The 144,179-nt window shown below is 41.5% G+C and overlaps 1 long non-coding RNA gene across 1 annotated transcript; it reads left to right on the forward strand.

Moving 5' to 3' along the window:
* The first annotated feature begins 25,735 nt into the window (after nucleotides 1-25,735).
* On the forward strand, nucleotides 25,736-104,407 carry LOC140128924 (uncharacterized). The gene is made up of 3 exons (XR_011855190.1): nucleotides 25,736-26,526; nucleotides 100,326-100,475; nucleotides 102,940-104,407. It is a non-coding gene; the product is annotated as an uncharacterized lncRNA (long non-coding RNA).
* Nucleotides 104,408-144,179: the final 39,772 nt, after the last annotated feature.

Below are 144,179 nucleotides of genomic sequence, written 5' to 3' on the forward strand. Positions count from 1 at the left end.
GTTTGCGTATCCTTGTCGACAGTGCCTTTGCCAGTGACATTGTGGACAAGGCCACACAGACTTTTCTGCTTCCTGACAAACCGGTTACCCCGGTTATATATTGTCTCCCAAAGATTCACAAAAGATTGGTCTCTCCCCCGGGCAGACCAATAGTCTCGGGGAGAGATTCTATCTTGTCCCCTTCAGCCATTTTTTTAGATAAAATCTTACGTGACTTTGCTACGTCATCGAAATCATACATCCGCGATACATCTGACTTCTTAAATAAGTTATCTGAGGTTGTGGTTCCACCAAATGCTATCCTAGCATCACTTGATGTCTCTAGTCTCTACACCAGTATTAACCATGAAAGGGGACTAATTTGCATCCAGAGGGTATTGCACACAACCGATTTTTCTGATGAATGCCAATCGTTCATTTTGGGCCTACTCGACATTGTACTCACATGCAATTATTTTTTGTTCGGTAATGATTATTATTTACAGTTACGTGGGACAGCGATGGGGGCCAATATGGCCCCCACATACGCCAACATTTTCATGGCGGAATTGGAGGAATCGTCGGTGTACTCGTCCCCATTCTTTGTCAATGTACTCAGATGGTGGCGGTACATCGACGATATCTTCCTCATTTGGACCGGTGATGTTGAACATTTCTTATGTTTTTGTGATTTCCTTAATCAGATGGACCCCGACATCAAATTCACGAAAACCTACTCATGCACAACAATACAATTTTTGGATACCAGTGTCTACATCGATGGTGACAAACTTAAGACAGATCTATTTGTAAAGCCCACAGACCGCAATAACTTATTAAGGTATGACAGCGCTCATCCCAAAAGAATCATGCAATCTCTTCCCTACAGTCAAATGGTCAGAGTACGCAGAATAGTTGATGACCCAGTGAAAGTTGATGTCAGGCTCAATGAGATGTCTGCTAAGTTCACTGCGAGAGGATATCCTAACAAATTAGTAACTAAACATAGGGAAAGAGCTAAAAGATTAGACAAGACAGAACTACTACAGACTACACAACGTGAGAGCGCTCAAGCTCGTATTCCTTGTGTGACTACCCATGGCCCACACAGTAGATTTGTCTCTGAGACGATACGCAAACACTGGCCCACTTTGTCACTATTTCACCATGACATAAGTGAACTACAGTCACCTCCACTGTTCTCATATAAGAGATCTAGGAATCTCAGGGACCAGTTAGTGAAGAGTGACATTGGACCTAGACCACTAACATCCAACCTTCCATCACTATTGAAACCAGGGTGTTACCCATGCATGAGCTGTGAGAACTGTCATCATATGGTTAAAGGGGACACATTTACACACCCGGGTACGGGTAAAAAATACAGTATCTCTCATCATTTGACATGCAGATCGGACCACGTTATCTATGTTCTTACATGTCCGTGCCCCAAAATTTATGTGGGTGAAACCACCACTGAGTGTCGGTTACGAATTAATAACCACAGATCAACGATTAACACACAGAAGCTTGACTTACCTGTTCCTCGTCACTTTTCAGACACTGGTCATAATATACACCAACTTACGTTTTTTATTATTGACCATGTCCCCCCCCCTAGGAGAGGAGGGGACAGACAAAAAATCTTAAAACAACGCGAATTAGTATGGATTCATAGACTTAACTCTCTACATCCAGTTGGATTGAATATGGATTTCAATGTGAACATTCTCTAATAACGATAACATACTCCCCAATTCCGACCGGTCATACGTCATCTCTATCCTTCATTGTTAGGATGTTCTTTTGTTGTTATATGATTCTTTATAAAGAATAATAAGAATTTTTTTACATACACAGATCACTCTATTCACGCTGATTGGAAACCCTCATCGCTCAGCCGGCTTTATCTCCGTAATTTTCTACAAATTTATTCTTCACGCGGCCTCCCGCAGACGTGATATTGTGATATAGTGTTCTGCACGATCGGAGACTAACAACAAGATTGGCTTGACTCGCCCGAGGGGCACAGTGTGGACCGTCCAACCAGTGCCGACAGGGGCTACTGACCTCAGTGGATGCAGGGGTTCAGAACTATGGATAGCCCGATGGCCTGTGCTTTACATGACACTGGTTCCTTTCTTGTGCCCGGTGCCGACAGCCTACTTGCCAATTCTCCGCTGACATGCAGTGCTGACGGGTCCCCGATCACTCTTGCCCACTTCCAAGATGGCCGCCAAAACACCAGGCGCGTGACTATCGCGAGAGGTGAGACTCAGACGGGGTATGGTGCCACGCTGCCGTATGCGAGCGATCGCGGAGCTGCAGCGGACACTCCCGGAGCTATCCCTCATCTGGTTGGTAAATATGGCCTTTCCTTGGCAGCATAACTGAGTGTAATATATGCGGGACCCCCAGCCTTTACCTGCACGTTCTGTTTGGATGTTGCCACGCACCCTGAGACATGCGCAGACCGCATGTGTAACACAACGGAGACACCGGCTGTATATAATGAGTGTTTCTTCACTTATTTTCTCACACTATGTCACTATGATCGTTAAATGTTTGTATAATCATGATGAGCACCGACTCTAATAGGATTAATGTATATACTTTTGTATTTTTATTCTGTTAACGTCACTGTTGACGTCACATCCTGCGGGGGATTTAAACCCGCCATGTAACACTTGATTTCACTGCTTGAAAATGGCTACATTGAGCTAGCCGAAACGTAGCTTCTTTACCACATGTGAATAAATATATCTTGGACGAGGATATCGGAGTGCTGCTGCTTTCTCTTCTATCTTCATACACTACGTAATACATGCAACCATTGGCTACATATACATGGATAAAGTAAGTATGACCTGGAGTAAATGCATTGCATGTTCACAAAGAGAATATTAAAATTTTCCGAATTGAGGGATCCCTGTTTCTGTCCGGATCACAATTTTTGAATTTTTGGAACCATATTAGAATTAAATAACACAAGGTATGGGTTACTAAAGGACCCATATACATGGGACTTAAGAGAAATCCATATATGCTGTTACTAATATTGTGTGGCCACTGTTAGGGGCGATTTTGGACACTAAACCACCTACCCATGGACTTTATGGACCATATTTCTTTCCGTGGCCACAATAAAAATAAAAATCCAAACACTTTTACTTACCTTATTCTGGAGCTCTTGGCACTTGCTCTTCATTCAGTGAAGCCGTAGTAATACACCATTGCTTCCGTAGGGGAAATCACTAGAAATGTGCCTTATCGAACTTATATCTAAGGTTTCTTTAGTGGCTTACTAAAGAGGTTACAGAGCGATTTTGGACACCATTCATCTTTACAAACCGAGTATTGTACAGAGTATAGAGTATAGAGTATAGAGTACAGAGTATTTTGGCCTTTGACCTTTCAACACTCAGCTCCACGGATTTGATGTGTGTGGAGGATAAGTTTCAGCACCCTATAAACTTAACCAAAAAGTTAAAATTACCCCCTTTGCCTAGAACTGTAAAAATCATAAACGTTTAGGTATTGCTGTGTCCCAAAAGTCTTGATCAATCAATATATAAAAATGGTTATTCAGGACGCCTAGATGTCTGAAACGCCACATTTTTGTCACGTTGCAACTCACGTTACTGAAATAAAAAGGGATCAAAATCTTGCACACTCCCACAATTGGTATCAATGTAAATGTTTTCACGTCCTGCAAGAAATGACACCTCACAAATGACATTTTCCAAAAGACAACTTTGTTTTGGAGAAAAGGTCTTAATTTTTAAGACCTTTTAAAACAACATAAAACCTTTATAAATTTGGTATCTCTGCAATCACACGACCCAAAGAATAAAATGGAGGTGTCCTTCGGAGCGCATAGCGAAAGCCGTAAATTCAGAGCCCACCAGAAAACGGTGCAAAAGCGTTTTGTCATCAAGTTCACTGCACAAGGATTTTTTTCTGCTTTCCAGTACACTGCATGGGAAAGTAAATGCCGCCACTAGAAAGTATCATTTCAAAAATACAAGAGAATTCACACCGGATGGCACGACTTCATGAGTAATCTCAATATGGATTTGTGATGCGATATGAGTTTGAGTCCCTGCATCTCCCCTCCCCACATGCAACCTTTGTTGTTAAGTGTTTTGTAAGTATGCATCAATGAACTGGAATGAAGAAGAATTTTGGTGAGTGCCAATCTACTTTCTACCCTCTTTATTACGATATCAGAAAGTATAATTTGTTACACATAAAATAAGCCCTTATAAAGCTCCCTTTACACAAAAATTAAGTTTTGTATTTTTAAAGAAGGGGAGCAAAAAATGGAAATGCAAAAATCAAAAAGGGCATCGGCGGGAAGAGGCTAATAGTAGAAAATAAAGGCGGACTGCTAAACGCAGAGGTGAATTTAGCCTTATTGCTTATTCGCCATGCCCAAAGCCTGATCTACTGTACATCCATATATCGGAGAGACAGGTTTTAGTAGGCCCCTGGGAGAGAGACAGGTTTTAGTAGGCCCCTGGGCGACAGAGCCTTAGTGGGCCCCCCTCCAGTAGCCACACTGTCTCCGTCCTACATACCCACACTGCAGGTTAAGGGAAAAAGTATGGGGTAGAATTGATTGACACACTACATCGAGAATAAGATATGTTTTAGAGTTTTTATTAATGATTGTTATTTGACAATGTGTTTCAACACCCTATCGGTGTCTTCATCAGGTCAGAGTCTATAGTCATAATTAAATAAACACAAACACATATAAAAGGTTAATTAGTAGATTGGTTAGTAAATATTAGTGAACACATTGGAACTATTCTATTATTCTAACTTTTGTTTTATATTTATTTATTCATATATATACTATGTATTATCCACCATCGATTTTAATATTTTCTATTTCATACAGCTACACACATACTACATCAAAATGTTCCAATGTGTTCACTAATATTCACTAATATTTACTAACCAATCTGCTAATTAGCATTTTATATGTGTTTGTGTTTATTTTATTATGACTATAGACTCTGACCTGATGAAGACACCGATACAGTGTTGAAACACGTTGTCAAATAACAATCATTTATAAAACTCTAAAACATATCTAACTCTTGATGTAGTGCGTCAATCAATTCTACCCTGTACTCTTTTTCTCAACCTGCATACTCTTTCTGGACTACCATCCAGCTCCGGGGGCCGACGCTGCAACTCCACCTAACCTGACCATCACCCCGTTTTTCCCCTATTGTGCACACACTTCTAGGCGCCTGGCTCAAACATATCCCTCAATATTTTTCTCTCTAACCCCACATAGCCACACTGTCCTACCCTGCATAGGCACACTGCCCTCTCCCCCTGTAACCCCATTGCCCCCATCCCAATGTAGCCACACAGCCCCCCTTCCCATGTAGCCACAGTGCCCCATCCCCCTCCAGCTATATTGCCACCCTTCTCCTCCTCCCCCTTTAAGAACACTGCACCCCTCCCCCTCCAGCTCCACTGCCCCCCTCCCCTTCCCCCGCCAGCTACACTGCCCCCCTCTGGGAAAGAAAGAAAAACTCACCGTGCTCGTTCCCCAGGAGCAGTAGCCTTCTTTCTTCGGCATGTGCCTGCCGTATGCACCAACTCTGGAGCCGGCACACGTGATCCGATGACATCATCATGTGCTCCGGCTTCAGAGCCGTTGCATACAGTGCGGAGCACACTAGTGAATGTTTGCAGATTTTTTAAGATTGCACGGGGCAGGCAGGTCATAAATGCTGTGGAGGTGGCGTAGTCGCCGGAATAATCGCAATTTCTTACATTGCACAAAAAATTGTGATTATATCAGTGCTTCAACTCCAAAATACTGGGGTACAAGCGCTGATAAATCTCCCCCTGTATGTCTATAAGATTTTGCACTACGACATCTTAAGAGCACATCTTTCCAGCATATTTCAATTCCAGATAATGATGCAAGTGTTATTAAACTTTGGACTGCCGGGGAGTAAATTATTGCCCGAAAATAATGGCTTGTGGCGGTGTTTACCATTGTTCTTTCTGCAGTTTATTCCAGCACTATTACAGAGAACAGCACCCTTAGATCGATAGCCTTGCTGGCAGAAGCTCAGCTACGATGGAGGGCAATGTATAAGAGCAGCCAGCATATATTGCTTTAATAGTGCAGGGCTTCAGTAATCCAGCCCCCTGTGTACTGCCGAAAGAAAGTTATGAAATTGGAAAAGTTTTCATTGTAATTGTCAAGTTTCCTCTGATAATTTAGAACAATTTAGTTATATCAAATCTGTCGTTATGGGGAAGGTAGAACCATTGTACACATTTGACGGACATGAGCTGCAGATTGCTGTGTGCACAATGCTTTTATTACCTTTACCTCCTATACCCTTTCTGCATTAAAGGGATTGTACTGACGTTTAAATGAGTTTTGAAGGGGAATCTAGTTTTAGAAAGATTCCCATGGTAGCAGTAGTTGCTTCCGGTTTTTCACTAATTCTTGGATGCAGCTGCTGCAGAAATAAAGTTTACTGCTTAAAAATGCAAATTAATGAATTACTTGCAGAGGCTACTGGGGGCTTGGAGTAGCCTCAGACAACTGCGGGGACGAAGGCTACTCCATGCACCCCATAGCCACTACAAACTTCACACTCTTGCCCATTTTTCTGGCTTGTCTTAAGCAGCAATCCAGCTCTGCACAAGCGCAGTATCTCCCATTTGTCTGCCTGCAATGTGCCAGCAGTGGGGAAGCTATGGCCGGAGTGTCTAGAGATGGGTCTGGAGTAGCTTCAGACAGCTCCGGGAGTGAAGACTACTCAATGTCCACATTAGCCTCTACAGACCTGTCTCCACACACTCTTTGCAGTAGCTCCTGTTCTGGCAATGTACCTGCTGCTGGGGAGCTACTGTACATGTGCAGAGCTTCCCCGCTGCCAGCGCGCCACCGGCAGAGGAATGGGAGATACTTCGCAAGTGCAGAGATCCCCAGCAGCAGGCCCATTGCCAGCAGCACAACAGGAGCTACTGCGCTTGCGCCAGAAAAACTGTCTGGAGCGCGTAGAGGCAGGTCTGTAGTGGTTACTGGTGAGCATGGAGAGGCCTTCAGATGGGAGCTTTCTGAGGCTACTCCATGCCCCCAGTATCCTCTGAAATTAACTTGTATATTTAAGGATTAAGGACATGTCCTATATTTCACCGTGCACGGTCAGGGTGCGGTGAGATGGCATGTGGTCACCACACAGTGACTGGGTGCCATAGACATCAATGGGGACCAATATGCTGCCGCACCATTTGCAGCCGCATATCTGTCCTCGTTATGTTCCTGTGAATGAGTCCTATGTGTCCTATTGTTTATTTGCTTGATTTTGATGGTAGATTTCCTTTGAATAAATAAGAGTGCTGACTGCAGTTACAGCTTCTGGCCACTAGCAAACGGTGTCTAGTTCAATTCTAGGTGTTTATTTCAGGCCGAACAGCTGATCGGTGCAGGGGCCAGTTGTTGATCATAAATTGGTAACTTATCTTGAGTTCCTTGGCCACCCCTTTAATGGGTATTATTTCAGAAAATTGCAAAAGAAAAAAATATTATGTTCTTCTTTTTACTTTAAGGCTGATTTGCTTTTTAAGCAGGATGTAGTAGTTCAAACAAAATGTGGTATGGTGCAATAGCCTGCCCTTTAAATTCTTACTTTAAAATTCATGTTCATTTGATTAAAGGCAATGTGCACATATATGTCCCATTCTCCCGTCAGATGACAATAAAGAAATAGAATAAATAAAACCTGTCCTGCATAGGATATCACCTGCAGCGAATGGGGTTTTCCCGCGGTAAGTGACCTTTGCACGTTCTATTGAATTATCATGTATGAGCTTGTGAAAATGCCATCCGTTGTCGGAGCTTGAAATTTATGGTCAGCCATATTGAATGTTTAAAGCAGAATCTAGTGGCAGAAGATCAATACTATCAAATTCATTATAATAAAAATTGTGTTTGAGATCCTGACGTGTTGATGGTCTAGTATTTTGCATTTGTTGAATTGTAAGGGAATACAAGCTTAGTATTGATTAAGTTACAAATCACGCTAAGATTTCTTCCAATATTTACTTATAATATACGGCTTCTCTAATGTACCTGACATAATTTGTGTGGTAGTACGAGGATACTCCGTCATTTCCAATTTATAGGCATAACTATATACACTACATACAGTATATGTGGTACACGAGTCTTCTACAATAACCCATGGGACATAATGCAGTACTAATGGACACATTTTTGGAATAGTTTTATTACATTTTAACATTATAGTGGTCCCTATGGTAGTGGTCCCTACTATATTAAAGAAATAATTCATAATTTTAACAGTTTTCTTCAATATCAGATATGCTGGGATCCAAGATTTATCAGTTTGTGAAGTGTGACCAGAGGCAAATTAGGTATTTCTGTTCCCCGCAGTCAAAGTTAAAGGGGTTGTCCACTTTGCAATAAATCTGTTGAATAAGACAAGTTTCTGCGTGCACATTGTACCTGTACCTCTTCTAATATCTTCAGCCTTTCCTTGTTTCCATGTTGCCCTCTCCATACATACACAACTTCCTCTCTGTCACTTCTCTAGTTGATCCTAATGGCATTACCACTGTGTCTCTCAATCTCACGGACACGGGAAGAGAGGAGGGGGAAGCAGGATTAGTCAAGTTGTACTACTGCAGGCTCCTCCTATTCATCAGAACTCAAACATGTAAACAAAGACCCAAAGAGGGCATGCAGTCTTCACAAATGTAAGTAGCAGGAATCCTGAATGACTTGAAGGACCTAGTGGCACCACACCGCAGCAAGTCCAACCCTCGGCTGGGTCTGGTAAAAACGGGTGCCACTTCTGGTCCCAGGTGTCGGCTCAAGAAAAACTCATCTGTAAAATATTACTTATTCTATAGTGAAAGAAACTAGCAATTGAAGTATATATTCTACACCTGCTCATTATGTGGATAGTATCAACAAATATCACTGTGAGATGTACCTAATGATATAAAATGCCTTTACAATCGAATAAGCCGCAACAGGAAACCTAAGCAAAGACGGAAGGAAAAGAATTTACATGCAAGTCAATCTTTGGCTATAATCAAACCCAAGACACCGGTGGTGAAAGGCAACAATGCAAACAACTGTGCTATTTAATTAGATACCGCCAGTGTAAAGAAAAGCATCCACAGGACAGTAATGAGTAATGTCCAAGGTGCCACCGGTGGCCAAAATTGCCAATTGAGACACAAAATTAACATCAAAAGTTTCAAAAAGAAACACAACTACAAAGTTGAAAATGTACGACAAAAACATATGAATAGAAAAGAGCAGCCGACCACAAAGAAGCAGGGTCGAAAATAATCATTGAGAGGGATAATTTGTTTTTTATTCCAAACATAACACATTCTGCAAAAAAAAAAAAATCCATCCTGTATTACAGTCAGTTTAAAAAGGGTATTTATGTAGAGAGAATAGAAAAGAAAGAGCTGGGAAAGCAAGATCAAATGAAAACTATGGGGGACCCCATCAGAAGTTGGGCTTTAGCCAGAATTACGAGACATCAACCCATGTTCCACAAGACAAACTCCGCGCCATCCACTCAAGAAAAAAGTGACCTGGTTCGGATTATTTGTACTTGGCTGTTTGTTGGGAAACACGAGGAGATAGAAACAACAACATTACATTGACGGAAGCCTGTTGTCTGACACTTCATCCCGCAGCTTTTACCTGATTCACCAGCAAATCAGTAAGCCATTATTACAGCTTCAATTGTATGTAGTGCTGAGCATCCGCACCGCTCAAAATTCCCTGCTGTACTCTTTGTAGAATAGCCCGCTGCCTCCTGTCCTACTTATGGCTTTATGTAGAGTTACAAAAAAACATCCAGTTAAATATATTACAGCAAAATATGGAAGAAATGTACAAGTAAAATTCTGATTTATGGCCATAATAAATCTTACAACATCCCTACATATCCTTCCTGATTAATGAGAAGCTGTCAGAGGCAGGACGCCATAAGAAACTAATTGTCATGTGGCCATGAAGTGGAACCGTTTTTTATTTTATTTTTAATAATATAATGAAAGTTATGAAAATTTTCAGGATGGATAAACAATTCAATGATCTTTATACAAATACGGGGACATGAGGATTGATGTACGTCTCAGGATCACGGCATTTTAGAGAACCATAGTAGCACCTGGGCCTTGGATTATCAGACCTTCTTCTATATAACAACGCATATTATAGTTATAAAGAAGTGGCGTTTGCTTTTGATGCTTTGGAACTCTTGAAAAAAATTGCGGGTGTTAGGCTACATTCACACGGCCATATGGGAGACTTATGTACGGCCGCAAGCTTGCAGCATATTTCCTCCATAGATAGCAATGAGTGCACCCACGACCGTATGGGGGACTGATGAACGGCCACAGATAGCAATGGGTGCACGGAGCGATACGGTGCCACACACATGTGGCACCGTATCACTCAGGACATGTCCTATCTTTTCCCTGTGTACAATCTGTCCCCATCTGCCCCACCATATGCCTTTCATCTCTATGGGGAGGGGAGCGGTCACCCCTTCAACCTCTCCAGTGCACCGAACTTATGCATAGCATACATTTGCGTAAATGTGGCCTTACCCAGTAAATTGTACTCTCACATCATCAGGAATTGACAATCTTAATAAAAATACTAAGAAGCTTTGCCCAGCACCATCTATAGGGTTAGCAACAGATCTCAGGTGTTACCAGCAAGGGGCTAGCCTGAATTCCGAAACTGAACTTCTGGCTGAGGTCCGCTCATCGTTATTCGTCAAATCTGAACCTCAGATTCAGTTTGGTCCAAATTATTTCCACACTGTAGAGGTGCAACAGAACTAGAGGGGAAGGTGAAAAAGATGGACAGGGCAGCAGCAGCAAATCAGATATTATGATATTTAGCACCTAGAGATGTGTTTATGGTGTAATTTTAAAGATGAAAATGTGATGTGAAGTGCCCTGAGCATTGAACTTTGGTCATTTGTGGAAATTCAAATATTTCCCCTGTATGAAGTCAGCACTTCTTACATTATTTTACATCAAGGGTTAACTTGTATTAATCTATGGTGTTTTAATATATACATTTTGTTGATAAAACTGTATCTGTGTAGAAAGGGTTAATAAACAGTGACTGTTTATCTCTGCCTAAAGAAAAGCTAGTCATTTTCCAAATTGTTTTGCAGGAAATAAACAGACTTGTTTACCAGAAAAGTAGACAGACTGACCTTTAGAACGACAGGTGCTGTCTGGAAAGTTGTTTACAGCTGTAGAACCTTTCTACCATGTAATGTTATGGGCACTCGATGTACAGTATGTCTATGGGAAAGTGTGGCAGAGCAGAAAGTGTTTTGCTTCCTGTTCTGCTGGGGCTTTTCTTCTGATTCAGCGCATGAGCAAGGTGCAGTACAGGAGTGTCAGATGACATTGCCCTGCACCTGGCTAAGTGCTGCATCAGGGGGGGGGGGTGTTACCTCGTCTGCAGAGAGATAGCAGCAATGCACAGGACAGATGCTGTTACTTCATACAGTGGGAGCCTTGGGCCCGCCTCTTCCTGCGAGCCCGGTCACGGTGCATTCCCTGCAACTGCTATCGTTAAGCCACTGGTAAAGAGAACAGTCCCAGTATCGTAGTGTCTTACAGTTAGGGAACCCAACTTGAAGGAGAAGACTGACAGTCTATCTGAGCAACCACAAGAAGAAACTGAGATGGGGTTACTGCCATATACCCTGGTCTCCTAGCCTGTGACCAGGGAACCAGCCTTCCGAGGTAGAAAGGGACAGCTAGCCCAGGCCTTCCCTTAGCATAGAACCCTTCTTCTGCCGGGGAGGAGATTGGAGAAGTCAGATTTGCTTGTATTGCTTTGCACCTGAGTTTCTTCTGTAAAGATGGAAACAGTTCACTGCAAACCCTGACTGTCTGGACTTATTTCCCATTGGGGTGCACCACGCCTTACCATTCATTCATGGTAAGCAGCAACAAGTGGTGGCACCTCAACAGTGCTTAACGGACCTAGCAAAGCACTGGGGCGACCCAAACCTGAGCATTGCACATGTACTACAGACACCTAGATATAAGCATTTAAAGACACTCTAGAATCGGATCTAAGGCAGCTCATGTTCTCAACTATGCTTTTAACTACCTAAAAACTTTGGCGGTAGAGTATATAGAACATCTTTAAAATAAAACTAGAAGCATGTGCGGAGTTCCATGGATCCCAAGATAAGACGATTGGAAGTGTAATTAACCTCCTTAAAATAACTGACTCCCGCATAATTTGCATAAACATTTTTAGGTAAACATAGCTGTATTCTGTCAATGGTTTCAGTGGTGTTTTGGTTGGTTTTTAGGCTATGTAGGGTGGATGTTGCGGCTTCGGTTACTTTGTTTCATACAGCAGCCCGTGACACTAGTTACAAATAAAAAATAACCCTGGACACCCCCTTAAATTGAATAAATTCTTAGTCTAAAACTAAATAAGTCACATGCCGCTCATTTGTACTTGACATACTGTAAATAAGAAAATACATATAGATAATAGATTAAGAAATAAGATGCTATTTACATTTCTACTGAACTCCAGTACAAATTAGAGTAAAAAAAAAAAAAAACTTCTCCCTTAGGATCATAGAGTCTCATGAGGACAAGACTGGTGGTGCAGACGGAAGCTCCACATCCTTCTACCCTCTTCTGAGAATTCATACCAACGTCAGTAGACAAAGAAACAGTTAGGTAATCAGATTCATTAAAGATCTCTCGCTCCCTTAAGACCTCAGTAAAACTCTAAAGGTAAAGCTGGTTACATTGCCAGACCTTAAATGACAGATATGTATCTTATCAGATGTTTAAAGGAGAGCTGTCATCAAATTTTAATAATAAAATCAATTTTTTATTGCGCTACTAAAATTGCCGTCCAACTCTTCAAACACTGACCATCTTTGAAAGTTAGTTGGGCTTGTTGCCAGCAGACGGATTGACATCGAGTCATAATGAGCTGCTTTGTCTATAGAGCGGTGACAGAGTATATTCATACATAATATTTTTGCCGTTATCGCTAAAAAATGGCTAATGCCTCGAGGCATGGGGAGACAAAGTGACCTGTAGCTGATGCAGATCTGATAGTGGAGCGTCTGATGTCAGCACTAGGTGATATTGTCTCAGGAAAGTCCCCATTCCCCGATGACCCGGACAATTATTATACAGTACATCAGTGTTGGAAAGTGCTTGCAGAAGTATTTATAGCTCATTTAATCTGGCAGGGGTCATCAATTATTATTAACATTTCCAGACATAAATGGAAGGCTTGATGACAGGAGAACCTTCATGAACTTTACAGACTTTGCCAAAAGCTTATTACAAATTTAATCATGGTTGTTTTCAAGAATGTTGGAGTTGGAATCAGATAGTGTGTTCTGGATTAACAGGGTGTCAGTCAAGGTATCAGACAGCCCTAAATGTGTGCCAAAAATACCCCCTGTACAGAACTATCAAAGATAATGGTTTAAAAAAACTAGCTATGAATGTTTTTCAAAAACATCAGTGGAAATTGTGGCAATACAAGTTTATACAAGGCGGATGAAGGTCTGTTGATGACCACGAGCCCACAGGGGCATCAGTACTGTGATAGCAGCCATAGCATTTGCTATGGTGCCCAAAGTGTCAGGGGGCCACGGCATTTGACCTGACACACTAAAGAATGGAGGATGTGCACCATTATATATATATTATATTGCACATTGTACAACAATAATAACAGTGCACATCTTCCAAAGCATGAAGCGGCAGCTCTGAAAAGAAATGTAAAAGGAGAGGGAGGGAACAGCTGAAGGACTAGGGATCTCTAATTCCTGCTATGTACTTCCCCCATGTGGTCAGCAGCTACTGGGACAGATCTGTGTATAAATGTATATATCAGTGCATAAATGTGTGTTTAAGTGTATAAATATCTGAGAATATGAATATATATATTTTCTGAGGTCGTTCAGAAGTCTTTCATGGGGCCTTGACTCTTCTAGTTACGCCCCTGAACAAGGATAGGGACCAGTCAACAAAAAGCTAAATGCTTACGGGTAAGTATCACTTATGTTAATAAGACAAACTACATGAGGACATTTTAAATTCTCAAAATGATTGTCACATTTAAATGGAAGTAATCTCATCAGGTGCAGATCCCATCTCAACAATGGAGTTTTCCTGACGTGAAGATTTGGTCGGAACTGACCTTTGACTCATCAATCAGCATCGGATATTTTCATTCCTCTCATTGGGGTAGATTTATCATTCGCTGATTCACTCTTCTCCACACCCAGTAACCTTGGTGTAAGGGGGGAAATAGACATACAAAACCTGATAAATCTTACCCATTGACATGAATGGAGAACATGAAGTTAATCTGACCACCACTCCATCTGGGCAGACAGTGAGAAAGGAAGCGGAGACCTCTGTTCGACAAAAAACGTATAAGGGGTTGTCCAGCTATATAAAAAAATCTAGAGGTGAGCTGTAAAAAAAAAGTGTAATTGCCTTCTCCAGGGCGCCCATTTCCCCTGCGTTGAGGTCAGTCAGATCTCCAACCCTGTTTCGTTACAGAGGCAGGCACAATCAGCGCAGACAACTTCCGCCCATCGGGCACACCCACCTGTCCTGTATCCTAGCGCTGTATGAAGCGCTATACCAAAAACCTTAAAAAGTCACATTCCGACCAACCAGACAAGTGAGTGTACCTCAACTTATTTGAAGGGGTTACTTGTTTGAAGTGGTTAAGTAAACATTTTTTTTCACAACCATTCTCCAAAAACGAAGAGCTCCCCTTTAAAACGATGAATTATTAGGTGATCTTCACTTAAGAGTTTCAGAGCTGAAGATTTTTGCTCTCTAATTGATTTTAACGGCTAAAAGAGTCTTTTTTTGCAAGTCGTAACAATCAATAACGTCTGATGAGTTGTTTGATGGGTACATTAGACAGGCAACTGCAACAAATAAGCTCAGAAAGTTCTTCGGCTCAAGACCTTGTCCTGCGATTAAACTTTAATCAGATTTGCAGTTTTTCTAACCATGCGTACGTGATGATATGATTAGATGCAGCTACTTTTATACCAAGACCGGTAATACCTGAATTGCGAGCGGAGTCCAAATACGTTTCAAAAATGTATCTATGTTCTCGATACTGAATCAGTTTTTTTTTCCTATTTGGTCCAGTCTATGGCGTGGGGATGATCACGTTAAAGTCACAACATAGGAGAACGGAAGTCATATGATTAAGTAGGTCAGGGCTGGAATGGAGGGGGATGGCTTGTTTAATTTTTTATTTAGTTTACCACAATACTGCAAAAAGTTTACAACTTATAAAGAACATGCCACCAAAAACGAAATATTAACCCCTTGACAACAAGCCTATATACAGTAAAGCAGTATTACATTATATTGAAAAAGTTTTCAGACCCCCTCAGGCTTAAGTACCCTAAAAGTTTTTAAGTAATAGTAAAAGAAACAATAAAAAATATTTAAATGCCAGTTTGTTGTTAGGCAGCTCAAACCCCTTGAGATGTTTCTTTCGAGGCCCAGTGAGGTGGCATCATCCAGAAAATAATTTTTCAATTGGGATGTAAAATGGTAACATAAAGTCATGGAGACGGAGAGTTTAGACCTGAAGTCTTTCCACCTCAGAAGGCCTCCTACACTGTGATTGATATCATGGTCTTGTAAAACAGGGTAGAGAGGCAAGAGGCAGAGAGCACTGCAGTGTGCAGACAAGAGAAGCTATTCATGAGAAGTATCGACCATAGTCACAAGATTTACAGTCAAATCCGAGGCAACCAAAGATGTAAATACCAGGACTGATAGAGACAGGTTGGAATTATATCTGTAAAATGCTGCATTTTTAATAACAGTGAATTAGAATATGTGTTATTTTGTTATCCTGAGTATATTCAAGAATCTTGTCTTTCTGAGAATACCCCTTTAAGAGAGATCTGGGCCAGGTAGGTGCATATTAATAATTCTTGGAAGGTGACTTCTTGTGTGAATAAATCTGCAGGTATTAAAAAGGGCAGATTGAACAAGATTATTTTTCTTATGTTCTGCCAAGTTTGCCAATAGTCTGATCAAGCCCTGAAGTAAGATCTGATAGCTGAGAAACTGAAAAGTTCAGAAAGCAAAACTTTCTGAGAAACTCTGAACCGGTATTACTGTAGAGCTGCCAAGTTCTATCTGTATCTGACATTTTTTTTGTCAAAGTAACAGGCAACTGAGAGAAAGGGTTTTAGCAATGAATGCTCTGATGAACCATTATATGTATCGAGCTGCTTTGGTAGAATTTTAAAGATTAAAAATTTTCACAGACTTAGTTTTAACCCCTCGTACTTCTTTTGTTATTTGGACATGTTGTTTTGCTTTAAGCTTCATAAGATTGTGAGTCTTTACACATATGAAAACCCAAAACTGACTCCTGATTTTTTAACTTTTTAAGATGAGCCCCTATAGGATTTTTATATAAATTTTGTGGCAAAACCGAGGAGGGTGTGGCACTGTGACATCATCTATTGTCAGTAGTGATGCAATGATGGGTCAGTGTTACCAAATAGAGGTGATTGTACAGGGAGGAGGAGGAGATAAGCTGTGACATCATCTATTGTCAGTAGTGATGTAATGATGGGTCAGTGTTATCTATATAGTGGTCATTGTACAGGGAGGAGGAGGAGATAAGCTGTGACATCATCTATTGTCAGTAGTGATGTAATGATGGGTCAGTGTTATCTATATATGGGACATTGTACAGGGAGGGGGAGGAGATAAGCTGTGACATCATCTATCGTCAGTAGTGATGTAATGATGGGTCAGTGTTATCTATATAGAGGACATTATACAGGGAGGGGAGGAGATAAGATGTGACATAATCTATTGTCAGTAGTGATGTAATGATGGGTCTGTGTTATCTATATAGAGGTCATTGTACAGGGAGGAGGAGGAGATAAGCTGTGACATCATCTATTGTCAGTAGTGATGTAATGATGGGTCAGTGTTATTTATATAAAGGTCATTGTACAGGGAGGGGGAGGAGATAAGCTGTGACATCATCTATTGTCAGTAGTGATGTAATGATGGGTCAGTGTTATCTATATAGAGGACATTGTACAGGGAGGAGGAGATAAGCTGTGACATCATCTATTGTCAGTAGTGATGTAATGATGGGTCAGTGTTATCTATATAGAGGTCATTGTACAGGGAGGGGGAGGTGATAAGTTGTGACATCATCTACTGTCAGTAGTGATGTAATGATGGGTCAGTGTTATCTATATAGAGGCCATTGTACAGGGAGGAGGAGATAAGCTGTGACGTCATCTGTTGTCAGGAGTGATGTAATGATGGATCTTTGAGCATCTATAGCCTTTATATATTTATAAAGTTTTATAAAGGATGTAAGGTACCAGTTATCTAGATAATAATAGGAAATAAAATCCCACAATATATCATAATTAAAAAGGAAGTTAGCTGTGATACTCCCAGCGCTCTGTTTTATTTTTCTACATCTCTTTTTTGTTTTTCCGTCCCTTATGTTATTTATGTGACTTCAATCTGTCTCTGGCAGTCTTTCCTTTCATACAAAATTTGACAGATGACATTCACTTGGCCCCACTCTGTAGCTGTAATTTCTATAACCGCTATTCAATGAAACTTTAGAAATTGTTAAATGCACGGTTTTGTGTTATTTTTCTTTTCATTTAAAGGAGATTTAAGAGCTAAAATATTAATTGCTGATATTTAAAATAGGTCACCAGTATCACATTGATGGGGGTTTTGGCACCCCCACATATCAGCTGTTCTTGCAGTCCAGACACAGTGAATGGAACTGGAGCCCAATAGCTCCATTCTCAGGATAGTGGCCAAACCTGGTACTGCCCATCAGCTCTCATATACTTGAATGGTAGTAGAACTGCAAATGCTCAGGTCAGCTTTCTGCTGTCTGTTTCCTATTCCATTTTTTCTACATTTATTGCTGAGGACATTTATCAAACTCACCAAAGTGATATACCATATATACTCGAGTAGAAGCTGACTCAAGCCGAGGCTTCTAATTTTACCACAAAAATTGGGAAAACATATTGACTCGAGTATATGCTGACGGTCGGAAATGCAGCCTCAACTCTCTATTAAAATGTCCAGTAGTCTCCTCTCATGAAATGTCCATAGCAGCTCCTCCAATTAATAAAATGTCCAACAGAGTGCCCCAATACATAAAATGTCAAGCAGAGTGCCCCCATAAATATGGTGCCAAGCAGAGTGCCCCCATAAATATGGTGCCAAGCAGAGTGCCTCCATAATTATTATGCACAGCAGAGAGCCCCCATAATTATTATGCCCAGCAGAGAGCCCCCATTAGTATTATGCCCAGGAGAATGCTCCCATAAATATGATGCCCAGCAGAGTGCCCCCATTATTATAATGTCCAGCAGAGTGCCCTCAATAATATAACGCCCATAGCAGAGTGCCCCCATTAATATAACGTCCATATATAATGGACCTGTCACATGACCCGGGGCCTGGGTCAGTCAGGGATTCTGTGTGAGGCGCGGGCCCGATCTTTCGGGTAACCTGAGTGAGAGGAGGGGCAGACGGGGGGGGGGGGGATTCTGTGTGAGGAGGGGAGGCAGACCTAGGTGGGCAGCATTCTGTATAAGGATGGAGGACTAGACTTGGTGGGGGATTCTGTGTAAGGATGAAGGACTAGACCTGGGGTGAAATTCTGTTTGAGGATGAAGGACTAGACCTGGGGGGGGATTCTGTTTGAGGAGGAAGGACTAGACATGTGGGGGAATTCTGTTTGAGGAGGAAGACAGACCTGTGGGGGGATTCTGTGTCAGGAGAGGGATCTGACCTGGGCAGTGTTATAGTAGTTGTATCCTTGTATATAGGAGCAGTATTATAGTAGCTATTATTCCTGCGCATAGGGAGCAGGATTATAGTAGTTATTATATTCTTGTACAAAGGAGGCAGGATTCTATTATATTCTTGTATATAGTGGTCAGTATTATAGTAGTTATATTCTTGTACATATGAGGCAGTATTATAGTAGTTATAGTCTTGTACATAGGGGGCAGGATTATAGTAGTTATATTCTTGTACATAGGGGCAGTATTATAGTAGTTATATTCCTGTACATAGGGGGCAGTATTATATAGTAGTTATATTATTGTACATAGGGGGCATTATGATAGTAGTTATATTCTTGTACATAGGGAGCAGTATTATAGTAGTTATATTCCTGTACATAGGGGGCAGTATTATATAGTAGTTATATTATTGTACATAGGGGGCATTATGATAGTAGTTATATTCTTGTACATAGGGGCAGTATTATAGTAGTCATATTCTTGTACATATGAGTCAGTATTATAGTAGTTATATTCTTGTACATAGGGAGCAGTGTTATAGTAGTTATATTCTTGGACATATGAGGCAGTATTATAGTAGTTCTATTCTTGTACATAGGGGGCATTATGATAGTAGTTATATTCTTGTACATATGAGGCAGTGTTATAGTAGTTATATTCTTGTCCATAGGGGGCAGTATTATAGTAGTTATATTCTTGTACATAGGGGGCAGTATTATAGTAGGTATATTCTTGTATGTAGGGGGCAGTATTATAGTAGTTATATTTTTGTATATAGGGGTAGTATTATAGTAGTTATATTCCTGTACATAGGGGCAGTATTATAGTAGTTATATTCCTGTATATAGGGGGCAGTATTATAGTAGTTATATTCTTGTATGTAGGGGGCAGTATTATAGTAGTTATATTTTTTTTGTATAGAAGGCAGTATTAGTAGTTATATTTTTGTACATAGGGGTAGTATTATAGTAGTTATATTCCTGTACATAGGGGCAGGATTATAGTAGTTATATTATTGTACATATGAGACAGTATTATAGTAGTTATATTCTTGTACATAGGGAGCAGTATTATAGTAGTTATATTCCTGTACATAGGGGGCAGTATTATAGTAGTTATATTCCTGTACATAGGGGGCAGTATTATAGTAGTTATATTCCTGTACATAGGGGGCAGTATAAAGTAGTTATAGTCTTGTACATAGGGGGCAGTATTATAGTAGTTATATTCCTGTACATAGGGGGCAGTATTATAGTAGTTATATTCCTGTACATAGGGGGCAGTATAAAGTAGTTATAGTCTTGTACATAGGGGGCAGTATTATAGTAGTTATATTCTTGTATATAGTGGTCAGTATTATAGTAGTTATATTCTTGTACATATGAGGCAGTATTATAGTAGTTATAGTCTTGTACATAGGGGGCAGGATTATAGTAGTTATATTCTTGTACATAGGGGCAGTATTATAGTAGTTATATTCCTGTACATAGGGGGCAGTATTATATAGTAGTTATATTATTGTACATAGGGGGCATTATGATAGTAGTTATATTCTTGTACATAGGGAGCAGTATTATAGTAGTTATATTCCTGTACATAGGGGGCAGTATTATATAGTAGTTATATTATTGTACATAGGGGGCATTATGATAGTAGTTATATTCTTGTACATAGGGGCAGTATTATAGTAGTCATATTCTTGTACATATGAGTCAGTATTATAGTAGTTATATTCTTGTACATAGGGAGCAGTGTTATAGTAGTTATATTCTTGGACATATGAGGCAGTATTATAGTAGTTCTATTCTTGTACATAGGGGGCATTATGATAGTAGTTATATTCTTGTACATATGAGGCAGTGTTATAGTAGTTATATTCTTGTCCATAGGGGGCAGTATTATAGTAGTTATATTCTTGTACATAGGGGGCAGTATTATAGTAGGTATATTCTTGTATGTAGGGGGCAGTATTATAGTAGTTATATTTTTGTATATAGGGGTAGTATTATAGTAGTTATATTCCTGTACATAGGGGCAGTATTATAGTAGTTATATTCCTGTACATAGGGGGCAGTATTATAGTAGTTATATTCTTGTATGTAGGGGGCAGTATTATAGTAGTTATATTTTTTTTGTATAGAAGGCAGTATTAGTAGTTATATTTTTGTACATAGGGGTAGTATTATAGTAGTTATATTCCTGTACATAGGGGCAGGATTATAGTAGTTATATTATTGTACATATGAGACAGTATTATAGTAGTTATATTCTTGTACATAGGGAGCAGTATTATAGTAGTTATAGGAATCAAAAAAAGAAGAGGAAAATCGGGAAACCGGCACTCATGAAAAAAGTCCAAGGGTAAGCGACTCTTTAAAAACATGTGGAAGCATTTATTTAGAAAAATATTTTAAAACACTGCTGAATAGCATGGAAAAACATGGACACAGCAATAGACAGTGTGACACGGAAAAAAAGGGGGGGGGGGATAGCAGAGGTAACGCGTTTCGGACTCTATTGGGGGGATCTCAGTCCTTAGTCATACCTAGTTTGCTTGTGGTCCTCACCTAGGTTAAATAGTGTTAGCACAAGTGTGCATGAGTGGATTTCCTGCATGGAACCACGCCTCCACAAAGGTGGGGGGGAGAGATTTTTTCGTGAATGGCAACTTGTGTGAAACAATACGTGACATACCTAGATGTACTAGTAAAAATATAATAGGTCATGTCTGTGATTGAGACCCTTTGGATAACGAGTATCAAGATTTAAGATCCAATATGCTTCTTTTGAAAGGAGAAGTTTCTTCCAATCGCCTCCTCTAGGGGGACGAGAAACTTGTTCCATAGCAATAACTTGCATGCTGCTGGTGTTGCCAGCATGAACTTCTTTAAAGTGTTTAGACACCCCTGAGAGGTTCCGGGTGCTGGAAATGGTTTTGGGGTTTGCTGCTGTTATGTGTTCGCTAATTCTGTCTTTGAGCTTCCTCATCGTACAGCCTACATATTGTAGTGAACAGGTGATACATTGTACTAAGTAAACTAGGCACACTTGTGCTAACACTATTTAACCTAGGTGAGGACCACAAGCAAACTAGGTATGACTAAGGACTGAGATCCCCCCAATAGAGTCCGAAACGCGTTACCTCTGCTATCCCCCCCCCCTTTTTTTCTGTGTCACACTGTCTATTGCTGTGTCCATGTTTTTCCATGCTATTCAGCAGTGTTTTAAAATATTTTTCTAAATAAATGCTTCCACATGTTTTTAAAGAGTCGCTTACCCTTGGACTTTTTTCATGAGTGCCGGTTTCCCGATTTTCCTCTTCTTTTTTTGATTCCTATGATACACCACTGTGGATTACCGGAACAGTGAAAGGGATTTTACCGTGCACCTGGCCTTGAATCTCCACTACAACCAACTACAACAAAAGGGTGAGCCGTTACCAGAATTTTGTTTTTCCTTTTTCTATGTATAATATTGACCGGTATTGGTTTTACGTGCTCCCCCAAATAACTAAGCCCCTAGCCATCAACATATGACTGTTTTCACAAGTGTCTAAAGTGCACACAACTTAAGGGCTGTTGCATACAATATGCAGTAAAGAATACAGAACCAGATACAATTTTGAGTTGGCCAGTTAACATGTTATATTTATGTTTACGTAAACAAACTTGATGTAAACAAAAATTAAAAAACAAGAAATTTTCTTCCATTTTTTCACTTTTATTCCACTGGGTAAGATACGACATACCATGGACACAGCAGGTAGCAGTGCAGTGGCTACACCATCGTTACCTCCTTTGGATAACCCAACACGCTTAAATAAAGCGCTTGAACTTTTTTCACGGACTGATCCAAATCAAGACTCTGATTTCCTTATGCGCAATCTCTTACACAAACTAGAAGATTTGTCAGTAAATCAATTAAAACTGTGGTGGGACTGTACTACACTACAAAACTACATCTCCAAGGACATGATACCACGGGGGCTTCGTATTAAGAAGTTTCCATCCACAACTCAAAAAGAGGAATTTGAAGTTCAATGGAACAAGATTTTATCAAATTGCTCCTTGCAACTCATGGCGTTAATAGTACAAAGCGAACAAGAACAACTAAAAAGTCTGCAAGAAGAAATCGATCTAATACAGAGCCAGTTACAACCTTTTTCAGCATCTGAATATTATGCCCTTGCACACCAAAAGCTAGAAGAAAAATTGAATGATCTAGAAACCCAAATCACCAGCACTAAAAAAGATAAATTCAATAGAGATCTGGAGGACTATTCCTCCAATCAAGTGTATCTCAAAACGGGACAATCCAGATACAAATCCATACTTAGACGAAAACCTAAGAATAGAAAACTAAAACCAAAAGTTACCTTCTCATCTTCTGAATGCGATTCAGAACCCAATACTGACGTTTCAGATACAGAAAGACATCCCAATAATCATACTGTTCCAAAAAACGACAAAGCAATTGGGAAGAAACCCCCAAAAAACTCAGAAGATCGGGGAGGAAACATCCCAAAAGACACCCAGCCCAGAAATTACACCACACGCCAGACCAAGAAATAACGTGTACTTCTTCCTCACATAACTACCATCAAAAGAATTATGACCACAACACACAGTCACAGAGGATCTCGTGTACACCTGATGGGGACCAAATAAAACAAGGAGCATCCAATACAAGTGTCATAAACATGTCAGCCTGCATCCTATTCCAAAATCAAATCAGAATCTTAAACAAAGGACTATCATTTGCACCAACAAATAATATGAACTTGTATAGGACTATTAAGGATGTTAACAAATTTATGAGACTCCTTACAGTAAAAAAACATTTTTCTACTCCTGAGGAAAACAACTCAAAAACTGAAAGTAATCATGCATCAATACCAACAAATACTAGAGGTCAAGAAAAATTCAATCCTAAAAACACCTTCCAAGAAAACATCACATTAATGCACTTACTTGATATGGACACAGAGACAGAAAATCCTATATCCATGCTCAATACTTCTCATTTGGTTAACGCGACTAACACTTCTTTCTACCCAACGAAGAGCAGAACAATTGAAATGGACTTATTTCAGGAAATAGTGGAAGAGGAGCTAAAAATTCTATCAAAAAAATCTACACCACCACAAGTACCATCTAATCTCACAGTCCAAGAACGGAGGGCTATGAATCAACTAAAAAACAATCCATATATCTACATACGCCCCTCCGATAAGGGAGGCTCTGTGGTGGTTTTGGATAAGGAACTATACCTCCAGGAGGTAGAAAAAATGCTAAATGACACTGCGGTTTATCAAAAATTAAGAGAAGATCCTACCCCCATCATTACAAAAAATTTACAGTCATTATTGGAAGAAGGACGTTGTTTAGGGATTTTTGACGAAAAAACCACCCAATTTTTACTGCCAAAGGACCCTGTCAGTCCCTCATTTTATGCCCTACCTAAGGCTCACAAATCTGGTTTTCCACCCCCCTTTAGACCAATTGTATCCAGTGTGGGGGCACTTACAGAAAGACTGGGTATTTGGCTTGACAAACTTCTACAGCCCTTGGTTTTCCGTCTGCCTGGTTATCTACAAGACTCAAAAGCAGTATTAACAACCATGAATGATTTTGACTGGACTCCCTCCTCAAACTGGCTCTCATGCGATGTCACCGCGCTGTACACCTCCATACCTCACAACCTTGCCAATGAGGCTCTCGAATACCATCTTAGAAAATTCAGCAATTATGATCTCATCTTGCAGGACTTTATGATTTCAGTTTTGTCTTTTTTACTGTCTAACAACTTTTTTCTGTTTAATACCAGGTTCTATATCCAAAAACTCGGATGCCCGATGGGTGCCAGCTTTTCACCCTCGTTGGCAAATCTCTACATGGCTCTCTGGGAGGAACATTACTTATTCTCTCCACACAACCCTTTCTCGAGTCACATTATTTGGTATGGCAGATATATAGATGACTGTCTCCTGGTCTGGAATTCGGACCAGGAGGCAGTCATCAGTTTCATGCAATACATCAATAACAACCCGTATAACCTCACATTTACTTATGAATTCAAACAAAACACAATTTCATTTTTAGATATCTCCCTAGTAGGGGATAATATAACAGGCAGAGTGCAGACCTCACTTTTTCGTAAAAAAACGTCAGGAAATACTCTTCTACACTCCAAAAGCTGCCATGCCCCCCATACAATAAAAAACCTCCCCATAGGGGAATATATCCGAGCAAAAAGAGCTTGTACCACAGAGTCCCAATACAAAACAGAGTGTCACACCATAACAGAAAGACTGAAACATAGGGGTTACTCCACAAAGCTTTGTAAACGGGCCATGTACCAAGTTAGTAAAAAAACCCGGTCCGATTACTTACAAGCCACTACTAAAATTACACCAAACAGACCTACTCTTACATTCAGCTCTGAATTCAGTACCCAGTTTTACGAGATTACTAACATAATAAAAAGACACTTACCTCTTCTTCAACATGAGCCCACACTTGCAAAAATCTTAGAAGGGGGTGTTTCTTTTGTCTCCACAAAAGCTACAACGTTGGGAGATATTCTCTCCCCCAATACGTTTTCTAACATTGTACGTAAAAACAAAAATACATGGCTTCAGACCACAGGCAGTTTCTGCTGTGGTGGTCTACGCTGTAATATATGTAAATATGTCAATAAAACCACACGATTTTCCTCATACAGTACGAACAGTATCCACAATATAAAAACTCATATGAATTGTGAGACAACTCACCTAGTTTACTTAGTACAATGTATCACCTGTTCACTACAATATGTAGGCTGTACGATGAGGAAGCTCAAAGACAGAATTAGCGAACACATAACAGCAGCAAACCCCAAAACCATTTCCAGCACCCGGAACCTCTCAGGGGTGTCTAAACACTTTAAAGAAGTTCATGCTGGCAACACCAGCAGCATGCAAGTTATTGCTATGGAACAAGTTTCTCGTCCCCCTAGAGGAGGCGATTGGAAGAAACTTCTCCTTTCAAAAGAAGCATATTGGATCTTAAATCTTGATACTCGTTATCCAAAGGGTCTCAATCACAGACATGACCTATTATATTTTTACTAGTACATCTAGGTATGTCACGTATTGTTTCACACAAGTTGCCATTCACGAAAAAATCTCTCCCCCCCACCTTTGTGGAGGCGTGGTTCCATGCAGGAAATCCACTCATGCACACTTGTGCTAACACTATTTAACCTAGGTGAGGACCACAAGCAAACTAGGTATGACTAAGGACTGAGATCCCCCCAATAGAGTCCGAAACGCGTTACCTCTGCTATCCCCCCCCCCTTTTTTTCCGTGTCACACTGTCTATTGCTGTGTCCATGTTTTTCCATGCTATTCAGCAGTGTTTTAAAATATTTTTCTAAATAAATGCTTCCACATGTTTTTAAAGAGTCGCTTACCCTTGGACTTTTTTCATGAGTGCCGGTTTCCCGATTTTCCTCTTCTTTTTTTGATTCCTATGATACACCACTGTGGATTACCGGAACAGTGAAAGGGATTTTACCGTGCACCTGGCCTTGAATCTCCACTACAACCAACTACAACAAAAGGGTGAGCCGTTACCAGAATTTTGTTTTTTCTTTTTCTATGTATTATAGTAGTTATATTCCTGTACATAGGGGGCAGTATTATAGTAGTTATATTCCTGTACATAGGGGGCAGTATTATAGTAGTTATATTCCTGTACATAGGGGGCAGTATAAAGTAGTTATAGTCTTGTACATAGGGGGCAGTATTATAGTAGTTATATTCCTGTACATAGGGGGCAGTATTATAGTAGTTATATTCCTGTACATAGGGGGCAGTATAAAGTAGTTATAGTCTTGTACATAGGGGGCAGTATTATAGTAGTTATATTCTTGTATGTAGGGGACAGTATTATAGTAGTTATATTTTTTTGTATAGAAAGCAGTATTATATTAGTTATATTTTTGTAAATAGGAGCAATGTTATAGTAGTTATATTCTTGTACATAGGGGGCAGTATTATAGTAGTTATATTCCTGTACATAGGGGGCAGTATTATAGTAGTTATATTCCTGTACATAGGGGGCAGTATAAAGTAGTTATAGTCTTGTACATAGGGGGCAGTATTATAGTAGTTATATTCTTGTATGTAGGGGACAGTAGTATAGTAGTTATATTTTTTTGTATAGAAAGCAGTATTATATTAGTTATATTTTTGTAAATAGGAGCAATGTTATAGTAGTTATATTCTTGTACATAGGGGGCAGTATTATAGTAGTTATATTCTTGTACATAGGGGACAGTATTATAGTAGTTATATTCCTGTACATAGGGGACAGTATTATAGTAGTTATATTCTTGTACATAAGGGGCAGTATTATAGTAGTTGTATTTTTGTAAATAGGAGCAATGTTATAGTAGTTATATTCTTGTACATAGGGGCAATATTATAGTAGTTATATTCTTGTACATAGGGGGCAGTATTATAGTAGTTATATTCTTATACATAGGGGCAGTATTATAGTACTATTATAAAATATTATTGTATATAGGGGAGGAGGTATTGTAATAGTTTTTAGTATATAGAAGGCAGTATTATGTTGTGTATTCTATCACTAAAAGTGATTTAGTAGTTTTATTCCTATATAAGGGAGGCAGTATCAGTCTTTTCATTCTCTGCACTGTACATGTTGATAAAGACCATCTATCTGTGGAATTTGTTAACTCCACCCATATCACATGGCCACTCCTACTTCTTTGAACCCCTGCCAACAGAATGGGGCCGCTAGACATATGATGAGATAGTACTGCAACAGATTATTTGGTACCCAGTTAGAAGTAGTTACTGAGATGCTATATTTTCCATGACATAGTACTTTGTTGACTCAGTTTGGTTTGCCATGGTTTGACTGTTACAGCTAGTGTTGACCAATCAGAGTCCAGCAATTAGGGCATGTGACACTACTGGGTACCTAACTTGAATTAGGAAGAACTATATACATTTTGTAGATAAAATTGGTTAAAGCAAAATAAAGGTAAATTGTTATCACATAGTAGAAAAGAGGGAAAATATACCAGAAGATATTGGCGGACATTTATTTTTATCTATTTATTGCTATCTGTTATGCCACAACTTTCACTTGTTTCGGACACCAAAACAATTGAAAGAAGAAGTGCAAATTTGGACAATCATTGTATCTTCTTTCCAAGGACCCCATATAAAGTAAGAAACATGGAAGCAGCAGAAGGACCTCCAAAGATAATCCTGCCTCGATTATCATGCAGGCCCAAACAGCCAAGGTTGTGTCTCTTTTAAATAGCTTTGAGAGGAGAATATCCTGAGTTACCTCGGACTGTAGAAAGATTCTTTGAGTGCTGCCGGGTGAACTTTGTGCTTGGTTGATAGATTGGGGGCCCACAGAAAGAGCTCTGAGCAGGGGCATAACCACAGTGGTAGCAGCCATAGCAGCTGCTATGGCGCTTGCAGTGTCAGGGGGCCCCAGCATCTAAGCTGACACACTAAAGAGTGAAGTGGTTCCACCATTATATACATATTATGCTGCACATTGTACAGCATAATATGTATATAACAGGTCACATCTTCCACAGTATACATGGAATCGGCAGCGCATCAGCATCAGCATGAATCGGCAGCGCATATAACAAATGTTAGGGGAGAGGGGACAGCAGAACTACAGGACTAGGGATTTCACATCTGTATTTCCTGCTGAGTACCTCCCCCTTCTCCCATGGGGTCAGCAGCTACTGGGACAGATCTGTGTAAGTGTATAAATGTGTGAGTACACAAATGTATATATTCTAAGGGGTTGGGGGCTCCATTTAGAAGTGTGCTATGGGGCTCTGCCTCTCCAAATCATGCTCCTGGCTCTGAGGGCCACCTCTGGACCCTGTGACTTAGGTTCACCCCCACTGATCTATTCGAAGGAATGGGGGGGAGCCATTCTTAAAAGGGATAAAATGATTAATTAAAGGGGTTGTTCATTATATTATAAAGAGAAAAGAGAAAGTGAGTCAACGTGACAAATAAAGGGGATGGCCCTTTTCAATAAATCTCCTCTATTAGACATGTCTCCTTATTTATATGTACCTGTGTCTGTGCCTCCTTTGAAAGCTGCAGTCTTTCCATATTCTCAGCATGACGCCCTCTAATTACAGTAAAAAAAAAAAAATTCCAAAAAGAACATTTTATAAAAATATAGAGCATGTCCACCATATTTTCGTTCTGTATAGCCCATAGAAGTTAATCTGAACATAAAAAATATGGGCTAAAAATATGCTGCATTTTTGTTAAATATGTATGCACCGTATGCTGCTGTATATAGGTGCAGTTTCCAGAACCAGTGGGAGATGCATTGTGTCAGACAGCCAATAGTCAGCCATCCATCATTTACCAGCACGCCATATTTAGTACGAATATGGTGCGGATACAGTGACATAAGTGCACATACGGATGAAAATTGATGTGTGTATATGGATCCATACAGAACGGAAATACAGGACTGGAGAAATCACACGTTCATATGAATGCAGCCTACATCGGAGATGTGTTTTTTCAAGCTCATAAAGGGCTCTCCATCAGCCATTGATAATGAGCCTAGTTTGGGCTTGAACTTGGACATCTCAGATTTACATAAGTAAATTATATAGGAGCGTAGCAATGCCAAGACTTTACGGAAACTTATTGGTGATCAAAACATTTCTATACAATGAGGGCTTTAAGGTAGAGCTTCACTTTAACGATAACTGTAGATATAGTTTACATGGCATTAATCAGGATCAGACAGTAGGTGTTCTGCTTATGGAGAGATTGCCAATTAAGGCCACCTTAAAGGCGTGTGGAGTCCTAAAGCCATAGATGCTCCACTAGGGGATTCTGGGAAGAATGCAAATATGTTCTCATAGGTGTTAAATGGAAAACAATGCCTCCTTTTGCTACCTTGAAAGGCAGCCCCCTTAACACCAAGTACCTACAAGAAATCTAAAAAACATATTTGCATTCTACCCATGGCATTTATCACACCAAATTCTACCAAGACCATATATATTTTTTTATTTTTAATTACACATTTCATCGGAAAGTTTGCATTACATAATGGAGTCAGCTGCGGAGACCTCCCTGGAAGTAAGCAATATTATAATGAGTGAAGATGTCACTCCTGCCAAATTCCTTTCTTGGTGATTGATGGCCATATGTTAATTGTTGCCTCTCACCGTTGCCCATTTCATTTCTGCAAATCCTTCAGACTGAGTCAGGAAACTGACAAGAGAGAAATGTAGACACCACGTCGCTTGCTTAAAGAAATCAAACTTAGTGGGACTAGTAAAAAAAAAAACATTTTAAAAAAGTTGTCGGAGAGAGCTTTTTTCCATGTCTCCGTCCATCTAAAAAAAATAAAAAATAACACAGAACATTTCTTTTTCCGTTTCCTACAACCCACCCATGCTGTGTTAAATGGTCTTTTTCTGACAGGGAACAACACAGACTGCGGTGACAACGCGATATGACACATACAGAACATGCAGTGCTTGCCTCAGGCAAGCAAGGAATTTGCAGGGTAAAAACTACTAAATCAACTTATTCAGTAAAACCAAGTTTCACTCTTTGTCTCAGACGCACATATTCCGACTCCGTCATGTGAAGTCTTTGGGGATTGTGCTAGAAATAAGATCTAGCATCATGTGACTTACTACAACGGAGGAATTAGAAAATGATGCGGTGAAAAATATAGTTTGTTATAAGGAGATATTTGATATAGACTGTATAATATGACGGATAGATATCTATGGCTTGAAAAGCCGAAACGTTGCTATTGCCATTCATGGAATAAAGGAGATGACAACTTGTTTTACACTTTACTCCTGGAGTGCTGCTCATTTTTTCCATTTTTTACGTATGAAGGAATTGGGACCAAATTCTTGGTAGCCTGCACCCATTGAGTAATTTCTTATTTACCGTATATACTCGAGTATAAGCCGACCCGAGTATAAGCCGAGACCCCTAATTTTACCACAAAAACTGGGAAAACCTATTGACTCGAGTATAAGCCGAGGGTGGGAAATGCATTGGTCACAGACCCCCCAGTATATAGCCAGCCAGCCCCCAGTAGTATACAGCCCAGCCTGCCCCCAGTAGTATACAGCCCAGCCTGCCCCCAGTAGTATAGAGCCGTGCCCCCAGTAGTATAGAGCCGTGCCCCCAGTAGTATACAGCCGTGCCCCCAGCAGAATAAAAAAATAAAGTTATATACTCACCGTGCGCCCGGATGCGCAGCGCTGCCCCCCCGATGTCATTGTGGCTCCTATTCTTGCTTCAGCTTGCTGGGCACCGTCATGTTCTTCTCGCGGGCAGCGCCTACTGCTGACGTCATACTAGGCGCCGCCCGCGAGAAGAGCATGGCGGCGCCCAGCACGCTGAAGGAAGAAGAACAGCCGGGAAGCCAGAAGAGGAGCCGCGATGACATCGGGGAGCAGCGCTGCACATCGGGGCCACCGGAGGGTGAGTATATAAGTTTATTATTTTTTTAGTCAATTTTAGTCAGTATTGACTCGTGTATAAGCCGAGGGGACGTTTTTCAGCACATTTTTTGTGCTGAAAAACTCGGCTTATACACGAGTATATACGGTATCTAATTATTTGGACTTTCTTCTTGTAGATAGATAGAGATACATTAATGAGCAATAACCTTGTTAGATGAAACAATGGGAATTAGGGCCCTGCTCACAAGAGCTTACCATATATGAGGAAGGATGGGTGACACAAGAGCTAACAGTACTTGCAGGGGCGTAAATAGGAGAGCTGGGCCCGATAGCAAACTTCTGCCACTTTTCCTTAAAAAATATACATATTTGTACACACATTATCACATAAACAACATATACACACACATACAGCAGAAACACAGCATATACACACACATACAGTAAATACACTCATACATACAGAACATACATAGTGTATATATATCATATGTGCACATATACCGAATATACACACATACAATAAATGCACTCATACATACAGAATATATACACATACATAGTGTGCATATATATACAATGCATAAACATACAGCATATGTACACATATACAGAATATACACACATACAGTAAATACACTCATACATACAGAATGTACACACATACATACAGTGCACACAAATACAGCATATGTACAAATATACAACATGTACATGCACAAATACTGAATTTATACACCATAAACACACATAGAACATATTTACAGCATGCACACACATACAGCACATACACACACACAAATACACCATGTATACATGGTATACACACATACAGCTGCACACTCAAGCACACACACAGGTATGTACTCACTGTTAGGGAGTCTTCTTATCCTAGCGGGTCAGGGGTCACAGATTGGCCTCATGACTTCATGCATCTCATTAGCTGCTGTACACATAGGGGAGTAGATGTCAAGAAGTAAAGCTGATAGATTCCTAGTGTTGCCATCCCCTCCCCCCAACATTTCTCACCTGAGCTGCCAGCTAAGCTGTGTACTGTGGAAGATGTGCACTGTTATATACATATTATATTGCACAATGTGCAGCATATTATTCATATAGTTGTGCGTATGCTCCATTGGTTACTGTGACAGTTTGGGGGGCCGGGCCCCCTGACACTGTCAGGCCCTGCAGTAGTGGTTATGGCTGCTACCCTTGTAGTTACACCACCTGTTCAATGATCCAGCCATTCTTTAGATACATAGATATATAGATAATAGATGGATAGATAGATAGATAGATAGATAGATAGATAGATAGATAGGTTTCAAATTTAATCTACTGGTTTGAGGTGGTTTCCAATGATCTGAAAATGGCAACCAATTATATGGAACCAAATTTGCCAAAAAGGTGGAAAAATTCCTTTCTTGACTCATGCTTGCAATGGGTAGATTCTTAGTCAAGGAGCTGAACGTAATATATATGGATACCCTTTTCCCGATATTTATCAAGTTCTGTATATCAAGTTGATCTTTAAAACAAATACTTTTCCTCTTTAACTCCCTGCCCCAATCCAGTATAATTTTTGAAACATTTTCAAGCAAAATTTGACATTCATTGACTCACAGGGCTCATCACTCGTAAAGGGGTTCTATACAAAATCAAATACCCCTTCAATTTTTCCCTTTGCCACAGAATAGAGAATCAGTTGGTGATCATGGGGGTATAAGTGGTCAGACTTCCTTGGAACATTACAACAGGGGTCTGTTGTACCCCAAATGAAGAGGCCATGGGGCTCATGTGCAACTAGCTGCTCTTTTTATTTTATTTATCATGATACAAGGGACCATTAGGAACCCCACCAAAGATTAGCAAGTTATTCGGTGGATAGGGGAAAAGGTCATGAAGATCTTTAAGTTCAAACCAACTTTCCAAAGTTGGAATAAGCAATATTTAAAAAAATAGTTTTTAATAACTAATTTGCATAAAGATAAAAAAAAAATTATATTCTCTAAAATAACGGATCACTGAAAAAAAGGAAAGGTCTATTTGGAAATCTTATGAATGACCCTACATAAAGCATATTACCGGTTTCTAGAGATTTCTAGATGTTCTATTCCTACCCCATACATTATTACAGCCAAGCAAATCCACCAACTATATACTGAACAGCCCTACCTGCAAGTCATCAGCAGAGACCAGGGAGTTTCCTGGAAATAATGGCTTCTTTCAACTTTAGAGTAATTAGGAAGTCAACGTCTATGGGATATTTTCCAGGCGTAAGCCATGATCCCCACTACTAATTCATTTCCCTTCATCAAAAGGCTTTTTGTAGTTGGCTAATCGCAGGTCTAATGGATGGACACATTTACAATCTGGGTCTTTGCTGGAACAGTATAAGCAATGGGTGGTCTGTAACACATGCTATGTGTTACACTTGAGTATAAGCAGAACAGTCTACGAGGGAATTGTAGGGGACACAATATAGTCAGCTCACTTGTATGACATTTTCTGTATGTGTGTATCAGGAGGGAAAGACATTGAGCAGTATTATTACAGAGCGGCTGCAGCGGTGATACCAGTGGGCATGCGAATGTCATTGATCTCTATGGATCGGTAGGTTTGGACAAATGAATAATTTTTGTATCTTTTCACTTCAGGGGATGCAGAGAGATCAATGTCATTCAGGTGCATGGCAGAAACACACAAGATGTTTCTCAAAAAGGGAATAAATCCGGATATTTTTTTAGAAATATGTATTCAATGTATTTTATTGAGATTTCTTGCTCTTCTGAGCATATTTTTTCAAATAAGTGCATTAGCACTTCACTGTTGTGGATTTAGGTATGAGTATCATTTTTAATAAATTTGTAATAGAATTTTAACAAATTTTACTATGTAGGGAAGACAAAAGCTTCCCGGTTCGGAACATCCACAGTAAGCTTTCGTTCAGTGTGGTTTGAAAGCTTTACAAAGAAGTATGGAGGATGGGGAAAAGGGAGGGGGGGGATAAAGTGGAAAAAAATAAATAACCAGAGAGGAACTGCAAAATTAAAAAAACAGTAGAAATGCAACAAATTTATGGAGGCATCCAGATGATTAATACAGTGGGATCATTAGAAACGGACCCAGAATACTTCTTGCCATTGTTGGGGTACAAATTTTTCCCATCTAGAGATAAATGAGTAGGTACTTTCAGAGGGAGGTTTTAAAGGGGATTATAAATTACGGAGATAACTTTGCACTTCCTGAGACGTTCAAAAAAGGACAGCTCCAGAGGAGTCTAAGGCTGGTCTACATCAAGGTTGAACTCAGGTATGAATTTCAACAGGTACAGCTTTTACATTTTCATCAGCTGTTTGCCACAGCCGGGCCCATTGGCGAATGTCTTGAGGATATTCCACAAAAATCCCAACCCATTTTCCAGATGTCAAACCAGAAGAGGCAGTCACATTAAGCCCAGGAACCTTAGAGTTTACATTAATTGCCTATTCCTACTATGAAGATACCATTACCAATACAATACATTATAATTGTGGGTGTGTTACATATTTTGAATGGGGGACAACACCTTTAAGTTTGGCCAGTTATAGCAAACTTTACCAGGATAAATTTAAAACCCTAATAATTTACTTGTGTACCACATAAGGGAAGCAAGACTCAGGACTTCCTGTGACATCCCATGTCCTGCTGGCTTCTGGCGGATAAAATCAGTAGTTGCCAAGTGAGTACCAAGGACATAATGCATCTATTAATGGCTGCACAGCCCCCTCTATCCCGATCCCACCATTCCCTAACCTGGGTATCGAGAAGGACCAGAAAGAAGGCGAAATTGGGTCAACATGGTAATACAAAAAAACCCTTTATGTGATGGAGTATTCTATAATGCGTTTAATAAGTTAGCCTTTCATTTTATATAAAGTGAATTTCAGATTTCATTGTTTTAACACTTTTTCGTTCTAAATGAATATCGAGTCAAAAAGTCAAATCAATTAAATTCATTAGCTTCTACAGATTTAGAATTTGTATGTGCTATTCCCAGATTTCGACTAGACCTGTCACCTGACGTTGAAGTTCCAAATGTGAAAAAAAAAAATCACATAGATAAAAATAGCATCAGCAACTTTTATTCACGGTTATCAGGAGTGACATAAAGCATATTCAGTTACTTGTCCGGATAACAAAGAATCGGTATTGTAGCTAAATCTTTGTTAATTGGTTTCCAATTAGACATCTGTAGTAGTAATTGGGGAACAATTATAAAAGATGTATGGCTTTAGGACATATTTTACATGAGGTCTTAAAGGTTCAATCTATAAATCTAGCTGTGAAGAGAAAGCTTTTACAAAGATGCCATTGAGTGGCAAGTCATAACATCCCTCATTCTATTAGTTTGAATTTAGGTTACCCCCTACTAACTACTCTACTTTGAGATAAGTGATAGGTAGAGTAGTCAGTCCCCATTCATCTCAGCTTCTTGTTCTCATCTCAACATACAGGAACTTACTCTGTGGTTGATGTGAGTTACCACTGCCAACATAAATTGTCTAACCAGTCTTGCCCTTTATGTGGAAAAGGTTTCAAAAACCCAGAGCAGCAGTGGCCATGGGAGTGCCGAAGCAGGAACGCTAGGCCAGGGATGGGTGGAGGCCTCCATTCAAATAAAATAAATGATTGGCTGAACAATCTTATTTAGTTGAGACCAGGAAGATTATTCTATTAGTTTGAACTTAGGCTACCCCTACTAACTACTCTACTTTGGGATAAATGCTAGGTAGAATATCATAGTTTGATAGTATCATAGTTTATATGGTTGAAAAAAGACACTTGTCCATCAAGTTCAACCAAGGAAGGGAAGGGATTGCATGAGGAAGGAATTTAGGGGAAACAATTCTATATAACATAACCATCAATGTTATTTAGGTGTAAAAAGGCATCTAGACCCTTCCTGAAGCTCTCTGCTGTCCCTGCTGTGACCAGCGCCTGAGGCAGGCTATTCCACAGATTAACAGTTCTCAATCCTTATTTCTCTTAAGTTCTCAGTTCTCAGTCCTTATTTCTCTTAACTCTTCTCTTAACTCTTCTCTTAGTTCTCAGCGCCTGAGGCAGGCTATTCCACAGATTGACAGTTCTCAATCCTTATTTCTCTTAAGTTCTCAGTTTTCAGTCCTTATTTCTCTTAACTTCTTGTTCTCATCTCAACATACTGGAACTTACTATGAGAGTCAATCAATGGTTGATGTGAGTTAACACTGCCACCAGAAATTGTCTAGGTAGTCTTTCCCATATGTGGAAAAGGTTCCAAAAACCCAGAACAGCAGTGGCCATGGGAATGCCGAAGCAGGAATGCTATGCCAGGGGTGGGTGGAGGACTCAATTTAAAAAAAAGTTGGCTGGACTTCTTATTTAGTTTAGACTAGGAAGATTAAATTTCTGGAACACAAGAAATCTTGGAAAGGTAGGCAACAAAATTAGCTGCTTTATTTACAGTATCTTCTCCAAAAAAGTTAAATAAAAACACAGTTCCACCAAGTGCAACCTTCAATCCTAAAGTGTAAGATATAGAGGAAGGAAAGAAAATCCTAAAATGCAAATGCCAAACAGCACATAGAAACTAAAAAATTTCCTTCCGACTCTGCACAAAGACAGTTCGAATAACTCCCTGGATTAATGTCCCATAAATTTTGTTTCCAGAAGATCTGATTCTTTTGCTTTCATAAATGGTATCCAGGCCCCTCTTGAACTTGTCCGGTGTCTCCACCAATAAAAGAACCTGTCGAAGAGACTTAAAGAATATAGTCTTTCTGCTCCTACAGTAAAAAGTACCTGTCTTTATCTATGGTCATAGAGTCTTTCATTTATGTCTAGGGGATGCCCCTCGTCATGACCACTGGTCTCAGTCTAATCTCTGTACCATCCCTTCAAGTAATTATAGGTTGTGGTCTTCACAGATGCACCTGCGACCCCCCCTCCCCTCTTTGGTCCCAAGCGCATTCATGTGCCTTCCTCTGTCCCCTCAGTGTTGCGGCAGGCTCACTCACCTGTCCACGATCCCACGCTCTGTCCCACGATCCGGCACTCGCATCCCTGCCTCCTAGGGTGCGTGCACACCGGCTTCTAGAGATTTAAAGGTCCAATGCACCACTAATTGCGGCTGGCCCCTTGGCAATAAATAGCCACCCTCTTTCCTTGTGCCCGCCGAACTTTGTGCCTTAGTGTAAAGTGTGTTCCTATGCTCTGTGATTCTTTGGTGAATTCCCATTGTGACCCCGATTCCGTCCCTGACTATGCTCCTTTGCTGCCTGCCCTGACCTTCTGCTACGTCCCAAACTCTGATCCTGTGCTGCCCGTCTTGACCTCCTGCATGTCCATGACTACAATTTTGCTCTACGACTCTGTACTTTGCCATGGCCACCACCATGGACAAAGTCGCGCCTGCGGAGCGATCTTGTGGTACCACAGTGCATCAAGTCCAACCTACTTTGCGGCGGGTTCTGGTGAAAACTGGGTACCACTCAAACTCCGCTCCCAGGTGTCAGCTTGCGTCATCGTCCATGGTACAAAGGGTCCACTACCACTGATCCTGACAGTAGTTACATTAGCCCATAAATCTTATTTCCAGACTAAATGACACAAGTATTTTAACTTCATGTATGCCCATGCCCTTCATACACTTGGTCTTCACCCGTTCCAGTTCAACTATGTCATCCTCATAAACTGGTACCTAAAAATTGTACACAATATTGCATGTGTGGCCTGATTACTGATTCTTATAAAGGCAAAACTATGATTCTCTAGGTGAGAATCTATTCCTTTCTTTATACATGCCAAAAATGTATTTGCTTTTTCGTTTCTGTATAGGCATCTACAAAGGCGGCTTTAAGAATTTTCAACTGAACGGAACAATCTTTTTGGTAGAAATATCCTTTGATGTAATTTTATATTCTCGCTGCCTTTTATTTAACCTCGCATGATACATTTGACCTAAACAGACAAATATAGCTTCTCTATGCTGGCCAGATTTTGCTGAATTCTAAGGTCCTGTTAAACTGCTGAGGCCATTTACCAGTCTTAACAAGATGGGTCAGAGAGATGACATCAGGCAGATAACAGTGAACAAACCATTTAGCTTTCTGGCTGTGATCAAGATGACATTGCTACCCTTTGTGGCCTGTTGTTCTGCTATGAATGGGTCATTGATATATCCGTCCATACCAAAATGCTCCATTGTGCCATAAAGCTGCAGAGCCAGCTCATCATTTCATTACATAATAAAGACCCCCCATTTAGTGGAGGCCACATGTTGACTTAAAAAGGAGGGTATTCTTGTCTCTCTGACTTTCTACTGATGGGAAGAGGCAGGAAAAATGTTCTGTCCTGGTCAACTGTTTCTATTTGGAGACAAAAAAAAAAGAATTTAGCAATTGTACAGAAGGGGCAACAGTTCATTCCAAGAACTCTGATTAACATAAGATCAATTGTTTCTTGTGAAAGCATTTTTATCTGTTAACCAGCAGTTTGTAGGACGTTTCATGTAAATATGAATGTTATGTTGCAGAATAACTGAAAGTGAATGTGAATATCCAGTTCTGCTGAAAAAGGGCCCATTTACCTCCAAAAAGAAATGAGTTGGAGCTGCTAAAGATCATATTGAAGTCAAAATATAGGGGACATTTTCAATCCATTTATTGAGTATATTTTTCAGAAAAATGTTTATGCTTTTAAAAAAAAAATTCTATGTTCATCAAAACTGTTCTATATCCTGAAATTCGTACCTTGACCACCAAGGAATTATATTTATCTCCCCCTCCCTGTAAATGACAACTGTCACAATAACCTCTATATAGGTAACACTGACCCATTTTCACATCACTACTGACAATAGATGATGTCACAGCTTATCTCCTTCCCCTCCCTGTAGAATGACCTTTATATAGGAAACACTGACCCATCATTACATCACTACTGACAATAGATGATGTCACAGCATATCTCCTCCTCCCTGCACAATGACCTCTATATAGATAACACTGACCCATCATTACATCTCTACTGACAATAGATGATGTCACAGCTTATCTCCTCCTCTGTGTACATTGTCCTCTATATAGATAAGACTGACCCATCATCACATCACTACTGACAATAGATGATGTCACAGCTTATCTCCTCCTCCTCCCTGTACAATGATCTCTATATAGATACCACTGACCCATCATTACATCACTACTGACAATAGATGATGTCACAACTTATCTCCTCCTCCTCCCTGTACAATGACCTCTATATAGATAACACTGACCCATCATTACATCACTACTGACAATAGATGATGTCACAACTTATCTCCTCCTCCTCCCTGTACAATGACCTCTATATAGATAACACTGATCCATCATTACATCACTACTGACAATAGATGATGTCACAGCTTATCTCCTCCCCCTCCCTGTACAATGACCTCTATATAGATAACACCGACCCATCATTACATCACTACTGACAATAGATGATGTCACAGCTTATCTCCTCCTCCTCTCTGTACAATGACCTCTATATAAATAACACTGACCCATCATTACATCGCTACTGACAATAGATGATGTCACAGCTTATCTCCTCCCCCTCCCTGTACAATGACCTCTATATAGATAACACCGACCCATCATTACATCACTACTGACAATAGATGATGTCACAGCTTATCTCCTCCTCCTCTCTGTACAATGACCTCTATATAGATAACACTGACCCATCATTACATCACTACTGACAATAGATGATGTCACAGCTTATCTCCTCCTCCTCCCTGTACAATGATCTCTATATAAATAACACTGACCCATCATTACATCACTACTGACAATAGATGATGTCACAGCTTATCTCCATTCCTTTATGCACATATTTCTCTATATAGAAATGAGAGGATGTAGAAACATGAAGAGAAAAGATATTAAGAGGAGGAAAATGGAGACAAAAAAAGGAAAGGCATAATGATGACCACTGGAGATACAGGAACACTTGAGTTAGATACGACCCCTAGTTACAAACGGCCCTCTGGATATTGGTAATTTACTGTACTTTATAATTAGGCTACAATGATTAGCTGTAACAGTTATCAAAGGTTTCTGCAATTAAGCTTTATTGTTAATCCTGGTTCTTAGGACAACCCAACATTTTGAAAATCCAATTGTGACAGAGACCAAAAAAAAATTGTCTGGGGTTACAATGATAAGTTCGGACTTACCTACAAATTCCACTTAAGAACAAACCTACAGCACATGTCTTGTATGTAACCTGGAGACTGCCTGTACATAAAAGGAGAAATGGAAATTACAGGAGATTACAGGAGCAGCAAAAGAGGAATTTACAGGAAAGTTGGAAGAATACAGGGGTGGAATAGAGGAAAAATACAGGAGCAGATGAAAGGCAAAATACAGGAAAAATAACAAATAAGCTGAACCGATGCAGATTTCAGCTAAAAAGCATCATGTAAGGTTTTTGAATAGGTCACACTTTGTGGTAGGGACCTCAAACAATATTCTTGCCTAATGGATGGTCCTTCTCTCATGAGGTTTAAGAAACACTATTTCATAGCATTTTAGCTTGTATTTTTATTCCAAATCAAAAAGTTATTTATTCCCGATCCCCCAGAGTATTAGTAGGTGGTTGAGTATTATACATTTCTTACATTATCTTTGTTTCATCCAAGTATTTAAAAATGGAATCAAAAAGAATCATGACCCCTGGGATAAAGTGACCACAAACTTTTTTGACCTTTTCTACCTTTACCTTCATTTCTTGCTATTATTTAAAAAAAAAATAAATAACATTTGTACTATATCAAAGTGAGATATAAAATAGGAACCTTAAACAGTCCAGATACAAGGATAGTCCTACGTATCTGAACCAAGGCAATGAGATTGGACATGGCAGGGTACAGACAGGATACAATACACATTGTACAAAAAAATCAAGTGTTTAGAACTTTCTAGAAGGATGGTGTTAATTGGACATTATCTTATGGGGCCTCATTTATTTCTGGCAAAACTGTGTTGCTATGGAAACCAGCGTCACCGGTCTTCGGAGGCAGAGGTGTGAAGTGGGTCCATCAGATCAATGTTTTTCTGCATCTAAGCTCCTAGGGATGTGACATTATCCTGTGCTTTCAAGTCCTCTCACCTCTTGCTTTTCTTCTCCCTCTCTCTGCTTTTTTAATCTTTTGCACAGTTAGATTAAAGGGAATACTTTATTGAAAAAACATTAAAAGTGTAGTTCCTTAAGGCATTGAGTTAAAACCCCAGCCATGATTTATCGAAGGGGTTAAATTTCAATTACTTTTTCTCTTTACTTGGCCAGAACTGTATATTTACTCAGGATGATGGATGTTTATGAGGTGGCATTGCAAATGTCTAATAGTTCTTGGGAAAAAGGAAGGTCAAATGTTAGAATTTTTTCAAAATAATTTTTAACCACTTTTGAAATTGAAGAAAATTGATGCAAAAGTAAAAGTAAAACGATACTAAAATCTAAGCAAACGAAATGTAACTGTTTAATGTGAATGTCATCCCTGTCACACCCTAGAGGGGATCATTTAATAATTTATTTTTTGGTAAGTTTTTTTTCTTCTCTCCTTGTTGACCCTCCACTGCTTAACTAATTTATTCATGTTGTGCCTTTGGTGACTATGAGGGATTATTTAAAGGACCGTGGCACAGACTGTTTAGGATAAGAATATTTTGAGCCTGAACGGCCTAAGATAATGATATTTAAACTAAACCATCAGCAGAGGGTTCTCTGAACTTCAAAACAGCTAGTTAAGGGCTTGTTTTTTGTGGAAAGAGCTGTACTTTTAGTTTTTAATATTCTGAAAAATATTCCAAAATATTTTTTTTAATGTACCCTCTATTTTAGTCACCTTCTTTTTTGGTATTGTGTATATATGACAAGATTGATTGACAAATTATGCTATAAAATGGAGCCTGACAATGAAAATAAACTTAATAAACCACAAACAGATTGTTGTGAATCAGAGTGACACCATCTAGGTCATGTTTTGGCCATGACCGAGTGGTGGCATCATCCAGAAAATTAACTGTAGTGAGATGTAAAATGGTTGCATAAAGTAATGGAGATGATAGCTCAGCACTGAAGTCAAGCTCTCCCTGCCTCAAATGTGCCCCATAATTGACATAATGGGGCACATTTAGTAAGGGTCCAAATCGTGTTTTTCCGCCGGGTTCTCCGAATTTTACCATTTTGCGCCGAATTGCCCCGGGTTTTCGGCGCACGCGATCGGATTGTGTCGCATCGGCCCCGGCTTGCATGCAATGAAAAATGGGGGGCGTGGACATTGGAAAACCCGACAAATTTGGAAATATTGCACTATTTAAAAACAAAAAAGGGTCGCTAAACACACAGTTACATGCACCAGGAATAGGATGGTGAACTCCGGCGAACCTCGGCGCAGCAGCGACACCTGGTGGACATCAGGTGCACAACCTTAGTGAATTGCCGGAAGACCCGGATCCTCGTCGGAGAACGTGCCCCTGGATCGCGACAGGACCAGGTAAGTAAATGAGCCCCAATGTAAGAGCCTTGTGGAGAGGCAGCTATGATGCCTCTGGGTACAGGATATTCAATTACAATGGAGGGGGATTCTGAGGCAGGGAGAGCTTGATTTCATTGCTTAACATTCTGCCCCATGACTTTATACTACCAATTTACATCTCACTTTAAAGTCCATTTTCTAGATCTAGATGATGCCACCACACTGGGTCATATAAGTAACATGATGTATAACTTAATAAGCCACTGGACAACATACCGGTATTTGCTTATAGTTCAACTTCTGTTGAGTGGTTCCCTTTAAGAACATCTTGTATTGGAATAGGCCACTTTAAATCTATGAGCCATGTATAAATAGTGGTAAATGTTTGCTAATGATTGTGTAATATATGAAGATCCTTTGGGTTCCTTGAGCTGCATCAGGATGGTGAACCCCTTCAACGTAGGCTACTGGTTGGCTGGTCTCTGCACATAGGTGTAATCCCAGTAACTCATTGTATCCTTTTATCTGTATTAAGTGCAGAGAATGTTCTGAATACATTTCTTGCCTCTTTTGGCTCACAAGCATGACTTTCAAGAGGTCATAACATCAAGCATTAAAGACAAACCAGTATATCCTTTCTTGAAGGAACAGATTCCAAACTCTAGAAAGATCTGTTTCAATGTATTTGCATCTCATCAGAAGAGTGAAGGGGACTGGTTTAGCTGTGTTGTCATTACAACACTTTGCCAATTAAGACCACCTTGCAGGAATGTGGAGATTTACACCCATTGACACACCTCTAGTGGATTCTTGGAAATATTCAAATACATTTTCCAGGAAAACATTTCCTCGTGAAAGACAGCCGCCTTATCATCAAACATGACTTTCAAGAAGTCTAATGACACACATTATTTGCATATCAATGGTGCTATTTTGGGGCCCACTCTGGTACAGCAATGGAATTGTAGGTGAGGAAGATGCCTATTTGCTCTTGAAAAAGTGTACAGAAAGTTTCAAAATCGTTGCAGGAATCAAAACTCCAGTGTGTGGACATGCAGAATAATATTGTTTATAGTAGATTTGAGGCTTGTTTTTTGCATTTAGCAACTCTTTCTCTCTACAGTTTCTGCCTTTAAATTTGCAATTCACTTTGGGTTGATGGGTGCAGATTTAGCTGCTTACCCTCACTTCTCCATAGAGCTTCAATGTAATCTGACACCTGTACATGGTAATATTATTTCACACTTGTCAGAACTCTCTGAATGGGTTCTGGCTGCAGGGTTCTACGCTTGTGAATTACACCAGGGTAATTCTGCTTTGGGCTGTGATTGACAGATTGCTCTGCTAAGTTTAGTTCCCTTGGCTGAGCTGGGTGTGTATTATGGGAAAGCTGGTTGCTTTCAGTTTGGAGTTTAGTGTGTGTGCCAGATGGGGGCTGATGGAGTCCTGGGCCAGTGTTTTTCTCATATAACTGCTCCACCGATACCTACTTGCTGGTTATACTGGTCTCTGGATGCTTGTGATTATTCCTTCTCTATTCTGCTTTTGCTGTGTTTTTGGATTACTCACAATTTTGTACTTTGCTGCTATCTTGGTTTTTTAATTATTATGCTGACTGTGCTTTCATCTATCTGTCTTTATCTCACTCTCTGTTCATTACCTTCTCTTCTGTTGTGAGCACTCAGAATAGGGACTGTTGACCAGTTGTCTCTTGCAGGTTAGCGCAATATGGGCAAGTAGGTAGGGACAGGAGTTGTCATTAGCTACCAGACCTGTACTTCTTTCGCTCCATTTAAAACTCTGCTCTCAAAATTCCTGATATATTTTTCCATATTTTTCTACTATCCAATTGAAAAGCAGGCTAGGAAGGAAGGATAATGATAGCCAATGTAACTGGAGAAGTATTTTGTAGTCGCTGTTACAATTGATATATGCAAATTGTATTGAAAAATTACTATGTTAGCTTAAAACATTTACTAACAAAAAGTCAACATGCAAAGATATTTTCAATGTGAATGTATAATTTTCAACACTCGTCTTGTTTCTCTTATTCCTTTCGTCAGAGAGACCACCAGCTGGTGTTCTTTATTTTTGTGGTTCTGTTAGTGTTACTGTTTACTTTGTTTTAGTGTTAACGCATATGATTTACTACTCACTATGCAGTCGCTCTTGTAAACTCTCTCTGCTGTTTACCAATTCTGAAATGTTTAAGGATAAGGAAATGTTTAAGGATAAAAACCTAAGGACGAGTCCTACAGAGACCTTGATTAGTTCTGGATGGAAAACCTTACACTTCTCATTGCCCCAATATACAGCTTGATGCTTCTCTGGAAGATTGACAGCTTCATACTGCTTTAGGTCAACGGGTGTCGTCTGAGCTTTAACATTTGTGTCAAATTGTGTTGATAATGTTTTTTAGAGGTTGAGCACCACAACTGGAGCTCGTGACAGATCAAGATCTAATAAAAATTATGAATTTCAAGGGAAATCCAAATATAATTCTGTAAACCATTTATATAAATTTTACAATAGATTAGGCTTCATGCACACAACCATTATGGGGGCCATGATCTGGCCACAACATTTCTGGCTGTGGTCTATGGCACCCACTCATGTCCTATATTTTGCCAGAATATAGTGTCGGCCGCCCAGCTTTCTATGGATAGGGGAGGGGTGAGGAACACTAAACCCCCTCCCTCTTCCCGGTTGTGTCTATAAGTATAGTATATAAATCTATAATATATTTTAAAAATCCATTGTAGTGTCATCAGCTTATGACCCAAGGTCTTGTTCTTGACTAAGTTTCTGTATCTCTTGATCTGCTGTGCTGATGCTATAAGCCTCTGTACATGACTGTTTCCTTACACCAGTCCTGACTTTGGCTTATCCTAGACCCTTCTTATAATGTCCCTCTGTTTCCTCTATTACATAATTACTAATTGTCCTTTCACCTATATCAGGACTACTTCTTAACATTGACCCTGTCACAGCAAAGTCCAGATCCCTTTGCAGAGGTTAATGGGAAATAACTTTGGGTCCTTTGGGATGATACTGTAACGTCCGTGCCTGAACGTCGCTCTATCCGCAGTTGGCGGAATATATGGTGTTTATTTGTGTGTGAACTGTGGCTTAATTTATGTTTGGATTAACTGAGCCACACCCGGCTCCATGCATTTTAGTCCTGCCCAGCAAGGGTTACTAGGCTGATGGACAGTTCCCCCAGGGTGCTGCTGGAGGCGTGTCCGGGAACTGCATATATACCTGCCTGCTCCCATCAGACCTTGCTGGTTATTTTTAGTCTTGTCCTATCTGTGTATTGAGCTCAGTTTTACCTGTCTCTGTTTATCCTGCCTTGTACCTGTATCTGACCTGTGATTATCTGCCTGTAGTCCTGTATATATCTGTCCCTGTCTCAGTCCTGTGTTTCTATTCTTTGCACCAGTGTGAACACTGGTCTATTCCTGTATTCCGGTTACCTGTTCAGTCTTGTGTTTGTTTCTGTGCGCCAGTGTGAACACTGGTCTATACCTGTATTCCTGTTACCTGTCCGCTCCACCATCCAGCAGCTGCCAGACGAAGTAAGTGTCCCCTGTCCTGTTGTAGGATCACTCAGGGACCGTCAGTTAGGTTCCTGATAGTGGGTTCGCCCTTATCAGGGCGGTTTATCTGCTTTAGGCAGGACCTTAGCCCGCAGGGATGTCGCAGGGTGAGTTCGCCATCACTTACGTAGTCTGACATCTAGCGCCAAGTCTGGTTGTGGTTGCGCGTTTGCTGGACAGGTGCTGATAGATACCTTTGGGAATAGACCTAAATCAAACAAATTAGGTGACACAGGAAATCCATATACTGCTGTTTGTTGCATCCACATGCAATCTGCATCCAGAAGAGTCAAATTTTTATTTCCTTCCAACATGTGCTGTCTAAGGAGAGTCGCGAGACCCCAAATGCATTACATGGTCATCACAAATTCCAAAATTGGCCGATTTGTGTATGGAGACCTAAACCAACTACATCAAGTAGGCCATTTTTTTTCCAGTAAATGAATTTACCATATATAATCTAGTATAAGCTGACTTGAATATAAGATGAGGCTTCTAATTTTACCATAAAAAAACTGGGAAAACCTATTGACTTGAGTATAAGCCTAGGTGGGAAACGCATTGGTCATAGCTCCCCCCCCCCCTCAGTATATAGCTATTTAGCCCCTTGCCCCCCAGTATAAAGCCAGCCACCTGTCCCCAGTATAAAGCTATTCAACTGCCTGCTCCCTCCAGAATATAGCCAGCTATTCCCCAGTATATAGCCAGCCCTTTTTTCAGTAAATAGACAGCCAGGCCCAAGTATATAGCAATCCTTCAGTATATAGCCCCCCAGCTCCCAGTATATAGTCAGCCAGCCCAGTATATAGCCAGCCCATATTATATAGCCAGCCCACAGTATATAGCCAGTCAGCCATCCCCCAGTATATTGCCAGCTAGCCCTAGTATATAGTCAGCCAACCCCGAGTTTATAGCCAGCCCCCAGTATATAGACACCCTGCCCCCTAGTATATAGCCAGCCAGTCTGCCCTCAGTACATAGAATGCCCCAGAATATAACCAGCCACAGTATATAGCCAGCCAGCCCAATTATATAGCAAATCAGCCTGCCCCAGTGTATAGCCAACAAGCCCCCTGCCCCCAGTATATAGCCTGCTTGCCCCAGTGTATAGCCAGCCCCCAGTATATAGCCAGCCTTCCCCCAGTATATTGAGAGCCAGTCCCCAGTAGATAGCCAGCCTGCCCCCTAGTATATAGTCAGCCAGTCTTCCCCTAGTATATAGCATGCCCCAGAATAAAAAACAGCCCCAGTATATAGCCAGTCAGCCCAATTATATAGCAAATCAGCCTGCCCCCAGTGTATAGCCAACAAACCCCCTGCCCCCAGTATATAGCCAGCCAGCTTGCCCCAGTGTATAGCCAGCCAGCCTGCCCCAGTGTATAGCCAGCCAGCCTGCCCCAGTATATAGCCAGCCAGCCTGCCCCAGTATATAGCCAGCCAGTCTTCCTCCCAGTATATAGCATGCTCCAGCATATAACCAGCCATAGTATATAGCCAGCCAGCCCAAGTATATAGCCAGCCAGCTTGGGCACAGTGTATAGCCAGCAAGCCCCCTGCCCCCAGTGTATAGCCAGCCTGCCTCAGTATATAGCCAGTCAGCCTGCCCCCCGGATATAGCTAGCCCCAGTATGCCACGTAAATAAAAAGTCAATACTCACCTTTTACACTCTGAAAGTGGAGTCTGACGTCATAGCCTGTGTGCCTCAACGTTGCATGGACCTGCTGTTGCCAGACGTAAGTAGAGAAGACTCGAGAGGACCGTAGGAAAGATGAGTGTTTACTTTCATTTTTGTTTGACTCGAGTATAAGCTGAGTTTGTTTTTTTCGGCACTTTTTTGGTGCTAAAATTCAGTATATACGGTAAAGAAAAAAAAACATTCCACAATTTTGGAGCAACATGCGGAATTACCAGTGAAATCTAAAATACTGTAACATTTTTCTGAATGAAACAATAACTATTTTTATATGGAGCCCCTTTCTATAATATTTATATACAGATGGTACATGGGCTGCGATCTCCTAAGACAATCCTACTACATGAATTTAGTCCACAGGGATTATGTATATGTGGATAGATTTTTCAAAATGGATTTGCGTTAATATTTCTTCATGCACTTAAATGATTTGTTTTAATTACATATTCCTGAATAATAGTCTAAAAGCCAGGCTGTAATACAACGTCTACTTTCATACAGATGAATTTTGGTCCACAGAACTATAAAGCACATAATAGACACAGCTATTATATAATTGTATAATGCTAAGTGCATTTGCTTATGGCCTCAGAATCTAAGTTCCGAGGCTTAGAGAAGAATTCCATGCATCAGAAACTCAGAATAATTAGAGCGATTGAAACAAAATGGAATTTTTACATTTAAATGCTACAAAACGCGTCTGGCTTGTCAAGATTTGCAAAATCTCTCTTATGTCTCCGCTTAATTCTCAGTTCTTAAAAATGTAGCGGGATTCAGGATCACATATGTTATTTATCAACTGTTTGATGCTTTTCTGCTGTTTGATATCAATCCACATTGTGACTTAGCGCAATATATCTTTTGGTGGATCAAAAGTAAAAATGAAATCTGACTGATTTTGTTTCCGCCAGGCTAGGAGTCCCCATTTATTTTAATCTGTTCTGTGAGCTAAGATCAGTGCCATGGAGAAAGGTTGTCAACTTGACCCTGCAGACCATGCAGCATTTAACAAGGAAAGGAATATGCAAATGTGTTTTCTAGGGTTGGAAAACTAAAAATAGCCCTTAAAGAGGACCTGTCATCCTCAAAAACGGCACTGGGAGTTTCTTACTAAAGTAAGCAGCTTCTAGTGCTAAAACAAACGCAGCAGTGTTAGAATGCTAGCATTATTGTAAACCTCTGATAATGCTAACAAACACCGCAGCGCTGTACACTGGAAACACCGGACCACTCTCAAAATGGTCCGGCGTATTCATGAGGGGCGGTCGGAGGCGCTGCCTCTATCGCAGACCTCTCCACAGGCCGTAGACTCGGCAGTCACCGCCCCTAATCCTGCCCCCAATCCCGCATTCTCATTAATATGCCGGACTGCTTTGAGAGAGGTCTGACTTTTGCAGTGTACAGCGCAGTGGTGTTTTTAGCATTATCGGAGGTTTCTTATAACGCCAGCATTTGTAACACTGCTCCGTTTGTTTACTTTGGTAAGCAGCTCCTAGTGCGGTTTTTGAGGGCGACAGGTCCTCTTTAACTGATTCTGGATTTACAGCTAGCAGCCTGCGTACTTAGAGCTTGGACTTTAGGAGGCTAGTCAAGCAACCAGGCAGCTGAATGTCAGGTTCCTGGCAGCAGGCAGGTCCAGGGGACCCTAGAAAGAAGACAGAAGCCCCCAGAACTGTACATATAATATAGACAGCAATCCAATTTCTCTTGGTGGCCATGTGATTAAACACAGGAAGTCGGACATCTGTGACAAAGCAGGGAACAATAAGTTACTGATTAAATTGCCATATTGGGATTTGCAAAAATTAAGTAGGTTTTACAGTGGGTACGGAAAGTATTTAGACCCCTTTAAATTTTTACTGTCGTAAATATTTTTTTTTACTTAATAATGTGCACTCTGCGACCCATCTTGAAAGAAAAATATTGAAATGTAGATATATTTGCTAAATTATTAAACAAGAAAAACAAATATCACATGGCCAAAAGTATTCAGACCCTTTGCCGTGACACTCATATTCAACTCACTTGCTGTCCATTTCCTTCCAATCCTCCTTGAGATGGTTCTACTCCTTCACTGGAGTCCAGTTGTGTTTAATTACACTGATTGCACTTGATTATGAAATGTACACACCTGTCTATATAAGACCTCAAATATCACAGTGCAAGAGCACATGAGAATCACAAGAAGCCCAGGGAGCTCAGAGAATTGTAGCAAGTTCACAAAAGAATTTCTGCAGCACTCAAGATTCCTAAGAGCATAGAAGCATCAATAATACTTAAATGGAAGAAGTTTGGTATGACCACAACTCTTCCTTGGCCTAGCCATCTAACCTAACTAAGCAATTATGGCAGAAAAGCCTAGGTGAAAGAGGTATATAAGAACCCCATTGTGGCTGCATCATACTATGTGGGTGGTGTTTTTCAGCTGCAGAGACAGAATGACTGGTTGCTATTGAATGAAACAATGACCCTTAACACACCGCTAAAATAACAAGGCAGTGGCTTCAGAACAACTCTGTGGCCATTCTTGACAGGCCCAAGCAGAGCCAGCACTTAAACCAAATTGAGCATCTCTCTGGAGACTTGAAAATGGCTTCCACCAAGGCTAATGATCCAAGCTGGATAGGATCTGCAAGGAAGAAAGGCAGAGGATCCCCAAATCCAGATGTGATAAACTTGTTGTACTCAATACTGAGCCAAGGGTCTGAATACCAATGACCATGTGATATTTCAGTTTTTGTTGTTCAATAAATTAGCAAAAATATCTACATTTCAGGTTTTTTTTGTCAAGGTGGGGTGCAGAGTGTACATTAATGAGCAGAAAAAAATAACTTTTTTGATCTTACTAATTATTAAAAAAATGAAATGGGTCTGAATGAAAAATGAAAGCTTTCCACACCCACTGTAGTTGTAGTTTGGGCACTTGATCTTTAAAAGCTTTAACATCACTGACCTAGACTATTCTGCCCCAAATTCTGTACTTCACTGCCATCTTGGTTTTGATCCGGTTTGTCTGACTTCTCATAGTCTATATTATGTCTCTTTGTGTGTCTATCTTACTTGTCATGGGTGCTCCCGCGATCCCGTGTCTCTCCGTGTACTCCTGGAGCTTGGCACCGCTTACCTCCCCTGGCTCCAGCGGCAATCTCTGCTGCTCCCGCGGCTCGGCGTGCGCGACCCTGCCTCCTAGGGTGTGAACACGCTGGCTCGCTAAGATTTAAAGGCCCAGCGCGCCTATAATTGGCACTGGCCCGATATATATTTCTGCCTCTTCCTGTGACCCTTGAAGAGAAAGCTCTCCTGTGATTCCTGCGTTCCTGTGATTCCTGCGTTCCTGTGTGCCAGTCCGTTCCTGTGATTCCTGCATTCCTGTGTGCCAGTCCGTTCCTGTGATTCCTGCGTTCCTGTTTGCCAGTCCGTTCCTGTATTCATGCGTTCCTGTGTGCCAGTCTGTTCCTGTGTACCTGACCTGCGTGCCAGCTCCTGCGATTCCTGACGTGAGTCCTAGTGTGCCTTTTTGTGCTATTCTCCTGCCATCACCCCGGGTACAGACTGTCTCCTGTGTTACTACCTTGGCAGCCACCGCTGACTAGTCGATCCTGTGGAACGACCTGGTGGTATTCCACTGCAGCAAGTCCAACTCGCTTTGCGGCGGGCTCTGGTGAAGACAGGGTGCCACTTAGACTCCGGTCCCAGGTCGGCTAGTACCATCTCCCGCGGTGGTCCAGAGGGTCCACAGACTTCCAGTCCTGACATTACTGTTCTGTGCATGAACCTAGGGTAGGAACAGTTGCTCAATGGTGCAATGATCAGCGTGGTGTTGACAAGTCCCCAGGGACAGTGGTTTGCAGATACAGATACATTTTAAAAAAAGGAGTGTGTTTCAACTCATTCTCCTAGAGATCAAGAGTGAATTTTGTGCGAGTATCTCAAAACATTAATGAATATGGCAATGCCTTTAAAGATATGTATATTAATATAGTATAAACTGATGATTTTATTGTTTCAAGCTTGGCAATAACCTTTACTAATGCTACAATTCCCCTGATGTCACTAGAGCACATTTCTATCTGTGACTCCATCTGGTCCGCCACATGCAGTCAGCGGATGGTCACATGTGGCTTCTGGGCCACTGGTTGGAGAACATTGATCTAGACTATATAGGAGGAATGTAAATTAAAAAATACCATTAATTGCTTTTCACTGTTCCAATTATAGGCTTCCCCTAGAAATAAACAAATAGGATTTGATTTCTAAAAAGAAGACTCACAGGTAATTACCCTACGAGGCGACATGGGTGCTCTTAATCTGTTGTTTAAAATGGACTAGTTTGCAATAGTCATTAAGACAGCGGGAGAGTGTTTCTGACTGCAAATTACAGCCAAGATCTTGCCTTCTCCATTCCCGGTGCTGACTCAGCCGGAGATAATGAGATATGAGACAGAGTCCTGTCTTACATGAACTTGCAGTATACTAATTTCCCATGTAATTTTGGTAAATATTGTCTTAATCAGATAAAAACCCATTAATAAGAGCTTTCAGAGTTGTAATTTATGAACAGTGGGGATCTGGAAAGAAGAACGACTTCAGTGGATTAAAACGAAGGTTTTTAAACAGCAGGAACAAGTCTTTAGAATCCTGAGCGCTGCGATCTTCAAGGTGACGACGCGTTCTGGTGTTTGATATTGGTAAATACGCATGAATGTTATACCGGTATATATGAAGGTCACTTGAATGCTCTATTGTTGGAGCATCTGATTTTCAAAAATTTTATATATTATATTTTATTTCTATAAAATTAAAGGGGTTTTCCAGGAATCCTTGAGGTTAAGTGTCAGGCACCAGGAGTAGTGGACCCACCGTACCACTGCGGACAATGACGTAAGCCGAGACTTGGGAGTGAAGTCTACGTGGCACCAGGTTTTTAACAGAGCCTGCCACAAAGCAGGTTGGGCTTGCTGTACCGTGGTACCAGAAGGTTGCTCCACAGGCACGATCGCGGTAGCAGCTAAGACAGAATGCAGAATTGTGAGGCATAAACAGAGTCATGAACAGGAAAGAGGTCAGGACAGGCAGCACAGGATCAGAGTCGGGGACGTATCAGAAGGTCAGTACAGGCAGCACAGGAGCGAAGTCAGGAAAGGAAATGAGGTCACAATGCAGAGGACATACAGCCAAAGCTTTCTCTAAGGCACGAAGATTCGGTGGCGCATAAGGGAAGAGGCTGGCAATTTATTAAATACCAGTTGGCCAGCACCAATTAGCGGTGCGCTGGCTCTTTAAATTCTACAGAGCCGGTGTGCGTAGAGGTGGGGCCACTTGCGCTGAGCTGTGGGAGATGCCGCTGGTGCACGGAGAGGTAAGTGAGAACGCAGCCTGCATGGAGGGGCACACGGAGGCACGCGGGTGCACCTGCAACCTGAGACATGGGTCGCTGGGGCACCCTTAACATTAAGTAGGGGTAAACACAAAATAAACCCTTCTCTAACTTTTGGTTCCAACTTTTGAGTGGTCTCTAGCACTCCCGCACTACCAGCTAAGCTACTGTTGAAAGGGTCATGGGACCAACTTCAGCCAGAGGGCCTCAGTAGTTCCAAGAATCACTTGAGGCTATGTATTGGCCTTAGTGGGTACTGTGGCAACTCAATATTGGAGATCACTGCAATGCTGAAATAGAGAATTTGGACAGGTTAAGTAAACTTTCTTTTTTTTATTACATCTGCTCAGTACTATAACATTTCTGTATTATTTTATACCAAAAGCTTTAACATATTAGCAATGAGAAGAATCACGTATATATTTTTCTTGTGTATTTGCTAGTAGTACAAAATCACCTTGCAAATCTTAGAACTTGTTCCCACAATTTAAGATCTTCTCTTTTTTCCAGTAAAGTAGTTTTTTGTTTGCAGCTCCTCCAGATTTCCACTTACACGAGGACACTGTCATGCAGGAATTTGGAGCTAGAGTAAGTAAATATTATTTGGCTAAGCCTGCCCAAGCCCACCCATGGCATGCCTGAATGACTTTTGGGAGATCAAAAAATATCACGTGCTATGGGGAAAAACATGTTTTTAATTCTTAAAGGTTGGACTTGATGCATCTTTTTCCTTCCTTATATACTATGATGCTATGAATGAACATGATGGATACTTCTGTATGTTTTCCAAATTAGGTAAAGAAATATGGCACTCACTCTTGTCTTGACTCTTCAGTCTGAATTTTTATTATTGAATACTTACCTACACAGCGACATAATTGGGCACATTTACTAAGGGTTTTGCGCCGGATGGTGACACACTTTTGTCGGACAGTGCATGTTCTACTAGGCTAAAACAGCTTGCAGAGGTATTTAAGAAGTGTCTGCCCTACAATTGTGTCGCACACGACCCTTTTGTGGTGCAGTTGTGCTGGCTTCCACGCGACACAATTCAGGGGACATGCCACCAGATGGTCCGACTGATTCAGACTGAGTGCCATATTTATCTTAGAAATTGTGTCGCACACTCTATGTTAAAGCAACCCATTCATAATTTCTTGCACACAATCTTGGTGAATTGCCGCATGCAGAATTATAGACGGACAATGCACTTTCAGTGGCATGGGAGGATGGTGGGGCACCCTACTGGTAAGAAGGGATGGCCGTTTCACAATTTGTGCTTCTTCCGCCTCCTACAAGAAAACCATGTGTCCAAGCTCACAATTAAATGCCTCCCTCCCCCTAACAGAACATCATCACATACGTTACCATCCGCCTCCTGCAACCTTAGCACAGAAGACATTGCCTGCGCAAGACGGAAGTTGGTGGGCTGGCTGGGATTTTTTTCAGCTGGAATTTTTTTCAGCTGGATTTTGGGTAAGTACTCCTGAAGAAGCTGACAAATGTCCAGTGATATGTGTGGGGTGTCTGTACCCACCACTCCTTGCTATGTATTTGTATTGACCATAATATGGTAATGTATACCATGTGTTTTTGTATACTTTGTATTGAATGATTCACTTTTGCAATATGGTAAAAATTTTCATGGTAGGATTAATTCTTATTCAGTGGGGCGTTTTGGTATGACCAACAGTGAGACAAAAATTGTGTCCACATTGAATTTGATAGTTGTATGGGGTGTTCAAACTGTGACTTCCATTTTTAATTGTTTTTAAATGAATTGTATAGCTGGATATTCTGATAAATATAATTCTTCCATAGTAGTTTGCCAATACATTTTTTTTCTAATATGCTGGACTTTGGGTAGGTGACATCATTTCTTGAGTACGCTTTCCCCCTCTGTCCTGATTGCCAATAATTTCTATGTTTAAGATGTTTAAGAATGTAGAGGGTTCTTGTAGTAACCAGGTTTGGTCACATACCCATACTTAGGCGATGACGTTCTGTTTGACGGTTCATTTAATAGTTGCATCAACCACTTTAACTTTCCACTTAGCTTAGGAATCTAAATTCATGGGTTTAAGTGGTGTAAAAATAGCTAAGATCTTGCCTCGGTTCAAACCCCTGGTCCTGCGCAGTGCCTCCGGTCTCTTCCGGCTTCAGTTTCTGTATAGAGGCTCAGTGGTGATGTTGCGCTAACCAAGCATGTACACACAAACCTGTGGCTTGAATTAGGCTGCAGAGGGTGCACAGTTTGAATGTGACGTCACAACCTTTAGAGGACACCATACTGGACTGTAAGTAAAGAGTGTAGAAAGTATAACATTTTGACTATTTTTACAGCACTTGAAGCCCATAAAAAGGTGTGATCCCAGACAACCCCTTTAAGGCATCCAAGATCAGTGGTGTGATTATAATAATACCCTCCCATTTATTTGGGATATATATGACATCTATAGCCAATGAGGTTAGGAACAGACAAACTCATAGATAGTCCTCCCAGCTGATTTACATAATGCTCTATCATATCCCATGGACTGTAACAGGAATGTTTTATAGTAATTAACTGTTATTTCTCTTAAAAAGTTAGATAACAAAATCAAATTGTAAACAGGCCGAGTGCACAGTTATTATAAAGCCGTCTCCTGCAATTTGTCTCCCTGACAAATAGCCGAAGGTCTTTTTTCTGCAGGTGAATGTAAATTTTTAGGAGAAAGATGTTGATTTACAAGGAGCTTTAAAGCCTTTTTACAACTTCACACTTCAATTAAACAAGCGGCATCATTAACAAATTTTCGCAATATTAAACAGATTTCACCCACTAGCCATATAAATTATATTATTAAGAAGAAAATTGCCTTTATACAGATATCCTCTGGCTATAAAAAGACTGCAAAAACAACACCATGAAAACACCCACTCTGAGTATAACTGGCAAAGAAGACAAATTGATCTACATAAGTTACCACTTTGCTCATAAGTGTAAAAGACTATCGATATTTGTCTCTGGATACTTTACAGCATTTCTAATCTTCTCGAAGACTTTTCAGGATTAACTGCTGTTAGGAATCACATAATTGCTAGTTGTTAAATAACTTCTGTTTTGTATGTTATAGCAGTTTTTCCTTCTGTGGACCAAAACTCAGGGGCAAATTGCCCTGGTAAAATGGTGGTTCTACCATCACCATAGAGAGGGGGCATCCTCTACACCTAGAGGAGAAGCAATTCTACCATCACCATAGACAGGAGGCATCCTCCACGCCTAGAGGGGAGGTGGTTCTACCATCACCATAGACAGGGAGTATCCTCTACACCTAGAGGAGAGGTGGTTCTACCATCAACATAGACAGGGGACATCTTCTACACCTAGAGGAGAGATGGTTCTACCATCACCATAGACAGGGGGCATCCTCTACACCTAGAGGAGAGGTGGTTCTACCATCACCATAGACAGGGAGCATCCTCTACACCTAGAGGAGAGGAGGTTCTACCATCACCATAGACAGGGGGCATCCTCTACACCTAGAGGAGAGGTGGTTCTACCATCACCATAGACAGGCGCATCCTCTAAGCCTAGAAGAGAGGTGGTTCTACCATCACCATAGACAGGGGGCATCCTCTACATCTAGAGGAGAGGTGGTTCTACCATCACCAAAGAGAGGGGGCATCCTCTACACCTAGAGGAGAAGCGATTCTACTATCACCATAGACAGGGAGCATCCTCTACACCTAGAGGACAGGTGGTTCTACCATAACCATAGACAGGCGCATCCTCTAAGCCTAGAAGAGAAGTGGTTCTACCATCACCATAGACAGAGGGCATCCTCTACATCTAGAGGAGAGGTGGTTCTACCATCACCATATAGAGGGGGCATCCTCTACGCCTAGAGGAGAAGCGATTCTACCATCACCATAGACAGGAGGCATCCTCTACGCCTAGAGGAGAGGTGGTTCTACCATCACCATAGGCAGGGAGCATCCTCTAGACCTAGAGGAGGGGTGGTTCTACCATCACCATAGACAGGGAGCATCCTCTACACCTAGAGGAGAGGTGGTTCTACCATAACCATAGACAGGCGCATCCTCTAAGCCTAGAAGAGAGGAGGTTCTACCATCACCATAGACAGGGGGCATCCTCTACACCTAGAGGAGAGGTGGTTCTACCATCATCATAGACAGGGGACATCCTCTACACCTAGAGGAGAGGAGGTTCTACCATCACCATAGACAGGGGACATCCTCTACACCTAGAGGAGAGGCAGTTCTACCTTCACCATAGACAGGGATTCTTTACCATAAGAGCAGTGAGACTATGGAACTCTCTGCCACAGGAGGTTTTGGCAAATACTTTGTACACGATCAAGAGAGACTTGAATGCCTTTCTGGAGAGTGATAAAATCACATGAAAGGGGAAGAAAACTTTTTTTGTAAATACAGTAGTTGCTGTTATCCAGGGATTATTCTGACTGCCATTCAACCTAATCTACTATGATAACATCATCATTGACAACAGTAGTACTGAGCAGTACATTTATTAATGAAGCACTTGGTTTGAGATACAAAAGTCAGGAAACATTTTTTCCCTACTTTGGGCTAATTGGCATCAGCCTTCCAGGGTTTGTTTGCCTTCCTCTAGATAAACACTGTATAATGTAGGATTAATAATTCATTTGGAGTTGATGAAAAGATGTCTTTTTTTAAACCTAATCTACTATGATACTATGTTAACAGCATAATTGATAACAGTAGCACTGAACAGTATACTTTGCACCTAAAAAAATTAAAAGTCGGGAGTTGGGAAAAAACCACCAAAATTGTGGCACTGATACTTCACAAATAAGGCGCAAGTGGCGGAGCAAGGGAAAAGAGAAAAATGCTGCCTGCTTTCCATTTGAAAGACAATAATTAATGTTCTCTAATATGTGCATGTGTTTTTCAGAGATGTTTATAATGTCCTGCTCTCCCTAACATATATAAGCTCTTAGTTTATCTGACTCTGGTCTTGAAGTTCCTGACAGGATTAAGGATTTTTTTAGGCTCTTACTCTAGTACAAAGGTGAAATTGATATTAGTCATAGAACTTAAAAAAGTTTAAAAAAAAGTACAACTGCAAGAATTCACATACATCTTCAATCACAAAGCTGGTAAGCCATTGTGTCATGGCCCTGACCAGATCCGACACCAAACCAACATGGGGTAACAGTCTAGAAACAATCAATTAAATAAAAAAAGCTATGATTTCATCCAGTTAGTTGTTGGCAGATACAGGTGAAGAATGGGGTCACATGTATCATATAGGGGCCAGCTCACAGCGTATCCTTTCATCCAGAGGGGTGGTTTCTCCCTATCAGACTCTGCGATACTTAAGCTGGCTCTGTGCACCCCAATTTCCGTGGCGTCATTGGTGTTTGGACAGCAGTATCTATGGTCTGCAGCATGGATCTTTAAGTCTCGCAGGAGAGATCGAGGCAAATTCCCCTAACCAATGAGGGTGTGCACTCAAAAGGGGTATCTCATGAGGGTCCCTCATTGTATTTGAACTCAATTTCCAGTCAACAGGGGTGTCAGGTCGTACGTTAATAGGTCCGGCACCAGAGGGAGGTACCTTGTGGAGCCTATGTCACTCAGTGAGAACCCGTCCATTATAGTAAACAGCTGTCCTGCATAGGATCCACAATTTGTCCGTCATCTCCGGCCCACTTTCGCACATGTTACTTAACCAGAAGTGCATGGCCGTGGCAATAGAGCGCTGGGGGGGCGCGTCCCGGCCGTGCCACTACAAAGAGAAAAACTCAGTACCAGCCAAATACTTAGGGTCCCAGACAGGTTAACTGAACCCTTGACTACAGCCACCAACCAATATATAATCTAGTACAAAGGAGAAATTGGTAATAATTGTAAAACATAGCTTTTAACCTTAAAAAAGTTAAAAAGAGTACAACTGCAAGAATTCATATACAAAGCTAGTCAGCCATTATGTCATGGCAACGTCAACCTTTGTTACAAAGGAGCATAATATTATGTTAGTATAGATGTGGTGCAAGACATCTCATAGGGCCCCAGAAACCAAGGTTTTAGGATGCACGAGAGACACAGAAATCAGGATAGACTCACATTGAGATGTAATAAGTATCTTCTAATCCTTTTGGGTTATGTATCTAATGGTAATATAAAATGGTGACATTTTTTATGCACTCAATACAGTAGAGAAGGCTATGCAAATAAGAGAGGAAACAATGCCAAAAGAGCTGGACATTTCCAAAAGATTTACCACTACTAGATGTCATGCATAACGTTCTACATGGCAAGGTTCTCAATCCCAGGGCTGAATCTCTACAGCTGTGCCCTCTAAAAGAATAAATAACAGTGAATAATACTCCAGAACATTATTCATCCCTCATTTTCATTGTAACAATAGAATCAGGGGAGGATCACAAGAAGTTTAGATGAAAGCTAATGTTACAAAATACCCCATGCTGCCAACTTTTAATGTCTTATACTCCATAACTTACTTATAGGTCACAGCCAAGCTGTTATAGACAGCGCAACAAGTTCACCTCTTTCCAGTGGCTGAAAAAGAAAATTTACTAATTCTTTAAGAGCTTTATATATAGTTAGGATGTTGTTTACAATGTCCATAGATTCACAATAAGGTTAGGAGCAAGGTTGTTGTGATGGATGGGGCAAGTAGGTCTTCGGCTTGTTCTCTGGATGGGGCAACAACAAGCAAATTTTCTGTACAGTCGTATGATCTCTTACCCCTAACCCATGTGAGCATACAGCAGCAAACTGGAAAGGTGGAGGGATGAGCGCTGCTTAACCCTCCCCTCTCCATAGTGAGTCATGGTGCCCAACTGTAAAAACAGTGGTACAGTGGCACACCGATGGGCGTCATGGTCATCTATGGGGACGTATATCCGACCACAGACTTGCATCTATATATACGTATGGCTGTGTGAATTAGACGTATTAGACGCTTGCATTTTATAGATTTCAAATAGAGAAGCAAGTATCTACCACAAGTCTAAGAAGAGGACCTCTGAAGTTGGTCTTGTCTGATGTATTACATTGACCAGTCAAAGACCAGTGTATGGCCTAGCTCGTTACAAATTTGTAAATACAACTATTTAGATTCATTGTTTTACAGATTCTTTCATCTTGTTCAATGTAATTAATGACAACAATAATGATAACTGTGGTGCAATTTGTCATTCTATACCAAGTAGTAAGTCTAGCAGTCTAGAGGAAAGAAGACCTGTCAGCATGATAGACTTCATGCCTAAGGCAACTAGATGACTGCAAGCTGCATGTAGAGAGCAACTGTTAATAGTTACTGGATTCAGGATGTCTACAGCCCATAAAAGTGTATTACAAAAATAAAAAGGGGAGGAACCCAACTTTTTAACCCAACAGGAACTCCCATCTTGGAAATGTATTGTATATACTAATTTATAGTTGAGTTTAATATAATTTATCTGGCCAATTGGGATGGGCATTGGTATTTTTTTCTTCTCCTGTACTGCATCTTATTCTGGATGAACAAAGGCCATCAAACCCAGAGTTAGTTCCTGTTGTAGTTTTTTTTAAACAATCTGCAATATACCACCGAGGTGATCCTACAGAGCAATGTACCTCTGTATGCCTCTTGTGTGAAATAAATTAGTACAAAATGTTATTGTGATTAATAGATATGATTTATACATGTTTCTATAGTGAATTGTTCTGAACCTGAGAAAGAGAGTAGTTCTGTCTTGAAACGTGTCGTTCCGAATTTTTATCAATAAAATTCATGAAAGTTAATGATATTTTAGTCCATCAAGGCAGAACGGTAGATATCTCCATCTTTTACCATTTCTTGTCAAATAGAGGGAGTTCTCCTTACAAAGACTTCCAATTAAGGTTGTCGTGTAGACGTGTGAAATCTTATAGCCATGGATGCTCCACTGGAGGATTCTGGCAAAATTTTCTAAGTTTTCCAGAATGGGATAAGGAAAACCACGCCTCTTTTGGGTACCTTGTAAGGCAGCTCCCTTGACATTAAGCATGACCTTCAGGAAGCCTTATGACATGATGTGGGATTAATACTAGAGATGAGCGAGTATACTCGTCCGAGCTTGATGCTCGTTCGAGTATTAAGGTACTCGAGACGGCTCGTTGCTCGGACGAGTATTTCCCCTGCTCGAGATCGAGCATTTAATTAAAAAAACACAGTGAAGAACAATGAAGAATAGAATAAAAACAGTGAACACAGGATCATTTAAGAGAAAAACACAGTGCAGAACACAGTGAAGAATAGATTACAGATGTTCGGCACATCTGCTTACTTGTCGGGAGATACGCGAACGGTGCGAACAAAATAGTATGTGAAGAACAATATATATGTGTGATGAACACGGTGAGCAGCACAGAGACATGGGGCAGCGGCAGCACGGAGACATCAGGGAGCGGCACGGAGACATCGGGGCACGGAGACATCGAGGGGCACGGAGACATCGAGGGGCACGGAGACATCGAGGGGCACGGAGACATCGAGGGGCACGGAGACATCGAGGGGCACGGAGACATCGAGGGGCACGGAGACATCGAGGGGCACGGAGACATCGAGGGGCACGGAGACATCGAGGGGCACGGAGACATCGAGGGGCACGGAGACATCGAGGGGCACGGAGACATCGAGGGGCACGGGGAGACATCGAGGGGCACGGGGAGACATCGAGGGGCACGGGGAGACATCGAGGGGCACGGGGAGACATCGAGGGGCACGGAGACATCGAGGGGCACGGAGACATCGAGGGGCACGGGGAGACATCGAGGGGCACGGAGACATCGAGGGGCACGGAGACATCGAGGGGCACGGAGACATCGAGGGGCACGGAGACATCGAGGGGCACGGAGACATCGAGGGGCGCGGAGACATCGAGGGGCGCGGAGACATCGAGGGGCACGGAGACATCGAGGGGCACGGAGACATCGAGGGCACGGGGAGACATCGAGGGGCACGGAGACATCGAGGGGCACGGAGACATCGAGGGGCACGGAGACATCGAGGGGCACGGAGACATCGAGGGGCACGGGGAGACATCGGGGCACGGAGACATCGAGGGGAACGGGGAGACATCGAGGGGCACGGAGACATCGGGGCACGGAGACATCGAGGGGCACGGAGACATCGAGGGGCACGGAGACATCGAGGGGCACGGAGACATCGAGGGGCACGGGGAGACATCGAGGGGCACGGAGACATCGAGGGGCACGGAGAGACATCGAGGGGCACGGAGACATCGGGGAGACTTCAGTGGAAGAAGAGCAGCGGATCCCGGGACAGCGTATCTCCCGACAAGTAAGCAGATGTGCAGAACATCTGCAATCTATTCTTCACTGTGTTTTTCACTTAAATGATCCTGTGTTCACTGTTTTTATTCTATTCTTCACTGTTCTTCACATCTGTTAACTTGTCGGGAGATAATATACGCGCGGAACAGTGAAGAATAGATTGCAGATGTTTGCATACATCTGATCACTTATCAGAAGACATTCTTTTTCAATTAATTAACACATTTTATTCCCGAACCATGGTCCCTTTGAAAAATGCTCGAGTCTCCCATTGACTTCAATGGGGCTCGTTATTCGAGACGAGCACTCGAGCATCTGGAAAAGTTCGTCTCGAATAACGAGCACTCGAGCATTTTAGTGCTCGCTCATCTCTAATTAATACCAAACCAGTATATCTATTGCAGAAGTCTGTTCCTTCTGGAATAGAATTATTGGTTTGGTTTTAATCCCACATCATGTCATTAGGCTTCCTGAAGGTCATGCTTGATGTTAAGGGAGCTGCCTTACAAGGTAGCTAAAAGAGTCATAGTTTTCCTTATCCTTTACTGGAAAGCTTTGCTTATTTTCTCAGTGTCATATAGAGGTATAAAGACTTTTCATGAATAGTGTCTGGAACAAAATGTTCCACGTTCCATAATAGCCTTTGAGTTGGATTAATACATAGCATCTAGGGGAGATATATATTAATTATGTCTTCACATGAGAATATTTAACAAAGATGATAAGGGTCAAGCCTGTTGTCATACTTCTTTTACCAAAGCTTTTTTGTGCTTGACTTCCCTTTGTCATTCTGTATATTTTGTGTTGATATTTATAGCCAACATTTGGATAAAAAGACCTAAATTCATGCATTTCACAGGGCTAAATGAATACAAACAACAGCAGATGACGTTCTAAAGCATAGGAGGAAATATTGAAGTCAAAACAAAATGTAAAAATATTTTATTAAATACCAGATGGCAGGATATTTATATTCTAAAACTTCCATGGCTTCTATAAAATATCTATTCTTTAAATAAGGCAAAAACATAAATTCTAAAACAATTGAAAAAGGCTTATAAAATTTTCTTTCTTTGGCATCCATTATTACAGTATTTTGTGATGTGTTGTAAACAGAACACAGACTTGTCATTTTGGACACCTTCTCGAATGCCCCAAAGTCAACTAATGCAGAAGTCCTCAACTAACTGACCCTCGCCCAATACCGGGTTGTGGATTATTTTGTACTGGGCATTCTTAAGATCTCAGAACTGAATTAGAGCATGGTAAGGTAGTAGGGTGCCACCATTGTAACTCACTAAGCTTTGAGTGCTATTTTTGAAAAGTGAAAGAGTTCAGGATCTACAGAAATTCAACCATAAAGTGGAAGTGGACATGCCCTCAATCAGATTCAAGTACCTTATATACTCGAGTATAAGCCGAGGTACCTCCTGGGGACTGCTGCACTATACCCGACGCAACATAAAATTCTGCACTGAAAGTGGGCATTCTGGTGCATAGTCGCAGCGTGGACCACTTTTAACATGTAGAGTCTAACAGAAGTGTGTTGCACACCCCATGTTAAAGGTGCACCAAAAAAAATAAGTGCAGGGAGCGCCAGATTCATGCAGAATGGGCGCAACAATTCCTGAATATGGAACACCCTGCACACTAAACAGGCAAACTGCACCTAGTGCAAATGTGCTTCAGTAGATATACTATAACTAAAAGTATTACATGGGGACAGTACAAGAATGAAGCTTAATACATAGATATGTTACCATATCCAATATTACTACATCGATATGTTACCAAAACCAAGATTACTACACAAACGCAGCACAAGAATCAAAATTGGTACACAGATACAACACTGGCAACAAGCTTACAACACAGATACAGCACCAAATCAAGATTACGACCATAGATCGTAATACCGGATGAGAAACAAGATAACCAAATAGGTACAGGACCAGACACAAGATTATTACAGACATACATGACAAGAAGCAATCTAGCTATATAGATACATTACCAGAACCAAGAAGGGCAGGACAGAGAACCTTGTACTATTCCAGACTTATCATTGTCTGACACTGGATGTTAAATCAGATATGGTAGAAGACTGTTACCCTCATAGGAATGGATAACAGAGAATAACTGCACAGGAGAGACAACAGTTCTACATAGTCACAGAGGCCCCACAGTAGCCAAACATCCAAACACACTTGGGATTAAACCTAGCCTCTCTAGGCGAATTATAGAAAGATTCCTCTCCTCCCAGTCAAATACCGTAGTTTTAAACAATTTTTAATGCAAATAATCAATCAGGTACCCACAGATCATGAGAACAGGAATACATTGTATCACCAATTGACAGAACAGCCAGTTGCTAATGTTCTTTGCTGGTCTCCTTCTTTCTAGGACTCTCAACAACCTCTAAAACTGACTGTTGGGGTGACAGATAAATTCAGGCTGGGGCCCCATGACTTTACTGTACTAGGAGTCAAGCAAATTGAGAAATCTGCCCCTGCATATAGCTGTTCCAGTGGAAGTTACATATGAGGGTCTGATTCATTACATAAAAAGCCCACTCTTTTCAGCCTTTTCTGCATACGGAATAGGCATGAACTGGATAAAATGTGCAAAGAATCGTATACCATAGTTTCTCGTAACAGATGGTCATTCCTTGATGTCTTTGTGTTAACAGTTTTACATGACTCTGCTGTGAAGACAGTTTTGACCACCCGGAGGTCAAATCTAACAGCTAAGAATATAGTAATGCATCTGTTTCATAGAACATTACACAGAAGTAACTGCATAGGCACCTTCAAAAATATCCGTGAGATCTTGGAAGGAAAAGGTAATGCTTGTATCAATAGGTTTAATTACATAGGACACAAAGCTAGAAACTCGAAAGAAAAAGCTCATAGGCTCAATTCACTCTGTGATTCAAAGCTCTGAACAGCAGTTATGGCTTGAAATAATAGTCTTTATATGAAAATGACAAAAAACATATTACAATGTGACTGACCCCTGTAGGCATTAGTACAATAATGAGTTACTGCCTACAAACACCACAGGGTTGGTGACAACTAAGCACCCTGTTACCATTGAGGTCCCATTGCCAATCTGTGATGCACTGCCCGGACTATTCTGTGAATATGATATGGTATTATTGGCATAGGAGGCAAATTCTGAAGATGGGGCGCTAGAAGGAAAGGTCCTCGTAGACCGAGCACTCCAGGTAAGGTCCAAAAACACCCTTCTATTTCAGAAATGAAAGGAAAAATTACATATTAGAATAACCTAATGACTAATGAGTGAGAGTGACTTCTAATCTATGCTCGGAACATGGCAGCCATCTTTAATTCCCCATACTGGATCAAGGTCAAGTTTTTCCAATGGGAAGGTGGTCATGTAACATCAGAAGAAATCAGCTGTGCAATATCTCTTGTGGTCCAACAGTTATGATTCCCATACAGCTTGTGACAATTGTTCTGTGTTCCACACCACGGACCACACATCAAAAAGCTGTGTATTGCAGAAAACGTTCCTGGTTGTGGCTGCAACTTTGTGTGTTGATAACTTTTGAACAACAGGAGATTTTGAAAATGTGATTGAGGGAAAGACTGGCGCCAACACTGGCCAAACCTGGGCAAGTGCTGGGCCCAGAGCTGCTGAGGGAATCCACTTAAGGCTGTACATAAGGAATCCATGCAGGTGAGGGGGCATATATAAAATAATCCTGAGGGGGCTGTATGTAAAATAACCATGAGGGGGCTGTTTGTTATGATAAATTACGGAATATTTTAGAGAACCAGAGACTGTCTTAGCTCTGAATTTTTAATGCTGCCATGTGAGTTCATTGCAAAGGGTCTCTGTCGCCCAGGGGCCTACTGAGACCCGGAACCGACCCAATTCTGGTCTTCTCTGATATAATACATGACCAGATTCTTATAGTAAATACTTGCCTTTGTTCTAATATATGCAGTCTTTAAAGAGGGCAGTCATTTTATGGACAGAGCCTAAAAGATATAAGTGGGAATTCATGTTAGAACTAATCACTTGCCCTTGATTGCTCAGGGTGCTCAGATGCTTCTCCCAAAGCCTGGTACTTAATCCACAGAAGAAAAAAAAGGTTCTATCCAGCACTCCTTTGTTCTCGTAAATAAAATATTACTCTTTATTGTACATCTCACAGCAGGATCAGTTGAATTTATCGAAGCGTGTTGACCTACTCGGTCTTAGTCATGTTCACAGTCTGTAGCCTAAAAGACAGGGCAATAATCGCTGGCATGTTTTTTGGTTATGTCCTCTTTACTAAACCTTTTGAAATGTTTTAGCATCAAACTTTTTCTACTTGCCCCCATAAGAGTAGTAAAAGTACATTTTCAGATTGGTTGGGGATCTAACATCCATTATCCGTACAGATCATTTCTCTGTTTTGTGATATGGTTGAACGTAGTGTGACAAGGTCACTATTGAATTGGCGAGAAAATGAGTGTTCATGTGTATTACAGCGGCTGCAATGTGAATTGGGTCAAACTGGAAGCTGTTTTCCATGTGTTGGGCTCTTGGAAGACCTGGTACAGGACTCTAATTGCTGGAGTGGAGACAGAAGTGTGATCACTGCTCCAGACCAAAGCTTCCACATTGCAAAGGGTCTAACAATGCACCAGGTGTGCAATCCCTTAAAGAAGGGAGTGGAGCAGTCAGAAGTCACTCTCTACCTGGAGACACAGAAGCTGGACTGTGTGAGCCACACGTGAGTGCCACGGGGTTACTGAATGTATGTTTCATGCTGGCAGGGAGAAGCCCTCCAGTGGCTAGTGAGGGCCGCCAAGTGTTTAGTTAGAGCCGGACAGGCAAGGATTTTATTTGATGTTTTGTTTGTTACTGCTGTTTTGTGGAATAAATGCACAGTTTTCAACTTTAATCCTGCTGTCCAAGAGAGCTTTGTCATTGCCGACCCCCACATTTGAGCTGAACCCATACAATTGGTGGAGGATGCAATGGGCAGGTTACTAGCGGCAACTGCATGACAAAAGCTGCGGATGAACTTTAACTTTGTGGAAATTTAAAGGGCCAGAAGTCTATGTCCTGGGTGAAAGCAGCTGAGGTGCTGCAAGGTCCATACAAGACAATGGAGGAGCTGTTGGAGCAGCTGATACAGTCTAACCTGAGACATGAGCAAGTTATGGCTGATGTGCGACAAGCGCAACAAGAAGTACAACGGCAGATCACTGTGCGGCAGCAAAGCATGGAAAACCTGGCTGCACGTCTGATAGCAGAGAATAGTGTGCTGGCCTCTAACCTGGCTGCAATGTCTAAAGGTCCAGATGCAAGGAGTAAGAGTACTGTTGCTATGGACAACCAACAGGAGCCATGTTGGGGATGTCTGCAGGTGGATCACTGCATGAAAGTATGTCCTGTTGCTAAGAGCCCCAGTGTTTTTTTGGAGGTGCCATCTAGGAGGAGTAATACTGTTGCTACAAGCAAACAACCTCAAAAACGCCTGGACATATGGAATCGATTTTCTGCAACAGAGGAATTGCTACTTACAACCCAGCACCGATACCAAACCCCTGATAAAGTGAAATATCCGGGAGTTCCTGGTAAGACAGTTTGGGGCTTTAAAGGAGCTGGGAGAAGTGTAAACACTGTAAAAAATAATGTTACAGTGGGCTTGGGAAAGCCAGAGGTACATAATTATGGAGTAACCAAAGGGCTGGTGAAGTGCACATATTGCCAGAGGCTTGGACACGTTCCCATTGACTGTCCATTAATTGCTAAACCATCTGCTGGTTCAGATCAGAAGTATGATGTGGTCAGAGGGAACCAAACTCCTGAACCTGTGATGACACAACAGGTGCAACTTCCAAGGAAGACATTTGAATGTACGGTGGGTGGAATCCTATTAGGGGTTAGTTTGGTTCCAGACCAAATGATTTCCAAAATCATGCCAGAACTAATAATGTTTCTGAAGGTTGTCCATGAGACCCACAAGACTGTGACTTTAAACTTTGAGACTGAGTTTGGAACAGTGAAACATGAACTTGTTAAATCTGATGATATTGATGTAGAGATTGTGTTAGGCCAAGATTTCAAGTTCTGTGGGGAAATTCTGGGGAAAAATGATGTCCTTGCTAACCCTGATGTTTATCCACAGGAGACAAATTCACCAGAAAATGCTGTGATCTCCCCAAAAGAACCTGCATCCATAAAGCCTATAACCTGATGATAATAATGTGTGTAATGACATGCTATGTGATAATGCCACCCAGTATTCCTCTGGTGTACACCTGCAGCCTCACAGTGCAGAGTCTGCAGACTTTGTGGTAGGTGCTTCAGAGGTTGTGGAAACAGAGGCGTCTAAGTGCTCAAGGGCGCCCCCAGAGGTTGTGGCTGGTGATGGTGAAAATTCCCTGTGTGAGGAAAATGTAACATTACATGATGTCAATGCTGTTACCAATGCTAGCAGAGAAAAAGTTATGACTATGCCAGAATTAAGCACTAATAATATGTTTGCTAATAGCGACCAATTCTCTCCTACACTGACAGGGAACAATGATAAGATGGACATTTCTGTGGGGGAAGAAAATGTAGTGGTAAATGTGTTTTCCAATGTGACCACACAAGACAGGGAGGTACATAATGGTGGGGAGATTTGTACTGATAATTTAACCCTCTACTCACATAACATGTGTGCAAGTGATGGAAGTGACGCTGAGTGCTGTGTGGAGATGACTGATTGTGCTGTGGAGTCCTTAGGTTTGACTGAACTGAATAAATCAAGCAGCAGAGATCTGCCATTACATTCAGAGGAGCGCCATGGTGTGAATGAAGCCATAAGTGATGCAGGTGCGTTTCCAGTTGGAGGAGTCAGTGAGGTGGGTGCACTTGTGGTGGCTATGGCACCTGTCAGTAAAGTGGGTGCACTTGTAGTGGATATGGCACCTGTCAGTGAGGTGGGAGCACTTGTGGTGGCTATGGCACCTGTCAGTGCTGAAAAGCCCAGTACTGTACTAGATAAGTATGGAAAATATTCCCTAGAAGTCACCATTGTTACGGATGTTATTGAGTATGACACAGAAAGGCGTGATTGTGATGAAAATAAAAATAGTGAGGACAAGATTTCACCCCTAGAAATTGTGCCCCCTGCAGGATGTTATAATGAAAGTAACTGCTGTGTAGCGCTTGATCGTGTCAAAGGGATGAAGGAAGGGATGAATTTCAGCCCTGGTTCTGTGAGTAATGCTGCAGAGCAGGATGAGGGTCCTGACAGCTGTGTAGAAAGGACCTCTACCTTGAGTGAGATGCACAAACTGAGTGTGCCTGAGAAGTGTAATGGGGAAGTGATCTTTGCTGACCTGGTGGAACAGTCAGGTGATAAAACAGCGGCAGATTCCTTGGTTTCCAATGTGGAGGGAAGTGTAGCGTATGAAAGTGGTGACATTCCTGTGAATCTGGTGTCTACTACAATGACTTCTCTTGATTTTCAGATGTCCATAAATGCTGGTAATGGTAAGGATTACAGTACAGAGGATAGTGGTGATGCATGTATGTCTGTCATGGACACTGGCTGTTCTCATACACAACTGATGAGTGGTGATCAGAACAGTATCATGCAATTTGACACAAATACTTCAGAAGATGTTGGGATGATTGTATTGTCCTCAGGCCATGAATCTAAGATCCATGAGGAACATATGGAGTGTGCGCATGTATCCTGTGCGTTTAATGTGGTACCAGCTACACAGTCCATATTGCCAATAGATATGTCCAAAGTTGCTTTTGGAAGCTTGAAGTGTGGTGTGACTGCTTCTAAAAACGGTTTGCCCATAAAATACCTTTATGTGCAAGATAAGAAGCCTGAGAATTTCTTTATAAAGGTAACATTATACATGAATGACATCCCACACAAGAAACCTTATTACAAGGGGGTGAGCACATTACAAAAGAAAGATGTCCATTTAAAATTTGGAAAATTTGACCCTGGGGGTTGTAGTCAGGTGATCCCACCTACAGTTGTGATCAAAGGGGGGGGATATGTGACAAGGTCACTATTGAATTGGCGAGAAAATGAGTGTTCATGTGTATTACAGCGGCTGCAATGTGAATTGGGTCAAACTGGAAGCTGTTTTCCATGTGTTGGGCTCTTGGAAGACCTGGTACAGGACTCTAATTGCTGGAGTGGAGACAGAAGTGTGATCACTGCTCCAGACCAAAGCTTCCACATTGCAAAGGGTCTAACAATGCACCAGGTGTGCAATCCCTTAAAGAAGGGTGTGGAGCAGTCAGAGGGGGCTCTCTACCTGGAGACACAGAAGCTGGACTGTGTGAGAGCCACACGTGAGTGACACGGGGTTACTGAATGTATGTTTCATGCTGGCAGGGAGAAGCCCTCCAGTGGCTAGTGAGGGCCGCCAAGTGTTTAGTTAGAGCCGGACAGGCAAGGATTTTATTTGATGTTTTGTTTGTTACTGCTGTTTTGTGGAATAAATGCACAGTTTTCAACTTTAATCCTGCTGTCCAAGAGAGCTTTGTCATTGCCGACCCCCACATTTGAGCTGAACCCCTACAGTAGTCACTTCAAATAAATGGGAGCTGCCCTGTATTAACCTGCTCTGACCACTATACAGACAACGGAGCTGTCCACTTCCTTTTTTATTCTATTTTTATTAGCTTTGAAGAATGGCTTAGCTGTGGTGGTTCTGTATGTCATTGTTGAGGGGTGGATGGTGAACTGTTTGTCTGTCTGTGTGTTTGTACCTTTTCTTCTTTTTCTCCTCCTGCTGGCCAGCAAACCTTTGTCTCTGTCCACTATTGTTTCCACATACAAACCAGTTCAGCAGTCACCACTCAGCATTACCTGATCTTACCTGTGTGTGCAAAACCTGAGCAGAGGGTGAGCTGGGGTTATATAGTCTGTACCTGATTACTGCCAGGTGATGCTGAGCTGAAGCCATGCGGTTTATATTTGTATTTCTTACTTTGGTTACTTTGTGTATATTGTAAACTCCCCTTTATTTTTATATTGTATATTATACTGTATTGTGGCATTATGTATATTAAGTAAGAAATATATCTTTGTGTGATGTTTGTTGTTAAAGGTGCAACCCAGGGCTGTATCCCTTTAAAACTCAAGGGAAATAGTTGGGTATTTAATGACACCTGTTTGTACATGGATTGTCTCTAGGTCAGAGTGTCTGATCTGACCACAGGGGAGCTGCTTGTTCCAAGGTAGCTGCAATCTATCCCCTGAATTATCTGCATTTTTGTTCTGTACAATTTATTTTTGTGCAAATAAATGCAAGCCTTTTCTTTGGACCTGAAGCCTGAGTAAAGATTTATTTTTTTTAACGGCCAGAAGACCCCCACATCTCAACAGTCATGAAGGCCTATTCTATGCATACGTTATTACTTTTTGTAGGGCCAAAAGCTATTTTTTTAATCCTACATAATTCATTTAGACTGTAGCCAAATATTTGAAATCAATTGATAGTGCGCTAAAAAGTCACAGTACAATCCTGGACATATTGGGGGGTCTTTTTTTCTTATATACCCCTCCTCTGAGTTTTTTCTGATCCTGTTGTGAGTCTATTTTTTTTAACCTCATTTGTTTTTGTCGTTTTGGCTCTTTATCAAATGCAGGATTTTTTTTAGCTTTATTAGGCACAAATTTTAAAAAAGACACAATTTTGATGCGCAAATCATACCATTGCCTTTCCTAAGCATGGTTAGGACTGGCGTGTTATTGCTTAATTATTTGTGCCCATAGAAGGCGCAAATATCTGGAAGCAGGAGAAATACAAAGACAAATTAGGTGCAAACCAGGATCACTACTACTTGGCAAACTGGTGGAAAAATGCGCAAAAATTGTGCTAATGAGCCCAAAAAGTCACTAAAATACAACCAAAAAGGTGCATCAGGCTAAGATAAATATGCCCCATTGATTTTGTGGGGCCAAATGTAAACTCTCCCTTAAAGTTAGGACGTACAGTATGGTCTATAGTGAGGTGTTTATTTATTTTTTTTTAATTGAGTTAATATCATAAGCACGGATAACGCTCTACAGCTCTACAAAATGAAAATCAAATATTGTTAGTACATGGATGCCCATTGTCATTAGGACGAGTCACTGCAGACAAGGGAATACTGCACGGAAGAAGCACCGGGTCTAAAGTGCTTTCTATCTCAGATTGGTAGAAGGAGTCAGACAGAGCACAGAGTAAACACCACAGAGGAGTAGATAAGGTGATGGCTCTAAGTGGAGGAGACTTGTTAAGGAAAGGAAAATTTTCATGCTTAAACTCAGAGCAGACATGATTAGGGAATGATGATAAACAGTTGCCAAGAATACTCAAGTCAAGAACAGATTCTCCAAATCGTAGAGGGTTGATTTCTCTTCAGAATGTTTGGCATGGAAATTACAAAAAAAAAAAATCCTTATCATAGGAGGACAAAAATAAATGGACTGAATCGCATTTAACCCTTAAATGTTGCTGTTGGTCAGTAAGGTAAAATATTCAATGACTTTACACTTAATGAAAACATGGCATTGCTCCTCTGTTTATTATTCAATTTATAGTACTCTGTTACCATTGCTACTATGGCACCCAATTTGAGTCTAGTTACGTTATAATAATAGGAGTCTACCAGAAGTTTAGTGTATGTTCCTAGTAGCAGCAGGACTGTGAAAAATGGATTGATATTTTAGGAGTTTAGCTGATCTTGGATCCTGCTGTGCTTTAAGATCTCTGCATTACACTACTCTACAACCTCTCCCCTCTGCTCCTTCTGTGGTCACCCCTGTAGCTGGACTCTGGTTGAAAACTACCACAGTTTCACACATCCAGCACCAAACACAATTTCATTGTCTACCATTCAGACATGGGCTGTACCCCCTTCTATCATTCTCTTGAATCATTTGCAGACACCTAACAGAAAGAAACTTGGTGTCGGGGCAGCCATTCAGAGTCTTGCCTTGTTTGGAGTGGGGTCATGTACTAGAAATCTGGACTTATATGCAGGGCTGAATCTGGTCTGATTCTTTTTGCTATAAGTGTAAAGTAAGCAGCTCCTAGTGCCGTATTTCAGGGTGACAGGTCCTCTTTAAGGCTGGTTGTCAGTGCTATTGCCCCCTCCCTAATTAATACATTGGTAGCATATACAGCCAGAGCCCCCTACCTAATTAATATATAGGTAACATATATATATAAAGCCAGTGTCCTTTCCCAAATTAATATATAAGTAGTATATACTGCAAAAAATAAAAAATAAAACTAATACTCATTTTCACGACGTGCCGCCTTCGTTTCTCCTCTTTTTCTCCCTCTCTTCACCCAGCAATTGTGTCGTCTGTGTAGTGAAAAAGGATGGCGCACATGTCAACCTGTGTCATGCGGAGAGGTGGAGGCACGCAGTTTGTGCTACACAGTTCTCTGCAATGTCTCTGCAAGATTGCCCGGTCTCCAGATTTATTGACAATGAAGCTCTTATGGGTTTGACAAAGGGCCAAGATCCCACTATAACTTCAAAGAGTGCACTCTTTTTACACTGACATTAGATGATTCCATAGATTATGACAGAACCTGTTCTGTTAAACGTGGAAACATGTAGAAACCCCCAAAAAGAGTAGAGAGGGTGTCGGCAGTAATTTTGACTTAACGTCAGTGATCATTTTGCCCTTCATTTCATCCATCAGTATTGCTAAAGCCAAAAACAAACAGGAGTGGATCCAAAACAGATATGACCAGTAAATGGGATATTTGCATGTCCTCTGCGTTCTGGATCCACTCCTGCTTTTGGCTATCAATCCTGAGTCTTTTCATTCCCTCTGACAGATGAAATGAAGGGGAAAACCAAACATAGTGGCAATGTCAGAGTGGTGGATGGTAAAAATAGCATTATGGAAATCGCAGGGTGTTCCAGGGAGACAGTGGTCAGTTGACAGCAGCATGAGTAGGCTGCAGTTTGGCACAATGACAAATTATGGAGATGGCGTAAACATGGTAGGCCACAGAATGGCACAATGACAAAGTGTGGGCATGGCAGCAGCAGCATCAGGTCAGAGAGTGGCACGATGACAAATTCTTTAGGTGGCAGCAACATGGTAGGCCATAGAGTGTCACAATGACAGAGTGTGGAGGTGGCAGCAACCTCGTAGACCACAGAGTGGCACAATGACAGAGTGTGGAGGTCGCGGCAGAAGTAGCAGCAGATGGCCGCAGTGTGGCACAATGACAGAGTGTGGAGGTGGCAGCAACCTGGTAGAACATGGAGGTGGCGGAAGAAGCATGAGGTCAGAGAGTGGCACGATGACAAATTCTTTAGGTGGCAGCAGCATGGTAGGTTCAAGTGTTGCACAATGACTAAGTGTGGAGGTGGCAGCAACCTGGTAGGCCACAGAGTGCTTTAAAATGCCCTTGTGGCAAGATGTACGTAGGGCAAACCTCGAGACCAGTTAAGATAAGACTCAATGAACAAAGGTCTGCAATTAGAACATATGGGAAACAGGAAAATAGAGGGATAGGTACTGACCCTAACATGCAGAAAGAAAAAATAGAAATGAGGAAATACGGTGAAACAACAGAGACACTTTAAAGAATGGAGACATCAGATATCAGAATTAAAATGGATAGTATTGGAAACATTTTTTGGGAGCGATAAAGAACAGGTTAAAAAACGCCTCCTACAAAGAGAGGTGTATTGGATATGTAGGTTGGAGACTAAAAGCCCTAAAGGGTTAAACGAAGAATGTAATTTTAACATTTTTTTGTGAAATGAACTAATAATTGTTAAATTTATACATTTATAGTTAGGCTATGCATGTAAGATACGACCCATGATGTTTTTAATTGTATATTTGCACCGAGTATCATGTATACACAGAAGTTTCCGGTTACGAACACTATAACTTGAGTCAACGAATGAGATTTTGCTATGTCTGAGGAAGAGGGCGTGTCCCTCGAAACGTCATTAACATGGAGCGTACCTGACCGCTGTCCGACGTGCAAGTGAGGTAGTGTCTCTGCCCCAGGGATCATATTAATGTGAGTCTTATTTACCATATTATACTATCTGTACCGCATTATCGGACTTTATGAATGTTACACAATTGTATTGGTGACTCACCTGACCCTGAGGTTAATTTATCCTATGCAAGCAAATATTTAAACAAATGTGCAATACTTAAAGAAATGTGCAATATATATACTTGTATATACTATATATACAAACTGAAAAACTACTGAGAATAATGTATCAATAAGAAGTTTTGAAGTAAAGACAATACTGGTTTATCAAGCCTGTTTATGTGGTCAATTGTTGGACATTGTTCATAGACTGCGTTTTTAAGGGAGAGTTGGAGAGTCTCCCGTCCTAGACCACTTTTTCTGAATAACTCCACACACTGTACCTTGTCTATTTTACAAAGGCCACAGAGTGGCACAATAATAGAGCGAGAAGTTGGTAGCAGCAGCAGGAGGCCACAGATTGGCACAATAACAGCGTGTGAAGGTGGCAGCAACATGGTTGGCCACAGAGTGGCACAATGACAGAGTGTGGAGGTGGCAGCATCAGAAGCAACAGCAGGAAGTCAGAGAGTGGCACAATGACAAATTCTTTAGCTGGCAGCAACATGGGAGGCCACAGAGTGGCAGAATGACAGAGTGTGGAGGTGGCAGCAACCTCATAGACCAGAAGCAGCAGCAGCGGCACAATAAGAGAGTGTGGAGGTGGTGGCAGCAGCAGCTGCAGGAGGCTACAGTGGGGCACAATGATAGAGTTTGGAGGTGGCAGCAACCTGGTAGACCACAGAGTGGCAGAATGAAAGAGTGTGGAGGTGGCAGCAACATGGCAAGCCACAGAGTTGCACAATGATAGAGTGTGGAGCTAGTGGAAGCAGCAGGAGGTCAGAGAGTAGCACAATGACAATTTTTTTAGCTGGCAGCAACATGGTAGCCACAGAGTGGCACAATGACAGAGTGTGAAAGTGGGTGACAATTTAAGTCCCTGGTAAAGATGGTGGGAGGCAGATGGAGCAACTGAAAGCAGATGTGTGGAATCAGGCGGGTGGCAGCATCAGAATAGTGGCTGAGGCAGAGGTTAGAATCCAGACTCATTTCTCAACGTTTGGGGGAGGTGTTATGGCTGATATAACCTGATGCATAACGCATTGGTGAGTTGAAATCCTGGCCGATCCAAGCCTGATTCATCTTGACATAGGCCAGTCTCTCCACATTACAGGGGAACAAGCTGGTTCTCGCCACCGCCGCACTGAACACTCGCTCTGATGCCACACTACTGGCCAGGCAGGACAGCTTATCTACTACAGACTCTGCAAGTTGCAGCCACGCATCAAGTTTGGCTGCTCAGTAGTCCAGGGGATCCTCTACCTGGGGTGGTAAAGTGCTGTGCAAGTAGTAGGTGCAGGGTCTGCTCCATGTGTTACTGCTGCTGGTAGCGGCTACCCTCCTCACTAGGTGGGTGAAGGAAGCAGCTCATTAAGGACTGCAGACTCAAGCTGCTGCTAATGGAGCTGCTCCTGCTTCTACCCCCCCCCCCCCATCTACCCTCAGCAGCCGTAGCAGAAGTACGTGAGAGATGACTGCAAGGAATCCCCGGTCAGACCTGACAGGGGATGAGCAATGGCGCACATAGGCAGTTGGCTAACTGTGTGCACAGTATTTCTCTATAGTATGACAGTTGTTCCTCCCTCTCAGCAGCTGGAAAAAATCACCCATTTTTGACCGGTAGCGAAGGTACAAGAGGGCGGAGAGCCAAAAGTCATCCCTTTGCCGGATGTTCACTCTTTGGCTGTCACTAGTTAGGCAAAGCAGCATGCTGCGGGCCATCTGCGCAAGTGACTCTGAGGGACTCCCGGCCTCCATCTCCACTGTATACTACCATGTGCTTCTGGGTCATCTGCCTTGAGTGGAAAAACCACTGATTTCACCAGACTCTGCTTGTGCTCCAATGTCCTCCTCTTCCTCCAGTTCAGCACCCACAGGACTCAAGTGGCCATGAGATGTAGTTGTCACTTCTCCAGTGCCCTGACCAGAAAGATTTTGCAGCATCTGTTCCAGAACATGAAGCAGTGGAATGACGTTATTAATCCCACAGTCCTCGAGACTGACAAATAACGTGGCCTCTTCAAAGGGACTGAGCAAATGGCAGGTGTCATGAATGAGCTGCCAGTGGCTGATATCAAAGTTACAAAGAGTCGCTTTCATCATCAAAAAATCATTAATGGCTGTTCATACAGGCAGTCTAACATATGGAGGCTGGAATTCCAACGGGTGGAAACATCGCATATCACACTATGTTGGGGTAGGCCATTCTGATGCTGCAACTCGAGGAGGGTGTGCTTGGATTTGTAAGAATGGCTGAAGTGTATGAACAGTTTCCCGTTCAATTTGTTCCTCCCATTGTCTGTCACCATGGTTCCGATTTACAGTTGTCGCGGAGAAAGCCACAGTTTGATTTCTTCCTGCATGACACGGAGTAATTCCTCCCCTATGTGCCCAGGCAATCCAGGTGTGGAACTGCGTGACACCACTGTGTCATGCACATGTGGTACTTAGACTAGTGGAGGCGGAGGTGGTGGTGGAAAATGAGGAAGAGGCAGACACTGGCGCAGGAGAAGCAGTTTGACAATGTGGAGGAGAAAGTGGCATCTCCAGTTCAAGTTGTTGGTGTTGCTGGCCCTGACCTTAGTTACAGCTCCACACATGGGCCATGCCAACTAAGGGTTGTATCTGACGAACCCACTGAATCTTGGCTAGCCTAGTTAAATGTCATTTGGGAGGAAGTGGATGACCTAGCCAACTAATCGACAACCTTTGGGTTTCTTAATCAATACACTCCTGCTAGATGACACCGGCAGTTCTGGCCTCACAGTCACCAGTGCCGCAACGTCCCCTTACTGTACTGCGACCTGTGCCTGCTCCACCTGCCACCTCTCTGTCTGACATATTGGTTAATCAACTATGGAGATTTGATACAGATCTACTTTATCTACCAAAAAAACTTGAAATTTGGGGTATACACAAGCACATGAACCGACACCCTGGAATAGGAGCAGAAATTACTACAGAAACTATGTGGATTTTACACAGATTTCTTCCTATTCACTTCAGCAACAAAAAAGAACTGCTAGTTGGGGTATGAAGATCTCCCAAAACGGACATACTGGGATAGGAGCAGAAATCGCTACAGTACAGTACAAACAGCTAGACTCTGGAGACAGCACATGCAGTGTGAAATGCCACAATTGGAAATGGCTGCCTGTTTTTGTAGGGCTGTGTGACATCACATAAGCCTGGTGGTCGCTGATTGGCTTATAGGTCTGCACATATGATCGAGGGTGTTCCTATCATCTTCCGAGAGTTCTCTCCCCCATGTCACAGATTGTGCGTGTGCCCATTTTGGTAATAAATGAGAAAACACTCATTTATTCGAGTGTTTATTCGAAACGATTTGCCCAATTCTAGACTCCAACTTATCACAAGAAGGGTCCCAAAGCAATCTAAAGAATGAGCGGTGTGCAAGGATAAGCATGTGCCTTCTGCACCATTGAATTGAATGTTAGTGTCAGAAATTACAGACCACAGTGCTCGGCTGTTTCCAGCACTCTCATTCACTGTCTATGGATATTTTAAAAATTCCCATACAATTGAATGCAACAGTAGGATGCGTGCTTGCCCTGCCAATTCATCAATTAGTGAGAACGGGATCACCACATTATCAGGATTGCTGGGGGTCCCATTCTTGAGATCGTTGGGGGTTCCGGAAGTTGAACTTCAACATTCAGCTTGCAATCCTCTATCCTGTAAATAGGAGATAACTAAAATAATTCGTACAACGCCTTTAAAAAACAGACATTTCTTCAAAAGGAAGTCATCTATACTGTAGGTGTCACTAGACGTTGCTTCCTTTAAAACACAATGCAAGCAAAAAGTGTGAACACTGCATAAAGCCTTGTTCAATACAATTTAATGGTGTTTTGATATGCATTTCAAGTTCATCTCAAGAGTCTCCTCCCTGAATGCAGATATGTTTAGAGTGAAATGCTTGTATCCAGTGAGTAGCAAGGGTTTATCTCTAAACACATCTTTTTTCATGGATGAAATTTCCAGATCTACTTGTAATATATTTCAAAATGCCCTTCTTATTTCTGTGTCATATTGTGCCTTCTCATCTCCCCTTATATTTTGATCCCTCTCATCTCCCCCCTTATAGTGCCGCCCTTATCATCTCCCTTTTCATCTTGTGGGCCCTTATCATCTCTTTCTTACAATATGTAGCCTCTACTCTCCAATCTCATAGTTTGGTCCCCTCATCTCCCCACTCTCATAGTGTACCCCCTCTTTGGGTGGCCACATCTAATTTTTACAGTGTAATTAAAGGGAATCTGTCAGCAGAAATTGACCTAAGAAACCACCACCAGTAGGTTGTCATGTTTCTTTCTTTACCCAGTATGGTGAAATCATTGAGAAAATCTACTTTAAAGTTAGATGTAAATTGGTTGTTTAAAGTCAAGGAGGAAGAGATTTTAACACTGAAGTCAAGCTCTCTCTTCCTCAGAAAGCCCCCTACACTGTAATTTATGGTCCAGCATCAAGAAACATCCCTAACCAGATCTCCTGAAGTTTGATGCGTAATGAAAATCACAGAGAAGGAGGAGTTCACAGTTCCCACTTTGATTTCAGTGTTAAAATCCCCACCTCCTTGACTTTATACAACCAATTTACATCTCACTTCAAAGTTGATTCTCTGGATGATGCCACCACACAGGGCCATGGAAGAAACAATAACTAACGCTGCTTGACAATATTCTGGTAGTGGTTTATTAGGTCGATTGCCGAGGGTTTCTTCAAAAATAATGAACACTAGATAATCATCTTCCCACGTTCCCAGCAACTCTTCTTTCTCTGCTGCTGACTGGCTGACAGATGATCAGATTCCGCATGCTGTACACAACAGCAATGAGGTACAATGATTTTATGAGGTGACAGCGCTATGCAACATTATGGATTTCATCTGGTAGATTTGAGGTCTCAAAGGAGTCGACAGAGGGCAGATTTTCCACAATGGGGTGGAGTCAGTGGCATTAAGGAGGCGGGGTCAGGTGTGGGGTCTAGTTTTACCTTGCTTCCTTCCATACCCTAGGCCAGTGATGGCGAACCTTTTAGAGACCGAGTGCCCAACCTGCAACCAAGACCCACTTATTTATCGCAAAGTGCCAATACAGAAATGTAATTAGTGATTTAAACTCCCTGCTCTGTCACAGCTTTCATTGATACCAACACCCTGAGGACACCAAAAAAGCAGAAAATAGAAGAAACTTGGATGATAATTGTAGCTTCCCTCCAGGGTCCCATAAACAGGAAGAACTGTCAGGGCCGGAGCAGGAGCTACAATGATAATCCAGATCTGTCCACACCTTCCCACCCCTCCAGTAGTCCCAGATAGTGCTGTCACTTTAAAATAGCACTGAGCGCAGCAAGTCCTGGGCTGTCTGGGACTGTAGGAAGATACCTGCAGTCATCGCTGGTGGTGGCCGAGTGCCCACAGAAAGGGCTCCGAGTGCCACCTCTGGCACCAGTGCCATAGGTTAGCCACCACTGCCCTAGGCTATGTTGCTTACAACAGTATATTTGCAGACACCATCAAATGTAAGTCTATTTTATTTTATTTATGACATCCCCCTCTACGTTAGGATCTGAAAATACATAATTTTGGTATAGATATCAACCACCTTCTATACATTTCTAGATATTTATTTATGTCTTAATGGAACCTATAAATTACTTACAGCAGCCACAATAAATAATCTGTGCTGCTCTGCTCATATTCCATTAGCCAGCTGAATTCATTACTCTCAAAGGTCAGATTTTATTTTTTTTTACTTACCAATAAATTTTTGCATATGCCTCCAAGTTCAAAAGGTTAATATTGACCTGCTGTTGTGTTTGCTGTAGACCATGGTGGTTACCCATCTGCCAATAACTGCTGTGCATCCTGGCACACATCAATCCGCTGGTTTTTTGGCAGCAGTGCCTTAGGAATGTGTGTTCCAGGTAAGCTGAGAAGGGAGTTTTTACTATAGATAGAATAACACAGCATCTGAAACAGAAGCTTAGACCAATTAAGGAAACCCTGCTAAGTACCTGGGAGCAAGAGGCGAGGTTGCTGAACTTTTAATTCCTCTGTTAATAGTCTTGAACTTTCTACCTTGCTTAGTTCTATTTAACAATTCAATTGTACATTTGTTAAAGGATGAGCAAATACTCACCCAACATTATATTTTAGATTTCAACAATGGCTGGTGTACAACCAGATGAAGAACCTGCAGCACAGGTGGCCAAATAGTAGCTTTCCATGGCCTTGTAGACAGTAAAGTAGGATGAATAGAGTTTTAGTTACCAGATTACTACATGTACTTTGGGTACCTTTAAGGTAAATGCTATTTTAGCTATTTTAGCTCAAAAATTCTCTTCAGCCGTTGGCAAAATGCTCCACTCCCGTACATAATATACAGGTTTTTCAACATCTGAAGAAAAGCACATACCCCATGTGGGTAATAATGTGTCTTAAGGACCCTCCTGGTAAAGCTTTAAAGTGAACCTGTCACCAGATTACTGCACTTTACTAGCTGATGTCCACATTGTTAAAAAAACCGCATAGTTCCTCTCCTCAGAAAATAAACTTTGTACGACTACCTGTTACCCTGCAAAAGAAGCAATGAGTCAAAAGAGACACTTGTTATTCATGTGAAGAAGTGTTTCTCTTAATTTATGTCTCCCGGCATGTCCCTCACCCCCTCCCCCCCTCTGGCTGACGCCATCCTCAGTTCTGTTGAAAGGAGGGGGATGCCGGTAGACATGAGCTGATTACCTGAGAGACTTCTGGAAGGGTGCCAGGTAGGATTACAAAGTTCATTTTCTTGAGATAGGATCTATGTATATTTTTTAGCTAATAACAGTTGGCAAGAGGTAGTAAAATGCTATAGGAAGCTTTCATTTGGTTTGATTAGGTTCATCAGCAAAAATCTGGTGACAGGTTCCTTTGACGGTTTCGTTAGAAACCTGCACAAACTGAATACATAATCAGGTCCAGGAAAAGTAGGAGAAGGTTAAGGTGGAAACTCTCATAAACTACATACAGATTCAGGCTCAGGAGGAAAAGGGGGGGATTGAGGAGGAATCTCTCTTAAATTACATACAGATTAAGGTTCAAGAAGAATCTCTTATAAACTACTCGCAGAATTAGGTTCAGGAGGAAAGTGGGAGGTCCAGGAGGAAACTCAAACAAACTAAATACAGATTCAGGCTCAGGGAGAGGAGCTTCAAGTGGAAACCCATTCAAATTACAAGAAAATGTTGACCTTGTTCATATAAAAACCCTGAAGTCCAACAAGGCTTTACAACAACAATACTATTGAGCCAGTGTGCTTTAAATCAGTAGCAAACATGGACTGCTTTACATCCATCATAATGATTATATATTTAGAATTTCTACTAAATGGTCAAAAAACACACAGATACGTACTATTTTTAACATGTAAAGAGTTACTCTCTGTGTAACACTGAAGCCTCTGCTTAGTATGCATATACTATATGGTGTTATGAAGAGTCAGCTTATTGTTATAACAATCAAAATAGGAATTTAATATTGAGACTTGTTACCTTTTAAATTATTTTCTTCAGTATTTGTTAATTCCGAGGCCTCTTCACCTCTGAGTCCATTGTGATGAAGCAGAAGCGCTGGTGCCATTGTTATTATCTTTTAACTTTAAGTTTTTTTTCTCTTTTAATATTGGTAAGAAGCAGCAGTGCTCGGTCTCTTTGAAATTAGACAATAACATCATTTGGAGGGTCACTTTCAGGCAAAATTCAAAGAGTCTTTGAAAAGTCAATTTCCCTTTTCTTCTGCTTTTGTTTTGTCTTGCTATTCCATCAAAATTCTTCCATGCAATGTGTAATATGAGAGGCACAAACCCAATATATAATCATGTTTTAAGAATAGATTATTATCACACGTATTTCCAATCTCAGTGATTTTAAATTCTGAAACATTACACTGAACATAGGAAAGTTCCTTATGTTTTGGTTTTCTGATGTGCTGAGTAGACTGGGACATAGTCGGCCGAGTTACCTCATTGCATTGCTCTAGTTATGACGCCTATGTTACGTAGGATGTGACTATACACACAGAGTAACCTACATATTGGGATTCCTTGTTGCTGTAAGGTCTTTGAAACCCCCAAAACTTAAAAAATGTGTTTAGCATGATGGTGTGAGTGAAATATTAACATACTGAAATATTAAGTCAAGTTTGATAACTTTGGTGCATATCATTTTACCAGGCTTCCATACCTCCATATCATATAGTTGCGAAAACGTCTTGTGCAACCTCTAGATGCATGGCTCTATTTTGTATTTTTTCCAGTATTTTGTATTCGTGGCTCTGTAGAGGTCATCAGTATCTTATTGGTTGGGTAAGACATGCAGCCCCCTTGCAGTATCTTCAGACTCGGCTAAAAACTTGCACATGATTCAAACTTCATTTTATGTAACCTGTTTGCTCGCCTGCCAACTTTTTCCCTTGACATTTAACGAGAAGCCAGTCTGTCCGTCATCTTTTGTTATATTTTGGTTCTAGCGCCAGCTTATCTCTTTCTTCTCAGGGAAATGAGTATAAACATGTCTGTGAACAAGGCCTATTAACCTTTTCCAAGAATTTGCTGGTAAATTCATTATGGCCAATAGCATTGCAGTATTCTATTCACGCCTCTTTGATGACTCTTATGTCTGTGATATTAGGCATTTGAGAGATTAAACGAGAGAGAAGATCTTTACATACACTAAGAGACTGACGTGTGTCTTGGTTTGTGTTCAAGCCCCGGGGCAGTCGTGAAAGAGTTAATTTTAAAGTCACCTGTACAACTGAAGTAAGGGCAGTTAAGCCCTAGATAAAAATCTCTAACAGGGCTCACAATCGAATCAATCTACCAGTATGTTTTTGGATTGTGGGAGCAAACTGGGGGATCCGGAGGAAACCTATGCAAACACAGAGAGATCTTTCCTGGTCCATGCTCTGTGTTGTTCTAGGCTAAAGCTTATCTTTGTGTTGGCACAGCATTGGACAGATATAGTTAGCTTATTTTGAAGATAGGTCAACTAAAAGAATGAACAAATCCTTTAACTAATAGCCAATTAGAAATTGAAGAAATTGCTATACATGCCATAATACAGTAAACCAGTAGGAGGATAAAGGTTGTTGAGTTTTACACACAAACTAACGTACATGTAATCATTTCAAACCTTCTTGATTCAAGGTTCTTCTCAATACCAAGTTTTTTAGATTGCCGTAAGTGTTCCAACAAATAAACCTCTTACATATTAGGGCCGAATCAAGTCAAGTCACCATGGGGAAAACAAATGTAACCGCTTTGCCAAGAACAGTAACATTAATTCATCTCTTCCGTAAGTCCCCAGTGGTCTCGGATTAGCTACAAGAGGTGGATGAGAGCAGAGCTCTCGTGGTTTAGCGGAGGTCAATGGCACAAGTGACTTTTAAATAATTCATTTGAAGATCCCTTACTGTACCTCACCCATAGCATGAAGATTTATGGCTTGTGTATAACCCCATATATTAATGTGTTACAATGTTAAAAGTTTTTCAGCATATTCCCGGTTAGAGGCGTATTTAGGAGAGGCAGGGCCCCATAGCAGGCTCCCCAATTTAAAAATATAATATTAAAAATTACGTATAAGATAGGTTATGTAGTTTTGTTCTTAAGTTGAATTTGTATGTCAGTTGGAACTGTATATTTTATAATTGTAACCCCCAGTCAATTTTTTGGGGGTTTCTGTGACAATTAGATATTAAAAATGTCAAAATGCCATAAGAACCAGGATTAATAATAAAGCTTCATTACAGACACCTGTGATAACTGTTATAGCTGTTTATTGTAGCCTAAGGCTAAAGTACAATAAATTACCAATATCCAAAGGGCCGTTTGTAAGTCGGGTGTTCTTAAGCAGGGGACCACCTGTATTTATTGTATGTATTGTCATGTAAGTTACAATTGCAACATTCCCCACCGGGGCCTAGCCTTTTCTCGGGGCCTGGAGTCAGCCGGGGCCCGCAGTACCTGAGTGGCTGGCGGTTGCGGCCTAGGCATGCTAGTGTCACGGTGCTTGGTATGGGGGAACCGGAGGGCTGTCCTACAGCCTGGCAGGTCTCCAGCAGGGTGGTGTTGGCAAGAAATGATGAGGGAGAGGCTGCTATAGCGGATCTCCCTGGGGCAACCCTTTGGTCTCTAGAGGATGAGTCTCTGTGTAGTGGACAGGGTGCCTGTGATGATAGTAGTTGCAGTAGCAGGGACCAGACGGAGGCAGAGGTTGAACAAAAACAACTTACAGTTCTTTATTGGAACCGACAGGAACTTCCGCAACGTGCCTTTAACAGAGTGATGGAGCGCTGAGATGCTTTTGGAGGAAGCCACAGGAGATAGGTCGCCAGCCTGGATGCAGAGGGCAGGCTGGGGAGGTAGCTGTGTCCTAATAGGAAGCTTCAGCTCGTCCTGGAGTGCTTCAGGTATCACCCTTGAAGGTAGGATGATACCCCTTTCCTCACTATAGTAGCTAATCTATTAGCTCCACTCTTCAGAGGCAGGGGCTAGGCTCTTCCTGCTCTTATCTGGTATGCTGGCTGAATAGATTCTGGACTGGAGTTCCCAGTCTGCTTCTCTTCTCATCTGAGCTAGGCTAAACTAGTCTCTAGCTGTTCTGATCTTGTGCCCTGCAGACCCAGAGGGTCTGACTGGACCTGTTCTCTTCTCCCTCCTGGGAGAGACTCTCTCCTCTCTCTCCTGAGAGAGACTTCTCTCAGAGACTTCTCTAGAACATTCCTGGCCAGGGGTTTTGTAACTCCTCTGGTCAGGTGGTGGCTGCTCCTCCAATCACATCTCAGCTTACAGAGGACAGGATGTAACACAGATCATTGGATAACAGATCTAGCATCATGCAAAACACTGCCAGGCAGGAGCTACCACTGCAATGTCCCCTGTGTGATGTGATGACATGCTGTGGGACGTATTCGCAAGCACTCCTTTGCCATTGCATCGGCGAGGGTGTTGCATACCCCCGGGGCAATTGAAAGAGCCGCCCTCGGCTCGACTACAGATGGTTGGGGGAGCAGAGGTGGATACGGGCACTTCGGGGAAGTGCAGGCTATGTGAGGTGTAGGGACAAACCGCCCATGGTCCTGGAGACAGGCACCTGGGTTGGTGTCGGACTAAGACAAAACATGTAAGTGCTTGACAGTTGGTCGCTGACGCCATTAAACCGAACTGTACAGTAGGAAAGGTGTGGTGTCATGTCCTGTAATCCACTCCTTGCACCAAGGCCTGTATATTTGTTATGTAAACACTTCTTCCCTGGCGGCAATTATATAGTGTGTCTATCTGCATTGCGTTAGCATATGCGACACGAGTACCTCCTGACTGACATCCTTACCCATAGTATGAGCGGCATCCAGGTGCTATCTCTGTAACACCCCTGGTCCCCTAAAGACCCGCAGTTTACGGACTACCCCCACGTGCAAACCTCGGTTTGAGGGATAAGGTAGCGGTCAGTGTTTTACAAAAAGACGGTCCGACACAGCCACATTACAACCTGTAAAGCCTATGAAAGGGTTAATGCAGACTACTGGCATATATTGACAGTGTGCAAATATTTGGTAAATTCACATTGGCTTAGGAGCCCAATGGGTACACATCTTAAAACGTTACAAACGTTACAGAGGTAGGCTACTCAGGGTAGCAGAATAAATGTCTCTTTACCTGAAAAGGAAAAGGCATAAAAAAAGTGCAAGCATAATGTCCATACCTAAAAGGAAAGGCATTAAGTGCAAAATAATAATAAATTACATGGCAACTTTTCCTGGTAGTATCTGGCAAAAGTCTCACAGAAGGTCTTTAATAGCAAAGTCCATCTTCTGGGTACAGCCCTTGAGGTGGGGAAAAGTGCACTGAGATCCAAAGGGTCTCCTCTATGTGTAGAGGGACAGAGTCCTTTGGAAAGAATCTCTGCTGTGGCAGAGGGAGGGCGCTATCATAGCACATGACAGTGGAAAATCTCTTGACTGAGATAAATAAGGGTGAGAGTCTCAGGACAGTTTCTGGCTCTATAGAGTAAGGACAGAAATAAATATTTACAATGGACATAGTACCTGGAGAGGGCTACAGCCCTTCAGGGGTTAGTCAGATGCATCTTCGCTGGGTTCAGCAGGGACAGGATCCAAAGTCAGTAGGGAATCCTGTGCATCCTCAGCGGGAGTAGGTGCCGGCTGGGGACACCCGGTGGCAGTAGCGGGTACTGCAGATGCAGCAACATCCTCCGGACCTTCAGGGGGAGGAGCACTGTCGCCCGGGGTGTCGGCTGTTCCAGCCGGGGGCTCAACTGAGCCAGGGACCACGGAGGGGTCCAGAAAGACATAAATAGGAACCTGAGGCAGCGCCGCGGCTCCTTCCAGCTCCGGTTCTTCTGGGGCCGGGTCATCACCCCATTGGTAACCGGCAAGCGGAGAAGTGGGCCTCGTTGGAACCTCCGGACAAGGTTCACTAGCCGGGATGTCATCTCGCACAGAAGAGCCGCGGGACCTGGCAATACTCCCCCAGAAACGGAGGGGGTGGAGCCCTGGATCATGCCCGGCCCATGGATGGCAATGGGGCCCGTACTCACGATCACCGTGGATGGAGCATTCACGTGGGTCACCGCCCGGGGGCTCGCAGCCGAGGAAGAAGAGGTGTTCGGGGATTCCGGCCACTTGTCGTCCTCATACAGCTCGTCGTAAGATGAGTAGCGGTCCTCATCGGAGTCCGGGATCCGGATCACACCAGCCGCCCAGGGTCCTCGGGGCCCCTCCTGCAGGGAGAACTCAATGCACTCGCCTGGCTTCAGATTGTGCAGGCTCTCTGGCAGGTCAGGCCTCTTGACAGACCGGCGGGGAATAAATACCTCCCGTCCGGTGTAGTCTTGAGTGGCGAAGCCATAGCCACGTTGTTTGTCGAAGAACCGGACCATACCGGTGGTGCGGTTCTTTTCCACCCAGGCTCCAGCTGCAGATCGGCCGGCCATGTAACGTTGGGCCTCCTTCTCGCGGCGTCGCTGTTCCGAGACAGCGTCTTGGAGTCTCTGGCGGACGGCCTCACATCGGCCTCGAGGCTGCGGAGGTGCCGGTGCTGGGGCTCGTGGCTCCGGTGCAGGCTCGGATCTCCGTGGTGGTCGGGCAGGTGCCGAAACAGGAGCAGGAGCAGGAGCAGCCGGAGGATCAGGAACCGTCACAGCAGGGCTAGCAGGCCGAACAGTAGGGACAGTAGGCCTCGGAGCAGGTGGCACGGCAGCAGTAGGCCCAGGCGCTGGTTCGACAGGAGTCGGGGCCTCCCCACATGGCGCCTCCACGTGGGCCCGCGGTACCGGCATGGTAACCGGGATAGGCACGAGGAACCGCCCGGGTGGTACTTGGTACTCCATCACCGTCTGGACATACCTCCTGGTGACGAAGGCTCGGGTCCGTCCTCGATGCAGCCGGTGCCTAGCAAAGGGCCTCCGGACCGGCTGCGCAGAGACCACAACCATGGTCTCCAACACTTCGAAGAACTCGGGACGCTCCACAGAAGGGAATGGCGGAGGACCCCACATGATGCTGACCTCACTGTCCAAGATCCGCACAAGTTCTGGCGTTTCGTTGAGGCGGGGCAGGAAGTCCGCTTCGCGCCAGAGGGAGGAGTCCAAGTCCTTCCCGACAAGAGCTGTGGCGGGCTCAAATTTTTCCTGCGCCACAGGAGGCGGGGTTCGCGCCCTTCGCGCGTGGGTGGAGCTTGGTGTGTCGTCTGGGTTTCCCGCCAGTGAAGGTTTTGGCGGGCTGGAATTACTTGCTGCGCCACAGTTTCTGAGGTAAAATCTTCAGGCACGGCAGCGCCGGATGTAGCAGAGCTGGTACAGTTCTTGCAGGGATTAACCTCTTGAGTGCTGGAGCGGCGCTCGACAGCACGTGGCAGCATTAACACAGTTCAATCCAGAAACACACAATCACTTGGGCCTAAACCCGAATGGCAGCAGGGTTAGGCAGCACAGTCTTTGTAATAAAGGATAGTCTTTAATGCCGTAATAAGGCACAGAAGTATCAATCCTGTTCGTGACGCCACTTGCAACATCCCCCACCGGGGCCTAGCCTTTTCTCGGGGCCTGGAGTCAGCCGGGGCCCACAGTACCTGAGTGGCTGGCGGTTGCGGCCTAGGCACGCTAGTGTCACGGTGCTTGGTATGGGGGAACCGGAGGGCTGTCCTACAGCCTGGCAGGTCTCCAGCAGGGTGGTGTTGGCAAGAAATGATGAGGGAGAGGCTGCTATAGCGGATCTCCCTGGGGCAACCCTTTGGTCTCTAGAGGATGAGTCTCTGTGTAGTGGACAGGGTGCCTGTGATGATAGTAGTTGCAGTAGCAGGGACCAGACGGAGGCAGAGGTTGAACAAAAACAACTTACAGTTCTTTATTGGAACCGACAGGAACTTCCGCAACGTGCCTTTAACAGAGTGATGGAGCGCTGAGATGCTTTTGGAGGAAGCCACAGGAGATAGGTCGCCAGCCTGGATGCAGAGGGCAGGCTGGGGAGGTAGCTGTGTCCTAATAGGAAGCTTCAGCTCGTCCTGGAGTGCTTCAGGTATCACCCTTGAAGGTAGGATGATACCCCTTTCCTCACTATAGTAGCTAATCTATTAGCTCCACTCTTCAGAGGCAGGGGCTAGGCTCTTCCTGCTCTTATCTGGTATGCTGGCTGAATAGATTCTGGACTGGAGTTCCCAGTCTGCTTCTCTTCTCATCTGAGCTAGGCTAAACTAGTCTCTAGCTGTTCTGATCTTGTGCCCTGCAGACCCAGAGGGTCTGACTGGACCTGTTCTCTTCTCCCTCCTGGGAGAGACTCTCTCCTCTCTCTCCTGAGAGAGACTTCTCTCAGAGACTTCTCTAGAACATTCCTGGCCAGGGGTTTTGTAACTCCTCTGGTCAGGTGGTGGCTGCTCCTCCAATCACATCTCAGCTTACAGAGGACAGGATGTAACACAGATCATTGGATAACAGATCTAGCATCATGCAAAACACTTAACTCCTGCCCTGCCAGGCAGGAGCTACCACTGCAATGTCCCCTGTGTGATGTGATGACATGCTGTGGGACGTATTCGCAAGCACTCCTTCGCCATTGCATCGGCGAGGGTGTTGCACAATCACAATCATGTTGAGCATATACACACATATAAAGTTCTATAAACAATTTTGAGCAGTTGTCTATGTGCTAGACAACTACTATGGGCAGATTTCAACCATTCGAATTTATAGTGCGGTGTATGTGCAGTGTTAAATGCCTTCTGATGTGAGTGTCAGCTGTGTGTGCTCTATGTGAATAGACTGCACCAGTCGCACGTATGTTTAACATCTGCTCAATTTCTGCCCTTTAGCAATATTTTTGCACAGAAAACTCTCAGATACCGCAAACATAAAATTGAGCAAAGACTTCAAAATTAAGCAAAAACTTCCCCCTGTAGTAGCAATGGACCCACATACACAACCTCCTATGTGGTATTGTTTTACGATTAAGTTTGCATTCGTTGCACACTCTGTGGTCTATTTTTTCCGCCATTGCATGACTTTAGAGTAGCGTTTTTTTCTCACTAAAAAAACCCCACAAAAATTTGTGACAATTATATATATATATATATATATGTATATATATCACAAATATGTTACATACATATTATGTTGTACAATGTATATAATGGTATATGTATATAATTATATCATGTATATAATGGTGCACCTCCTCCACTTTTTAGTGTGTCCGGTCAGATGATGGGGCCTCTGGACAGCTGCTATGTCTGCTACCTCTGTAGTTATGTTCTGTTCCCAGTATTAGGCCATACAATATGAAACATCACAATTTTACTTTACTATAGTCCCAGACTGCATTGATCTGCTGTAAGGTGTCTATAATGAAGCTTTATTGTTAATCATTGGTCCCATTACAGCAAAAAATGTTGAACTCCAATTGTAACGTGGGCAAAAAAAAATTGTCTGGAACTACAATTAGAAATTATACAGTTTCAACTTACATATAAATTCAACTTACGAACAAACCTAAGTAAACTTGTACGTATCCCGGGGACTGCCTTTATTAGAGATAAACCACCTAGGTACAACTTGTAGGATCTCCACTCATCATATTCTGGCTGGAATCAACAAGAGAATAAAGCTGATAGAACAACTCCATTCTCTGTGCTGTGGATGAGCTCCACTACAATTCAAGTGTATGGGAACTCAACGGCAAAAACAATGGCATTTCAATCCAACAACTTCTGGTCATCAGATACAGCATTGAATCTAATGCTGATTCTGGAGCGGCAGTGTATGGGTGACCGTGCTTGCCTCTGTATACAAACAGAGGCATGTTTTTGAGTGAAACAATTGGACACCATGGAGAAGGTAAGCATAAAGGGTAACCTACAAAGTAGGTCCCATTTGCGACCAATAAGGAAGCTACACTGAGAAAAGGTGACAGAACATTCCTTGCTTCCTAGTTTCCAGTAATGAAAAGGAAGGTTTTTTTCCAAGTACGCCTGCTATTTTTGCAACTTTGTGGGGACTTTTTAGGTGCAAAATAATGATGCCTTGCAAACATCTGCAGAATGCCAGATAAGGCACAGAAAAACCGCTAAGTGCCAGACTTTTGTGTGCACCCAAAAAAAGAGACAAGTTGAATAACTGTGCCAAAAAAATTGCACCAAAAATTGTTCTGAATATATTACTACAGATATTTACTGCCCTCATCGGTGCCTGAACCACTCTTGGTAGTTTGGTGGTTAAGAGCAGTAGGAGAACTTAAATGTGGCACCTATACAGTGATGGTACATGTTTGTTCCAGTTGGCACCTCCCCCATTGTGTCGTAAAGTGGGAATGTGCGAACTGGTTGCCATAAGAATGCAAATACATTTTCTGCAATGCTTTTTCTAAGGTATAAAGACACAACAAAACTAAATTAATTTGGTATATCTGTGATCGGTATCCAAGTGGGCATGGAGGGTTGTGGAGTAAGCCATACGAGGTCACAGAGAGGGTTGATATATGGCACATTAGCGATTAGTGTAATCCAGGGGCAATGCCTGGCATAATATCTGAATACACAGTCCTGCACTGGATACACCAAGAGGCCAGAGACTATGGGGCACATTTACAAAGGGTCTGCACGGCGCATTTTCGTGGGGTTTCCTGAGTATTTCAGATTTGCACTGCTTTTAAGTGAGGTTTTTGGTGCACATGATCGGATTTTGGCGCAATCGCATGCGAAACAAATCGGAGGGCATGGCCGACGGACAACCCAACTTATTCAGACTGAGCGCAGGATTTACAATTCAAATTGTGTCGCAAGACAAAAAGAATGTGAACTCCGGCGGAATCAGCGAGGAAGCGGCAGATGCAGGAAAATGGACGTACGATCTTGAAGAATCGTGCCGGACTTCATCCTCATCGGAGGATGCACCTCGGGGATCGTGACAGGACCGGGTAAGTAAATCTGCCCCTATATGTATATAGCTATGTATATGTAACCAGCCCGGTAGGGTTGACACAAAAATACATGAAGAAATTTTTTTTTGTCAAATATGCTTCAAAAGTCAAATAAGCGCAGCATTTTTCCATTTTTTTTCAGTAGATTACACTGAATATTAAATGTTGCCACTTGGAAAAGACATTTGTCCCACAGATAATAAGCCCTCATATGGCGCTTTGTATGGGAAAAGAAAAAAAGATATGGCTTTATGATTCTGAGAAGTTAGAAAAAGAAAATACACAAAATGAAGGAGATTAAAGATGGGGGGAGGCCTCTCAACTAAATCGGAATGACCTTTGTACAGTCTCGGCATGTTTTTGCATTGCAATGATGTTTGTTCTCTATATGTGCATTTCATTTTTATTTATTTTACTCAAACTCACTTTGTTCACTTTGCGCTTGAAAGAGTCTCAAAGTGTGACTTCTCCCCCTCTATAACACTTCCCATGTGCCAACTACGTCTCCTCATATACAAACAGATGGGGTTTAACAGACACATGTAAACATTTCTGATGACAGATAGAATTAATCTAACTTCTTAAAATATCTATGACAGTTTATGGAGTTCAACATGTGAACAAGCCTATAAACTACATCAAGGAGACCGAAGGGTTTATATCACTGGAATCTGTTGGGCAACCAGACCCAGCACATGGCTCCTGCATACTCAAGGTGTTGCATCAACAAGCAAATATAAAGAAAAGTCTGCCAAGAAGGGCTGTCAATATGAGTTACTGTACACATAGATAAAACTAAATAAGAATTTCAAAAGCTGTAATTAAAAATAAATACTGTCCCTAAATATGTCTAAATTACACTTATGCTCCCTCAAAAAACAAAACAAAAACAAAACAAAAAAAACCCATAGAAATACTCACTTCCACTCCTCTATATCTTTATATCGCTGCTGTCCTTCGCAAGTCTTCACATGCCGGGATGACCTTAAAAAATAACTTATAATTAGCAGCACGTAGGGCGGGGACAAGATGTCCGGTGCTCCGGGCTGCTAATTATGCAAGCCCTCGCCACCTCTCTATCCCATGCTGAGAGAGGGAGTTGAATTCAGGCCTCTCATGTGACATCTCCTCACTCTTCCATGCTCCCAGCATAGGAGAGGTAGGTAGCGAGGCCGTGCATAATTAGCAGCTTGGAGCTGCGGACATCTTGTGCTCTGCTCCATGCTGCTTGATATAAGTTTCCTTTCTAGGTGATCCAGACGTGTCAAGACTAGCCACGGACACTGCCGGGATCAAGATGAAGAGGAGTGGAGGTGAGTATTTCTAGTTTTTTTGTGTTTTTTGAGTGGTTGATTTCCTTTAATTCATATAGAGTACAGAACAATTTCTCATAAAATGAATTTAATACAATATCCTATCATTTTTTTGTATGTGTATTGATACAGCATGTTAAGAAAATAAAAAATGTATAGTAGGGCACTGCAGTGTAGGACATAGAGAGTACTGTGCAGCTGTGTTATTTGAAATCTGCATAGTTTTCTTTATTAATCGACACTAGAGATGAGCGAGTATACTCGTCCGAGCTTGATGCTCGTTCGAGTATTAAGGTACTCGAAACGGCTCGTTGCTCGGACGAGTATTTCCCCTGCTCGAGATCGAGCATTTAATTAAAAAAACACAGTGAAGAACAGTGAAGAATAGAATAAAAACAGTGAACACAGTGAACACAGGATCATTTAAGTGAAAAACACAGTGAAAAACACAGTGAAGAATAGATTACAGATGTTCGGCACATCTGCTTACTTGTCGGGAGATACGCGCGGAACGGTGCAAACAAAATAGTATGTGAAGAACAATATATATGTGTGAAGAAGACATTGCAGAACACGGTGAGCAGCACAGAGACACCGGGGAGCAGCACAGAGACACCGGAGAGCAGCACAGAGACACCGGGGAGCAGCACAGAGACACGGGGGCAGAGGCGGCACGGAGACATGGGGCAGCGGCAGCAGCACAGAGACATGGGGCATCGGCAGCAGCACGGAGACATGGGGCAGGGGCAGCAGCACAGAGACATGGGGCAGCGGCAGCAGCACAGAGACATGGGGCAGCGGCAGCACGGAGACATGGGGCATCGGCACGGAGACATGGGGCAGCGGCAGCACGGAGACATGGGGCAGCGGCACGGAGACATGGGGCAGCGGCAGCATGGAGACATGGGGCATCGGCACGGAGACATGGGGCAGCGGCACGGAGACATGGGGCAGCGGCAGCATGGAGACATGGGGCATCGGCACAGAGACATGGGGCAGCGGCAGCACGGAGACATGGGGCAGCGGCAGCACGGAGACATGGGGCATCGGCACGGAGACATGGGGCAGCGGCAGCATGGAGACATGGGGAATCGGCACGGAGACATGGGGCAGCGGCAGCATGGAGACATGGGGCAGCGGCACAGAGACATGGGGCAGCGGCAGCATGGAGACATGGGGCATCGGCACGGAGACATGGGGCAGCGGCAGCACGGAGACATGGGGCAGCGGCACGGAGACATGGGGCAGCGGCAGCATGGATACATGGGGCATAGGCACGGAGACATGGGGCAGCGGCAGCATGGATACATGGGGCATCGGCACGGAGACATGGGGCAGCGGCAGCATGGAGACATGGGGCATCGGCACGGAGACATGGGGCAGCGGCAGCATGGAGACATGGGGCATCGGCACGGAGACATGGGGCAGCGGCAGCACGGAGACATGGGGCATCGGCACGGAGACATGGGGCAGCGGCAGCACGGAGACATGGGGCAGCGACAAGGAGACATCGGGGAGACTTCAGTGGAAGAAGAGCAGCGGATCCCGGGACAGTGTATCTCCCGACAAGTAAGCAGATGTGCCAAACATCTGCAATCTATTCTTCACTGTGTTTTTCACTTAAATGATCCTGTGGTCACTGTTTTTATTCTATTCTTCACTGTTCTTCACATCTGCTAACTTGTCGGGAGATAATATACGCGCGGAACAGTGAAGAATAGATTGCAGATGTTAGTATACATCTGCTAACTTATCAGAAGACATTCTTTTTCAATTAATTAACACATTTTATTCCCGAACCATGGTCCCTTTGAAAAAAGCTCGAGTCTCCCATTGACTTCAATGGGGCTCGTTATTCGAGACGAGCACTCGAGCATCTGGAAAAGTTCGTCTCGAATAACGAGCACTCGAGCATTTTAGTGCTCGCTCATCTCTAATCGACACTATTAGCGTAAGGCAGATGCAGCCAAATATGTTTACCCCGTAGAAATGAAGCCACATGCTGGTTCAATCCCACAGACTAAACACATTGTACAGGACAGGAGTCCTTGCATCATGCTGCCAGTTGTAGTTCTTACATTGCCGGGGCTGCAGTTCAACTGGCAGGCAAAGTTCCTTGAATCATATTTCAGTATGAGGCAAGGACTCCTGTCCAGTATTAAAGGACATCTATCAATCAATCTTACCAATATAGACTGCTTGTTATATTCTCAAGGGAATGGCACCGTTTTTTAATCAGTTTTGTAACATTTGGATTCCATATAAAATCCTATATAAAAATATACAAATGAGCACGAGGTGCTCTAACCAAAACCAGGGTGCCTCTTGGCTCTCATCATCTATGCATGCCCCCACTGTCAATATTCCCCCTTATTCCACCCCCTCATCCTCAGAGAGCTAGTGACCTCACCCCTCATGTTTCCCAATCATACTTTCCTTGCGCAACCGGCTGGATACCAGTGTGAATGCGAAAGGAAAGTATGACCATGCATGCACGAGGCTTGAAGACAGCCAGTAGACTGTGGGGACTGGTTAAGAAGTGGAATATTTTACTACTATATTTTATTACTACTAGTAATATATTGGTATTATTTTGTGTCAGTAAAAGTAGATATCACAAAACATGCATATTAAGATGTAGTCAGGACTCGGCCTCCTCAACGAGGCTGGCTGCTGGCCATAATACATTAGGTGTCTGGTATAATGAATGACAGCGTTGAGTAAGGAGAGAAGGCTGTGAAGGCGATGACTAGTTTCTTACAACTTTCACTTGATAAATGATCTCCTGAATTTGGTGTTAGACAAACATATGTGTTAAAAAAACGAATTCTTGTTATTTCCACCTTAAGGCAGCTGCTGATCTGCAGCAGTGGTTTGTAAATCATCCTATGCTCAGTTAAAGGTACATGACCATCAATCAAAAATAGAAAGTAACAATTAAGTTGTAAAAGTTGTACAAAGATGTATAGTTCAAAATTATCCAGTTAGGCCAAGTTCCATGATAGTTCAACCAACATTTCTATGGATGAGAACACCCTGGAAATGACAATGTTATGTCTACTCTTGTATTTTTGGACTTAAAGGCACCGTCACCAGGGACCTCATTGTTACAGAAGAAAGGTCAGAGAAACCTATTACAGCTGCATTGCAAATCTGCCTTCTGTTTTCTCTAAGGATGTGCATTACAGTATACACTCACCGGCCACTTTATTAGGTACACCTGTCCAACTGCTCCTTAATACTTAATTTCTAATCAGCCAATCACATGGCGGCAACTCAGTGCATTTAGGCATGTAGACATGGTGAAGACAATCTCCTGCAGTGCAAGCCGAGCATCAGTATGGGGAAGAAAGGTGATTTGAGTGCCTTTGAATGTTGCATGGTTGTTGGTGCCAGAAGGGCTGGTCTGAGTATTTCAGAAACTGCTGATCTACTGGGATTTTCACGCACAACCATCTCTAGGGTTTACAGAGAATGGTCCGAAAAAGAAAAAACATCCTGTGAGCGGCAGTTCTGTGTGCAGAAATGCCTTGTTGATGCCAGAGGTCAGAGGAGAATGGGCAGACTGGTTCAAGCTGATAGAAAGGCAACAGTGACTCAAATCGCCACCCGTTACAACCAAGGTAGGCAGAAGAGCATCTCTGAACGCACTACTTGGGCAGCACTATACCACCCCAGGTAGAGGATCCCCTGGACTACTGAGCAGCCAAACTTGATGTGTGGCCGCAACTTACAGAGTTTGCAGTAGAGAAGCTGTCCTGCCTGGCCAGTGGTGTGGCATCATAGCGGGTGTTCAGTGCGGCGGGGGCCAACGTTACCCCAAGGAGAACCCGCTTGTCCACCTGTAATGTGGAGAGACTGACCTTTGTCAGGATGAATGAATCAGGCTGGGATCGGCCAGGATTTCAACTCACCAATGCCTAATGCATCAGATTAGATCAGCCATGACGCCATCCAAAAGGTTGAGAAATGAGCCTGGATTCTAACCTCCTGCTGCAGCCACTATTCTGATGCTCCCACCCGCCTGATGCCACACATCTGCTGCTAGTTGCTCCATCTGCCTCCCACCATCTTTACCTGGGACTGAAATTGTCACCCACCTGCACACTCTATCATTGTGTCACTTTCTGACCTCTTGCTGCTCTCTGTCATTGTGCCACACCATGCCTACCATGTTGCTGCCATCACCAGAATTTGCTATGTGCCACTCTCTGGCCTCATGCTTCTGCTACTGGTGCTGCCCACCTACACACACTGTGAATCTGCCACTCTCTGACCTCCTGCTGCTGCCGCCACCTCCACACTTTGTCATTGTGCCATACTGTGGCCTACCATGTTGCTGCTACAACCAGAATTTGTAATTGTGCCACTCTCTGACCTCATGCTGCTGCCGCCACCTCCACACACTGTCATTGTGCCACACTGTGGCCTACCATGTTGCTGCCGGCTCCAGAATTTGTCATTGTGCCACTCTCTGACCTCATGATGCTGATGCTGACTCCTCCACTCCTTTCACCCTCCACCACTCTATGACGTTGCCACTATGGTTTTTCCCTTCATTTCATCTGTCAGAAAGATTAAAAGCTTCACTCTTTGATGTTTGAGCTGGCACAGACGTTACCTTGTCAGGCTGTGCTCTCGCTTCACTTATTTGGTGAAGTTGGCCCCTGTAAGGGCCCCTGTAATTGAAGAGTGAAGCAATTCTCAGAGCGGCGGCTGTCATGTGCGTGTCATACTAAAACACAGCATTGTTTGAAGACCAAACCACGCTCCCTATGTATATTTAAGCATGGCACAATGTTCAGCAACACCCACCAGGCTGTCTGCAGCCAGGAAATACCTGTTTATTAACGTGATTCTCCATGATTCGATTCGGGTCGAATCTAATTTTGTTGGAAAATTCGGCGAATAAAATTTTTGAAAAATTCAATCATCTCTTCTCTGAGTAGTCCTAGGTGTTTGGCTTTGGTTTGGATGCAATTCAAAAAACAACATGAAGATTGTCTGTGCTGCAGACTCCCCAACTCTCAACCGCCCTTTTCTGCTCCTGTACAGCTCCTCCCTCCCCCACTGGTGTCATCTCACCAGACAGTGTGCTCTGTGAAGGAGCAGGAGGGAGGAGCTGTACAGGAGCACAAAGATGGGGCAGTGTACAGCACCGACAAGTTACCTGTTCTTTTAAATGCATCCAAACCCAAGCCCAACCCCTGGAACTACACATAGGATAATGTCAGGATGCCAGGTAAGTTGTAACACCCAATTATATTGTAATGCAAATGCTTAGAGAAAGACCTGTCTTTAGCGAAAATTAGGTCCCTGGTGACAGGTTCCCTTTAAGGGTGTTACACTTTCGTACCCTTAAAGAGCATAGCTTAATACACAGTTTTGTACATATTTTTTTCTGCTGCAGGACAACTACTCCCGAACATCTAGCCAATGGTATTAAGAACAATATTCGGCATAGAAGGATATCTGGAAGTGATGAAGGATTTGAGAAGTTCTACATCCGTAAAAGATATATGCAAGGAACAGGCAAAATAATAATCAAGTATAGTCTGAGGTAAGGGCAAAAAACTGTTCTAGCAAATTGTGGAATAAGCGGAGAGTCATAATCCAAGGTCAAGAACAATCTGGGCTCAAGCGCATAGAACAGCAGAAGCCTTTCTCGGTGTGAGATGCATCTTATTGTTGCAGAGGAATGACCGGCATCTGAACTAAAGTGATTGTCTGGGAAAATCTCCATTTTTTAAAGCATTCCTACTACAGATTTTTTCACTGCTGCCTAAAACTTTTTCACAGTTCATTGTTAAATAAGGTTTCCGCTTTAGATGATGGGCTAAAATGTGCTGAAAGATGAATGTAGATGGAGGTACTTTATAAATACATAAGTAAAGTCCCTGTCATTGAAAATGTACTGACTCTAAGAACTATGATGACGTGCATGGTACTGAACAAAAGCATAAAGAAGTGACTTGTCTATATACTGTATGTCATTGAGATCTTAAAAAAAATATAAATTTAATGGAAGTGGAAGTATTGAAACATTTAATAAATCCACAAAGGGAAATAAATATCAGTCCTTGGAACATTCTGTTACTCAACATATAAGATGGTTGGCGTTCATCTCAGTAGCACTTTATTCCAAATGGGCACATACTTACCAGGATTATCACATTTTTGGGCCCTGTCTAGTAAAATAGTTATATCTATAGGTTTTATGCACTTTTTCATAAAAGTGATGTTTACTGTCTGTTTTGACAGTGTGTAGATGTAGGAGGTATGTAAAATATCCTATGATTTTTGTATTAATAACTTTCATTCTTCTATTATTATGGCACCTGCCAAAGGGCGGGATATTTTACACATAGTATGATAGAATTTAGACTATTTAACTATATATATATATATATATATATATATATATATATATATATATATATATATATATATATATATATATAATAAAGCTGAATATGTATAAAAACAGAGTCTATGGGGGATATTTGATATTTGTTTGACTTGTCCTGTACAACTTAATAAAAAAGATAAAAACTATGTAAAGTAGCACTCTTTAAGTCTCTTTGCTGGATACTAAGTACAATATAGTAAATGCAATATCATAAATCAAACTTGTATTGTCTGTTGTTGAGCCCCAACCAACATGATCTTGATGACCTCTCATATCCTTAAGTCACAACTATTAAAAAAAACATAAGTATATCCATTTAAGAAGTCTTGATGTAGACTTGAGGAGGCTGATTTGCCCAACTGGACCCTGGAGCCTCCACGTGACTAGAACCCGGGTGCTGGAGCATGTTAAGTACTCTCTCTTTTTGACCAATCATGCCCCAATCCCCAGTTGTTTTCCTGAATTCCCAGAAAACCCATTTGGTTTATACGATGAAAATGGAACAATGTCCCACATAATCGAGCAAAAACCATCACTTCACATAGGTAGAAACGAAAAAAACTCAGGTGCACGGACCAAATCCAACCTCAGCCGACAGGTAAATATACAGGAAACAAAAAAGCCAAGGACCAACACTCCACAAGGAAGCTTAGCTTGAATAATGGACATTCTTTATTTAATAAAAATGCACATAACCAACACGAGGTTGACGCATTTCGATGCTTAGCGTCTTAGTCATTCTTAGTCACTTAGTCATAGTGACACATTTATTTAGACATACTTTTATATATTCATGGTAACATCAAAATAACTTTTTATTTCCATTTCCCTTTATCATTAAAGTAGAATTCTCACTACTCACCACCAACACACAAACTCTCCAGCAATAGCTCTATGCCCTTTCATATCCTGGAGCTTGGACTATTGAGAGATTTTTCTACAGTATCTCCCTATAGATGTTAGGTTACATTAGGGGAAGGCTAATGATTTATCATATATATTTCTAGTGTTAAAGGGGCCCAGTGAAGGATAGTGGCCTGGAATGATACAGTACAGAGATCTCAAGTATATCAATCCTTGGTTACAATAATCAGAATTTACCTAGAACTGTAACTTCAAGAGCCATATTCCATATACCATACAATTCCCTACGTAAGGCTACAAAGCTAGAAGAAATTGCTCAGATGTCAAGCAGAACCCATTCAATACCCTTCTATGTTCTGCCAATGCTCGCAGCTCACCACAGGCACCACAGGCTGTAGAGAAAGATTATACACTACGGATTCATCATCTCACGTCCACGTTCATTAGAGTCATTTATTATTACACCGAGCAAAAAACCATTTCTGGGGAAGAACATTAGAACATTTATTTAAAAATTTTAGTGGGACGGGTTGCGGAGAGAAGAAAACATGGATACAAATGTCGACCAAATGTTCCCCTCCCTGCAGCTATCAAAGGGGAATGATTCTGTAATATTTAATGGCTTGTTTTGCTCCCTAAATGATACAACAATGAAAGGGATTATTAATGTTAATAGCATTCTTATCATATTTTAATGGCATCATGTATAACCGAAATGTCATCTCAGCACATATGTCTATCTCTCACCCAGGGCCCCGGAATAATCACACTTCTTACTGAGAGCGAGAGGGAGAAGTTGTACAGCTGCCAGGGCTGGGAGCACTAACAGAGAAATGAGAGGGATCTTTCACTGCCTGGGCGATGAAACACAAAACCAAGACAACATTCATTTTCTCAACAACATATACTATGAAGAGGAGATGAAAGCAGAAATGCTTATGGGTTACACTATGAGGGCAGTCGGGAGGAGGAGAATTAGAAGGAATGGGAAAACTGATAGCCGGGTAATGAGAGGGGAAACACGACGCGAAACAATTTGCAACAAAATTAATAGAATATGTAATTAGCAACGTGTCAAGCCTGATATTTGGATGTTTTTGAAGGATTAAGGGTAGCAAAAATTGGATTTGATATCACAACGGCTATGGAATAAAACAAAGGCAAATCTGAGCTTACAATTAAAAATAGTTGGGGGTGAGACAATAGCTCATTATTCTCCAGTAGACGTGCCAACTTTCATCAGGGTTCAATTGTTACTCCAAGCCAGAATGAAGTTGGAATATCTTGTATACTGCGTTAAGAAAAATGCCATATGAGTACTCATCATTCAGCTCAGGGTCACAAAAGCGTATTACAGGCACATTTCTGGGACAATATGATGAATGAATATGGAAGATCCACCATGGATCGGTTCACCAGAATCAAAAGGATGAAGCTTTAGATGATCAGACATGGAGTGGTGGCCACATGACCAGTGAATAGCTATAACCCTGTTATTATTTTGACATGTTATTGGTGTGTTATATGTACATTTTATAACATCATATGATCTCTGTCTTACGAGCTTCAAGAAAGCTACGAAGAAAAGCGGTATGATTAGATGCAGGAAAACTTCAAGGAAGCATGATGGTCCTTAAACTTAACCTCTGGAGCAGTGGTGGTGAACCTATGGCACGGGTGCCAGAGGTGGCACTCGGAGCCATTTATGTGGGCACTCAGAGCATCACCCCAGGAGGTCTCCAAATAGGACCAAATCCACCAAATCTTCCTGCAGTCCAAGGCAACTTAAGGGATGCTGCTCTTAGCGCTATTGTAAAGCGACACTTCATTGGCTGTTTGGAACTGCGGGAAAAGTGAGAAGGTGTGGACGGAACTGCATTATCTTTGGAGGTCCTCTTGCTGGATCAACCATTCTTCCTCTACACAGAGACCCTGGAGAGAAGCTAGAACAAGAGTCTGAATTTTCCCGCCTTCTTTCTACTGTATTGGTGGCCTCAGGGGGTCGATACGATTGAAAGATGCGGAAGAACAGGTAACAATAAGTTACTGCCTAAAATGCCATGTTGGCACTTCCCGGAAAATATGTGGATTTTGGTTGTAGTTTGGGCACTCGGCCTAAAAAAGGTTCTCCTTCACTGCTCTGGAGGATTGGGAAGACTGGAAAACTATGTGGGTCTATTTCAGAAAAAAAATCATCTATTTCATATCTAAAAACGAAAATCAAGCAGATGGAGAATGTTTTGGATAAATAAAAGCCTTTCTGAATAAAAATATCAGTGACATCAAAAGAGTATGTATGTTAATAAGGAGAATTTCATGATTTCAATGAACAGAAGACTAAATATATTTTCAATGATTTCTGGATAGGACCCTCAAAATACTCATTTGTTGGATACAAAAAGTTGTTGTTTATTTATAAAAGTTCCCCTCTGGGACAAGGGTCCACATGTGACTTCTTAGCAGCCTTTATAGTTATTGCCTTTTTTAGAACTTTCAGGAAAAAGAAAACAGTATAGTCCCATTTATATTCTACCTTCTGAATCCAGTCCCTGACCACCCTGTCACATTGCTGATGCTAAATTGTATCAAATATATAGTAGTAACATTGCTGATTCTAACCCGATTATACCTGCACTATGGCGGCAGACCTCTAAGTTCCAGAATTTTATCAGGGGTCCTAATAACCCTCACATTCAGGGATGCAATAGATACAAGTAGTTGGCTGCTCCCTTTTAATACAGGACTGTACTGCAGTTCCTACTGCCTTAAGAGAAAATGGTTCCCTCATCTCTTCCACCATGTATGGTGTGTTTGTATATGAATATGAATTGTCCACCCTTGTTTCATCTTCATCACCATGATTCTATTTACTGAATACTGTACAGTTGATTTCTTGTCCTGTTGAGCCATTCCTTGTGTAGACAAGATCACTTTAAGGACATCTAGCACCACATTTAGGGGTGGTAGACTGTCTCCGAACGTGTGCTTGTTACCTTAGGGGTGATGGGGACCACCTGCTGACATGCTCTGGGCCGTCTTCTATACTGAAATATGCTGTTATAAACTTTATGCAAATGAGCTGGAGGTGCTCACCATTCAACTAGCTGAGAGCCTCTGTCGGAACATGATTTATGTATGCCCCCTCATCTACATACATCCTCGGAGCCGGGAGAGTCGCGCGTGTGTTTCTCTTGTGCAGCCACACTTCTGTCCTTCGTCAGCTGTGCAAGGAAGTTCCCGGGAATGTGTGAGATTAGCAGACAGCCATGTGATGTCAGCGGCTGTCTGCAGCACTCTCAGCCAGTGCCGAGAATGTATAGAGATGAGGGGGCGTGCATGAATTAGCCAAGAGGCGCTCGGCTAGCCCAATGGTGAGCACCTCCGGCTCATTTGTATAAAGTTTATAACTGCATATTTCGTTATAGAAGATGACCCGGAGCATGACAGCAGCGGTTCCCCATCACACCTAAGATAACGAGCATCTGTTTGGGGTCAGTCTACTCGCCCTAAATGTGGTGGTTGATGTCCTTTAAATAAGCAGAGAGAAGCTTCACCCCGAAAAACTCTTTGAGTGGAGGGGCCACAACCACAATTTTGCTAGCCTTTCCTAGTTACACCATTGCACATAGTTTATTATGCCCATTGATGGTTTGGTTTCTTTGCCTGTGTGGTTTGAAGAGGTTATTACTGGTGTTGAGTGGACCCGAACTGCAAAGTTTGGGTTCATACTAAATGTTGCCTTTTCAGATGACCCTGCCCCAACCCCAAACTTCATTAGACTCACCGATTGTGGGTATTACTGGTGGAGGCTCGGGTTCCATACCAAATAGATATTTCAATTTCAAATTTTCACAGGCCCAATCTTCAATAGTTATTTGGTTTGAATTTGATAATATTAGCATGTTTAGTAATATATTTATTTAGAAAATTCTTTAGAAATTTGGATATTCAGCAGGGACTTGATCATCTATCCATCTATCTATCTATCTATCTACAGGCGGTCCCCTACTTAAGAACACCCAACTTACAAACTAATTTACTGTACTTTAGCCTTGGGCTACAATAAACAGCTATCACAGTTATCAAAGGTTCTTGAAATTAAGCTTTATTGTTAATCCTGGTTCTTATGACAACCCAACATTTTTAAAATCCAATTGTCACAGAGACCAAAAAATATTTGGCTGGGGTTCCAATTATAAAATATACAGTTCCTACTTACATACAAATTCAACTTAAGAACAAACCTACAGAACCTAACTTGCACGTAACCCTGGGACTGTCCCTATCTATCTATCTATCTATCTATCTATCTATCTATCTATCTATCTATCTATCTATCTATCTATCTATCTATCTATCTATCTGTGTGTGTGCCTGTCTATCTTTCCATCCATCTATCTTTCGTCTACAGTATTTTCCAACCCAATCTGACTGAATAAAATGGATCTTAAAAAGAGAACTCCTGATCTGTGTACTTAAAGGATTATGCAGATTCCAACCAGTGAATTGTGTCCAAATAAATGAAATTCTGAATATTCCAGATGCTCCCAGCCTTCCTGTGATGTTTAGCAGTAAACACTTGATGATGCTCTGGAATTGATCTTCCGAGAGCCGAGTTTACTTTTCATTTCCAGCAGATAAAATGCTAAGTGATCACTAGGCAGTATGTATTCTCCCTCACAATCCTCTCTGCTTATAGTCTGTTATTACTAACTGTTGCTTTACTAAAACATGGGACAAAAAGTTAAATTTATCAAATATATGCAGTATCACATCCCAAGCTATATCTATGATGTTACCCAAATTTAACATTTAAAATGTCATTTCAATACTTTTCTACTGTCTTCATGTTTTCCAATGGTTTCATCTCGATTCAAGACCTCTCTGTGACAACCCATCTGGGTGACTCTTGAAGGTGCATTTTGGAATTTAAACTATGTAAAAAAGTTAAATTAGGAGAAATAAATATGCAACGGCTGCATCAATCTCCCATTTCTTTTAGAATTTAAAATTTTTTAAAAATACTTTTATTGGTTTTTCACATAACGTAACAACACGTAGGCGAATTAGCCTACAATAGGCTGAACACTGTGGGTTACATAGTAAATATCACAGATGGACACTGTATAAGAATTTTTCATTTTTTTATCTCTTTTAAATATTTAAATATTTTTTAGGCCCCCGGGGTACTTGAAACCTAAGGGGGTCTGATCACTGATACAATTCAGTTGTATAGCAGTGTATTGTGATTTCACTTTTGCTGGAGGCAGTCTCATTCAGATTTCTCCACAACTGGCAATGGGTCACCAATGGGTCACCCGATGACACCATGACATACTATTCCATCAGGTGTTGGTAAGCTGTGAAGTAGATTTTGCATATTGTTCTGTCTGCAGGTAGCTTATTAAAGAGAGGGAGGAGTTGATTGCTAAGAGAAAGGGCTATAAAAGTTATCTTACTCAATATTGCATCCTAACATGAGCAAGTTTCAAGGCTGCGGGCAATTGATAATATGGAACGAAGTTTGCTGCTCCTGGAGCACAAACTCTCTGGGGAAGATGGTTGTGGGGAGGGAAGTATGGAGGTGCAGAATGAGGGGGCAGCTAGTTGGGTAACATGTAGAAGGCGGGGTAGAGGGAAGAGTTGTAGAGAGTCTAGTCCTGATCTGGTGCACCCCAATAAGTTTGCCAGGCTGGTGGATGAGGGGGATATCAGCTCTGGGGTAGCAATGCTGCAGAAAGACATGGCCGCTAGCAACCAGGGGAATGTCTGCTCCAGTAAGAAGGGTAATGGGAGCACAGGCAAGGTCAGACAGGTGCTGGTAGTGGGAGATTCCATTATTAGGGGAACACACAGGGCAATCTGTCACAAAGACCGTGCATACCGAACAGTGTGTTGTTTGCCGGGTGCTCGGGTTCGGCATGTTGCGGATCGGGTTGACGGATTACTGGGAGGGGCTGGTGAGGAACCAGCGGTCATGGTCCACATTGGCACTAATGACAAAGTAACAGGTAGGTGGAAGGTCCTTAAAAATGATTTCAGAGATTTAGGCCATAAGCTCAGGGCAAGGACCTCAAAGGTAATTTTCTCCGAAATACTGCCTGTACCACGTGCCACACCAGAAAGGCAGCGGGAGATCAAGGAGGTAAATAAGTGGCTCAAAAGTTGGTGTAGGAAGGAGGGGTTTGGGTTCATGGAGAACTGGGATGACTTTTCTGTGGGCTACAGGCTCTACAGTAGGGATGGGCTGCACCTCAATGGGGAGGGGGCCGCTGTTTTAGGGGAAAAAATGGCTAGAAGGTTGGAGGAGTGTTTAAACTAGAGACCTGGGGGGAGGGCAATTACACTTGTGCAGGGCAAATAGACGGTGTACATAGAGAGCTGGGAAGGGTCATAGTCCATGGGGGAGGAAGGGGGGCTGGAATGAGATTGGGGAATAAGGACAAAAGGAATACGGACAGGGAAAACCATATAAAGTGTATGTACACAAATGCCAGAAGCCTCACAAACAAAATGGAGGAACTGGAACTCTTGATGTTGGAACGGAAATATGATATAGTGGGTATCAGCGAGACATGGCTGGACAGTAGCTATGACTGGGCTGTTACTATAGATGGTTATAGTCTTTTTAGAAAGGATCGTATAAATAAAAAAGGGGGAGGGGTTTGTTTATATGTGAATTCTTGCCTCAAGCCCGTCCTGCGAGATGACATCAGTAACGCAAATGTGGAGTCCCTATGGGTGGAGATAAGAGGAGGGAAAAATAAAAATAAAATATTACTAGGGGTTTGTTATAAGGCTCCAAATATAATGGAGGCAGCAGAGGAAATGCTGATAAGTGAAATGGATGCGGCTTCAAAGCATGGTGAAGTACTTATCATGGGGGACTTCAATTACCCAGATATTGACTGGGGGGCAGAAACCTGCAGGTCCTTCAAAGGTAGCAGGTTCTTGTCAACAACAAAAGACAATTACCTGTCGCAACTAGTCCTGGAGCCAACAAGAGGGGGGGCACTGCTGGACCTTATCCTTACCAACAGACCTGATAGGATATCAAAACTACAGGTTGGGGGGAACCTGGGGAATAGTGATCATAATATCATTGATTTTGTATTACGCTTTACTAAGAGCGTTAGTGAAGGGGCAACCAACACTCTAAACTTCAGGAGGGCAAATTTTCAGCAACTAAGGGAAGACCTTAAAGGCATAGACTGGGATAATGCTCTCAAGGACAAAAGCCCCCCCCAAAAATGGGACTTTTTCTCATATATTCTGAAAAAGTCCTGTGAGAAACACATACCTTATGGGAAAAAGCATAAAAGGAACAAGAAAAACCCTATGTGGCTAACTAGTCTTGTAAGGAAAGCAATAAGCGAGAAAGATAAAGCGTTTAAGGTGCTAAAACGTGAAGGTAGCGATGAGGCATTACAGGATTATAGAGAGAAAAATAAATCCTGTAAAAAGCAGATAAAGGCCGCAAAAATAGAGACTGAGAGAAATATTGCCAGGGAGAGCAAAAATAATCCCAAATTATTTTTCAAGTATATAAATGATAAGAAACTAAAAACAGAGAGTGTGGGTCCCCTTAGAAATAACATGGGGGTCATGGTGGAAGTAGACGAGGGAAGGGCCAATCTACTGAATGTCGCCTTCTCAACTGTCTTTACCCAGGAAAATCCCCTGGTGGAAGACACAATGAGGAATAATGTTAATTCTTTTTATAATGTCAACAGTTTAACCCAGGAAGAGGTACGGCGCCGCCTCGCAACCACTAAGATAGATAAATCACCGGGGCCAGATGGCATACACCCCCGGGTTCTGCATGAATTATGTACGGTGATAGACAGACCGTTATTTTTAATATTTGAAGATTCACTGAGGACTGGTTATGTTCCACAGGAATGGCGCATAGCAAATGTGGTACCAATATACAAAAAAGGATCAAATAGCGATCCTGGAAACTACAGACCCGTAAGTCTAACTGCTGTGGTGGGGAAAATATTTGAGGGGTTTATTAGAGATGCTATCCTGGAGTATCTCACTGTGCACAACCTTATAACCCAGCGTCAGCATGGGTTTATGAGAGATCGGTCCTGTCAGACTAATCTGATTGGTTTCTACAAGGAGGTAAGTTCAAGACTGGATCTGGGGGACGCTGTGGATGTTGTATATCTGGACTTCTCAAAGGCATTTGACACCGTGCCACATAAAAGGTTGGTATATAAAATGAGACTGCTGGGAATAGGAGAAAATCTGTGTATCTGGGTAAGTAATTGGCTTAGTGATAGAAAACAGAGGGTGGTCATTAATGGCACATTCTCAGATTGGGTTGATGTTACCAGTGGAGTGCCACAGGGGTCAGTATTGGGGCCACTTCTTTTTAATATTTTTATTAATGACCTTGTAGTGGGTTTACACAGTCAAGTTTCAATATTTGCAGATGATACTAAGCTGTGTAAAGTAATAAATACTGAGGTCGATAGTTTAGCATTACAGAGGGATTTGTGGAAGCTTGAGGGATGGGCAGAGAAATGGTTGATGAGGTTTAATGTAGATAAATGTAAAGTTATGCACTTGGGCCATGGAAACAAAAAGTATAATTATGTTCTAAACGGTCAATTACTTAGTAAAACTGAAGCTGAAAAGGACTTGGGCGTATTGGTGGATGGTAAACTTAATTTTAGTGACCAGAGCCAGGCGGCTGCTGCTAAAGCAAATAAAATAATGGGATGTATCAAGAGAGGAATAGATTCTCATGATAAAGACATAGTTTTGCCCTTATACAAATCCCTGGTCAGACCACACATGGAATATTGTGTACAGTTTTGGGCACCAGTGTATAAAAAGGATATAATAGAGCTGGAACGGGTGCAGAGGAGAGCAACCAGGATTATTAGGGGAATGGGGGGATTAGAATACACTGACAGATTACAAAATTTGGGATTATTCAGTTTAGAAAAAAGACGACTGAGGGGAGACCTCATTACAATGTACAAATACCTGAACGGACAGTACAAGGATCTCTCCAAAGATCTTTTTATACCTAGGCCTGTGACCAGGACAAGGGGGCATCCTCTACGCCTAGAGGAGAGGCGATTCTACCATCACCATAGACAAAGGTTCTTTACTGTAAGAGCAGTGAGACTATGGAACTCTCTGCCGCAGGAGGTTGTTATGGCCGACTCTATGTACATGTTCAAGAGAGGCCTGGATGACTTTCTGGAGAGAAAAAATATCACGGGTTATGGGGATAAAACATTTATTTAATTCTTGAAGGTTGGACTTGATGGACTTGCGTCTCCTTCCAGCCTTATATACTATGATACTATGAACAGAAGGTTGTTCTATACAAACTTTGCTAGTTCCCTCCTATGGATATCCACTTATTCTCAACATAAAGAGCAATGATATTAAATAATGAATTATTCAATGGGGGTCATTTACTACGGGCCCGATTCGCGTTTTCCTGCCATGTTACCCGAATATTCACGATTTGAGCATATTTTCCCTGTATTGCCCTGGGATTTTGGTGCACGCGATTGGATTGTGGCGCATCGGCGCTGGCATGCACTCGGCGGAAATTGGGGAGTGTGGCCGAACGAAAACCCGACGGATTTGGAAAAACCGCCGCATTAAAAAAAAAAATATGTTGCGAAACTTGCACTTACTTTCACTAGGAATAGGCCGGTGAACTTGAGTGCATTTCGGGGGACTTCAGCGCAGCAGCGCCACCTGGTGGACGGCGGAGGAACTGCCTTAGTGAATCCCGGCTGGACCCGAATCCACCTCACAGAACGCGCCGCTGGATCGCGATTGGACCGGGTAAGTAAATCTGCCCCAATATTTCATGATTACAGATTCCCTTCACTGTTGAAGTCACACAATGTGGCAAGCACCAGATCCAACATTTATCCCAGTGCTCTGTCCAATAGCAAGTTGCAAGTAAAATCAAATAATTTCCCACAATACAATGCACCTGATGTATACTGCAGGTGAACATAGCGTTGGTTATACTGGTAGATGAGGTCTATTTTTTTGTCCCTGTTTGTCCCTGTGATATTGCAACATTCAGTTGATCGATCAGGATTCAGTAGATGGATGGGTCACTAATATGTATCATATGGAAATCCCTTGACTTTTGGTAGAAAATGACAGATCGAAAATGACAAATAATATTCATAGGCACAAATCTTCTCTTAATTGGTGAGACTCTAGTCATGTGCCATTGATCAGAATTAATTACACTTCGGCAGTGAGGAAATAAGGGAGCATTTTTTTCCTCATTATTACATTGTGATCAAATTCAGATGGGAATTCTTCTATTTCTTTAAGAATTTTTCTAAAATAAACAGATAAACTTGAAATTCACTTAACACCTACATCACAAACACTTTCAGACTTTTTTTTTTTGCTTTTAAACCTTATAACTTTGAAACATTTATGGTATGATTTATAACACCTTTTTTTTTAAATGAATTAAATTTGTAATGTGTTTTTTTTTCATTTTCAAAAGAAATATAACTAACGAAACTAAATGTAACAAAAATCTACCGAAATGCCACAAAAGAAGTATCTGTTTTATCAAAGTCATAAAGTTTATTTTGAAAAATGCTGGAAAACACCAAAGAACTGAGGTTGTACCAATCATTTCTGAAGCTTTTACCAGGAACTTCAGATCCCTGAATATAGATGAAATGGTGAAAACCCATTACATCTTTAGTGGTGACCTAAAGTTCAACAAGAAGAAGGAAGGGTTGACACCTGACTCCTTTTACTGATGTTTTCTTTGTTTACCCCTAAAATAAATTTGCAATCAGCTCTTTAATGGTTAAGTATCTGGGGTTGTGTAGGGTCTAGTAGTTGTGAGCATTTATCTTAGACTCCATCTAGGCTAATGAGCAGTCTCCTTTCCATCATCTACATGAGCAGATAACCACCAATATATCTTAGGTTGATCCCAGGTCTGGCCGAGTACACGGCTGCTTTATTGGTGTCGATCCTTAGTTTCTTTTTTGTTATGGCTTTTTTACATATGCCCTATATCCGCTAGACGCTGGGCCTATGGTATCAAATATTAGCCTATACCCCCGCTGTTTTTTGTCTTGATCTCAGTCTAGGTCGGCCTAGATATGTGCTTGAGCTGGCGTCAGACATCTGAATTACTTTAGACACTTATTTTAGTGGTGGAGGACGATATACCTCAATACATTCTTTTATTCATTTTAATGCATATTTATTAAAATTTACATTTTAAAGTACTTGATACTCTCTTTCCCCCATTTTCAGTGTTTGTATAGGGTATAAAAGCTCAGTTCCTCTTTAAGAAAACACAACTTTTTCACAACTCCTTTAAAAACACCCCACCACCAGACAGTATGTTACACCCCGCACTTACATTTTTCTATTCAGCCTTCACTCTGTTTAATAAGGTCTTTCATGTATATGAAAACCCATCAACGTGTTGCGGTAAGAATAAACACGTCCTACGTGACTCTGAGTTTCGCCCAAGTGACCTCCTCCAGCCAATGAAGGGCCTCTTCCTACACTGGATGTCAGATCCATTTTCTAGTAGACTTCACTTCATGTGTTGCCCCTGGTCCACAGAGGACACCCATTTGATGAAGAAGATCTCACGAACCCTGGAACTTCCATTCAGGCCTAAAATTGGAAGTACCACAGCAATGCGGGAACAATTTTTCTACCCAGGCCCCCTGGAGATTTCCATATTCATTTTAATTTCTAGATTGCCACTGTGTTTTCTTTTCACTCATGATGCCACAACACAACACAAGAGCATTTACCAGCATTATCCTTGAATTATATAAAAGTAATAATAATAATAATGATCATTAATTAAAATAATTTAAAAACCTTCTTTTTATACAATTTTCTATAGTACATGTGTAACTGACTCTCAATTAATAATAAGAACAAGCACATTTGCATTGCCCATATTATCCGCATGCTACACTGCACATCAGGGAGAACATTTCCATTACACGCACCATATGCGTACGGTAGTAGTGTGTTCCTAATGATATAGGTTCAACATTTCTGAAATAAATTGCCTTGGCATTATGCAAACTGAAAGGGTCTAGGCTTCTAGTGACCTCTTGTTCTTTCACTAAAATGTTATTTTTATAACTAAAAGGGTAAAGGATAGGACAGGCCAGCTCCTCGCTTATCAGATCAATAGAAGGTTTGTGTTTGTTGATAGCTGGATAACAGAGGACAGGTCTGGAATACTGCGCTCCATCTACATGGACTTCCCGAGGGACCATTAATGAAAGAGCACAGCTAGATTAGTGGATGGGAATAATCATGACAGCATTTTGTTAATTAAATGAACAATTGCATGTGCATACAATTACATCTCAAATTAGCTTATATCTTATAATACATTGTCCTTCTCCTGCCAGTATGGTGCTTACAGATATTCGTATAAAATAAAACATTTTAAAATAAGATTTTTTTTTACTAGGCAAATGAATCATTCTCCCTTTTTAGCACAGTGTATGGGATTGGTTTGGGTAGGTGAGTGGCCATAGTTCTGGGTCAGGAAGGGAATTACAACAATGCAAGTAATGTTTTAGCCCTCATGCAAATTATTGCATTATAATATTATTATTGCATTAATTATTCAGCCCACATGCAAATAATTATGTCTACTTCTTCATTATTAAAATGGTAGCATCAAATCAGAAAAAGGTAGATCTGCAGAACATTGGATTATGAATAAGGTGTGTGCCAAAATGTGTAGATCAGAAGGTCTATCTTTTGTGATATTTGCTGCGATGCCGCTGTTTTAAATAATAAAGAAGTGGACATTTGCTACATCCAAATTATTGCCACAGCAGTCTTACCTTGGTTTCCCCTCTTCCCGGTCATTTGGGTCAAACATTGCAACTATTGGCTAAATAACATTACTAAGGAGCGATGAGGTGGTGTTATCACTTGTAACAGAATGAAAGGAGTTAATCTCCTATGAAGATTTCCTCTACAAGTCCACTTTACAAGTGTACAAAGACTTATGGTAATACATGCTCTGCAGATAATTCTGAGTAAGGAATATTGTGAGATAACCACACTCTCAGCTCACAGGGTGCACTTATACTAAGGAGCCTCAAAATGTATCACATAAAACTCTGCCCACCAATCCAAGATGTTGTTTTTACACTAAATTATACTCTCCTAGTGCCCAGCAAAAATAGTGCTCCCAACACCTATATGTAACTTTTTTATATTTTTAAAAAAGTTTTTTCTATTTTTACTAAGGCAATAAATTACTAGATAATTTAAAAACCCAAAGTACAGTTAAACCAATTAGCTATAAGAAAAGATGAAAATAATACTAGTGGCATTATCCCTTCAGAAACTTAGGTTCTTTAAGGCTACAAGTAGAGACTTATTAAGTATTAAAAATTTAATACACAAATGTGTAGTGCAGATATAAAAAAATAGAGTAGTCAGATAAAACGTAAAAACAGTTACAATTAATACACAAATGATATAGATACAAAACAGGGGAAAAGTGAGTAGCCTTACAAATGATTAGTAGCAGTTATTCGCAGCTTGGGGTTTTTGGCAGAGGTTTATTAAGACAGCCTCTCCATGTGATAATGAATCCTCCAATGTCTCAATTTGTCACTCTATCAAGTGTTATTTATCATAATAAGCCCTCATATGTTCACATTACCAAAAAAATTTTAATTTTATAGCCGATAAATTGTAACAATACAAATCTCCTGTGAATAGCGCTGCTTCCATTCTATGCCCGGCCTTGCGCCCATACGGCAGTTTACCACCACATATGGGGTATCACTACACTCAGGAGAAATTGGGTATCAAACTTTGCAGAGCATTTAATCATTTTATTCATTATGAAACTGTCAGTTTTGGCCTAAATGAATGTATTTTCCAAAATAATTCTAAAGTTTCTAAATCGCAGGTCCATATTGTTTTAACCCATGTGAAACACTTAAAGGGTTAATAGACTTAACTAAGTTGTTTTACATACGTTGAGGTGTGTAGTTTCTATAGTGGGGTAATATATGCGGTTTTACTATTATTTAGGCCTTTCAAAGTCAAAGTCCCTCAAAATGTGAGCTTTGTCGATTTTCAAGAAAATAAGAAAAATCGCATCTAAAGTTCTGCGCCTCATAACACCCTAGAAAAACGAGAGAACGCATAAAATATCATCCCAACATAAAACATAAATGTTAGTTATCTAGCTTTTTGAGTAGTCTTACTTCCTCTCTGGAATGCAGAACATTTCAAACTTTGAAAATGAAGAATGTTTATGAATTTTTGCTACATTTTTTTTTTTTTCAGAACGACACACAAAACTTATCACTTAAATGTTACAACTAACATGAAGTACAATGAGTCATGAGAAAACAATCTCAAAATCACTTGAATATGTTAAAGCGTTGCGAAGTTATAACCAATTATTGTGAGACACATTCTAAAAATTGAGTCTGGTCACTAGGCCATAAACTGGCTACGTCCTTAAAGGAAACCTACCAGTTAGAATGGCAGGGGTAAGCTGTAAGTACCGAGCACCAGCTTAGGGTGACCTGGTGCCGGTACTTACTTTCGTTAGTGTTATAAACCGCGGTATCGCGGTTTTAACACTTTTTAAACTTTAGAGCAGAAGACACTTCGGCGCTGCGTGCGCACGATCGTGCGCGCGCCTACATAGGAAATAGCGGAGATGTTGCGCGCGCACGGTCGCGCGCAGCGCCGAAGCTCTAAAGTTTAAAAAGTGTTAAAACTGCGATACCGTGGTTTATAACACTAACGAAAGTAAGTACCGGCACCAGCTCACCCTGAGCTGGTGCTCGGTACTTACAGCTTACCCCTACCATTCTAAGTGGTAGGTTTCCTTTAAACGGTTACTTACCTCTGTGCGCTCCACCAAAGGCTTATTATGCATTCTTTACCCATTCCTTTCCTAAAATGTCAACTGCTTAATTATTTTTACATACCTCCTAAAAGGAACCTGTCACCAGGGACCTCATTTTCACTAAAAACAGGTTGCAGGAGCTTATTACAACTGCATTGTAAATCTGCCTTTCTACCTTTTCTAAGCATTTGTATTACAATATAATTGTGTGTTATCATAGTATATCATAGTATATCATAGTATATAAGGCTGGAAGGAGACTCAAGTCCATCAAGTCCAACCTTCAAGAATTAAATAAATGTTTTATCCCCATAACCCGTGATATTTTTTCTCTCCAGAAAGTCATCCAGGCCTCTCTTGAACATTTACATAGAGTCCGCCATAACAACCTCCTGCGGCAGAGAGTTCCACAGTCTTACTGCTCTTACAGTAAAAAACCTTTGTCTATGGTGATGGTTATAACTTACTCTTGTATCCTGACAAAATCCTGGGGTAGTCACAGGGGCTGGACTTTGGTTTGGATGCATTTCAAAAAACAACCTGTGACTTGTCTGTGTTACTCACCCCTCAGAGCTTGGCCCCCACCTTTGTGCTCCTGTACAGGTGGGACAAGCTGTATAGGAGCACAAAGATGGATGCAGCCTGCAGCTCAGACAAGTCACATGTTGTTTTTTGAAATGCATCCAAACCAAAGCCCCGCCCCTGTGACTACCCCAGGATTTTGTCAGGATGCAAGAGTAAGTTATAACACACAATTATATTGTAATCTAAATGCTTAGAAAAGGCAGAATGGCAGATTTGCACTGCAGGTGTCATGGGCTTCCTTTAAGCACTAGAATTCTACACCGTCTGCAAAATGCATTTAATTTGACGATGTATTTTTTTTACGAATGACCGGAAATAGATCAAAGGTTTGTGCAATTCCGATAAGAGGAATTATGTGTTTAGGGCACAGTACTATAGCACTCGTATATGTGAATTCCATTTGTGTTCACTGTATGTTATTGTCATCTTTCACTATGTACTGAGAGCTATATTTTGTACATTTCTGACCAATCAGAATGGGAAATGGTCCTTAAATAGCTGGTGTTTTGTAATTCACTTTATGCTTTGCATACGTTGCAATGGAATAAAGATACATCCCAACTATAATGCTACCTTGGAGTGCTACCTCTACACTTGATTAGTTATCTATCTATCTATCTATCTATCTATCTATCTATCTATCTATCTATCTATCTATCTATCTATTCTTATTTTTGTGGCAAAATGAAAAATCCTACTCCCATCTTAAATGAATATTGAGAAGGCCATTTAGAGTTCTAGTCCCAAGCTACTAGACAAATACTGTAAAAGACACAAATGTGTGATTTAGTGTTGGTATTATCTATAGTGGAATTCTTAATAATATAACGCCATATTACTCAGTAACTCACCAGTGGCAGCAGGGTTATGGCTATCGTGCGTCTGTTGATAGATTGAACAAATAAATAGTGGAAAGAACAGGTTACTTTATAAGATCAATGATTTATATCGCTGAAAGGGGAACGAGTAAGCTAAAATGGCCGCCTTGTATGGTCTTATTCCTTATTTCCTGCCAATAAATCTAAAGATATTGGAAAGTACATGCAGTAAGAAAGGTGATGACTTAAGCAAACATTTTCAAAAGTATTGCAAGAAAACTTAAAGTCATAGACCAAGGCTCAGTTCTTACAAGTCATTAAGAATGGGAAATTGCTATGTAAATTGCTCATCTTTAGGGTCATTAAAGGAAACCTGTCAGCTAATTAAAGCAAACGAGCGGCACATACTAACGAAAGCAGATCATTAGCCCTCTTCCAGTTATGTTACTGTGAAAAGAACAGGACATACCCTTAAGCTCTTCCACACTATGGCATGTAGCCATCCGATCGACTGACCTATCTTTCAGCGGTTCACCGTATTCATGAGGGGGGAGGCCTGAGGCCGTCTGAGGAGGTGGTGACTGAAGCCTCAAGCCAAGCAGTTTTTTCTGGCATCTGGTGTGGGATTGGCAGTCTGGGGGAGGAGCAGAAGACAGGGGAGTGCCTGGACCACCCCCTCATGAATACACTGGACCACCGGAAGATAGGTCCAATGATCAGACCGCTATATGCTACAGTGTGGCAGATCTTTGGGGTATGTTCCGATAAAGATAGGATTTTTACAGTAACATAACTGAAAGAGGGATAGGGATATGCTTTCATTAGTTTGTGCTGCTTGTCCATTTTAATCAGCCGCCAGATCTCCTTTAACAAGGGTTTTCATCCAAATCTCAAAAATACCCTTGATAGGAGCCTCTTTGAGTGTTTTTTTTCACCCTAAACTGGGCCCATCATATACACGATCAATCAATATCCTCTTCTATGATGCCTCTCACTATATTTTTGTTAAAAAAATACACATACTAGGCACAGATGTGTGATTGAGTGTTGGAATTATCTATAGTGGAATTCCTATTGATACAATGTCATGTTACTCTGTACCTCACCAGTAGGACACTATTGTACATAAATAGCAAATTCTACAAATGGTAAGAGCAATCAGAGCCCCTGGTGTTAATGTACCCTTATGGGCCTAAAAAATAATAAGAAAATAAATAAAAAAATAAAGGTTCAAATCATTCTCTAGAACTGATATAAAACTAAATAAAACCATAAATATGTTCCGTAACATCACATTCCAAAAGTTCTGAACTATCAAAATATAAAAATGGTTATTCCAGTTGGTTAACTTGGAACAGAAAATAGCGCCAAAATGTCTGAAACGCCACTTTTTTTTGCCATTTTGCAAAACATAATAAATTTATAAAAAGTTTCAGAAAAATGGCAGAGAAGGCGTAATAAATCTCCCCCAATATATTCCCTGACTTAAAGGGGTTGTATCAAACTTGATTGTTATCCCCAGGGAGCACTCAGCAATCTTTGGCAATCTCATAGTGAATGGGAGTACCAGAGATGGCCAATCGCCATGCTTGTCAATTTCTGATGCTCCCGTAGTATTGAATGGAGTGGCAGGATCCATGTTCAATCAGTTTTTGAGATCAGCATAGGGTCTCATAGCAGCCATGCGCTCAGTTGTACCTCAAAGTTATAAATCAATGGAGCGCTGTATGCAAGCTTGGCATTAGGCTCCATCAACTGATAAGAAGAGGACCACAGTTTTTATAATTGGTGGTGGTGGGGGGGGGCATTGTACAGAATCCCACTGATTAGATTGTTATCCCCTATTCTAAAGTAAGGGGACAACAACTTTCCTTGGTACAATTCCTTTAAGGCCGGATTTTCTTGGTGTATATTTACAATATGTCTACTGTATGGTATTACTTTTATCCAATTTTATTTATTTTCTTAAAACAAAGTCAAGGAGATAGAAATAATATAGACTTCAAAAAGAAGTGTTTGCCTTTTAGGCTTGGGCAGGTGAATGGCAAACAGCCAATTGGCTGATGTGATTATTTCACAGCCTAAATGAAGCGCAATAAAGGCACAGATAAGATCTGGATGTTGTCTGCCCAGAAACCCACATGATAAACAATTGGCCAAGCCGCAGGGAAAGGAATGTGCCTGGATCCAATGATTTAAGATTGGCTGGAAAATGGCCAAATATACAATCTTCCATTATTTCGGAAAAAGAAATAATCTTTAACTGAAGTTATTATGGCTAAAATGACAAGCAGCGCATATTGAATTGATTCATAATCGCATTTTCTGTAAGATCTCTTTTTAACGGTGCTTGACGGCTACCCCATTCACTTCTACAAGACTCTTGTGACAGCAGACTCATAGAAGGGGGTGGAGTGGTGATGGCAGCCTGCGGGGGAAACCATGAATTCTGTGACTGTCCTGGCAGAACCATGGGCTATTGGGAGGTACGCATGTGGTAGGTATCTGGCCGTGGCTCTCTTGTACATTATGGTGCAAATCACACATGTGAAATATGGAATTTGGTAAAATAGATGTGAGCTAAACCACTCCCATTTGACACTGTTTACATATTCCATTGGTGTTTACGCCGTTGGCTCTTTTGACACATTGGGAAAGCAGCTTAAATTTTCAGTGGTTGAGGTGGTTTATTGTTGTGACATCTGTTTGGCTGGTCATATCCTGTCTGTCAAGAGAGACTAGGATGAAACAAATAGTGAGATACCAAGAGATTATGGGGCCAGGGGTGTAACTACAATGTAGCAGCCATAGCAGCTACTACTATGCGGCCTGCAGTGTCTGGGGACTGGGAATCACACCTGACACACCTGGCACACTTAAAAATGTGTATGTGGTTTATGGTGTGCATATGGTATTTTTTTGTATGTATGTGGTTTATGGTGTGCATATGGTATTTTCTCTATGTATGTGGTTTGTGGTGTGTATATGGTATTTTTATATGTATTAATGTGTTGTGTGTGCATATATGTTGTGTATATACTCAATGCATGTGTGTTTATGCTGTATGTATGTATTTGGTGTCTATATATATATGTATATGATACTGTATGTATAAAATGTGTAAAAAACATGTATGTAATACTGGCTGCAGGGAAAGTGTGCTACGGAGGCTCACCGGAACGGCGTGTATTCTAATTATGATTAAGAGCCTTGGCTCGTGTCATTTTTGACTGTGTACGCTGTTCTTATTTACAGTATTATTCCAATAAACCTGAAGTTTTATATTGTTGAGACACTGTGCCAGAGGATACTTCCTCACTATTTGTATGTATGTGTGTATATTGTACTGTATGTATGTGTGTACATGGTACCGTGTGTATGTGTGTATATTGTACTGTATGTATGTGTGTATATGTTGTTTGTATGTATATATGGTGTGTATATACTGTATGGGTACTGTATTATTGGTTTCCCTGTTTTTTTTTTTGGCACATTGTGGTTTTTAAGACTTTACACTGCTAAAAAGTCTCACAAGACTATTTCCACCTTTTCATTAATCTGGTATAAACATAAAACTATGCAATACCGTGCAAAGCCAGATTCATGACTTGCAACTTGTAAAAAATCTCATAAAAAAATCTCATAGTTACTGCTGGTCTATGTGCTGGACAGTTTTGCATTTTGAGATTTTTTGGGACTTTTTGAAAAAAAATCCTAGACAGAAAATAGACTATAAGAACATTTATTAAAAAAAACAAAGTCACTTTAATGACTCCCCCTAGTTACCCATACATTATTAAAATGCTGTTATATTCTCTTTCTATTACGTCAAAGTATAGGATGGCAGAAAAAAATAAAATCAATATTTGTTTAAAAATTAGCTTAACCTTACTTATATGTTGTGATTGTTCCTTTCAATAGCAACAATATGTTGTGAAGTTGTTGATTCATAGCTTAACCTCCCCAGGGCTCTTTAAGTCAGCAGGGTGTTAATATGTAGCATGTGGGCTCATCAGCTCATCGTTTTGTCCTCGTTTTCTGCAGATTAGCCGCCCGCTGCTCCCAAGAGCCCCATCTGGCAAGACCAGATCATGAGAGCAGAGATGAAGAAAAAATGAGCCTACTCCTCCTGGAGGCAAAGATGCAAGAAGAGTGTAATGTGTCCCCTCCATTAATAAAGTCTTTGTATATTAAATGATTCTGTCAGTGTTGGCGATAATGTAACCGAAATAAGATTCCTAAGAGGGGGTTAAGTCCCAGAGTTATTGCAAAATGATAAACTCTACAGGTTGGTCCTCTGCAGTCAGAGCCAGCAACAGGAGATGGGGACGCTCGCTGGGAAGACGGGACGGGAGCAGCAGCGTGGAAAGATGAGTGATGCCGGGGGTAGCGGGCGCAACAGAGACGGGCACTGGTGTCTATGTTGTCATATGTTGTCTATAAGAGCGCGTGTCACCGGTGCTTCTGCGACCCACATCCCGGGCGCAGGAGCACCCTTGACACACACTCTTATAGACAACGTATGATAGTCCCAGAGATACCAAAATGCTGCGCTCAGCGATATTTCCGGTACTCCCATACATATTGAATATATTAGCATAATTTCTGTTTTCACAATACTTTGGATAGTAGTATTAGTTATAGCAAATCTTGGAACAGCCATTAAATGGTCTTCTAATATAGTCATAGGTTATGGACACACTCCAAAGATACAAGATGCAGATGAATACTAATACTTCTCTGTGTAGAGTGCTCCAAACTTGCCTTACCTACATCTCAAACAGTATAAAACTGTTACTAAATAGGAAACTATTGATGAGGACAAATAAAGACCAGATATTTTGGATTTGATTTTAAAGGGAACCAGTCAGGGGATTTGGAATCCTAAAAGACACATAAACCCATATGACTTTGCCTTTAATTATTTTTGTCCAGCAGTTTCTTTGCTTGTCTCCTTGGTTCAGCCTGTCACAGTGTAATGCTGGTGACGAGTTCCACCTCTGGTCGTGTTCCTGGTCGCAGGCTTACCTTCAGCCACCGTTTCTTGCCGTGCTGGCGTCTCTGTCTCTCCTTCTTGAAGGAGCAGGGTGTTTCCCAGTTAGGCTGTTCCAGCCTATCAGCATGCGCCTCCAGCCATATAGCCCAGCTTGCCCGAATCTCCGTGCCCATCCTGCAGTATGGTGTCTGTTTTGATTTGTCACTCTGGCCTGTTCTGTGCTCTCTGGTATCCAACCCCGACTTGTTTCTTAACCCTTGCTGCCTGCCAAGACCTTCTGCCTGTTCCTGACTCTGCTTGTACACTGCCTGCCTCCACTTTGAACTGACCCGATTTGCTGGACCCGTTGGTATTATGTACCGGTCTGTCTCTGTGCCCACTGGGCCAACTGTTATCTATACCGGGACCACCACAAGAGGTAATGGTCTTGCGATCTCTCTGCAGCGAAATCCAGATCCCTGTAAAAGGATGGATACCAGAGATGTCCAGGGATATTGCCCTTAGTGTGTGGCTCAAAGCCACACCAGCTATATAGCATAGTGGGTTCACACCCGCTGCTTGTTGCATATAGCAATAGCCTTTCAGTTGTTATCTTCTCACTCTACTCCCTGTTCACTTTTGAGGGAGGTGTAAACCATGTGATTCTGCTCTATGTGTTACCAGCAGAAGAAACTTTTGTCTGTGTAGCTATGTGCCTCCTGCTAAGAAAGGGGTGGCAGTCTCACTTGTTTCCTATCAATCTTTCTATCCCAGTCTTTGACCCTGCACTTTCTGTGCATCTCTCTGCTCCTGCTCTACTGACACTATCTTCACAGCAGGGTAGCAGATAACTGTTAGTTTACACTTCATGTACATTTTTTATTGATGTTTTTTTTTTTTTTTAAATTAATGCTCCATGCTAATCCATGTGATAAAATCTGCCAGGTACATACAATGCAGTTTAATGTATTCAGTTGTTGAAGAAATTTCGTGACGGAACACAAGTCAGAATGGGAAGTGTATAGTCGATTCAATTCTTGGTTAAAGAATGAAAGATTTTAGACTTTGCTCCCTTTCCTTGTGCTGAGGAAGGTTGTCTATACATACCAACAATTTTGTCAATCCCACAGGCTTTGAGTGGAGTGGCATTACAGATATGCAAAACTTTTTCCATACAAACTGGCAAGTGCTAATAGTCCAAGTCTTAAACAATTTTTTTATAAGGGTATGGGCACTTGGAAATGTGAGTCAGTACTGAATGCTATTCTTACAAGGACATTTGCACAGCTCAGTAACTACTATGTGGCTGGTTTTATAATATTACATTTTAGTTGAAGATCTGAATATAGGAAAATCTTTTTATGTTTCACTGCAAATAGACTTAGCAGAGTGTATACATTTTTAAATTTGGAGTCTTATAATTACTGTTTATGTCTCTCATAAACTCGTAACTTTAAAATGCTTGGCAGATTAGATCAGAACAAGTTATTGATATTTAAATTAGCAAGAGGCATGTCATCCCATTCTAAAAGGGCTTCACACTAGAGGTAAGGTGCCTTCTGCATTACTAGCACTTCTGCCAAATTTTGAAACTATGCAAAATACTATATAAAAAGATAATGGTGCAAATAAAGTTCTCCCGAGCTAGTCACTGCTCCCACACAGGTGTGCAGAGTTATAATGCTGGGTGTTATTTTTACTGGCCAATACTAATATTATCGTAGCCTTTGAACAAAGATGGCTATATATTAGAGGTCATTCCCTTTAAATGGGGCCTGGGTTGAGGGAAGAATGTAAAACAAACTAACCCCCTCTTTGGCTACCCATTCCTGCATTCAGGGGGCAAATTAAGACAGCCATGGGCCTTGGGCTGTATGAATATTATAGCCCCTACAAGTCTGGAATCACTTCCTATATATGGTACTGGAATCAGCTTCTTGCAAAATGGAGCATGTGTCCCTTCTGCCTGCTTTCAGTCTGCTCTTTTGGGACCTTTATAGAAACTTGAAAGTCCTGAAAGGACTTTTGTGTAAAAGTGTATTGAGGGTATGGGTTTCATCCAATTTCCTGGGAATGGCCACTGACCCTTTAAGTTTCCGACTGCCGGCGCGGGCGCCCTGAAGGTGGGGATGCGCATGCCGGGCTTCTTAATCCGGAGGAGGAACGCAGATATGTAAGGCAGCAGGGAGGGGAGCTAGGGAGTGGAGACAGGCACGGTGTTCCCAGGACCCGGGCCGTGGGCCATGGGGGCACCCATGACGTAGTTTGGGTGCACATGGGCTCCTAGAAGGCTGGGGCCTCAAGCTACTACCCAAACTGCCTATATTATAATCCAATACTGCTTGCTTTGCTACGATACTTGGTTTAGACCTCTGGTTATGGACCTAGTGATAAATCAGACACAGTATGACACTTCCCTTTTCTAGTGCCTGAGGAGGTCACTTATTGGAATAAGCAGATCCGTGCCCCCCTGGAACTTACTGTAGGGAATAGGATAACAATTAAACTTGGTACAAGACTTTCAGTTTATTCCTCCACTGAAGAGTGGTTATTGTGGACTAGGAACTGACATATACTGTATATATTAACTAAAAAATTTGGAAGTCCTCATGAACACAACTGTATTTTTTGGCCATGGCCACACACGGACCCTCTACACTTCTAGTGTGCATGGTCACGTTGTGGTGAGGCACGGTGCATGCACCATTTCTCACCGCATCATGATTGTACCTTTTGGAGCAAAATTTCGAGTAGGTCCTATTCCTGTCCGGATTGCTATGTGGCCGTCTGGACATCAGCAGATTGATGGTTAACTTCTGCACCGATGGTCCATCAAACAAAAGGGGTTACTAACAAAGTCTGTTTATGGCCTGTTGGGCACAAACGTTTATGTGCATGAGGTCCTATAGTAGAACCGTGTAGCACAGTTTGCTGCACCCCAGCCAACTATGTACCCTTTGCAATTGCAATGAAAAAAAGATAAAGTGACCTCTTTTTGAAGTACAGAACTTCTGTGATTACATAATACCCCCCATCCTAGTGTCTGTGGCTTTCCATTTAAGTTCTAATTTAATTTTTACACTGTACTCCAAAGTAATAGAATATAATATTAATAATTATAATTCATTTTACATTCTAAACATCTTGATCCTTACTGATTAATCCACAAGATACATGGACCTGGTCAAAAAGCACCAACTTTCATTTCCTTCGACATGTTTTTTTTCCCCCTTAGTTTGAGAACAGAAATCCAGCCTTTCAGTGTCTCTTAATTTTTCTCCATGCTGAGAGCAGTGAAATTGATACTCGCTGCTGTTATATTTTTATTTGAAAGCATTAACTCCGTTTCCCGCTGTGAAAAAAACTGCAATTCCTCTCTTCTAGATGATTAGTTTGAAATTAGTGTTTTTCCCCAGCATCTTATTTTGTTTTAAATTCATTCCTTTTATTTTTTTTTTCCATTTTCTTGACAGATCTAGATGGTTAAGTGCATGCTGTATTAACACCACACTTAGCTCATTGGAGATAGACATGAGTAATATTGGACAAAATGGTTCTCATCTATGACGTTTATCGACTGCAGCCAGATTAGACATCATTCCAGCCATGGATTAAACAAAATGCTAATTCTTGTTACTTGAAGTATGTGTTTATATTGTAGGACGTAGTACAGCCGGAGATTTGGATACATTGTTTAATTATTTGTCATATATTTATTTAGAATTTTTTTAGCTTTTTTGCTTTAGTTGACTTTTTTTGTCGAAATTGATGTCATTGCATGTTACATTATAACTAGGAGCCAATAAGATGAAATGGAAAAGCTCAAGACAATTACAGACATTACTGAGAATTTATTGCTGGATTTAGTTACATTCCCCAAGCTTTGGGAAAGTTTGATTGGGGGGAGAATGTTTGATTCTCCTGAAGCCATCATCTGCTATGGCAAATGCTCGCAGCCCCTATGAAGAGCCCGATACAGAAGTGACACATCAGTGAATGGAGCAGTACTATAAGTACAGTTTAAAGGACATCTACTATCCGAATAGCTGATGGCGGATGTTTACACTAACCCCCCACCCCGCCCAGTGCCGAGGTGCAGTAATCTTCTTTTAGTATGTCTAAGCAGTGAACCATTTCAGAGAAGTAAGGCTTTTAAAAACATATAAATTAACCTGAGGCACAATTAGTAATTATTAGTAATTATTTATGGCTCCCGGTCCGACTGGCTCAGCCCACACTCTCCTTTTGCAGTTCTCACGCTATGTGCGATCATCACATTGCATCTATACATCCTGCTATGATTGCGAGAACTGCAGAGGGAGAACTGACGATGTCACATCGGCTATCTGACCACTGTGTGGGTGGAGGCAGCCGAGTCGGGAGCAATGAATAATTACTAATCGGATGAGTCAAGAGGCTCTCGGCAGAGCACTTCAGGCTCATTTTCATATTTTTAAAATCTGGGGACAGGACAGGCGTGCAAGGCCATCGGGAAGTTGTTGGAGTGGAGCGGCTGTGCCTCTGTAAACAAACAGGGGCATACCTCTGACAGACCCTGACATGGGACATCAGGAGCACCAGAGCAGGTAAGTACCAATTTATTTTTACAAAAGCCCTCCCCAACCTGGCTGATACATTTTTTTTATATTTTTAGGGTTTTCTTTGTTTATTTAGGGAAAGGGAACAATCTGAATTATTTCTTTTAAACATTTACATTTTTTTAGGCCTTGTAGTGTGTGAATCCTTGGGAGCCTCATACAATATACTGCAATACTTCTGTTACACTACTGCAGGGTGTCATAGGGATACTGGTATGACATGCCTCTGGTGATCACATATTTCGGCACCCGTGGGCTACTACTATATAGGTTCTGTATTCGGCCTAACAGGCTTACTGTCGCAGTGCCATGTGTCTGTATTATACAGTCTGGGCAGTCCCCGACTTAAGGACACCTGACTTACAGACAGACTCTTCTGCCCACTGGTGAAGCTCTCTGGATTCTTTACTTTAGTCCCAGGCTGCAATGATCAGCTGTAAGGTGTGTATAACAAAGCTTTATCTCTAATTCTTGTTCCCATTAGAGCACAAAATTTTGAAAATCCAATTTTCACGGGGCCAAAAAAATGTTTAGAGTTAGAATTATAAAAAATACCAGTTCCTACTTACATGGAAATTGAACTTAAGTACAATCTATCTTGTATGTAACCTGCCTGTATACAGGTCCAACATGTGTCAATAAGAAGTTAAACATCCCTCCTAGGCTACAATAGAATGGGCATTTTTGAAAACATTCCAAAAAAATGAATGCCAAATCTTGCATAAAATTAGCGATACCCTGGAACGACTTATCTCTATTCTCAATAGTATGAAAAACAGTGTAATAGAGGAGTTTGCGGTGTACGTATAGTGTGTGTATCATTTGCATTGACTGTAGTGGTACTTGGCTTTTCTCTTCACCTTATACGTTATCATGTAGAACATTGGGTTGAGGTCTAGACCTCCAGGGAGCTGCATAAAAATTATGTGCTGGATCTTGGGATAGCTACTTTCTTTCAAGAGCCTAAATAAACATTTCTCTGACCCTTAATGGAAGGTTAGATGGTGCCAGGGGATCCCTATATTATCAGTAAATCAATAAATCGCATATATGTATTATTAATAGTGCTGTACAGATGATTTACTAGTCCCCACTGATGATTTACTTTAACTGATTCTGAATGGTTCATTAAAAAATCGACTAGTGTATTCCACTGTATTTTTGAGATGGTCAAATCTATGGCCTTAAAGGGATTTTCTTCTAACACAAACAATTAATAAGTTTCCATTTCAAAAACGATGGAATTGTTGTCTAGAAACATCCATATGGTATCATATTAAATTTAGGAATCTCTTCTTTCATGCATCTTTGCATCAGGGGAGATAGAGACCGTTAAAGAAGAAGAATAAATTTTTATCCACAGCTCACAATCCCAACTACATATGTCTTTAACTGCCTGTAGCTCACATAGAATCACAAAAGATTCGAAAGATGAGTTTATTTACTTTAAAATTATACAAAAATCGTGGATCTAGTTACTAAACACCCCAAGACTCCAGAAGTGACTCATCTCATATAAAAAGTGATTATTTTAAGCTTATGGAGTGAATTTTTTTCATACGAAAACATTCAAGATTTAACATTAAAGAGAAAATTCTTGAAAGGATATTTTATTCCCTACCTGAGGGGCAAGTATTTTAGTGGTGTAAAAATTTGTGAAAGGGTCTCGGTAATGTAATTTCACATGATCAGCATTTTAGTATTTGTACAACATCATGGCATGTCTTTAAGAATAATTGGATTCAAAATTCTACAAATGAGCCTATGGGGCTTAAGGCTCCATTAAAACCTATGGGGCCCAGAGCCATTTTTTTGATAAGCCAGGGCATAAGAGCAGATCCTGCCCGAGGGGGCACACACCAGTAAGTGTGCTTGGTTTATAGTCCTTCATCGTGGTGGTAGATGTCAAACTCTCCCTCCTTAGAACAACTGAAAATGAAGGGTATGGAGATTAAAACAACTAGATTTATTTAGTCTGGAAAAGAGACAACTACGAGAGGACATGATTAATTTGTATAAATGGTCCTTACAAAAAATATGGTGGTAAATTGTTTCAGATTTAATCAAATCAAACGATGAGGGGGGACCATCTCCTACTATAGAAAACAAGGTTTAATAACCAGAGGTGACAGGGCTTTTTTACTATGAGAACTGTCAATCTGTGGAATAGCCTGCCTCAGGCGCTGGTCACTGCAGGGACAGCAGAGAACTTCAAGAAGGGTCTAGATGCCTTTTTACACCTAAATAACATTGATGGTTATGTTATATAGAATTGTTTCCCCTAAATCCCTTCCTCATCCAATCCCTTCCCTTCCTTGGTTGAACTTGATGGACATGTGTCTTTTTTCATCCGTATAAACTATGATACTATGAACCCCTCTACTATGATTGAAGGGTTGGTTTTTTGTTTGGTGCACACTGGTGATAAAATGATTTGATGATAAAATATATGTGACAAATATATATATATATATATGTGACTCCATAACTGACTGTGAGTGTCTTGATGTACCCACCTCAAAACAGTGATTTATAGTGAAAATCAGTGACTGACAGCAACCAGAATAAGTGGAGCTATCAATCACTATGTAGGGGCAGGACAATCTGCACTATTAGCGGCTCTCTCCTGGGAGTCCATTTAGGATATACTTAGCTTATTTTTTCAGAAACCCTGATCTAAAACACATATGCTTTTATATATGGATATCATGGAGCTTATGATCTCTCACTCTCGTACACCTTGCCCCCAGATGGGACAGACTGGTTGACATGACCAGTATGAAATCCAATAGAGCAAATATACATAGGAATACTAGATATTCCACATTCTACTTTTTTGTATTCTATATTAGTAGAACAATTCTCTGTTTCGAGACAAGAAGTGCTACTGGCATAAACTTAAGTAAACTTTAAGAAAAAAAAAAGATCTCCCAAAACACAGGCAGAATATTTCAAAGGCAATTGCAACATTAATCATATAGAGCACACAACGGTCTCCAATAATCTATTGTTGGGCAGTTTCTTAAATTAAATTTTCCATGTAATTTGTATTCCTAAGGTTTAAGTCACACATTCATAATTTCACTGGCATAGAATACACAGAGAAGAGAAAATCATTTTAAACCTACAAAAATTGGTTAAGGTAGATGACAAATTAATGCTAAAAATGAATGAGCCAAAGGAAATGAACTCGGAGTGGAATCTTCTTCAGGTATTTGTTGCACCACATGAAATAATAACTGTGTTATTGTTATTTATCCATAATGATGAAACGGATAAAGGAAATTATTTATCACTTTAGTAAATGTACAGTAGTTACAGTAAACCCAATGGAGCCACCGTATTAAGACTGACGCTTTGCATTTCCGACTTCTTAGCAGTTCTTGCACAACTCTGTAATGGCTTTATAGAAATCTATGTTAGTCTGTGGCAGGTTATAGTAAATTTGGCTGGCCAATGCATCCTCTCCCTGACATGCCTTGTTCCTTGCTTTTTAAACCAACATATTGGGGCAGATTTACTTACCCGGTCCTGTGCGTTGTCCGTCGAGGATTCAGGTCTGCCGCGATTCACTAAGGTTGTGCGTCCAATTTCCTTCATGTGTCGATTCCCCGCTGAGATCCGCCCTAGTTCACCTTCTTCTTCCTGGTGCATGTAACTGCTTGATCTTGCGACACAATTTTGTTTTTAAATTCTGCGATTTGTCTGAATCCGTCGGGTTGTCAGACGGCACCGCCAACCATCCCCCCCCCCCCCGATTTCTGGGACTCTGGTGACCATTTTCTCAAAAGCTTGGAACATGTGGCCCCCTCCCAGCTGGCAAATTCTTCAAATCCATGAATCTCTTGAACCTTATCTTTCCACTGAGAGAGGGTCAGGACCAAATTTGTTCTCTAATTACGAGGGATTAAAAGTTTGGCTGCCCAGAGAAGTGTGGTCTGAAGATTATTCTTTTGTAAAGTAAAGGCTGGGCTGGGTTTCCCTAATTGAATGACAATTGGATATTTACTAATGAAGTCTATCTCGTCTAATTCTATCTTCCAAAAAAACTGTATTAGGGAACAAGACCATATGTGGAGCATAGTCCACTTTCTTATCACACCTCCAACAGGTTTCAGGAAGTTCTGCGGTTATTTTATGGACATATTGAGGTGCCTTGTACCCTCTAGTGGTCACTTTATACGCATTTTCCCTAGTACATATGCACCTAGAGAATCCTTTAGAACCTCTGAGCATTGTTACACATTCCTCATCAGTAAATGTTTCCTGCAGTCCTGTTTCCCAGTGTTGTAGAAAATATGGTCTAGAGGAGCTATGTAACTTTATCATAGAGAAATAGACCAACGCAAGCAGTCTCTTATGTAATGGGCGCCTAGAGTCAATTGTTTCTAACCAATTGGGACTTTGGGAGTTTGATGATTTTGCTAGGAACCTAGAACTCACGTTGAGGAAGTCTCTTTGGTCAAGGAAATTGATCTTCATCCTGAAAGAAGGAAGCAACTGATAAATGGCGAAGGCGATCCCAGAAAGCTTGTGCAGATTTTCTTACAGGATGGACCCAATATGCTAACTAGTCAAGAGGGAGCAGTGGACTTAAGTCTTAAAAAACTGGTGAGTGCACTTGAAATGTCTCTAAGAGCGCTGTACAGTGTTGAGGGCTCACAATTTAACTGTTATATGATTTTAGTAAGTGATGCTCTATTATGTTATATAGTTTATGCTCTGGTTCTTGGGTGATCGAAAGCCATTTGGATAAATGGCGGGCTCGATGATAAGCCCTGTGGCTGGGGAAGCCAATGCCCCCAAGCTCCGATTTCTGACTCAACAAGCTTGCTCTTATGCAAGGTTTCTTGCTTTTTCATAATAAGAGGTGAAAAATTGTTACTTTGGTGAAGTAGGAGTTGGGTAACCACACTAGCACAGTTTGGTATATATAGAGCAATTTGGAAATAATGAACGACTGAAGGAGATTCTTTCTTCCCCACCAAGACATATATGGAACCTCTGAAAGCTGACACTGAATATTTTGCAACAAAGGTGCAGATTATACAGGATCAGCAGGGAGCTGCATGCCCAAATGGGCCACCGGAATGGAGAGGGTAATATTCAGTATTTGGGAAATTCCCCTTAAAATTCCCCTAAGTTTGAAAAAAGTTAAGTTTTCATAGGTAGGGTTTGGAATCGGTTGGAGGTTAGTAATAACAAATCATTGGCAAAGGCTGATGTTTTATGTCTAAAATCATCTAGTTTTATGCCCTGGATTTGAGGGTTTAATCTGATCTTCCTGGTAAAGGTTTCCATCATGAGGATAAAAAGAGAGGGGGAATCTCTGCCTGGGTCCATTCCTTATTATAAACAGAGCAGACAAGGACCCATTCATCCTTACTCTTGCATTGGGGGCATTGTAAGTTATTGAAATATGAAATATGCTCGGGTAGGTCCAATTGATCCTGTCAAAGGCCGCCTCAGCATCTATTTTGCCTCTAGTAAGTCACAGGGGAAGGAGGGGGGGGGTCAAACTTCATAAACTGTTGTTTCTTAATATTATTCCTCCCACCCCCTCCCAGTGCTAGGCAGTGAGTGGTACGTATAACCAGCCAAAGTATTTGACACATTTGACGAGTCATTGTGTCCTCACTTCAGATTGCGCATGACAGAAAGCTAGAACTCACTGCGCAAGACCTGGGATTGTTTGCAGCAATGTGCTGACATAAGCAGAGGGTCCTCCAGCCACCCCCCACCACCATTGTTTACATCAGCTCACTGCTCCAAGCAATCCTCCTTTTTGTTTTGGGTCAGGGGAGAGGCAGAGGATAGGGGTGGGAAGGATAGGATTGCGGAGGAAGATACTGGCAGGGAGACAGGTAAGGTAAAATATAACATTATAAACCACCTGCATTTTGAGAAAGGAATTTTTATAATGAACAAACAATAGCCTATTGGAACCCGTCATCATGGAAAAATGATCTTTTTGATGGCAGGTTCCCTTTAAGTGGATATGTTGGTTGATCAGTTTACTCAGAGAGCGCACCCAACATTAATGAACAGGATACACCATTAAGTAGATCAACAGGTACTTGCTAGCCACCAACATTATCTCCCTGGAAAGACGGTAGAATTTCATATATGAAGCAATCTACTGGCATGTCATGGATATGTGTCAAAAGATTTCAAGAATGTAGGATGATCTTCAATTTTGTGCAGCAATCTGTGTATACTGAGAGGTGAACCGCACTGGTGACATACTCCCAGTTGTTGATGGGCCCATTCTGTTCTGTTTGGTGAGAACCAGGTATCAAATACCCAATTTTACCAAATATTTATGGAAGACTCAAAATAAAACCATTGGTGCTCTCAATTCCGTCAGACATAATTTTCTTATTGTTCCTTAGGCTCATACCAGTCTAATACCGAATTTCCATCTGCCATGTGGAGATAATTTTACGATTACTTTATTTCCCATCTGATCGCCAGGTTCGGAAGAGTCACAATCAGTGATGCCTCTGCCGCCATTAACATACAAATCTCACCTGGCCTGTTCTCCGCTTATTTTGTTATTCATGTAATCAAACAACTTCCTAAGAAACTGCCTAGAAATCTCAAATTTTCTCAAGTCAAATTCAGATTTTGTACTTTTCTTAAAACTTTTTTTTCTTCACCAAAAGTTTCAAAAATGAGACTTTGTACAAAAAAATAGCAAAAAAATGTCAATAGCAATTTCATGTAAAAGGAATTTAGTATAGATTTTGCCGGAGACTAAAGACATGTCTCCCGCGAGAAAATCTTTCCATGTCTTGTATTATTGTTCTGGGTCTAAAGCTGACAGATTGGAAGTCATCTTTAGAGAGAAGGGCTTACAGGATTTAAAAAGTGTTGATTTTTCATTCTTCATTAGCTCATGCTGTAGTCTATGTTCCTCTTTGTGTTGCCTGTCTGAGGTCTATTTATAAAACTGGTCTCCCAGGTTTCCGACACTCAACCCTACTGTCTTCCTCATTACACGTCCTACAAAGAATGGGCCCTGCACTCGGAATCAATTGGTCTGTAGAATCGTCCCTTACTGTGTCGCTTGCTGGCGCTTCTCATGCTTAAAAATCCTCCCCAGGATGCAAATCACATGCGGTACACTGTTATATAAATGTCATTTCCATATATATTGGAGTTTTGAAATCGCATATTGTTGCCTATGTGTAAAACTGTCATAATACTATAAAAAGTCCATTAATTCTACTATACAATGAGAGAAAATGAGAAATAACCCACAAGGCATTTTCCTCTTCCATTCCTTCCTTATGGATTTCAGGGTCACTGGTACTTGATCCCTATATACTGTATGTATACATACTTTATTACTAGACATACACTATATGTGCTTACAATTTACTCTCTTCGAAGCTTTTACGGGTAGATGAATTCAAGAAATGTATCTAAAACTTGCAAATCAGTTTTGCTGTAATCCTTTAATCCTTTATTAATTAACCCCTCAAGCACAGAAGGTTACCATTCGACTGCATTCTTTTGCCTTACCATAATATAGAAAAATGTTGGATTTTGTGCACTATTTTGTGGTCCAAAATTCTCCAGCACTTTCTAAAGCAAAGGTAGAGTTTTACCAGCCCCAGCCTTACTCCCAGACTTGATATGAAAAGGTTAAACTTCACCCATGGACATTCATCAGCAAAGCTACCATGTGCATCCAGTCATAGCCAACATAGGCTGATGATTTTGACCTTTGTCATTAAAGGGTTTGGTCAAAATGATTCATCATAGGGCAAAGGACAATTCATGGTTGGTGTTGGAGGGAAGGGGGCTTACTCTGAACCTAAACCAATCAATTGTTCACAGCTACATAAACAGATTGTATGGATTCAGAGATACTTGGCTCTAAATGCTTACGGTGTCTGAAAGATGTAACTACAGCTGCAATACCATTTTAATTTCAATAGGACACAGGGCTGCAGGAGAGACACAGAGTCAACTTTGTATTTTAAAAAAAGAAATAATTGAATTTAAAAAATAATTAATTTGACCTTAAAAGTTATAGTGGGTAGGAATGGTTATAAACCACTGGAGCATTGTGCATCAGTACTTGATGTTAACCTCATGTGGTGCCCTGAATAGAGAAACATTGAGCTTTGGACATTTGTGAACATTCAAATATTCCCCCCATACAGAGTCGGCACGTCTTACTTTATTTTTCATCAAGGGTTAACTTGCATTAATCTATAGTGTTTTGGTGTATATATTCTGTTTATTAGTACTGTAGCTGTATAGACCTCAGTCAACAGTGAGAGAAATTTCTGACTGTATATCTATAACTAAAGGAAAGCTTGTAATAAATCCCAATTATATTAGAAATTGTTTTGAAGAGATGAAAGCAGAATTCTTTACCAGAAAAGCAGGCAGCATGACCTTTACAATGACAAATGTTGTCTTGAAAGTTGTTTACCACTTTAGAAACTTTCTGCCATAGAATATTATGGGGACCCTATGTAAGTCTGTGACAGAATGCTATGTCTTGTTTGTGCTGACATAGAAAGTATATAAAGAGAACTGTCCCAATCCATACTATCTTGCAGTTAGGGAACAGAGCAATAGAGGAGAAAACTGCCAGTCTACCGGGACAACAAAAAGAAGCTGAGACAGGGATACTCTGCAACTGACCCACAGCTCCTAGCCTTAGGCCATGGTACCAGTTTTCTGATTAAAAGAGGGAAAGCTAGCCCAGGCCTTCCCCAAAGCATAGAACACTTCTTCTGTCACAAAGGGATCAGAGAAGTTAGTCCTATGCTTTTTTTTATATTGCTTTGCGCCTGAATTTCTTTAGTACAGAAGGTAATGATCCATTGCAGAGGCTGACTCACTGGACTTATTTCCCATTGGGGTGCACTATACCTTATCAACCCTTCTAGAGAGCAGCAACATGTGGTGAAACCTTGACGTTGCCTGGCAGAAGCAGCATACTTTTGGGGGCCACCTCTAACCTGGACACTGCACCCACCCCTTCCACCTCTTAGTTTATCCAGCTCAATTGTATGCCAGGCCCTGTCTGGCATAAAACTGCACTGTAACCTGGATCCAGAAAGTAGTACAGGCTATGGCTTTCGCAACTGTGTGGGCAGCCCTGCCCTGTGCTGGACCACTCCAAAGATGGCATGGCCCAATCCACACTCCGTTGCAGTGAAGGTGGGATAAAGGAGACAATAATCTCAACTCCTGCTCAGGCACCAGAAATTTTACTTGAACTATACTTGTACACCACTACAAGCCTCAATAAATCCCCCAACAGACTTGTATAACTTTGGTGAATGTTGGCAGTCATGTTAAAGACTATTCTCTATGTCACCTTCTGCCTGGACTAAGTTTGATCAGTATTTCATGCAGATAGGGTAGCACAATTTGGCCTTTTTTAAACAACTCTTACTTCTCTCAAGCCACGCCTATTTTTAGGGACTTGGCTATTGAATCACTGTACAAGAAGTGTCTAACTTTTTCATACATGAAGATCTGAGACAAACTGAGTGAAAGCTTTGGTTTATTAAGGTTTATATGATTGTTCCTTGCTTACCTTCTAGCTCCGAACTCACACCATAAGAAAATCAGCATTGTGTAGAAGCTTCACAAGATTTCCAGAAATAATTTTACTATTTTAGAGAAAATACTGTTTTTATCTTTATGCTAATGAGCATTTGGGTGCACCAAGGAAGTGGCCTCTCCTATTGGAGCATCTTTTTTCCCTTTATGCCTTCCTTCTATGGCATATGTTTCAAATTACATAACTTGGCAGTGGTGGGCAAGGGCGGATTAAGACTGCAATGGGGATGTATAATATTATCACCCCTACAAGCCTGAAACTTCCTTCCTATATATGATCCTGGAATCAAGCTTCTTGGGGAATGGATTATGCATTCCATCTGCCTGCTTTCAATCTGCGGTTTCAGTTCAAGACCTTTGGAAGACCATCAAAGGTCCTCGAAAGGCTCTTCTGTATTGAGAGCAAGAACCGATGTACAAGGATTTCATGGGTAAATGTCTTTCTCAGTATAAAATTTTGTGGGCAGTTTGAGTGGCCATGGGCCACCTAAAATGCTTGTATGTTCTCTCTGTGTTTGCTTGGGTTTCCTCCAGGTCCTCTGGTTTCCTCCCATACTCCAAAACATACAGGTAGGTTTATGAGGTCCATGGGGACAGGGACTGATGTGGCAAGCTCTGTGTAGTGCTGCGTAATCTGTGTGCGCTATATAAATAAAGGAATTATTAATTATTATTATTATTTTTGGCCTCTGGACTACATACAAACTGCCTATACTATATTCCACACGGCGCCTTCTCTGAAGCGGTTGATACGCACTTCTACTCTGCCAGCCTGCACTACAGTGGTATGTCTGCTCTTTTTTCATTCTCAACATATTTCTCCTCCCAATCCGTGTCTGAAGAAGATCCCACTACGGATCGAAACATTACACACTATTACATTGCCTGTATATCACGAATAAAGATAAATTTTCTATTTTCTGCATTAATTCTATTAATTCTATAAGGGTTTGTACCCTATTCGATGCTTACCTGGGAGTGACGTGGATTTTCCTTTCTATAATATATTCCACTATAGATGGTAGGTGAAGGAAGGAGAGAACAGGGGCGCTAGCTTGAAATGTCACACCTCTAATGTGCAGGAAAGCTTATTTGCATAAAAATAAAAACTGGAGTTTCTGTAAAATAACTTATCCCAGGGAAAAAGATAAGTATATAAAGCTCCTGAGTTGGTAGACTCCCTATAGGTCAATTGATCACCCCAGTCATAAATTACAGTGCACTATGGGATTGAGGATCATCACGCAACCGACCTGGTTATTCTATTTAGCGGTTATGGTGGTGTGCCCGGAATGTAGCAAATCTTCCGTTTCCTGGATTAAACTCAATTTCTTGGACATTCTGTAAGCAAAGGGACAAGACTTTAAAATCTCTTCTCCCAGGCTACCAAAGCTTAACATTATTACTTATAGAATGAGAGACAAGCATCAGCTCTCCGGAAGCTAAGTGGTGCTCAGGATGTGTGGTCATAGTAAATGCCAGCTCCCGCTGCAGAGGTGCTAGCAATTAGTGTCATTGGTGATTGGTATTTTATTCTACCCGTCCTTGGGGATCTGTACAGCTCATTACATGGCTGGCTATTAGACTTGGCAGGTCTTAGAGTTCCCCGTTGTATGGCTATATGGAAACTACGGTGGCAAGTAACCTTTGAATAAATCCTAACTAACCAGAACTCACATAGCAGGTGAGGGGCATGTGATTTTCGGAATACAGCGGGATGTTAAAGATATGTCACTAATGCCATTGCTAGAAGCATCACGGAATTAGGAGGCTTAACTTTCTGCAAGAATGTGAAGTGTGTGTCCGCCAGCTGATGATAACAGGTTCCTCTCCTCGTCTTGTCACCGTGAGAAGAGAGGAAAAAACGATAAGGTTTACCGGGTGAAGCTTGTTACGCTGATGGACGGCTGGGAAAATATACTGTGCTATTTATTTATTTTTTCCTCTTATCGGCGCGGGAATATATTGTATTTTTTGCCTCTTTGTAATTTGTTCTTTGTTATTTTTTATTTATTCTTAGACTTAAAAAAAAAATATATATATATATCGACATCTTGTGACACTTCAACATCGCCAGCGCTACTCAGAATTGAAGGATAATAAACTCTTAAAGAACATTTACCACATAAATAAAGTATAATGCATCGTAACGGCCGCAGCGATTCCGTCTAATGGAAAGAGTCTCCACAGAAAGCTAAATTATGGAAAAGGCGCTAATGCAAAATGATTTGTGTTGCTTGGTAATATTTTTCATATGGTGCTTATTATAGCACATTATACAGTTTAACATGGAGATTGTTCCATTTTTCAACTTGTGGCTGAGATGAAAGAGAACCGTAACATTTAGATGAAGATTTTACCATTCATGAGATGAGCAAGTGGAGCGTTCATAAATATAACATCTATCTGTCTGTCTATTTAGAGTTATAATATTTTCCAACTCTGCAAATACTATAGGACAGGTCATTACTATTATTCCATTGGGGTTCCAACCCTTCCACCTCTACTCATCAGCTTCTTTCCAAATTTCTGCATACACTCTGTCACAGCGCTGCAATACCAAACTTAGCCACTATACAGTATACAGCGCTGTCCATTAAATGTAAAGTGTGTGTCAGCCAGCTGATGAATACAGGTTCCTCTCCTCATCCAAGTCTCCTCTGGTCACCGCTCAGTTTCATTAAAATTAATGTGGCTAAGGTGTAATACCAAACTTAGCCATTATACAGTATACAGCACTATCCCCGATTGTCCATTAAATATGAAGCACATGTTGGTCAACTGGTAATAAAAGATTTCTCTCCTTATCCAAGTCTCTGCTGGTCACCGCTCAGTCTCATTCAAATTAATGTGGCTAAGATGCAATACCAAACTTAGCCACTATACAGTATACAGCACTATTCTTGATTGTCCATTAAATATGAAGCATGTGTTGGCCAGCTGATGATAACAGGTTCCTCTCCACATCTTGTCGCTGTGAGAAGAGACGAAAAAGGAACGCCCCCTTCATTGACAAAGGTTGTTTAAGGTGCACCACAAAAAAGATGGTGAACTCTGTCGGACCAGTGCGGGGAAGCGACACAGTCATGATTTCTGGTGCACAATGAATCGCCACATGCAGCATTATACATGGAAATAGCACTTTTACAGGGACTCTATACAGGAACACAGGCGGCGGATGATGATGTCAGGCCACCTGTGTCTCTGAGTGGGGCCGTGGCTCACAGAAGAGCTGCGAGAAGGCGGGAGCCATTTGCCGTGTATTTTTAGGAGCATAGTGTTGTTTTCCAGGTGACTTTATACTGTAAGTGACTGTGGTATTTTTAGGGACCCGGGTGGAGATGCTGCATGGAGCTGAAGACATCTGGCTGTGAATTCAGCAGTGATACGTCATGGATTGGAGAACCCGGAATAAAGTCCTCCTGATGGAAGAGATTGTCATCTGTAAGGTACTAGATGCCACCAATGACTCAGAACCTGTAGTCAGTCACACAGTGTCAGGGAGCTGTCTGTGGGGATGTTAATTGTTAGTAAAGTTTTCAGCATTTCCTGGGCACTGGAAAAGGAGTAGGCTACTGAAGGGGGGGGGGGGGGGGCAGCATTTTAATATTCGCCTCAGGCAGCAAATATGCTAGAATCGGCCCTGACCCCAATGGTTCTGACTCTGGAGCTGCTCTTTAGAATCTTCCTTTGTAGAGACTGATGAAGTAACGGTGCTAAATTTGGTAATGGTAGAAGCTTCCTTAGTAAAGACGAGTGTAGTAATAGTGCCGACTTCGGTGGGGACAAAGTCTTCATTAGCTGAGAAAAACAAATTCTGTCCTCCACAGTTTGCCAACTTTTACGAACATTGTAAGTATAGTTGTAGTTTACTACCCAGATATTAGTATCTAATTAAAGAACTATATGTAATCTATCCATCAAAAATTAAAATAAACTTTCATCTGCCCCACCCGTTCCACTTATAGAAATACATTCCAAAAACTCACATCTGCTCCTTCCGCTCCACTTACTATACATCCTCTCCACATCTGATCCAGATCCTATGTAAATGCTGTTCTGATTGTCCAGAAATTAGATACACTGTACTTTGTTATATGTTGTTATATCTTCTTTTGTAACTTGTTAAGCCTCCAAACTTCCTCATCCACAAAGTCGATTGACATAAATTGCGCAAAGGACACCTTAAAAACTGTTTAAAGACTCAAACAAAATAGTCGCCGCTGAATTGCTTTTTTTGTATCCCATCCTTACATTTCCCCAGAGAAAATGGTTTTTGATGAGTACACGGCAGTTTTAGCATGATGTGGAGAAAAAAAATCTTCTGTGATGACAAGTTGGGCAAATGAAGCAGCAAAACAATTGATCCAAATCTACTGATACACTTGTCTGGAAAGACATCATTCCTGAACTGTAACACATCGAGCACAGTGAGGCAAAATTGACAACAATTCCATGTGAGCGCCCCGGAATGTTATTGTGATACAAGCTCTAATATTTCAGAAGAAAATTAAAATTCATGAGAGTATAACTGAGGAACATTTTTCCTACTTGATACATGATGTTCTGTCACTTGTAAATGTGTAGCTGTCCATGTGGTGGACCATAGCAGACATGGTCCATGAGATAGTAGTTAAAATGTATAAGTAGACCAAGGCACATTTACTTAGGGACAGTTTTCTGCCGGTCGTTCTTTTTAGTGAAAACTGTTTGCATATGCATTTAAGAAGGGTCCGCGCCACAAATTAGGGGGCGTTCCGGTGCTCAGTTGGACCATGCACCAGATTTAACTTGCAAAGTCCAACAAAATGGTGATGTACGCCCCATGTTAAAGGTGCACCAAAAAAAGTGGTGAACCCTTTTGGAGCAGTGCAGAGGGCACCAGATTCATGAAGAACGTGCGCCAGAAATCCTGAATCTGGCGCCCCCTGCACACTACACAGGCAAACTACACCTAGTACAGACTGCACTGTTGTTAGTAAATGTGCCCCTATGTGTGACTGATTCGGACTAAGCGTGGGATTTAAGATTCAAATTGTGTCGCAAGACATTGCACTCACATACACCAGGGAAGAAGATGGTGAACTCCCGTGGACCTGAACGGGGAAGCGACACATGCAGGATATCGGGGGCACGATCTTGGAGAATCACGCCAGACTTCATCCTCGTCGGACAATCCGGGTCGGGGATCGCTACCGAACTGGGTAAGTAAATGTGCCCCTATATCCCACATTTACTGAAAACAGAGTAGTCTGTACTAGGTGCAGTTTGCCTGTGTAGTGTGCGGGGGGCGCCAGATTCATGATTTTTGGTGCCCGTTCTTCATGAATCTGGGACCCCCCCTTACTGCTAGACAGAGTTCACAATTTTTTTTTGGTGCATCTTTAACATGAGCCATGCTTCACAATTCTGTCTGACTGAGCCCCAAACACCTATTTCAGTGCAGAAATTTGTGTTGTGTGAAGAATAGTGCAACGTGACCCATAATTGTGTCTCGTACAATTCTTAAATACCTGTGCAAGCAGTTCAAAGTCTGACAGAAAACTGGCGCAGGGGCTTTAGTAAATCCGGGCCTGTGTGTTTCAAGAAAAGGCGGCAACGTTTTCCTAATCCTGGACAATTTTTACAACAATATCTACCAGTATTTCTTTAATCTCCTTCTCTTGTTTACTCTAGTGAATTCTTCATGAGAACTGTGAGCTTCCACTATGTGTTCTTACACATCCCAAGGAACACCTCAAGGGCCAATGAGTAGGGAATGACCCTATGGAGTACAAAGGTAGGTAAGCACCTAACAATGGGATGTCAGTGTTCTGTACCTACCAGCTATGTGCAGTTGCCTTTTGTAAAGCTGCCTGCAAACATTGCACACTAAATAACCTTGGGAAAAAAACTTTTATCCACCTCATGTGTTGTATCAGCCTGATCGATTGGGCCATCCTTGAGGATGGCCCTAGAAATACCACTCATTCATTCATGTGTACAGAATTACATTGGGGTTTGAGCGTTATTCAGCTCGCATTAAGCTTTCTTACCTGACTCATTAGAAAAAAACTGAAGAACGAAAAAAAAATTTCAGATAAAAGCTACACAGTCTGGGAACACAATACAATTTTAAAGGTCTATCATGGATTTTGGGAGGCATAAGAATCCATAGGCTCCTTTCACACTAGCGTTTTTCACTTCCATGTTCTGCGCATGTTTTTGACGTGCACAACACATATTCAATGGATTTTGTCAGACATTTTTTTTCATGCATACATGCACTCTAAAAATCAATGCAGATGCATGAAAAATGCATTGCACTCTGAGACACGCAAGTTTAACTAGCTTTTCACTGATCAATTGTCATAGAAATACATTAAAATGCAAAAAAAGTGCATGAAAAATGCAAAACACTAAGGAATCAGATTAAAATCTGATGAAAATCATGGGCATAAACGCCATTTTTTCACGCGTTGCACTCTGACATGATCTATAACGCAAGTGTGAAAGGGGCTTTATTCCTGTATGAGA

Source organism: Engystomops pustulosus, chromosome 4, assembly GCF_040894005.1.
Source record: "Engystomops pustulosus chromosome 4, aEngPut4.maternal, whole genome shotgun sequence".
Taxonomy (NCBI): domain Eukaryota; kingdom Metazoa; phylum Chordata; class Amphibia; order Anura; family Leptodactylidae; genus Engystomops; species Engystomops pustulosus.